The sequence below is a fragment of the Hevea brasiliensis genome, chromosome 16 (genome assembly GCF_030052815.1).
Source record: "Hevea brasiliensis isolate MT/VB/25A 57/8 chromosome 16, ASM3005281v1, whole genome shotgun sequence".
Lineage (NCBI taxonomy): Eukaryota > Viridiplantae > Streptophyta > Magnoliopsida > Malpighiales > Euphorbiaceae > Hevea > Hevea brasiliensis.
The window spans coordinates 61,624,110-61,743,609 of record NC_079508.1 but is presented as its reverse complement, the minus strand read 5'-3'; the positions used below and the strand labels follow the sequence as shown (position 1 = coordinate 61,743,609).

Below are 119,500 nucleotides of genomic sequence, written 5' to 3'. Positions count from 1 at the left end.
TTATGTACATTTCCGGTGGAATAAGAATATAATTAAGTAACCCTTTATTAATTCCAGGCTCAAGTTCAAAGGCAATGCTTGTGCATCTATTATTTAACTCTAATCCAGTAAGAGTGGAAATTAATTAGTTGCAGAAGGCACCTACTTTATTCTTCTTGTGGTGAAGGTTTGAAGCTTCAAAAGGTTTTACTGGGAACCAAACACCTAATAACTATAAGCACCTGGGGCAAATTCATATTGGGATATGCATGTTCTTTTACTAGTTTCAATGGTTCAGACATTTATTTTTAATCAATTTCCCTACTACTCCAGACGACATTTTGTTTGCTGGACCTTGCATCATTTGAGAAGATTTTATAGGAGCTTTCAATATTTTAAAAAAGATCATAATCCACAGGAAATAAAGCATATAGAAAGTATATTCGTTGGTTTTGTATTGGAGCTAATTATTGTTTATGTTGCTTCATTTATTGATCTCTCCCTTCTAACAATTTTCTTTTTATCATGTTTCTAACACTGGAAATTCAATACTATTAGTGTTTTTCAATTTATATTTTCCGAACAATAATCTCATCTTTAATTATTTAACTGTTCCATATTATCAAGTTCATTCTGTGGCTTCCTCCATTATATTATATATCTACAAAATAATTTTATATTTAAATACTTTTATAATATTAATTAACAACTAATTTTGGCAATGAATAAAATTTCCATAATCCTGATTTCATTTATAAAATTTTAGTTCCATATAATTTTATTCCAAAGTTGCAACGAAATTACAAATGGGTTGCTAATAATAAAGAACAAAAATCAATTACAAAAATCTGTTAATAATTTGTAATTTTTTTTAGTAAATTAACCTTTTTTTTTTCTAACTTCTTAATATTTATTTCTTTTATTGAATTCCTAAAATATACTTCTTAATTATAGAATCAATTGTTCATAATCTGCTGCCTCTTGAATCTTGATCCATTGTCGTTGCATGAGAGTTGCATGTCGTGTGATGGAAAACAAATTTAACGAATGGGAAAAAAATGTAAAAGAAGAGTAAATATAAAAAGTTAATTATATAATATATACATGTACAAATGAGGGGAACATGAGGATTTCCCAAAATACTTTCATTAGTTTTATCATTTATAACTATATTTTTTTATTATCTAATTAATTTTAAAATTTATATAAATTTAAAATTTTTAGTCTTATTTATATTTAAATTCTATTTAATTAAATTTTTTATAATTTAAAATATTTATTTATAATTATAAAATTAAATATTCTATATTATATATAAATATATGAAAGAAGAACATTAACTTTATCTAAATTATCCTTCATTATTTATAATATTTATAATTATATTTATAATTATTTAATTTAATTTTACAGTTATTATAAATTTAAAATTCTTAGCATACTTGTATTTAGTTTCCACTACAATTTGATAAATAAATTAATATATTTTAAATGAATAAGGCAATCACAATAAAAAATATATAATAAAAAACAATATTAATAAATCTTAATTTAAATATAGTTAAGTTAAAAATTACAATTAAAAAAAAAAAAACACAAGGCCGTGCGTGGAAACAAGAGGAAAAAAATAACTTCTATTTTAAGTTGAGAAGTAATTTAATGCCACAATAATATAATTAAACTAAAAAAAGATTTAAAAAATTTTCATGCGTGAAATAGAAGAAAAAAAAAGTCGTTTTCTTATTATAATTCTATATTAATTTATAAGTAAATTAATATATTTTAATGATATAATGCTAATCAAAATAGAATAGGAGTCCACATAATATAGGAACTTATTAAAAAAAAAAGATATTCTTGTGGCTAATGTTTGCTAAAGGTTGTTAATTGTTTAATTAAATAAGTTTAAAATTTCTAATATAACATCCTGAATTTTTAAATAATTATTTTGTATAGTCACTTGAGTATTGTTTGGTTTGGCGAGCCTAGGAGGGGTCGTATGATGTTGTTGCTATTATGGGCCTAAGGTCCTATGTGTTGCGTTTTGTTGAATTTTTATGCAGGGGGTTAGGTCTAGTTATAAGGGAAATTCTGTCGAAATTACCTTAAGATTTATTCTTACTTTTATAAATTAAATTAACTAGTTAAATCTGTCAGTTAATTGATAGAGGTCAATATATATTTATAGGTGAACGGTGCCAACCAATCTTCTTATATCTAGTTGGACTAGCTACAATTGGGTCATCCTCTCTGTGAGTAGATATTGATTTTAGTTATAATTTTAATATTATTATATTCAAAGTATGTTCATGCATCACTTATATATATATATATATATATATATATATATATATATATATATATATATATATATATATATATATATATATATATATATATATATATATGTATGTATTAAATATTATGCACCCTTTATATTGCATTTATTCTTAATGATATTGCTGTGATTGTTGTTTTATGGTGATCTGGAGTTGTGTGTGTGAGTGGGTATGTACATGGTGTGTATATGGATATGAAAAGGATGGATAGACGCAGCTGGAGTTTGACTCACTGGGACTCAATCTTTTTTATGGATAAGTCGAGGTAGGTACGGCTTTGAGTTGATCTCGTTGACTCTCGCATTTGGATATTAAGAGAAAGTTCGGCTTTGAGATCTCACTGACAGAGGTTAGAAATAAAAGAGCTGTATAAGGGATCAGCTCCCATATATGTGTGTGTGTGACAGAGGTTAGAAATAAGAGAGCTATATAAGGGATCAGCTCCCATATATATATGTGTGTGTGTGTGTGTGTTAGTATGGACGTGACACATGGGTGTGTGAGTGCTCCAGATTGCTTTTAGTGTGATTATGACTTGACCTGTTTGAATTGTGTGAAGGTGTTACATTCATTCTTAGGGATATACTAGATTTAGGTAGTTATAAAAATTAAATATAAAATCAATATTTTTCTCTATGAGTCAAACGCTCACTCATGTTCATCAATTTTTTAAGGATATAGGAGACTTTATTCTTTGTATTTAACTTGCTTCCTATCTCGCAGGTCTACTAGCTGTTATTTTTGAATTTTATATTGTTAAATTTGAATTCTAGACCTCTGCATGTGTAGAACCATTTTATTTAACTTGAGATTATAAGATTAATTATTTTAAAATTATAAACTTATTAATCCATATATGTGGAATGAGTGGATGGATGATTTTATTGGATGAGGGAGTTGGACACCCATTTGATCTTATATTGAATTGTTGATGATTGTGCAGGAGAACTAAGCTCCCCATATGTATGTATATTGTGATCACAGGTCCGGTGAGCTAAAAACTCTCCGTTGGATGGTCCAATTTATGGCCGAACTGTGTCATATTGATTTCTTGAAAATGGGATTGTATCTGGGTTTCAAAATTTGACTAATGAATAGTTAGGCTTATTACGGGTTTTGTGGGCATTATACTGACCCAAATCCTAATGCTGGTCCGACTCATAATTTGGATCATAACATCTAAATAGTTCTAGTTAATAGCAATAAGACTAATTATAGGATCTTCATGTATTTCAATCTTTAGAGATGTGTAGGTATACTGGAGTTTGGATAAGGGTGAGAAGTGGTGGGAGTTAATTTTACTTTTCTATTTTCTTTATTTAATTATATCTACAAGCTTCTTACTAAGATCACAAAATTGCATTTAATTAGGAACATATGTTAAACTGTAATCATGGAGTGGGTGTTCCCAAACTTAAGTTTGCGTTTTTTTTTTTTTTTTGTGATTTTGGTGTTCTTTACTTTTAGTACTTGATGCTTAGTAAGAGATTTTTCTTTTCTATTTATTTGACAAGCTTTCTTTACTTAAATCATTAGACATACCATTTAACATGATATAAATATAACATTCATTTAAATCATTAGATGTGGCCATTTAGCAAGGGATTGTTTAATTAAGTACCTAAGAAAATTGAATCAACAACCTCTCTTGTCAAGTAGGCATTTGCTATAATATCCAAGTAGTCATTAACTTCTATTAATTTATTTTATATAAAAAATACTTACGGTTTTGTATCTTCGCACGACCAATAGGTTATAGTTGAATTCTTAATCTTTAGTTCATTCTTCTAGATTTGATTGTTAAAGCAATCAAATTAAGGAACTTCCAAGTTCACTTGAAAAATGTTTAAATTTATTTGTTGAAGGTAATACTTACCATGATTAAGATAGAATTTGACACAACCTTTAATTTTTATATAATTAGCATGAATTTCTTATAGATGGTAAACCTTGTAACATTTTGTTTTACCAAATATTATAGAAGTCTCTATCTACCATAATTCTATCTTGATTTAATAAATAATATAATAATATAAACATATTTATAACACTTACAAAATTATTTTTATTTAATATTTATTTTTAATTGTATTTATTATTATTTAATTTAGAGTGAAAAAAATCTTAACTCTATATATATATATATATATATTCGTGTATTCATAAATTATATAAATCATATATATTATATGTGAGAAAATATTTATATATATTTAAAAAAATAAATATAATTAAACAATAAATTATTTTAAATATTATGCCTCAAAATAAATTCTATTATTTCAATTTCTGTGTTTTTTTTTTATATGGAACACACGTAATAAATAAATAAAAAATAAGGGTAAATTCATAGATCATATATATTATTAGAATCAAAGGTGATTATATTTGTATGTATTTTATAGTCTCAATATAAGATTGATGGTATCTATATGCGTATATTTTATAATTTTTTAGTTTAGAGGTATTTTTTTATATATAATATGTTAATTCTTAAGAAAATTAAAAAAAATCTCATAATATTTTAAAGTTTATAATTAATTAATATGACATTTTTTTTTAAATTACACATAAAAAAAAACTAACAAGTATAAACAACGAGCAACAATGTGCAAAGAACATTAAAAAATAATAATAATAATACCATTTAAGGTCTGGGCCAATGAAAATTGATATTAGGAGAGTAACTCATATAGATGTCATTTACCTGTTCTCACACTAAAATAAACTCCAAACCAAAATTAGAAGATAATATTTGTTAAACATTTCACCATAACGATACTCTGGCCCATTCCTAAGTTCCATATATGCATAGGGCAAAACATTTGTCTGTTTGGATTCCAAGGTTTAATGGGCTTTTTCTCTTTAATCTGAAGTTAAGTTGCCTTAATCTAATGCTGGGTTGGACCGTATTAAAGAAAAACCATTATTAGGAGAGTAAAACGAGAAGGATTTCAACGAAATGAACTGTTAATATCAACCCACAAATTTCAAACCGAAATGTAGTCATCGAAGTATCTTTAGTCATACATGGAGGAATTAAAAATCCAAATACACGGTGAAGTCAACTTCAATATGAGTTACAATAAAGCAAAATTAATCAAATTAACCTTCTTGAAACCCAATTCCAAGTTCCAATTCAATTCTTCGATTTGACTACAATGTCATAATCAAACCAAATACAACCAATAAAATTTCTTCAAAACTATACATGCATAGACTCCTAATTAAGGTGATATGGCATGTAGGTAATGGGTTGATACTTGATAGGAATGATTGCAAAGCTTTCCAACAGCAGAGGAATAAATAATAATAATAATAATAGACCAAATTAAGCATTATACAAAGATTGGAGGCAAGTGTTATACTAAGCACTCATGGAAAAAGGAAGCTTTTAGAAGTAGGATATTGAGCATTTGAATTTAAAAAATGTGTTTGTGGAGGTGTAAAGGTGTGGCTCAAGTCAATATCGAACTCCATAAAAATGTTTGCTAAAGCTTTATTTGGAGAGACAATGACCCATCGGCCAATCAATTAATTGGGGATCCTATATAATTAGATTACATTATAAATTAAGGGTGTAGTGTTGTTTCATCAAAACCACTGATCTTATGTTTGACTTGGCTTCTCCTTAAATGGTGCCATTTATCAACCTATTATGAAAGCTCTATTGACATCTTTTACTAGGACTCTCTCTCTCTCTCAATTTCATATCACATCATTCTATCTTGGTCTGCTAAGCTTTAGTTTTCCTATTAACTTTAAACTTTTTTTTTTTAAATAAACACATTACCTTTAACTTTAATTTCTGTAACTTCATTATTAAGTCAGAAATTATTTCAACTTCTAATCAGATTTTGATTGCTGAATATAGCAAGCCTAACCAGTTGGTGTTTTCAAAATTATTATTAACAGGTTATTCGGCCATAAATTTTTTTTTTTTTTTTTTCGTTTTAAATCATAATAGAGTGGAATATAATTATAATTGTTTAGAAAATGAAATATATTTTTTTTTAAAAAAAATAGATATATTTGTGGTGTTAATATTATAAGCAAAACATGATAGGATTAAGAGTCACACTCATTTAGGAAATCGAGTGACAAGTTGCATTTGGGTTGACGGGCCCTCCTCGGCAATGAATGAAAGCAACCCATTAGAAAAAGAGATGCTAAATGGATCGATTTGATCCGGATCAAATGAATCATCTAATATATATATATATATATATACTTAACACAAAATATTAGTTGATCAATGATGGCAATGAATGAATGAAGTAATTTTTACTCTAAACACATGCAATTATTGTAAAAATTGACCAAACAAATATAAATATCAACTCCCAAGAAGTGTTAATTAAGGTGATATTTATATGATGGGTGTTTAGTGCACAAAAGTAATTAACTTTTTTTATAATTAATTTTTATTAAAATTTAAACATGAGATGTTACAGTTTTAAAAATAATTTCGATATCATAGAGTTAAAGCTCAATAATTTTAAATTACACTTTTATTATATATTTATTATTATTTTATAAATTATATATTTTATTAATTTTAAATAATTAGAAAAACTTAAAAAGGTTCAAACTATGCCTAGACCAGCAAACTCACTCTATACACTTTAAATGATAAAATTTAATGTAAAGACATAAGAATTTAAAATAGGATATATTTATAAAATTAATTATAATTTATTTTTCTAATATTTAAAATTATTCTTAAAAACATCAATAGTAAAAAATCCTACTTCAATACTAAAAAAAGAATAATATAATTCCTATATTAAAAAAATAACAATTTATATTTAATTTTTGTCACTTATCAATGAAAATTATAGTAACTTTCACATAGTAAATAATATTCATTCATTGAAAAATTAAAAAAAAAAAGTAAAATAACAAAATAATGATAAATAAATAGAAAAAACTGTTAATTTGAAAGTAGAGTTTAATTATATTATTTTATTTTATTTTTTAAAAATATTATTTAGTTGACTATTTTTATTTTTAGAAAGTTAATAAGTTTTCAATTTGATCAAAATATATATATATATATATATATATATATATATATATATATAAAATTCATTTTCTCTTAATTGTAAGTCTCTGAAACAAGTTATTTATATGTTTTAGTTTGTATGTAAAAACTAAAAAGTAATTAAAAAAAAAAAATCTAATGTTTATATGATGTAGCAACACTCAACCAATAGGTCGGTCCGCCCCTCAAACTGGTGTAACTTTTGCAGGCCATGAGAATTGCCCATACACAGACTACGTTTAGATCGAAAATCAATTTTTTGGCATTTAGATTTTCAAAACATTAAAATTATTCGTCCCAGAGGCTTTCAGGAGCTCAGTGTGCCTTCAGGCTTCACGTGAATTGCTGCAGCCTCTCCATGATGATATGAGACGAAGAGTTTCTTGAAACTACACGTACGCATGGCTATCGCCTATTCTGTGCGTGTGTTTTCTTTTTTCGATTATCCCATTATTTTTTCATAAAAAAGTAATTTAAATTTTAACGATTAATTAATTATGAACCTCTTTAATTATTAACGTTGTTAATTGATGTTAAATATCAATAATTTATTATAATTATTAAATAAAAAATAAACATAAAACTAAAAACTAAATAACTAATATATTCCAAATTTTATTTTCTTCTAAGAAAAGGTCCGATTTATTTTAAAAGTTAAATAGATACATATGCTCATTCATTAAAAAATTTATATAAAAAAAAAATTCTAAGATTACATTAAGAAAAACAAGGAGAAAAAAAAAAAAAGGATAAAAAGGTCTAGAATTACACACTTGATTCACTGACTCGCTAACATTAACTCACCACCTGATTGAGTTGAATTATTATTACTAACCACCGAGTTTCCAGGCCGAGGTGGCAATAAGTGGCCTAGTATGCCACCCGAGCAACAGACACCCATTATTTTCCTCCACTCGATACCCATCACCGCCTGCAAATAGAGCCAATAACATGCTTGCTTGTTTAAAGGCGTTCGAACCCAGGTGAACTGGGTCAAACCCAGACGATTCTATCCGAGTTCGCCAATGACTCAAAGTCTCATGCCTCTCAACTCGGTCCGCCCCCTCGCAAGCCACCACGTTGCATATTTGCCTCCCCAAGTATAACTCGGACATGACCAGGTCTTGACTCGGGACAGCCAACCCAGACCCTTCTAACGAGTCAAACAAACTGGAATAATAGTGCAAAGCTTCAGTGAACCGGTCTAGAAAAACCGGGCCGTTGTGGTTGGCTTCTTGTTCAACAATGGTCACAATCTTGGGCTTCATGGCCTTGACGGAGGAAAGAACCTTATCAATCCCACCGGGTCGAGCCAGGAGGCGGTGAAGCTCGAATACGGAATTAACAGCGACTGTCTCCTCCTCCGGGGGCCGGAGGTCGAGCATTTCCGGCTGGAGATCCGCTAAACTGTTGGCTACAAAACCGCGGAATTCAAATTCGACGCCAATAGTCCCGGCTAACTGCGCTAGCTTCCAACCCACTTGCTGTAAAGTGTCCGTGTTGTTAGGCTGCGGTGGACCAATTCCGGTTAACCGAAAAGCCGGCGGCCCACCTGGGCGTAAAGCAAGCGCTTGCATGAGTGCCGGCCACTGCATCCCCTGCTTTAGACCGAAATCGATCACATGAACTCTACTTGCAGTGGCGAAAGCCTCGAGAATTGCTTGATTAGCTGTGAAATGGGCGAATTTGAGGTAGGGACAGGTCTCGTAGAAATGCATCTCTAAAGCATCAGAATACGTAGGATCGAGGCATTCTTGTGGGTAGATTTTGTAAATTCGGCGAGCTAAGGCCTCGGCAAAGTAAGTAGCCACTTTTCTCATAGCGCTAGCTTGAGACGCCGCAAGTAAGCCTATATGCTTCACAAGCGCCTCTGCGAGCTTAAGATTCTCCAGTTGAACTGCTTGTGCACAAGCCAATAGTGTGTGTACGAGACGGACTCCCGTCTCTTGCGAGTCAATTAAGACAACCGGCCGACTTGGCTCCGATAAATTGCCTGAAATCATAATTGTTGATGGCGGTGAGGAAGATGACAACGAAGAAGAAGAAGCATCAGCTAAGAGAGGCGGCGTAGAATTTGAATTGGAGGTGGTAGCATTACTGGTATCAGAACCAGGTGAGGTTTTCATTCTCTTCCTGCTATTTTCCCTTTCTGATATTGAATCCGGTTGTGGATAAGCAGCCACACCAGGTATTGCTCTAAGATCGCAATCATAATCACCACTAAAAATTTCCGATTTGTGCGATGGAGGATTAGAGAAAGTAACTGTGGAAGAACCAAGAACAGGATCGTGTTGATTTTGAAGCATACCAGAGGCGTCAAGACACATGGGTGGATTAAGCTCAGACAGCATACTCTGAACCCAACCAGAGAGATCTGAGGGATTATAATGTACAGTATCAGAACAAAGATACGAAATCCCATCTTCTTGGGCAGTACCCATTACCATCTCAAGCTGTTCAAGCTTCTGGGCAACATCTGCCATGTCCGATGACCGGACCTTGTAACCCAAAACAGCAAGCAATTCATCCATACCTCCAGGGTCTTGCTCTTCTTCCCATAATTTTCCTTTCCCCATTGACGACGAAGATTCGCCTTTATTATTACCAGATTTAGTATCATACCCAGCAATGCCACCGCCAACACCGCAACTTTCTTGGTGATCTCTTTTCATCTTTCTCCTATTCTTTCGTCGCAGAGCCCAATCACAGCAGCATGGGGCTTATTTCTTGTTTTTCTTTTTTAATAAATTAAGGGAATAATAGGATGGAGCAGCAATGGGGCGAGGTCCAATGGAGGAACAAGAGAAGAGCATAAAGATAAGGAACAAGGAAGGCCATAATAATGGTATTATTTATTTATTTATTATTACCGGCTACTTCTTATAAGACCACTTGAAGGCGATAGATGGTCAACTTTAGATCAAACACACTGTCAAAGCGAGTAAGTACACCATCTAATGAGAGAGTGCTTAGTGTTAAATTTCTCCATGTGGTGTTCTTTTATCGGAAGTGGAATACACGCCGACTCCAGTGAGAATATGGAAAAAAAAAAAACCACGCCTTTATACATTATAATGTAATATTGGGCCCAACAATTGTAAAATACAGCACTGATATCATCCTATAAAGAATAACAAACTAATATAGCAAACAACGTCTAATGCATGGTAAAATAATCATGATTATACGTTTATTTTTATTTTATTAGTTTGCTACAGCACGTAACAGGTTATCGCCGATTTACCATATAATTTCTCCAAAGACAGTGAGAAGATGATATCGAAGTGGAGAACTCAGAAGTCAACATCGGTTTTAGGGACCATCCACACCACCACCACCACCGCCACATAAATTTACGCTTAAAAGATAACGGCGTTAAAGGGGTGCTGTAGCAATCTCTCTCCTCCTTCTTATAGGCTGTAGAGGGTGTTTAGTTTATTTATGTAGTTGTAATTAATAGTTAAATATTTAAATAAATAAATTTATATATTTGATAAATTTAAAAAAATAAAATTAATAGATGATGAGTAATTGATAGAGGACTTCTTTGGTTTAACTGTTGAATACAGTTAATAATTATTAACTGATAGTTAATTTATATTAAATATTTAAGAAAATTATATTTAGCTATTATTGTTATATATGAAATGACTAATAAGAGTATATATTATATAATTTATTTTATTATTAAAATAAATATAAATTTATAAATTTATTAGATTATATTATTATTAAATTAAATATATTATATTATTTATTATATTATATTATTTATTTTATTATAGAAATAAGAAAATAATTAAATTTTTTTTAAAAAATAATTAAATAATTTTAAAAGTATAGATAAAATAATAAAGTAATTATTATCGTTGATCAAGAAAAAATTTATCATTAATTTTAAGTTTTTAGATATAAATAAATATTTTATATTTTATGTTATTAATAAAAATTATTTTAATGAAATTGAAATATGTTAATTAAAATGTTAAATTATAAATAAAAAGTATAAAAGTATTAATAATATTAATTTTTGAGTTAAATAAAAAAAATATGATCAAAATAAAAAATAAAATTAAATCAGTTATTAGCCGATAAAAAATAACTCTTAAAATAAAGCTGATATAAATTGTAACTGATGGGTATTATATCAATTACCCATCAGCTATCAGTTTTATTTTTTTAAACTTACTAAGGGGGTGTTTGGTTTACCTGTTGGGTTCAGCTGATAGCTGATAGACACCCAAATAGGTAAATTGTGGGGTTTGGCAAGCTTAAAAAATAGGTGATGGTGATAGGCAGTGATATGATACCCATCACCGATTTGTATCACTCAATTTAAAATTTGTTTCTCATCGGTGATAAATGATCTGGTTTTATTTTTTTATTTTGGCCATATTATCCTTTTTTTTAACTTGAAAATTAATATTATTAATATTTTTATTTTTTTATTTATAATTTTAATATTTTAATTAATGTATTTCAACTTTTTAAAAATATTTTTTATTAATAACATAAAATATAAAATATTTATTTATATCCAAAAACTTAAAATTAATTATAAAATTTTCTATTAACAATAATAATTATTTTATTATTTTATCTATATTTTTAAAATTATTTAATTATCTTAAAAAATAATTATTTTCTTATTTCAATAATAAAATAAATGATATAATATAAAAGATTAATAATTATATATTTATTTAAATAATATAATATATTAATTTAATAATTATATATTTAATTTAATAATAAAATAAATAATATAATGTAATAAATTTATAATTTTATATTTATTTAAATAATAAAATAAATTATATGATATATACCCTTATTAGTCATTTCACATATTAACAGCAACAGCTAAATATAATTTTACCAAACACTTAATATAAAACAACTATCATCGCCATCGCTATCACTATCACCAACAAGATGTACTATCACTAATGACTATCGATTGTATTCAACAGTTAATCCAAACAGGCCCTAAGGGGGTATTTAGTTCACCTGTTAGGTGCAGTTGATGGCTGATAGACACCCAAATAGATAAATTATAGTGCTTGGTAAGTTTACAAAAATAAAATTGATAGCTGATGGTAGCTGATATGGTACCCATCAGCTGCAGTTTGTATCAGCTATACTTTTAGAACTGTTTCTCATCAGCTGATAGCTGATAGTTGATTTGATTTTATTTTTTATTTTGACCATATTATTTTTTTTTATTTAACTCGAAAATTAATATTATTAATAATTTTATATTTTTAACATTTTAATTAACATATTTCACATTTGTTAAAATATTCTTTTATTAATAACATAAAATATAAAATATTTATTTATATCTAAAAACTAAAAATTAATTATAAATTTTTTGTCAAGACCCAACCTATGGGCTGACAGGCACTAGGACCTGGGCCAGTCTAAAGCTCTCGAGGCCCGTAGTAAGCCTAACTATTCATTAACCAAACTCTAAGGCCCATTTGGGCCCAATTTCAAGAATTCAACCGGACAGAGTCCGGCCATAAAATGGACCTTTCAACGGGGAGTTTTTGACTCATCCGACCTGTAAACACAATATATATCAAGTGGGGAGTTCAGCTCACTCTCCACATACTCATAACAACATAAAAATAAATGGGAGCTCAGCTCCCTCATCCAGTCCATCAACATGTATAAAATAATAAGTTTACAGGTCTAAAATAACAATTTATATTACAGACCCAATTCAATAAATACTTCTAACACATGCAGAAATTCTAGAAGTTTATAGAATTACACAAACATGAATAGACGACCTGCGAGGAAGAAAAGCAGGTTAACCTCAAAAATATCCTCCTGTGGCCTGGAAAAATATTGAACAGGAGTGAGCGTTCGACTCAGAGAGTAAAATATCAATTTTAACCATAATCTCTATAACTATCTAAAACTAATGCACCCTGTAGAGTGAAATGCAACAACAGCAATAATTTCACGTCATAACATCAAAAAGGTAATTTGGAGCACTCACACACCCAGTAATATCAATCATAATATATGGGAGCTGATCCCCTATACAGCTCTCTTAAATCCAACCTGTGCCAGCGAAGAACTCAGCTCGGACTTCCACTTAAAAACCAAATCGGGGTCCCAGCGAAGAACTCAAGCCGTGTCTACCCCGAAGGACCGGGTCCCAGCGAAGATCTGAAGCCGTGTCTACCTGTCCTATCCATAGTCCACACCACATCACACGCACGCAAACGCACGCACACTGCTCCAAATTACCACAATAACATCCATGGCACTTCAACAGTTATGAATGCAACATAAAACGTGCCTAGAGTTTAACTACATAGATACATACATATCAGTGATGCATGGGCATGCTTAAACATATAATAATATCGAAATTACAATTAAAATTAATATTTTACTCACAGACTTGACAGCGGTCACTGTGGCAGTTGGGCGGAGGAAGAAGGCTGTCTCGGCTCACCTGACAATTTTATTACAATCATTTAATAAATTTGACTCAATACAAACTTAAGAAAAGACCAAATATGTCCTAAGTCGTGTCGAAAATTCGGCAGAGTCTCCCCTATACCTAGGACCTACCCAACCTGCAAAAGGGCTCAAAACGCATTTCTATATTCACAATCCATATATCCACAACTCAATCATATCACACAGCCCCTCCTGGGCCCATCCAAATAGTCATCCATCACAATATGTAAAATTTCAATTTAGTCATTATAATTGACTCTTTTTGCAAAAACTACCCAAATGAACTTTAAAAATTCTAAAACTTTGCCCCGCTGTCCTTAGCAATATTACTAGGCTAATGCAAAAAGAATCATAATTTTCTGAGTTACCACGAATATTTTACAGATTTTTAATCTCATTTAAGCACTAGAAAATTACGAAAAAGTAAGGTTCGGATTTACCTATGCCGATTCTGACTTCGGGGACGAGCTCGGGACATCTGACAATGGTGGGGTAGCCAAAACCTCGATCCAATTCGGAGACTTTTCCGGTAATCGGTCTGTCTGGTCGGAAATTCACAAATCCGGACAACTGTCGAATTTTCGCAAATTGAAGATACCTACACGAAGCCCACAACACGGGGGTTAGTACATAAGTTTTACGAAATTTTCTAAGCTCATTTAATGCTCGAAAAAATACTACGAAGTTCCGTGGGACCCACCGAAAAAGGGTATCGGAAAAATTTAAAATTTATATCGCCGCGAAGCTCTCGACGAGTAGAGCGCTCTAGTATTCTCAGTTTTATCGTGGGGTTCACAGTTTACGAGAAATCTAGCCCAAAAGTCAAAATGGGCTAAAACTTCCCGAGCAAAAATTGGACAAACCGCTTGATGGATTTCGGTGTTCTTGGTGTCTAAGGAAAGCTCTCGACGAGTAGATGGATTTAGACACAAGACCCGATCCGATTGATAGCCGAATCGGCCGAATTTTGGCCGAGAAGACGAAGCGGCGCGCTTGCGCGTCGCGTCGCTTCGGGCACCTTTTTCCGGCTTTCCAGGCGGTGGCCGGCGAGGGGAGGTGGCTGGGGAGGCGCGCCGGTGGGCTGGGGTGGCAAGGGAGGCGGTAGCACGGCAAGGGGAGGAGGGAGGAGAGAGAAAACGGGAGAGAAAGAGAGGAAGGAGGAAACGCGCACGGGAGAAAATGAGAAGAAGAAGAAGGAGCCGGTCCGATTCGATCAGTCCGATCCGGTCTGGTTCGATTCGGTCGGTTCGATTCAAAATACAATATTTTGAATTTTTACTCTGCCTTGGGATCGAAAACGAGGTCCAAAAATTCCGAAAAAATTCCAGAAAACTCAGAAAAATTCATAGAGTCCAAATATATTTTTAATTTTGCCACGTGGTCTTTAATTTAATTTTTAAAAAAATCATCAAAGTTTTATATTTTCAGGAAATCAAACCCGATTTTGAAAATCCGAAAAATTTCAAATAATTTCCCTAAAATTTAAATAAAATTAAAACATCAATATTTGCTCAAAAATAATAAATTTAAAAATTAGAGGTATTATATTCTACCCCCCTTACAGAAAATTCGTCCTCGAATTTTACACAAGGCAGAATAAAGTACAGGATTACATATTGAACAGATAAGGGTACTTGCTACGCATGTCCCGTTCTGACTCCCAGGTGCACTCTTTCACTGACTGGCTCCTCCACAAAACCTTAACCATATGGATCTGTTTTGATCTTAGCTGTCTCACTTGGTAGTCCACTATGGCTACAGGTTGCTTCTCAAATGTCAATTTTTGTTTTAGCTCTATTACATCCGGCTATAGTATATGAGAAGGATCAGGAATTTATTTTATGAGCATGGAGATGTGAAACACAGGATGAACATGAGAAAGGTTGGGTGGTAGCTCCAACCGGTAGGCAACTGCTCTAACTCTATCAGTAACCTCAAAAGGTCCAATATACCGATGTGCCAACTTGCCCTTCTTTCCAAATCTCATGACTCCCTTCATCGGAGAAACCTTCAGGAATACGTAATCGCCTACTGCAAACTCCACATCCCTCTGTCTGGGGTCTGCATAACTCTTCTGCCTACTGAAGCTGTTTTCAATCGTTCCCTGATTAAAGGAACTATCTCTGAAGTGTACTGCACTAGGTCTACATCATGCACCTTCGCTTCACCCATTTCCGTCCAACACAGAGGAGACCTACACTTTCTTCCATATAGACCTACACTTTCTTCCATATAGTGCTACACTTTCTTCCATATAGTGCCTCATAGGGTGCCATCCCTATGCTGGAATGGTAACTGTTGTTGTAGGCAAACTCCACCAAAGCTAGCTGATCATCCCATTGACCTCCAAAATCCAAAACACTCATGTGAAGCATGTCTTCCAGTGTTTGGATTGTCCTTTCGGACTGTCCGTCTGTTTGAGGGTGGAAAGCAGTACTAAAGTTCAACTGTGTGCCAAGTGCCTCCTGCAACTTTCTCCAAAACTGAGAAGTGAACTGGGGCCCTCTGTCAGATATTATGGAAGCAGGAACTCCATGCAATCTGACTATTTCTCGAATGTAAAGCCGGGCATGTAACACCCTAGGCAAATCCCACATCGACAAAACACGGGAGAGATGCTGGATTCATAAGTTGACAGTTCGTAACCCCTATTGACGCGTTTTAAAACCGTGAGGGCTTTGGCGTAGAGCGGACAATATCACTAGTGGGCCAGGCCATTACATTTATGGTATCAGAGCCGCTCCGTGTGCAACCTTGAACGATGGTGGGGCAAACCTCGTGACGCCGAGTCCCATAAGAGGGTGGATTGTAACACCTAGGCAAATCCACATCGACAAAACACGGGAGAGATCTTTGGGTTTATAAATTGATGGTTTGTAACCCCTATTGACGCGTTTTAAAGCGGTGAGGGCTTGATCCAGGCGGACAATATCACTAGTGGTAGGGCCATTACATTTGTGGTATCGAGCGGCTCGCGTGCAACCTTGAGCGATGGTGGGCCAAACCTCGGCGAGGCCCGAGTCCCATAAGAGGGTGGATTGTAACACCCTAGGCAAATCCCACATCGGCAAAACACGGGAGAGATGCTGGGTTTATAAGTTGGTGGTTCGTAACCCCTATTGACGCGTTTTAAAACCGTGAGGGCTTCGGCCTAGAGCGGACAATATCACTAGTGGGTCGAGCCATTACATGGCCCATTAGTGATATTGTCCGCTCTGCCGGCCCTCGCGCTTTAAAACGCCAATAGGGTTACGATCATCAACTTATGAATCCAAAGATCTCTCCGTGTTTTGTCGATGTGATTTGCCTAGGTGTTACAATCCACCCCTATGGACTCGGCGTCTCGCTAGGTTTGCCCCACCATCGTTCAAGGTTGCACGCGGTTCGATACCATAAATGTAATGGCGACCACTAGTGATATTGTCCGCCTGAGCCGGCTCCCTCGCGGTTAAACGGCGTCAATAGGGTTACGAACCACTAACTTATAAACCCGGTGTCTCTCGTGTTTTTGCGATGAGATTTGCCTAAGTGTTACAATCCACCCCTATGGACTCGGCGCTGTCGGCGAGGTTTGGCCCACCATCGTTCAAGGTTGCACGCGGAGCCGCTCTGATACCACAAATGTAATGGCCCGGCCCACTAGTGATATTGTCCGCTCTGGGCTGAAGCCCTTACGGTTTTAAAACGCGTCAATAGGGGTTACAAACCATCAATTTATAAACTCAGCATCTCTCCCGTGTTTTGTCGATGTGGGATTTGCCTAGGGTGTTACAGGGCATACTGTGCCACAGAATATATAGTCTTCACAGGTAAGAAGTGAGCTGATTTAGTCAGGCGATCTATAATTACCTATATCAAATTATTTCCTCGCGTGGTACGAGGCAACCCAGTCACAAAATCTATAGTAATCATTTCCCACTTCCATTCTGGGATAAGGAGCTCTTGCAGCTTCCCTGACCGTCTCTGGTGTTCAAACTTCACCTTTTGACAAGTCAAGCACTTGGACACAAAGTCTGCTATGTCTCTCTTCATGCCATTTCACCAATAACTATCTTTCACATCATGGTACATCTTGGTGGAGCCTGGGTGGATATTGTACAGTGTATAGTGTACCTCTTGTATGATTTCATTTATGAGATTGTCTACATCGGGCACACATATTCTAAAACCTTGCATAAGGGCGCTATCATTGGCAAATTCAAACTCACCACCTTCATCCTGCTGTACTCTTTCTATGATTTTCATCAATTGTTGGTCTCTGTGCTGGAAAACTCTAACTCTGTCTCGCAAGTCTGGCCTCACTGAAAAATGAGCCAACAATACCCCCTCATCTGAAAGATCTAGGATTAAACCTTGATCCATCAACTCATGTACTTCCTGAATCAACGGTCTATTCTCTACTGAAATGTGCGCCAAGCTACCAGAAGATTTTCTGCTCAAAGCATCTGCTACTACATTGGCCTTCCCAGGGTGGTACTGGATGGTGCAATCATAGTCCTTTAGAAGCTCCATCCATCTCCTCTGTCTCAAGTTTAAGTCCCTCTATTGGAAGATGTACTCCAAACTCTTGTGGTCGATGTATATCTCGCACACTTCACCATATAGGTAGTGTCTCCAGATTTTTAGTAAAAAGACTACAGCCGCCATTTCCAAATCATAGGTGGGGTAGTTCTGCTCATGCCTCTTCAACTGCCTTGAAGTATAAGCCACTACTTTTCCATTCTGCATCAAAACACACCCTAAGCCAACTCTGGAGGCGTCACAGTACACGGTATATCCTTCTCCACTCATCGGTAGTGTCAACACTGGAGCGGTGGTTAGACACTCCTTAAGCTTCTGGAAACTCTCCTCACAGTCATCTTTCCAAATGAATGGAACATTCTTCCGAGTTAACTTAGTTAGGGGAGCCGCTATCCTGGAAAAATCTTGCACAAAACGCCTATAGTAGCCAGCTAGACCCAGAAAACTTCGCACCTCAGTGACTATTGTAGGCCTAAGCCAATCAGTTACAGCTTCAATTTTCTTGGAATCCTCTTGAATACCTTCACTAAAAACCACGTGTCCCAAGAATGAGATGCTTTCTAGCCAAAATTCACACTTTGAAAATTTGGCATATAGCTGGTGCTCCCTCAAGGTCTGCAACACCATTCTCAAGTGCCACACGTGTTCCTCCTCGGTCCGAGAGTATACCAAAATGTCATCTATGAATAGATGACAAAACAGTCCAAAAATGGCTTGAACACCCGGTTCATCAAGTCCATGAAGGCTGCTGGTGCATTAGTGAGTCCAAAAGACATCACCAAGAACTCATAATGACCATATCTTGTCCTGAATGCTGTTTTGGACACGTCCTCATTCCTGATTCTCATCTGATGGTAGCCTGATCGCAGGTCTATCTTGGAAAAGAATCTAGCCCCTTGGAGCTGAACAAACAGATCATCGATCCGAGGAAGTGGATACTTGTTCTTCATAGTCACTTTGTTCAGCTGTCTATAGTCAATACACAACCTCAATGACCCATCCTTCTTTCTTGCAAATAGAACAGGAGCACCCCAGGGTGAAGTGCTCGGACGTATAAAACCCTTATCCAAAAGCTCCTGTAGTTGCTTCTTTAACTCTTTCAATTCTGCTGGTGCCATCCTGTAAGGCGGCATTGATATGGGGTTCGTACCCGGCACAACATCAATGCAAAACTCTATTTCCCTTCCTGGTGGCAACCCTGGAAGCTCCTCAGGGAAGACATCAATGAATTCTCTTACAACAGGAACATTTTCCATATTGACACCTCCTACAGATATATCTCTCACCAATGCCAAATACCCTTGACATCCACGCCTCAACATTTTTCTAACACTAATTGCTGACACCAAATTATATGGAGCCACGCTCCTGTCACCATCAAAGCTAAACTCTTCCTCACCAGGTATGTGGAAATACACATTTTTATTCCTGCAGTCTAAAGTGGCATAATGAGTTGCCAACCAATCCATTCCCAAGATTACATCGAAATCCATCACTGGTAGAGAAACCAAGTCTGCTGGGAGGATCTTTCCATCCACTACCACTGGGCTACCCAAAAAAATCATTTCTACATCTATGTTGTCACTAAACGGGGTAGCTACAGACAAAGGGCATTCTAAAGTAGTAGAGTTTCTACCCAATCTCATGGCAAACACAGGGGAGACAAATGAGTGCGTAGGACTCGGATCTATTAAAGCACGAGCCTCATAGGAACAGACCAGAAGAATACCTGACACGACTGCATTGGAAGCCTGAGCATCCTAGTAGGTCAGGGTGAAAACCCGACCTTGACCCCTACCCTGAGTGGCAGAACCCTGATACTAACTTCTACCTCCTGATCTGCCTCCAAATCCACGTCCCCCTTGTCCTCGGCCCTGTTGGCCACTAAACTGACTGCCTACCATGCTGGAAGCACCAGGATACAGCTGTCGAGGAACATTTGCAACAGAACCTTGTGACCCCATCTGTGGCTCTCTGAACACGGGGCATTCCCTAGCAAAGTGACCTGGTTGGCCACACCTGAAGCATACTCCTGAACCCATCATACAATGTCCTGAATGTCCTCTTCCACACTGTGCACAAGGTGCTAAGGAAGATCCTGACCCAGACCCAGAACTGTTGTACCCCGAACTGTGACCATTGCTGGATCCGTATCTTAGTCTGAATCCTTGAGATTTGTGTCTAAAACCACTCCTCTTATTCCTACTTCTTCCTCTGTAATTAGTTTGGCCACCACTATCTGTAGTACCCATGTGGGGAACACCTGAAGAACCCTCTGCTCTATTTTTCTTTGCTCTTCCTCCGTCATCCACAGCATAGCTAATCTCAATCTGTCTGGCTCGATCAACTACCATATCAAAAGACTGATCAGACATCATGGCCAGGTTTGCATACCTCCTGTCCAGCCCCTTTAGGAATCTCTTCACCTTCATAGTTTCTGTAGCTACTGCTGTAGGGGCATACCTACTCAATTCCAGAAATTCTGTAGCATATTCATCTACAGACCTGCCATTCTGTCTTAAGGCCTCAAAGGCCCACTGCTTTTGATCTCTGAAGCTTTCTGGCACAAACCGGTTGATGAACAATTCCACAAACTGAGTCCATGACAAACCCTCCATCCGAGGTAATATGTAGTCATTCATCCATTATCTCGGCATAGGCCCCATGACATGCTGCACACACTCGATAAGTCTTCTATCAGTCAACTGCAATTTTGTTCTTGCCTGTCTGCAGGAATCAAAAAACCGATATGCATCATCTGACACATCATAAGTACCAGGCACCAACTTCTTGAAATTGATTATTTGTTTGTAAGGTTCCCCACTTGGTGCGGTAGACTGCTGCTGCTGTGGAGGGTGGACCATATACTGCGCCATCATGTCGATGGTTCTCTGTAACCCAGCTAGAGTAGCTGCCATGGGGTCCATGGGACCCTGTGCCATAAAAGACTAATTTTGAACTGGTGGCAGTTGCTCTTCTACTTGAGCAACTCTAAGCCTCTTACCCCGCCTCCTCGGGGCAGGCACCTCATCCTGTGCTGACACCTCGTCAGACACATCGGGTTCTGGTGCAGTGGCAGCTCTCCTGCTTCTACACATTTTCCTGAAATTCAGCAGCATTAGCCCACAAAATTCAAAACTGCACATTACACAACTCTATAGACTCATATTTGCACATAATATATGAAGCAAAGACTAGAAGCAAAGATGACAATGCAAGACGAATGTGGGCCCTATTTTCCGCATATGACTCCTAGTAGACTCTTCCCAACACTTTAGACAAACAATCCCTAAGAATCTGGAGCCTAAGCTCTGATACCACATTTGTCACGACCCAACCTATGGGCCGGACCGGCACTAGGACCTAGGCCAGCCTAAAGCCCTCGAGGCCCGTAGTAAGCCTAACTATTCATTAACCCAACTCTAAGGCCCATTTGGGCCCAATTTCAAGAATTTAACTGGACAGAGTCCGGCCATAAAATGGACCTTTCAACGGGGAGTTTTTGATTCACCCGACCTGTAACACAATATATAGTGGGGAGCTCAGCTCACCCTCCACATACTCATAACAACATAAAAATAAATGGGAGCTCAGCTCCCTCATCCAGTCCATCAACATGCATAAAATAATAAGTTTACAGGTCTAAAATAACAATTTATATTACAGACTCAATTCAATAAATATTTCTAACACATGCAGAAATTCTAGAAGTTTATAGAATTACACAAACATGAATAGACGACTTGCGAGGGAGAAAAGCAGATTAACCTCAAAAATATCCTCCTGTGGCCTGGAAAAATATTGAACAGGAGTGAGCGTTTGACTCAGAGAGTAAAATATCAATTTTAACCATAATCTCTATAACTATCTAAAACTAATGCACCCTGTAGAATGAAATGCAACAACAGCAATAATTTCACGTCATAACATCAAAAAGGTAATTTGGAGCACTCACACACCCAGTAATATCAATCATAATATATGGGAGCTGATCCCTATCTGACTCTCTTAAATCCAACCTGTGCCAGCGAAGAACTCAGCTCGGACTTCCACTTAATAACCAAATCGAGGTCCCAGCGAAGAACTCAAGCCGTGTCTACCCCGAAGGACCGGGTCCCGACAAAGATCTCAAGCCGTGTCTACCCGTCCTATCCATAGTCCACACCACATCACACGCACGCCAATGTACGCACACTGCTCCAAATTACCACAACAACATCCATGGCACTTCAACAGTTATGAATGCAACATAAAACGTGCCTAGAGTTTAACTACATAGATACATACATATCAGTGATGCATGGGCATGCTTAAACATATAATAATATCGAAATTACAATTAAAATTAATATTTTACTCACATACTTGACAGCGGTCACTGTGGCAGTTGGGCGGAGGAAGAAGGCTGTCTCGGCTCACCTGACAATTTTATTACAATCATTTAATAAATTTGACTCAATACAAACTTAAGAAAAGACCAAATATGTCCTAAGTCGTGTCGAAAATTCGGCAGAGTCTCCCCTATACCTAGGACCTACCCAACCTGCAAAAGGGCTCAAAACGCACTTCTATATTCACAATCCATATATCCACAACTCAATCACATCACACAGCCCCTCCTGGGCCCATCCAAACAGTCATCCATCACAATATGTAAAATTTCAATTTGGTCCTTATAATTAACTCTTTTTGCAAAAACTACCCAAATAACTTTAAAAATTCTAAAACTTTGCCCCACAGTCGTTAGCAATATTACTAGGCTAATGCAAAAAGAATCATAATTTTCTGAGCTACCACGAATATTTTACGGATTTTTAATCTCATTTAAGCACTAGAAAATTATGAAAAAGTAAGGTTCGGGTTTACCTATGCCAATTCTGACTTCAGGGACGCGCTCGGGACGTCTGACAATTGGGGTAGCAAAACCTCGATCCAATTCGGAGACTTTTTCGGTAATCGGTCTGTCTGGCCGGAAATTCACAAACCCAGACAACTGTCGAATTTCCGCAAATTGAAGATACTTACACGAAGCCCACAGCACGGGGGTTAGTACATAAGTTTTACGAAATTTTCTAAGCTCATTTAATGCTCGGAAAAACACTACGAAGTTCCGTGGGACCCACCGAAAAACGGTGTCTAAAAAATTTGAAATTTATATCGCCGCGAAGGTCTCGACGAGTAGAGCGCTCTAGTACTCTCGGTTTTCTCGTGGGTTTCACGGTTTGCGAGAAATCTAGCCCAAAAATCAAAATGGGTTAAAACTTCCCGGGCAAAAATTGGACAAACCGCTCAATGGATTTCGGTGTTCTTAGTGTCTATGGAAAGCTCTCGACGAGTAGATGGATTTAGACACAAGACCGATTGGTGGCGGATCAATCGGTTCATTTGGGAAGGCGGCGTGCTGCGCATCGCGCTCCGGCGCCTTTTCCGAGTTCCGGTAGGCGGCCCGGCGGAGGTGGTCAGAGGCGGCGGGCGTCTTGGGTGGCAGGAGGCGGCGTCGTGGCAAGGGAGGAGGGAGGAGAGAGAAAACGGGAGAGAAAGAGAGAAAGGAGGCAACGCGCGTGGGAGAAAAAGAGAAGAAGAAGAAGGAGCCGATCTGATTTGATCGGTCCGATTCGGTCTGGTTCGATTTGGCCTGTTCGATTAGGAACACAAAATTTTAAATTTTTACTCTGCCTTAGGACCGAAAACGAGGTCCAAAAATTTCGAAAAAATTACAGAAAACTCAGAAAAATTCGTAGACTCTAAATATATTTTTAGTTTTGATGCGTGGTCTTTAAATTAATTTTTAAAAAAATATCAAAGTTTTATATTTTCGGGAAATCAAACCCGATTTCGAAAATCCAAAAAATTTCAAATAATTTCCCTAAAATTTAAATAAAATTAAAACATTAATATTTTCCCAAAAATAATAAATTTAAAAATTAGGAGTGCTACATTTTTTTATCAAATAATAATAATTACTTTATTATTTTATCTATTTTAAAAATTATTTAATTATTTTTTAAAAAAATTTAATTATTTTCTTATTTCAATAATAAAATAAATAATATAATATAATTAATTAATAATTATATTTTAATAATATAATAAATGATATAATATATTAATTTGATAATTATATATTTAATTTAATAATAAAATAAATAATATAATATAATATAATAAATTTATAATTTTATATTTATTTAAATAATAAAATAAATTATACAATATATACCCTTATTGATCATTTCACATATCAACAGCAACAGCTAAATATAGTTTTACCAAACACTTAACATAAATCAACTATCATCAGCTATTAGCTATCAATTAATAGTAACAACTATCAGCTGTATTCAACAGTTAAATAAAACGGACCCTAAACACTAGGGTTCATTTATTTGGGTCTCTATCAACTGCACCCAACAGGTGAACCAAACACCCTCACAGTACCTATCAACTGCATTTTGCATCAACTTTATTTTTAGAGCTGTTTCTTATCAACTGATGACTGATTTTATTTTATTTTATTTTTTATTTTGACCATATTATCCTTTTTTATTTAATTCAAAAATTAATTTTATTAATACTTTTATCTGCTTCATTTATAATTTTAATATTATAATTAACACATTTTAACTTCATTAAAAAATTTTTTATTAACAACATAAAATATAAAATATTTATTTATATCTAAAAATTTAAAATTAATTATAAGTTTTTTTATAAATAATAATAATTATTTTATTATTTTATCTATATTTTTAATATTATTTGATTAGTTTTAAAGAATTTAATTTTTTATTTCAATAATAAAATAAATAATATAATATAATATATTAATAATTATATATTTATTTTAATAATATAATAAATAATATAATATATTAATTTTATAATTATATATTTATTTTAATAATAAAATAAATTATATAATATATATTTTTATTAATTATTTCATACATCAATAATAATAATAAAATATAATTTTATTAAATTAATTATTATTAATTATTAATAATAATTAATAATTATTAATCATATCCAATAACTAAATTAAATAACCACATAGTATGCAGCATTATTTTCTCGCCGTTTGTTTGCTGCAGACTGGCCTCCGTTAAACGGGCTGTTAAAGGGTGACGTTGCGGCATTTTTCGATTTTTTTTTTTTAATTTTTAAAATTATTGAAATTAAATAAAGAAAAGGAAAAAATATGTACCATACTGAAAGCAGGAGAAACAGCACTGACAAAGCTTCAATCTCATATTGGTCCATCACCATGTGATCCTGCCACGTTATGAAGATTCTCATCATATGGTGGTCCCCGCCACCATTTCCCATCCATCACCTTCACCTTGTAGTTTGTTATATAGTACATATTTTTTGTTTCTTATTTTATTTTTTTTAAATTTATTTACAGCTGTTTTTTTGTGATTTTAAGCAAAGCGATTAGGAAAAAGATTATTTTTTTTAATTTTAATTTTGATCATACATTTTATTTTTCAATTTTATTTTTAATAATACATCAAATTTTAATTTTAATTTTAATTTTAAAATTTTGGCTAGAAAGAGCAAAATTAAAAAAAATTTAAAAAAATTTAAAAAAATTTATTATAAAATTTAAAAAAATTCTATTATTGAATAGTTAATTTTTATTTTTATTTTTATTTTTATTTTTATTTTTAACAGTTAATTTTTGTCTCAATTATGAAATATAATTTTTTCTTTTTTTTTTTTGAGATGATCTCTCGATTAATACTAATTACTTAGTCACTTAAATAAAAATATCTTAAATCTCTAAAACAAATAATGACAAATGTCTTCAGTGATTAAATTCTATTTTTAAAAAATTCAATATAAAAGTTATAATTCTATAATTTAAATTAATATAATTTTGAAATAAAAAGCTTTTTTTTTATAAATGTATTAAAAATAATGGAGGATGCCTAAAAATTTGGGTCGGGCCAGTGCTTAAAGGTGTCGAAAGAGCCGTGGCAGCACCGCAACGCTAAAAAAGATGCCTTCTGACGATGGGTAATTGTGTACATGCATTTTTTCTCTTTTATTTATATACAATTGCTGTATTTTCGGTTTTTTATTAAAATTAATTTTTCTAAATAATCTTAAAAAAATATTGTTCTACATTATTCAATACAATCAAAATAAATAATAATATATTAAATTAAACTAGATTACATTTTTTTTTGAGAGCTTAAACTAAATCTTCTGAGATTTTTTTTTTTATAAAAGATTTATAGGGCATGCGAGTAGAAAAGAAAATCAGGTAGCCGTACTAGCTATCAATTTGCAGATTTTTTACCAGCATAGTAAACGCAACCGTTTCAGGATGCGCGTGTTACACGCTCTCTTAAAATTATAATACATACAGATACAACGATAATAAAGCTCAAGTTATTTTCATGTGTATATAAATAAACTTAAATTTTAATTATTGTTTTTATTAAAATTGAATTGAGTTTAGAATATATAATTTTATAATGTTGAATATTATTGTAATATTATTAATTATTAGTTAAATTTAAGAATTTAATAGTTATTTTTTATATTAAAAAATTAAAAAATGCAAAATACAAATGCTTTACATTCGGTTACTACAGTGTGAATATGAAAAAACCGCAACTTTCTACACTATGATGTGTATTTACAAAATGGGGCCCAAGACAGAGTGAGAAGATGAGATCAAAGTAGGGGAATTCAAATGTCTACATCGGTTTTGAGGACCATCCACACCACCACCTTCAACCCAAACTGGAACCCTCTAAGTTACTCCTAAAAGATAACGGCGTTAAAAGTGAGTTGCGACAATCTCTCTCTCTTTCTCCGTTTTGTGGACTCTCTTTGTAGTGTTATTTGCTCGCAAAGGTATAAACGAATCGAGCTAAATTTGAGTTTTAAAATGTTGAAACTTAATTCATTAAAAGCTCGAACCAAACTTAAATTGCGCTTATGTCAAAGTCGAATTAAATATTAGTAAATTTAATTTTAAAAAATTAAATTAAATTAAATTAAATTTTTATTAAATCTAATCTTACATAACTTATAAATAAGTTGACTCATTTTATAACTCAAGTAGATTTTAATATTAGGATAGTAAAATTTAAATTACATAAATGATTAACTCTTATATAAAATTTCACTTATTTTTATAAAAAATTAAATTTAAATTATAAATAGTTATAATTTATAAATATATTTTATACGTTAATTGTATCATTATTTAATATATTATTTTTAAAATATTTATAAAAAAATAATTAATTATTTTTAATGAGTTAAATATTAATAAATTTAAAATTTATTTATTTATTAAATAAGTTTATAAATAAAAATAAATTAATTGAATTAAACCAAATTTATTTATACCTCTGCGTTCGCTGGCAGTTTGTTTTGCTGCGTGGTGGTATTGGTGAAACGGGCTGTTATTCCGTTAAAGAGTGACGCTATGACAATTATCGATTTTTCAAATTTTTAAAATTATTGAAATTAAATAAAGAAAAAGAAAAAATATATACTATACTGAAAGCAGGAGAAACAGCACTGACAAGCTTCAACTCTTGTGTTGGTCCATCACCATGTGATTCTGCCACGTTATGCAGATTCTCATCATATGGTGGTCCCCGCCACCATTCCCCATCCATCGCCTTCACCTTGTAGTTTGTTATACAGTACATATTTATTTTATTTTATTTATTCATTTACAGCTGTTATTTGTATTTTTAAGCAAGCTGAGACAAAGAATAACTATCCCATTTAAATTAAATTAAATTATTAAAATTAAATTATATATTTTAAAAATTAAATTAAATTATTTTAATTTGATTTAAATCAGTGAATTTTAATTTTTAATTATTTTTTAATTTAATTTATTTTTTAAATTATTTAATTTAATTTTAATTAATTATTTAATTTAATTTAAATTAAACTCATTCAGTTTAATTTAATTTAATTAATTTTTTTTAAAATTTAAAATAATTAAAATTTTTATAATATAAATTAAATTAAATTAAATTATATTAAAAATTACATTAAATTAATAAATTAATATAATTTAATTCAATTTATTTAATTTACACCGGATAATACTCACAATTAGTGAGCGCTTAGTGCAGTCCCGAAATCCTACCTTTTCCTTGAGCCGGCCCTCTTTTATTCAGTACGCTCAATCGAATTTGGAATCTATGGGCCTTGTATAATTTATCATCGTATGGTATCCATAAAACTTATTCTATTCGGATTTATTAATATTTTTAAAATTTAAATATATTTTAAATATAATTAAAATTTATTTTTAATTATTTAAATATATTTTAAATTTAATTATTATTATTTAAAAAATAACTAAAATAATTTAATTTTATATATTTCAATTAATAATTTATATAAAAGTTATTTTTGTTAATAATTTATATTTTAAAATTTTAATAATTTCATAAAATATTTAAGTTTTATTTATTTATAATAAAATATATAAAAATTTATAAATATTACTATATAAAATATTTTTTATATTTAATTAAATATTTATATGAATAGATTCGGATAGTGAATATTCAAAATATAAAATTTAAATCTATCACAAATATTATTTCTTAATATAGAACCCATCTCAAACTCATTTTATTATGATTCAATTGAATTAGATACCTATAAAAATCTAACTCATTATTATTCCTAATTACAATACAACTCAACTCAACTAAACTTTTATCCAAAAAATTTGAGGTCGATTATTTAGATTTGCTTTTTACATTCTAAATAATTTTAGATTAAATTCTAAAAAATGTATAAATTATTCCTGATTACAATATTTAAAATTAACTAAAATGTTGATTTTTTTTTAACTTTTTTTAAAAGATGCTGAAATTGAATTTGCAACAAATAAAAAAATAATGACGAAGTTTCCTTTATAATGAAAAAAAAGTAGGCATAGGCAGGGGATTGGCATTTGCTAAAAATCAACCCTACACTACGCAAACCTCTCCTCTGGCAGGAGACACAGGGTTATCCTGTTTTGAGCATGGACCTACTATTCCAAATAGAATAATTCTCAATCAATTTCACCCATTTCTTACCTTATTAAGTAGAGCACTGTCTCATGACAACTCAGCAATTGATTTGTAATTAGTTTGGACCAACTTTTCATTCTCTGTCTGCTCCTTATAATTTTTCCTCTTTTTTCATTATAAATATTCTAATTTTATAGGGATTCATTTATAAATAGTTTTAATTTTATGTATCTAAATGCAATTTTTATAAATACTTTACTTTTCTATGATAGATATTGCATTTTCTTAAGTAAATAATGCAGTCCTGAATTATTTCTGATTATATTCTTAATGACTATTTAATGACATAATAAGCATAAATCATCTCATCAAACTCATTCAAATCAAATATAAAATGAAATTAGAAATAATTTTTCAACCTTGGAGTTGTCAAAATCATAAAAATAACCCCAGCACTTGTCCACCTCAATCCAAACCATCATCACATGGTTGTCCATTTGATCATTCACACATGCCATGTTCCTGATTATATTAATGTTCTCTCTTGTCATTTGAATCTTTTTTAACACAGACTAATTCTTCTCCCCTATAGTTCAAATACAAGTCAATACTTTTGAATTTTGATCCCTTAGCTCTAAATTGACATCTTCTCATATGGATACCCTCTTGTCCCTTTACGTTAATCCCTCAATTATTTAATAATCATCTGTATTTGACCATTTTATCATTGTGTTTTAAAAATTAAAAAATGCGAAGCTCATATCTCAAAAACTGCACGAATACAATACTTTGGACCCCTCTCGATCAATGATGGACGATCAGAAACCAACCAACCTTATCTGCCCATCCCACTACAGCCAACTACGCATCAGATGCTCGTGATGATGGACTCGTCGTTGTACCGATTTTCAGTTTTTGGGTAAAAGTGGGACCAGCCGATGGGAGGGGATTCGCCCATTTTGTTTTTGAATTGCAAGTGAAAATGCATTAAAAAGCGGAATTGGCATCTACGCTTACAGAAGACATCGAATCAACTGGCATAGCATGGTGTCAGTTGCAAGGCAAATCTTTAAAGAAATTATCTATCAGCTGCACTTAAAAAGTTAATTAAACACCATTAAGCTTTGCTATATGTAAAATTTACTTCCCCATTGATAAGAGAAAAAACAAAAATTGCAGCTTGCAGACAGTAAGGACTCTATTGTTTGAACTATTGCCTTAAATATTGCAGACAGTCAATTTGATCTCTTCCATCACAGCAAAAGCTTCTCCGCTCATGGGTATCATGTTCCATGTGAGGATTTTTATTCGGTGTTCTCAAAGCATGTGTCTTATATAATTTATGAGATAATTATAAACATGTGAATATATGATAGATATTTAGTGCACCCAAAACGTTTTATAAATTTAATTTCAAGCCTAATTGGATGAGCAACAAAGCTTTTTTTTTTTTTTTCTTTTATAATTTTGTAAGTAGTATGACCAACAAACAGTAGATAATGACTTGGAAAGCACACAATCATTTTCACTTCAACAACAACACATGGACTTGTATGCCTACTTATCACCCATCTGTCGAGCCCTTTCTTACCAATGAACATACTATTTGTAGGACCATAAGGAATAAAAGGAGGGCTAATCTTGGAGGGCACTTGCTTGCTATTTAATTTCTTCCAATTCCAAATGACCTCCACTTGCAATTCCATGTGACTTTGGCCACTTTTAATGGCTATGAAGGGTGATGCTGTAGGTCTACGGGGAAATTTACCTAATTTTTATTAAATTGTGCCCATTGAAAGGACATATCTTAACTATTGGGTCAACAAAGCTTGAGCTGCCCACCATTGTCAATGTGGGCTACCATCCTATCATGATTATTGTTTATCCTAAAACAGATTTTCAGTTTTTAATAAAAAGTTACAAAATAAAAACATAATATTACTTCAATTTTCTAATTAATTTTTAGGCTACAGTTTAACTCACATATACTTATTTCATGAAAATAAATTGCCAAGTTATAATTTTTTTGGCCAAAATATTTGCTAAAGAAATATATATTTTATTGTTCGATTCTCATATTTTTTTTAAAAAAATTATTTTATATTTCATTCGCTCACTAATAAAATATAATAATATTCTTACTTTATTAAAATAAATATATTCAGCTTATTATTTTTAGAAATTAATTTGAGTAATTTTTTAATATTTTTCTGAGGAATTAAGTTGTATTTAATAACATCACTTAATAAATTTTGTATGATATATAAATTAATTCTTAACATTATAAAAAGAATAACATCCAAGCTTGTGACATTATTCAATTGCATTTTTATATATAGAATAAATCTACTTCCAATAATGTGTGAAGATTTGCAAGGAACAGTTTATGTATGCATGCACATGGAGGTTGGTAGTGGAATACTTTGATTAAAATTAAAGTAGAATTCTACCTTGGTGAAGTGTAAACCAAATGAAGGTAGTTGGAGATTTCACAAGATATTTTGAGAATCCCACAATTTGAAATTGACCTTTTAATTTCAATTTTCAGGGTGGAGAATTATATGCATTTGAGGTAAGAGTGGAAAACAAAACAAATAGGGATGTCATGTCCATGTAGTCCAGAAGCCCATCATAAACATCCAACAAAAGATTTTCCAAATCTTTAAGTATTGTCTATTAGTTTGTGGTGCACATTGCAAAGCTTTCACATGCTTTGTTTTCTGACAGCTAAAATTTGGATAGCCCCTTTTCTTCCATGTATAACTGCTCAACTACACCTGAAGAAATCATCAAGTACTTTCCCTTCTAATTGCTTCCTCTCCAATAACATCAGCAATTGAGCTTTCCATTTTTCCTACTAAGTGGCAATTTATACTCAGTAAAAAATGTTTGCTTTTAATTTTTGAACATGTAGTGCAAGTCCAAAGTCAACTGTAGATTGATGATAGAGGAAGAAAATTTTGGTACCTAGAAACAAAGGATTAGGTATGACAATGAGGGTTTTTCCAGTAACTAGAGACCTAATTGAGACACTTCACATCAAATTATACTTGAAATTTCAAACTGATAAAAAGTGATAATGAAAGATTTGACAAATTAGTGTGCTTCCCCCACTACCATTAATCAATGAACAATGATAAAGTTGTTGGAAATTGAGATAATTGAGGATGGATGAGTTGAACCATCATCAATACTGGATATGAAAAACTACTTCTTACCTTAGCTGCCACTTCATTTTGCTTTTAGAGGAAGTCAATTGTGTGTTCTAGTCTTACCCTTTTTCCAAATGTGTATAATAATAGCAAAGACCATAAATTTCTTCCTTAAACTCAATTAATCAATGAGATTAAAATTTAATTAGTCAAATGATTAAATAAATAAATAAATAAATGAAACAAAAATACCTTTAAGTAATTTCTTTTTGTATTACTTCTAATGATGATATGCAGTTTTTTTCTTAACCTCTATATATTTAGTAACATCATAGCACAGCCTATTGGCATTTGTCTATTGCCTAATTTCAATTTTTTTTGGCTGATTTTAATTAAAAATCTTGCTCATTTATGATATTTGCCATCTTTTCAATTGGCTAGATCATTAAAAGATGTGAAAATAATAAAATGACTAACACAACAAAATAAAAATCGAGAAAGAGTGAAAGAATACTAGAAATAAGAGACAAATAAAATACAAGGAAAGATTAATATTAATCGAGTTGTGGAAATCTTGGTTGTCACACTACTACACTTTTTACTCTCATTAATATCTAAGGAAACTTTAAAGTTATTTCCATTCCACACCCACCCCACCACCCCCCCTCTCTTGTTTCTTTTTGCAAACAGGGAGTGCACTAAGGTTCATTTCATCTAAAGTAAAAAGAGCCCATGAAAATTACAAGGGCTGGAAGCTAACAGAGGCCCAGCAATGTGCAACAATTACTGAACAAGAAAACAACAGGTTCAGCTAGCCACTGATTTGGGCCATTTGTTAATGCTTCTGCCATTATGTAGATGTGTATTATTGTTATTATTATTTTCCTCGATGTTTTGAGCCTGTTTTGTGGGTTTGCTATCCATTTTGCTCAATCATATATACAAACCTATTTCTATAATGGAATCTTAAATTTTCACACCTTATTTGTTGGGTAACTTGCTAGGAATTTTAAATTTTTAGAATGTGTGAAAGTTTAATTTATTTTGTTACCATTAATTTTCTAACTCTGGAGAAGTTGATGAGCCAACTCCCTTTCCCTCCAGGAAATAACTTCCTGAGAATTCAAGAAAGTTGAAATTAGAGACTATAAAAAATTCTTTCTTTTTAACTTTACCTTTCTCTTGCTTTTCTCATTGTAATGTGTTTGGATAAAAATTAATGAGAATTGAAGAGCTATCATCTCCTTTAATAACAATCAGTCAATGGAAAAATAAAGTTATATTATTTTTTTATATGCATTCACATAAAAAAAACTATTTAAATTAAATTTAAGTATATTTTTTTGATAAAAAAAAAGCTTTATTATATTTTGCTTATCATTATATGAGTTAAATGTTTGACCAATATGAAATATGTAAATATTGAATTAAATCTTTTTAATATTATATACTTACATTTAGAGTATAAGTATGAATATTTATGTTATTTTTATTGTTAATTTCTATTAATATACTTTTACTTTATAAGAATTTAATACACTAATCAAATAAATTTAAATCATACTTAAAAAAAAATTTTTTTTTTTAAATGTACTTTCTAAGTAGTAAGACATTTTAAACAAACAAGGCCTTAATTTAATATGCATACTAAAATATTAAAATCACGATATAATTAAAAATTTTAATATAAATTATCAAATTGTAGAGTCGCAACAACTAATAAATGCAATTTCTCAAGAGTTTTGAATGAGGGAGAAAATTTTCCCATGGACACAAGAAAAAACTAATAAACACGTTGGCAGAACACAGTCAAAGAATCTCATTTCATCACTGACACTCAACTCGTAAGTCACAAAGCAAGCAAGGAACCTCTCATTAACTCAATGCCAAATTTGTCGACAGCAAGAATCCAACCGACGGCCATAGCTGCTGCTTCGGCTGCTTGTGCTTTCTCGTCCACAGTCAAGCATCACCTTGGTTGCACTCTTCGTCTTCCTCAAAACAATGTCGATTTTAGACGTCACTCAATCAGAAGAAGAAACACCTCTGTTTTTGTAATGTCTGCTGTGTCCGACCCTCTCGAAGTCTGTGTCAAAGCCTTCATTACTGTCCCCAACAAGCTTGGCGACTGTGAGAATTTCTATTTTCTTATAATTTCCTTTATTTTCCGAGCAAATGCTGATTCTTACTTTATGATTGCTTTGCAGTGTTTTTGTCAATTAGGTGATTAATCATAATTATTTCAGTTCTTCAGAATTTGGAATTGTGCTTTCTCGTCCACAGTCAAGCATCACCTTGGTTGCACTCTTCGTCTTCCTCAAAACAATGTCGATTTTAGACGTCACTCAATCAGAAGAAGAAACACCTCTGTTTTTGTAATGTCTGCTGTGTCCGACCCTCTCGAAGTCTGTGTCAAAGCCTTCATTACTGTCCCCAACAAGCTTGGCGACTGTGAGAATTTCTATTTTCTTATAATTTCCTTTATTTTCCGAGCAAATGCTGATTCTTACTTTATGATTGCTTTGCAGTGTTTTTGTCAATTAGGTGATTAATCATAATTATTTCAGTTCTTCAGAATTTGGAATTGTGCTTTCCATGTTTGAATTTAGAAGGAAAAGAGAAAGAAGTGAGCAAATGTAGTTCTAAAATGCCTTAAAATTGCTTACGAGAACAATAATATATGTGTAGACTAAGAGTATACATGCTCAGAGGAAGACATTTGGGTGCTCATATGAAGTTTTACCTCAAGTGCTTTAAAGACTCGAGTTTTATATGTCACTAATTTCCGTTTTCGAAACTAATTACTATTCAAAAGTGACATGATTATCAATGACCAAAGAGAATTTAACCCCTTGTTTGGATGATGGTTTCCCATGGTTTCATAACGTACGGTATGGTAACACTACTTGTTTGTGAAGATTGTTTAGAAAATGGTGGTTTTGAATTGTAAAGTGATTGTTCTTCAACATGATTTTATCACAGATTTTCAAGTCACGTACTTTTCAATTTTATATTTACACAAAATTTCAACTATACCTTATTCTTTTTATTTGGAAACGTTGTTTGTCTCTCATTTTCAATCTCTTCCTTGGACAAAAAATTTTCAGTCTCTCTCGTATATGCCAGTCCCTCATCTCACATCACATGTCCTCTGCAACTTTTTATATATTTTAAAACAACAATAAGAGTATTTTAGTAATCTTCATATTTATTATACCATACCATACTATTTAACCAAATAAGAAAATGTTATTAAATCATCCTATACTATACTATTTTTCCAAACATGTTAACAATAAAAACCATACAATACTATACAATATGATACTATACATTAATAAACCATACTGCAGTCAATCCAAACAGAGGGTAAGTAGAATAATTGCAGATTGTAATAGATGCATAGTTGTTGGGATGGTTACAGAATACTTTACAATCATTTTAGTGTTAAAGCCTGCAATATGGTTTGCTATTTAGTGGTGCAGTGTTAATTTCAATGACAAATATCAATTGGTATTCAAATTTCTCTTCAGGTCCGTTTTGCCAAAGAGTGTTGTTGCCCATTGAGGAAAAGCATCTCCCTTATGATATGAAGTAGGTAGATTTGGCTAACAAGCTAGAATGGTGATTGTTTTTAGCCATCTCCTCGAGTTCATTTTCCTTCCTTTATAATTGTTTCAATCTTAAGGTGATTGTATACTTGTACTTGATTACAGACCCTGGGCACAACATATATGTTCAAATCTCATGACAGTGATTAATAACAGATAGTTCTCTTCATTGGCTTAGTATTCTTTGCTCATATTACATATTTATTTTATTGTTGTACATTGTTATATTCAGGTTCTTGAAATTAAGCCCAGAAGGTAAAGTTCCAGTGATAAAGCTTGAGGATAAGTGGGTTCCAGACTCAGATGTTACCACGCAGTCACTGGAATAAAAGTTTCCATGTCCACCATTGGGAACCCCACCTGAGAGGGCTTCAGTGTATGTTATATGCTCAGTGTGATAAAACTAACGTTGGTCATAATTTCTGATCAAGCAATTGTTTTTGTATTTCCATTATTCTGAAAGTGCCTGGTAATAATTTTGTAAAGCATGATGCTGAGTTCAGAATTTATGATGCATTTGCACTTAAATCTTTTCATTTAAGACACACACCCAATCCTTTTTATTTTATTTTGGAGGTGTGGTGGAGGTTTGGGCAATGGTAGTGGAATGTCAATTGGATATCCGTCTAGTAAAATTAAACACCTCTACAGATGTTTCTAAGTTGTATAAAAGGAAATATAGAATTATCATCATGTTGACCTCTGGCCTCAGAAGTCAGATGGATAGTTTGATCAGAAATGATGTTATACTATACAGATGCAAATAGTGTTCTCCTGCCTTTGAGGTTTTTAGCAACTTTTTTATGGTCTTTGCCTATTATTTAAAAACTTAAAAGTTGCATTGGCTATTCAGTGATTAATTTGAATTTCCATAAAAAAATTGGTAACGGAAAATGCTGAAATTGCTAGTACCGTCTCTGACTATCCTCTATCTTTTGACCATCTTTTTTCCATTTAAAAGGTATGTTATTCAAGAACTAGATAGGCAATATTTAGATTTTTCTTGTTTTGTCATATCTTCATTGAGAGGTTGAAACTTAAGCTTCTATAAGTTAGCAGTTTCTGTTTCTTGCATTTCAGAGTTGTTGCTTGCTCAAATATGTAATTTCATTTCGTAGTCTATGGGAGTCTGCGGGCATAAATATGTCGCCACAAGGGGTTTTGTATTAAGTCTAAATCTTATTGCTGGATTTTTTTTTTCCAAAAAGTGTTTTTATTTTTATATTTGTGGAAACTCAATATTTTATCTATTTATTTATATTAATTAGTTAATAATAATTTAATATATTTATCTAAAAAAAAGAAAAATATTTTATTGGATGGCTTGCTTATTTATATATATATAATTTTTTAAATTAAATATATATCTGTAATCTGAATAATCCAGTTCAATAATAACTCTTATTCCATTCTATACCTAGTAAAACTCTTGAAATATATATACGCTGATCATTTCTTTCTGTTAAATTTTACTCTCAAGGCCTCTTTATCACCTCTTTTTTTTACCAAATACTCTCAACAGGTATTTTCATCATCTTTCATTAATATATATATATATAGTTTATTGTTAAAGTTATTATTATTATATTAATTTTTTTATCTTTCTTTTTCCTTAATTTATTTTTTATGTACTTCTTAAATTGACCTATTTTTACTAATTTCATTATTATTATTATTATTATTATTATTATTATTATTATTATTATTATCATCAACTTTAGATTCAAAATAAATTTTTTATATATATTTAAGGGGTCTGTCATGTTAGTTTAGTTGATCAAATTTTGCTATATTTTGGGTATGTAAAAGACTCGACTATTTAATCTGTCAGTTGAAATTATCTCTCTTTCATTAAATATAACTATTATCTTAGAGGTTTCATGTGAGTGGTAATTATAATACATAACACCATTTTAATCCCTTTAAAAACTTCTTAGCATTCAATTTATTATTAAATGAAAATTTTAAATTAATATTTTAACAATTATTTTACATATAGTTTTCTAGAGTTTTATTTTATTATTGAATTTTATTTCAATTTTGATTAGATAATTAATTTTGTCAATTATCTCTGTATTAGAGCTATTAAGATTCCGGGAACAGACATTTATGTCTTTATATTTATTGATACCTGACTATAAAATTTATCGATGTGTTACACTGAATTGATTTGATCTTATTGACTCTTCAAAATTATTGAAATAAACTGTTGGAATTGCATTATCAGTTATTATTTGCTATCTAAAATTTTTTTGTTGATTTTGATTGATTTGTACAAATTAATTTTCTATTTTGAATTGGCACCTGTGCCCAGTACTTGTATCTGTTATCTGGCCCCACCGTGTGGACTATCACGGTATTAGGTTGCATTGTTTAGTCATGCATCATTACAATTTATGGTTTGCATTAGTATCATATGCATTGATATATGTGAAGGAGGAGGAAGGTATCTAATATCTGGTAGATCGCTTATCATCTGGCCTTTGGTGATGTGGGGTATCATCACCCTGGTGTATTGTACCATAAAATTTTATTGAATAAATTTCTTTTATATATATGTTTTATGAAATTATTTTATTAATGATTTTGATAGCATGAGCATGATTTTATTGAACAGAAAATTTATTGTGAAATTAATCAAGCGTTTGCCTATTTCTATTCCGTTGTGTGCTATAATTATCATTCACTGAGCATTAGCTCAAATCACTTTTTTTATGTCTGTTATCTGTTTTAGATCAGTAGAATTCTGCAGCTGATCTAAATATTCAGTCCATTTTCTGGAGAGGGACAATCTTTGATTTGTTCTCATGGTATGCCCGAATTCATGTTTCTTCGGGTTAATAATTAGTTTTATTTATTGAACAGTTTAAGTTTTTATTTGAAATCTGTAGAGACTCCATAGTTTACTTATAGGATATTTATATTATTTATTCAGTATTTTGTTTATTCGGATTTTATCCATTTTTTGGAGTTAGTAAATGAAAACATATTTATTTAAGATACTCTGATAAGGCTTGCATGATCTAAAAATACTTAAATTATGCGCCAGTCACAACACAAAATTTTGGGTTGTGACAAATTTGGTATCAAAGCTTGATTGAGGTCTAATAAACTTACGGAGCATAGGATTCTTAATGTCTTTTCAGTTCATTGCTTTAGATATCTGCGTCCTTCGTATTTTTCACCTATCTTAATTTGGCTCACATTTTTAGATTTAATGCTTGTTTATTAAAATAAATAGGTGTCTGGGTCTATTAGACGTAAGAGGAGAACTAGGGCCAAGGGTCTTAATGGTGCAAACCTTGATCCAACAGGGGAGGTACCACCTCAAACTATTAATCAGACATATAAATAGATGCCTATGGCTAAGACTGGGGCACAACCATTCCAATTAGCTACTGTAGCTCAAGCACCTAGAGTTGATCAGGTTACTGTGGTAGATTTGGCAACAGGATTGCATGCAGTGAATCGTGTTGTTAATACTATAACTGAGTACTTTATAGCTCAACAACAACAACCATCGGTTGGCCCTATTTCAGTACTAGCTTAAGATAGGGCTCGATTTTTTGACTCCACATACTTTCTCAAGCTAAAACCAAAGGAGTTTACTGCAGAGAATGCATTAGTTGATCCCTTAGATTTTTTAGATGACATGGAGAGGTATTATGACACTATGGGTTGCAGTAGTGCTAGGATGGTGATGTTGGCAGGAAATCAACTTAACGGAGTTGCTCGTGAGTGGTATCTCTCTAAGAAGAATGGGCAACCTGAAGGTTCTATCCTCTGGCCTGAGTTTCACTCTCTCTTCTTAGAGCGATTTCTCCCTCCTAGTGTTTAAGAGGCTAAGGCTTTGGAGTTTGAAACCTTGAAGCAAGGCAACATGACAGTTACAGAGTATGAGATGAAGTTTACCAAATTATCCCACTTTGGTAAACACTTGATTGCAAATGAAGAGAAGAAGGCTCGCAGGTTTGAAAGGGGCTTACGAGATAGGCTAATTGATCGTGTAGCTCCTTTACGACTACCTAAATATGAAGAGGTGGTTAATCGGGCTAGACAGATGGAGATGTATGATGATGAACGTTGGGCTCGTGAGCAGCGCAAGCGGTTTAAGAAAGATGGTCAGGTAATCAGTTTAACAGAGGACAGAGTCATAAGGGTTCTTATCAGGGTAATAAGCAGGGTTTTCAGTCTACAGTTGACCATAGGGCACATCAATCTGGAGTTGGTCAGGGAGGTGAGCCGAGGACTCATATAGGGAATGCTCGGTATAGTTAGATTAGCACTGGGCCTTTTTCCACTCCTTGTCAGCATTGTGGTAAGCTACATAAGGGCACTTGTCATTGGTTCACTGGAGCATGCTTTGGTTGTGGACAGCTGGGACACCGTAGATAGGGTTGTCCTACTAGTGGGATAACTTAGGGTGCTGGTTAGGCAGCACATTTTACTCCCTCTCAGGTTCAGCTAGTTTCGTAGTATAGTGGTAGAGTCAGGGTTCTGGTGGTCGTGGTCAGGGTGGTAGAGGTTCTGGTGATAAAGGATCTGCTCAAACTCAAGGACAGACATCTGGTGGTAGAGGTCAAGCCAGGGTTTTTGCTTTGACTTAACAGGATGTTCAGGCATCTAATGCAGTAGTGACAGGTACACTTTTTATTTGTTCATTTGATGCTAGAGTACTATTTGATCCCGGTTCCACTCATTCCTTTGTTTCTTCATACTTTTCCATGAGATTTAGTACACCACCTACTTTGTTAGAGTATCCTTTTTCTGTATCAACATCTATGGGGAATGTAATAGATACTGATATGGTGCATAGGGGATGTATAGTTCACATTGGAGATAGGAAATTAGCTGCAGATTTTGTTTCTTTGGATATGTTTGAGTTTGATGTGATTTTAGGCATGGACTGGTTAGCCACTTATCACGTTTCATTGGATTATCATAATAAAGTTGTGTTCTTTAAAATTCCTGAGAAGCAGAATTTCAATTTTAGGGAGATCAGAGCATAGCCTCTAGTAATCTTATCTCAGCAGTGAGTGCTAGGCGATTGTTGCGAAGAGGTGTAACGGGTATTCAGCTTATGTTAGAGATGTTCAGGCAAAAAGTATAGGTTTAGAGAATGTTGCAGTGGTTAAGGAGTTCCCTGATGTGTTTTCAGAGGATTTATCAGGTTTACCCCCAGAGCGAGAGGTAGAGTTTGATATAAACATAGTTCCTGGAGCTGAGTGCATATCTATGCCACCTTATCGTATGGTACCTGCAGAACTTAAGGAGTTGAAGGAGCAGTTAGAGGACCTACTAGATAAGGGGTTTATTCGCCCTAGTGCTTCTTCATAGGGTGCTCCTGTGTTATTTGTGCGAAAGAAGGATGGGTCTTTGAAAATGAACATTGATTACAGGTAATTGAATAAGGTGACTGTGCGTAACAAGTATCCTTTTCCATGCATAGATGACCTATTTTACCAACTTCAAGGTGCAAAGTATTTTTCCAAGATTGATCTTAGATCTGAGTATCATCAATTGAGGGTCAAGAAAGAAGACATACTCAAGACTGCCTTTAGGACTAGATATGGACACTATGAATTTCTTGTAATGCCTTTTGGTCTTACCAATGCTTCAACCGCTTTTACGGATCTCATGAATAGAGTTTTCAAACATTTCTCATATCAGTTTGTTATAGTGTTCATTGATGACATTCTAGTGTACTCAAAGAGTAAGGAGGAGCATGAGCAGCATTTGAGAATTGTCCTTCAGACCTTATGAGAACACAAGCTATATGCCAAGTTCCCAAAATGTGAGTTTTAGTTAGATAGTGTGGCTTTTCTAGGCTATACAGTGTCTAAGGATGGGGTGTGTATTGATAAGAAGAAAGTTGAGATAGTGTTTCATTGGCCTAGACTAACAATTGTGTCAGAGATTCGCAATTTCTTGGGTTTAGCAGGGTATTATAGACTGTTTGTTCAAGACTTCTCTCGTATTGCAGCACCTTTAACTAAGTTGACACAGAAGAATGTGAAATTTTAGTGGTCTGAGCCTTGTAGAAAAAGTTTTCAGGAGCTTAAGACTTGTTTGACTACAGCACCAGTGTTAGCTCTTCCGTCTGGATCAGGGGGTTATGCAGTGTATTGTGATGCTTCTAGGGTTAGTTTAGGATGTGTTTTGATGCACCATGGATGGGTTATTGCATATGCTTCTCGTCAATTGAAAAGGCATGAGCAAAATTATCCAACTCATGATTTGGAAATGGCTGCAGTAATTTTTGCTTTGAAAATCTGGAGGCATTATCTGTATGGTGAGACTTGTGAAATCTTCTCTGATCACAAAAGTCTCAAATACATCTTTGACCAACGTGATCTTAATCTTAGGCAAAAGAGATGGGTAGAATTGCTGAAAGATTATGATTGCACCATAAAATATTACTCTAAAAAAGTTAATGTGGTGGCTGATGCTCTAAGCAGGAAGTCTTCTGGTAGTTTAGCCCATATATCTACCAAGCAGAGGCCTCTGATTAGTGAATTACATGAGTTACTAGATCATGGAGTAGAGTTTGAAATCGTATCTGGATCATTCTTAACACATTTTCAAGTTAGGCCTATCTTGATTAATCGAATTAAGGCTGCTCAGAAGAGGGATTCTCAATTGTGTAAGATTATAGATAATATTCATCAAGGCCAAGCTCAAGGGTTCATGTTAGATGATGATGGAGCTCTTCGTTATAGCACTGACTTTGTGTCCCCAGTATTGATGAGTTGAGAAGAGAAATCATGGAAGAGGCACAATATTCTACTTACACAGTACATCCAGGTTTAACTAAGATCTACCTTGATTTAAGGGAGCATTATTGGTGGGATGGCATGAGGAGGGATGTTGTAGACTTTATTGCTAAATGTTTGACTTGTCAACAGGTTAAGGCAGAACATCAGAGACCATCTGGGTTACTTCAGCTGTGGCCTATTCGCGAGTGGAAGTGGGAGCATATTGTCATCGACTTTATTGTGGGTTTACCTAGTACACGAGGTGGTTACAATGCAATTTGGGTGATAGTAGACAGATTGACAAAATCTACTCATTTCCTTCTTGTAAAGACTACATATGACTTTGCTAAACTTGCATAGTTGTATATAGATAAGATTGTTAGTCTTCGTGGTGTTCCAGTTTCCATTGTCTCTGATCGTGGTACTCAGTTTATTTCTCGATTTTGAAAGAAATTCCGAGAAGCTGTGGGATCATGAGTAGACTTTAGACTGCTTTTCACCCTCAGACAGATGGATAGTCAGAAAAAACCATACAAACATTGGAGGACATGCTTTATGCATGTGTTATAGATTTTGGTGGCTGTTGGGATCATCATTTGCCTTTAGTGGAGTTTGCTTATAAAAACAGTTATCAAGCAAGTATAGAGATGGCTCCATATGAGGCATTATATGGTCAAAGGTGTAGGTCACCAATTTGTTGGGATGAAGTTAGAGAAAGAAGGCTTACTAGACTAGAGTTGATACAGTTAACTTCAGAGAAGGTTCGGCTAATTCGTGATAGACTTTTGATTGCTCAAAGTCGATAGAGAAGTTATGCTGACCCTAAGCGTAAAGATGTAGAGTTTATGGTTGGTGATCATGTATTTCTGAGAGTTTCTCCTACGAAAGGAATCATGAAGTTTGAGAAGAAATGGAAGCTTAGCCCTCGTTTTGTTGGTCCATTTTAAATTTCGGAGAGAATTGGAGCAGTTGCTTACCGTTTAGCCCTTCCACCTGATTTTACATATGTACATCCAGTTTTTCATATTTCTATACTTAGGAAGTATGTACCAGATCCATCCCATGTTTTACAACCTCAGACCATACAATTTAAGAATGATATGTCATATAAGGAGCAACCAGTAAAGATTTTAGATCGATAAATTAGGAAACTTTGGTCTAAGGAAGTGGCTTTGGTCAAAGTCTTGTGGCGTAATCACTCAAGTAATGAGCCCACGTGAGAGGCAGAATCTAAAATGTGAGCCAAATATCCTCATTTATTTGATTCTTCAAATTAGAATTTTATCTGTTTAAATTCGGGAACCGAATTTTTTTTAAGGGGGGAAGTATGTAGAAACTCAATATTTTATCTATTTATTTATTTTAATTAGCTAACAATAATTTAATATATTTATCTAAAAAAAAGAAAAATATTTTATTAGATGGCCTGCTTATATATATATATATATATATATATATATATATATATATATATATATATATATATATATATATATATATTATTTTTTAAATTAAATATATATTTGTAATCTAAATAATCCAGTTCAATAATAACTCTTATCCCATTCTATACGTAATAGAACTCCTAAAATATATATGCCATGATCATCTATTTCTGATAAACTTTGCTCTTAAAACCTATTTATCACCTATTTTTCCTACCAAATACTCTTAACAGGTATTTTTATCATCTTTTATTATTGTTATATGTGTATATATATATATATATATATATATATATATATATAAATTTATGATTTATAATATGATGTGTGCAGAAAATCTATAAATTCTTACTTCTCTAGTCATCACATTGGATTCCATTATTAAGGTAAAAATTCTCTTTCTTTGTTCAATAATGGATAAATTTGATTTTATTGTCTTTCTTTGAATCGTTATAACTACTCTAAAAATTCATTTTTTTTTACTTTTATCATTGCTATTGAATTAGGTTGATCATGATTTCTGTGGGACAATAATCTTGAATTTATATATATATATATATATATTTTTTTTTTTCTGTGGGACAATAATCTTGAATTTATATATATATATATATATAGTTTATTATTAAAGTTATTATTATTATATTAATTTTTTATCTTTCTTTTTCCTTAATTTATTTTTTATATATTTCTTAAATTGACCTATTTTTACTAATTTCATTATTATTATTGTTATTATCAACTTTAAACTCAACTCAACTCAACTCAACTAAGCCTTTATCCCAAAAATTTGGGGTCGGCTATATGGATTCGCTTTTTCCACTCTGAACGATTTTGGGTTAAATCCTCAGAAATGTGTAATGCTTCTAAGTCATGCTGTACTACTCTCCTCCAAGTCAATTTAGGTCTACCCCTTTTTTTCTTTCTATTCTCTAGCCTAATGTGCTCTACTTGTCTAACTGGAGCCTCCGTATGTCTACGCTTCACATGACCAAACCACCTCAATCTCCCTTCTCTCAACTTATCTTCAATTGGCACCACTCCTACCTTTTCTCTAATACTTTCATTACGGACTTTATCTAGTCTAGTATGACCACTCATCCACCTTAACATTCTCATCTCTGCAACTCTTATCTTAGATGCATACGACTCTTTCAAAGGCCCAACACTCACTACCATATAGCATAGCCATCGTATGGTCAGACGGTAAAATTTTCCTTTTAATTTATTGGGAATCTTACGATTACATAAAACTCATGTGGCACGTCTCCACTTCAACCATCCGGCTTTAATCCTATGACTAACATCCTCCTCACATCCCCCATCTACTTGAAGGACTGAGCCTAGATATTTAAAGTGATTACTTTGGGACAGTGCCACTCCATTCAAACTAACTCCTTCCCTATCACCGCTTGGCCTTCACCGAACTTGCAATGCATGTATTCTCTTCGTTCTACTTAACTTAAAACCCTTTGACTCTAGAGTACTTCTCCAAAGTTCTAGCTTCCTATTGACTCCTTCTCGTGTCTCATCTATCAGAACAATATCATCCGCAAACATCATGCACCAAGGAATACTCTCTTGTATATGTTTCGTCAGTTCATCTAAAACTAATGTAAAAAGGTAAGGGCTTATGGCTGATCCTTGGTGTAATCCAATTGAAATCGGAAAATCTCTTGTGTCCCCTCCCACTGTGCGCACAATAGTAGTTGCTCCTTCATACATATCTTTCAATACTTGTATGTACCTAATAGATACCCTCTTTTGTTCTAACGCATTCCATAAAACCTCTCTTGGAACACTATCATAAGCCTTCTCCAAATCAATAAAAACCATGTGTAGATCTTTCTTCCCATCTCTATATTTCTCCATCAAGCTTCTAATGAGAAAGATCGCTTCCATAGTTGAATGACCAGGCATGAAACCAAATTGATTGAGAGAGATAGAAGTATCATGACGTAGTCGATACTCCACAACTCTCTCCCACAACTTCATAGTATGGCTCATGAGTTTAATTCCCCTATAGTTTGAGCAACTCTGTATGTCTCCCTTATTTTTAAAAATAGGTACTAAAATACTCTTACTCCATTCATCAGGCATTTTCTTTGAGTTTAGAATTTTATTAAATAATTTAGTTAACCATGCCACTCCCATATCTCCCAAATACTTCCACACTTCAATTGGTATTTCATCGGGTCCACAAGCTTTACCTACTTTCATTCTCTTAAGTGCTTCCTTTACTTCTAAAGATCTAATCCTTCTAGTATAATTTACATTCTTTTCTATTGTTCTATAATCTATATTCACGCTATTTCCATTTTGACTATTATTAAAGAGATCATTAAAATAATTTCTCCATCTTTCTTTAATGTCCTCATCTTTCACCAACACTTTTCCTTCTTTATCCTTAATGCACCTAACTTGATTGAGATCTTGACATTTCCTTTCTCTACTCCTTGCTAATCTATAAATATCTTTCTCCCCTTCTTTAGTTCCAAGTTTCTCATATAACTTTTCAAAGGCCTGTGCTCTTGCTTGGCTAACTGCCTTTTTTGCCTCTTTCTTTGCTATCTTGTACTGTTCATATGCCTCATTATTATCACATTTAGGTAATTTCTTATACCATTCCCTTTTTCTCTTCACTGCCTTTTGTACTTCCTCATTCCACCACCATCTCTCTTTTGAGGGTGGTCCATGTCCTTTAGACTCCCCAAGTACTTTTCTAGCTACTTCTCTAATCTTTGATGCCATCTGTATCCACATATCATTGGCCTCCATATCTAGCTTCCATACTTCAGACTCAAGAAGCTCATTTTTGAATTTCACTTGCTTTACTCCTTTGAACTCCCACCACTTTGTTCGAGCTACACTATTTCTTCTTACCTTACTTGAATTGTTCCTAAACTTGACATCCAAGACCACCAACCTATGTTGACTTGTTAAAGCCTCTCCTGGAATGACCTTGCAATCCTTGCATAGAGCTCTATTTGTCTTCCTGGTTAAGAGAAAGTCGATTTGACTTCTATGTTGCCCACTTTTGAAAGTCACTAAATGTGACTCTCTTTTTATAAAGTAGGTATTTGCTAGTATTAGGTCGTATGCCATAGCAAAATCCAGGATGCTTTTTCCCTCCTCATTTCGACTGCCAAAACCAAAACCTTCATGAACATTCTCATAACCTTGCCTATCACTTCCTACATGTCCATTCAAATCTCCACCAATGAAAACATTCTCTTCATTCGGTATGCTTTGCATTAAATCATCCATATCTTCCCAAAACCTTTGTTTACTCTCATTGTCTAGTCCTATTTGTGGGGCATAAGCACTAACTATATTTATTGTTTCTCCGTCTAGTACTAGCTTTACTAGTATAATTCTATCTCCTACTCTTTTCACACATTACTCTGCGTCTTTCAATGTTCTGTCTATTATTATACCCACTCCGTTCTTGTTTCTCTCATTTTCGGTAAACCACAGTTTGTACCATGAATTACCCACTTCCTTACTTTTCTCTCCTACCCATTTAGTCTCCTGAATGCAAGCAATATTCACCCTTCTCCTTTCCAAGGTATCCACAAGCTCCATTAATTTTCCTGTAAGTGATCCAACATTCCAAGTACCAACCCTGATCCTCCTCTTATCCTGCTCCTTCCTAATTGGTCTCCTTCTATGATATCTTCTATTATTTTCTATGTCTATCTTGTGTTCTGTTCCACTATTTGTTATATTATCTGTCCTATGGACTAACTTCTTTACCCACACCCGTCCATGATGTGGGAACCCTTGCTCACTTAACACCACACCCGGGCGCCGGCATGGCGCGTCGCTTTCGGTGAACGCCCTACACCCTTGCATATTTATCACTACACCCGGGCTCCGATGTAGCGCGTCGTTAGTAGAGGACGCCCCAACGTTTATATCATTTGAATCCATATCATAGGGTGTGATGAAAATTTTACGCTGGTTGTCACCTACCGCAACCCTCCTCCTTTATCCGGGCTTGGGACCGGCTAAGCGCAAACTACTTAGACGGAGTTTATTATTATCAACTTTAGATTCAAAATAAATTTTTTACATATATTCAATGGGTCTGTCATATTAGTTTAGTTGATCAAATTTTGCTATATTTTGAGTATGTAGGAGACTCGACTATTTAATCTGTTAGCTAAAATTGTCTCTCTTTTATTGAATATAATTATTGTTTTGGAGGTTTCAGGTGAGCGATAATTATAGTACATGGTACCATTTTAGTACCTTTAAAAATTTTTTAGCATTCAATTTGTTATTAAATGAAAAATTTAAATTAATATTTTAACAATTATTTTACATATGATATTCTAGAGTTTTATTTTATTATTGAATTTTATTTCAATTTTGATTAAATAATTAATTTTGTCAATTATCTCTGCATTAGAGCCATTAGGATTCCTGGAATAGGCTTTTAATGTTTTTATATTGATTGATATCTTACTATAAAATTTACCGATGTGTTACACTGAATTAATTTGATATTGATTTGATCTTATTGACTCTTCGAAATTATTGAAATAAACTATTGGAATTGCATTATCAGTTATTATTTGCTATCTGAAATTTTTTTGTTGATTTTGATTAATTTGTACAAATTAATTTTTTGTTTTGAATTGGTATCTATACTTAGTATCTATATCTGTTATTTGGCCCCACTGTAGAGACTATTACGGTATTAGGTTGCATTGTTGAGTCATGCATCATTGCAATTTATGGTTTGCATTAGTATCATATGCATTGATATCTGTGAAGGAGTGGTATGTAATATCTGGTAGCGCGCTTACCATCTAGCCTTTGGTAATGTGGGGTATCATCACTCTAGTGTACTGTACCATAAAATTTTATTGAATAAATTTCTTTTATATATATGTTTTATGAAATTATTTTATTAATGATTTTGATAGCATGAGCATGATTTTATTGAATAGAAAATTTATTGTGAAATTAATCAAGCGTTTGTCTGTTCCTATTAGGTTGTGTGCTATAATTATTATTTACTGAGCATTAGCTCAAACTACGTTTTCTATGTCTGTTATCTGTTTCAGATCAGTAAAATTCTGTAGTTTATCCAAATATTCAGTCCATTTTCTAGAGAGAGACAATATTTGATTTGTTCTCATGATATGCCCGAATTCATGTTTCCTCGGGCTAATAATTAGTTTAGTTTATTGAACAGTTTAAGTTTTTATTTGAAATCTGTAGAGACTCCGCAATTTACTTATTGGATATTTATGTTTTTTATTCAGTATTTTGTTTATTTGGATTTTATCCATTTTTTGGAATTAGTAAGTAACAATATATTTATTTAAGATATTCTGATAAGACTTGCATAATCTAAGAATACTTAAATTATGCGCCGGTCATGATATAAAATTTTGGGTCGTGATAGTACTAAAGTACATTAAAGAATGCATTTTGGGTAAATGAATTGATGTCTTTATTTTTGCTATTGTCCATGTAATATAGTTGTTCCAAGTTTCATTTCATGCCTCGATAATAATTTTATATCTTCATGATTTAAAGAAAAAGATAGAAGGTTATATAGTTCAGTTATATGAGTTTCTTGAATCTTGATGTAGTGGCTAAAAGATCTTCTCCACATTTATTGGTTTTCTTAACAGCAAAGATGCGAGTGATGGGATAGAACAGGCGTTGCTCAATGAGCTAAGTGCACTCAATGATCATATCAAAGAAAATGTGAGATTTCATCTCTCTCCTCATTTCAGTCATTAATTTCATCATAGTTAAATTGTAGGTTCTTGAATTTGATAATAGACATAGTTGTCGAATCGAGAATCAAAATCTTCATTTTGTGATTTGAGAATTGAATCAAATAGTTAAATTTGATAAAAAAATTTAAAATTAATTAAAAATGATTATTTTCTAAAAATAAGTGAAAAAGTATAACAAAATGGTATATTTTGATAAACATAGAATTATGTTTTAGCTAATGAGAATGATGTTTTATAATAGAACAATATATTCTTATATGTTATGTTGTTTTATGCTATAAATTATGAACTATTATTGTAGACAATAGACACTCCCATTTAAATTTGATCAATAATTAAATGATAAAAAAGGATATTACGTTAAATTAAAAATTCAAAATATATTAATATAAAATGTCATAATTTGACAACTATAATTAGAGAGGTAAATTAACATAAACAAGAAAAAAAAGAAAAAGAAAGAAGAGGGAGAGGGAAAAGAATGACTTGTGGAAGAAAAATAGCTAAGGGAGTATTTTATGTGCACTTTTTATAGTAAAAATGGAGTGAAATCTTAAATTTTGAAGCTATAGAATCTAATAATCCTCTAAAAAAAGAATCGACTGAATTGGTAAATTTATATTTATTCATCCGATTCACTATCAAATTGTAAGATTTTGGTGCATTTGAAATTCACCTTATAAATTTGAGTCGCTAGGATAGGAAATTCAATTAAATTGTAAGATTCTAGGAACAGTGGGAACTTTAATCATTCTAAAATTGCATTTGAGGCATGTATAACTAGTCTCTCTCTCTCTCTCTCTCTCTCTCTCTCTCACTCATATGAGGTGCAAATATCTTAATTATTTTTTCTTCTTTTAATTCTAAATGGAAAATTCTTATTCCTTGTTGTGTATTGAGTTATCAACAACCACAACTTGTCAATTGATAACTTAGAACACCAATTTTATAAGCTCAACCCTACACTATCCCAGGCACATGGAACTTCTTTTGTCTTGTACAAAATATAGTGTAATTCCAATGATTAGTGCCATTAATATAAGAACCTGTTGGCTTTAATTCAATATATGTATTTGTGTTGCTTGAAAAGTTCCTTTAATGCCTTGTTCAATTGTGGAATTTCATAATTTCTTGCAGAACTATATCATCATAGTTATCTCTAGTTTGTTTTTTGAAGGGCCTTTTTATCAATGGAGAAAAGGTTTCTGCATTTGATTTGTCACTTGGACCAAGGCTGTACCATCTAGAGATTGCTTTGGGGCATTATAAGAAATGGTTGGTTCGAGAGTCAGTTGGTTCGAGAGTCACTCAGTACAAGAATTATAGTTTTTAACGACCAATTATCAACGAGAGAATTAGAATTTCCTCATTAATGATATATAAATAACGACTAATAATATAATTGATCGTAATTATATAAAATTTTAACCACTGTTATAAAATACTCTAGTTAAAGAATAAAATATTGATCGTTATATCCAAAATTTTAAATGAATTTTTTTTAAGTCTTTCACGAGGACAAAAAGACCTTGTAAATGAATTAACTTCTTTTTTAGATTTTATTTTTCCCTCCAGCTGATATTATTAATTCCTATTTCTAAGAGGTTTCTAACTCCTAAAGCCCTAATGTGTTTCTAATGTAACTGCCAAATAGAAACCCTTCCTAAATGACCATCCTTCTTATTATGTTTTCTTTCCTCAACTTCCAATATAAATTTAATCAAATTGATCGGAAACACCATACCCAAGGAAAACACTCTTTTACGTTGCTGCACTACTTGCAACGATACCTACGTACTGTCACCATTGTGCTGCTTCTTGTGTCACTGAAATCCTAGGTGAGGACTCATTATTAGGTTGGTAATAAGTGTAGTTTTGTGGTTGTTGGTCATATTGCCATTGATTTTGAGGTGGGTATTACTGTTAATATGAGTAATAAGAGTGGTTATAGGATTTGTTCTTGTGTTTGATAGTAACAATATTGAATTTGGTATTATGGGTATTGTAGGGCTTGCACTTGTTCTTACAAATTTGGATTAAGGTGTTGCTATTCAAATTTTGGAAGAGAGGAAGTCCGTTGATTTTTGCAAATACCCTTTATTTATTCCTACTGATCTTGATTTGGAAGCTTACATTGCTCATAGAGTTTATTAATTTGGAATTCTCTCCTGAATCAGCAATCTTACAAGTAAGTTTTTCTTATCAATCATGTGGTGTCATTATATTTGATCAGGAGCTATTTGCCTTTAGGTCTCTATGTGTTTGATAGATTGCTAGAATGAAATTTTATGGAGGGTTAATAATATGAAAGAATAGCTAAAAGCAAATAGAGTAGAAATTTATTAAATTTTTATTTTAGAACAATATCTACTTAAATTCTGCTGCAAATCCTATACTAATTACATTGAAATTCTGGCTCAAATTTTGCTATAAATTAATATGTAATTCCTGCTCAAATTTTGCTGCAAATTCCACAGTAATTCCTGCTTAAATTCTGCTGCAGTTCTACACAAATTCTACTACTTATTTTATTGCAAAATTTGCAGCAATTCTGCAGTATTTCTTACTTATTCTGATGTAATTTCTGCTCAAATTCTACTGCAATTTCTACACTAATTTCATTACAATTCCTGCTCAAATTCTACTACAAATTAATATGTAATTCCTTCTCAAATTCTATGGCAATTTTGCACAAAATTCTGCAGCATATATTTATTGCAAAATATGTAGCAATTCTGCAGCTTTTCTTATATTTGATTGGCTATTCATATTTTGTAAGAGAGGAAGTCCATTCATTTCTACAAATACCCCTTGTTTATTCCTACTGACCTTGATTTGGAAGCCTACATTGCTCATAGGGTTGATTAATTTGGAAGTTTCTCCTAAATCAACAATCTTGCAAGTAAGCTTTTCTTTTCAATCAGGTGGTGTCATTCTATTTGATTGGGAGCTATTGGCCTTTGGTCTCTATGTGTTTGATAGATTGCTAGAATGAAATTTTATGGAGAGGTTAATAATATGAAAGAATAGCTAAAAGCAAATGGAGCAGAAATTTATTAAATTTTTATGTTAGAACAATATCTTAGATACCCATCTGTAGAATTCAACCCTCTGCTAATTGAAAAAGGCATCATAGGTACATGGTTGTGGTCTTTAACCAAAAGTAGATTTACATGTTTATTCATTTGACACGGATTAGTACTATATTACCATGTGATATTGTCTTTTTTTTTTTAACTTACATTAATTATACTAAATGTTTATTTGAATATGGAGAATCAATTATTTCCAAGATTAGAGGCACAAATTAGAGGGTGTGGAATTTAGGTGATGGATGTTTAAGAGATTAACAAGTTTGAAATTTTATACAAAAAAACAAAAAATATTGTTATAGAATTTTAGCATAAGCTGGTGCTTAGAGATGAGAGTGAAGTGCTCTGAAAGACCAAACTATCCCATGCTAAAAAGGTAGTTAACTGCAGAATTTGGTAATTAAATTCCACACCCCTAACAAATTAACATATTAACCCTTTATGACATAACTAATTAATCTTTATAGGTAAAAAGCCATAATTCTTGCTCATACTGATGCAATTTCTGCTCAAATTCTGCTGCAAATCCTGTACTAATTATATTGTAATTCTTGCTCAAATTCTGCTACAAATTAATATGTAATTCCTGCTCAAATTGTGCTATAAATTCCATAGCTATTCCTACTCAAATTCTGCTGTAGTTTTGCACAAATTCTGCTGCTTATTTTATAGCAAAATCTACAGCAATTCTACCTCATTCTAATGCAATTTCTGCTCAAATTCTGCCGCAATTCTTGCACTAATTTCATTGCAATTCCTGCAGTAATTTTGCTATAAATTAATATGTAATTCTTGCTCAAATTCTGCTACAAATTTATGCAATTCTGCTTAAGCTACCTTTCTGATTCTACACAAATTCTACTGCATATTTAATTGCAAATCTGCAGTAATTTTGCAGCCAGTCATGGAGATAGCATCCTCCCTCAGTAATCTGCATATTTAATTGCAAATCTGCACAACTGATAGTTTCACAAATGTTATTTTGCTTGGCTGGAAATAGCATCCTCCCTCAGGTTCTCTGAGATGTTTGAGTCCACTAAATCAAGTGCATTCTCTTTGCTCGTCATTTTGCTGCAAACCCAGTACACTATGTCCTTGTTCTCTCCAAATTTTGGTTCTACTGGCCTTTTTCCTGTGACCAACTCCATTAGGACTACTCCAAAACTGTACACATCACTCTTCTCATTTAGCTTGCATGTGTATGCATATTCTGTATTCCATAGTGCAGAAAACAATCAAAATATGCAGCAAGTTCCCAAAAATTATCTATAGGAAAACATGATAATTTTGATTATGTACAGTAAATTACACCAATTTGGACTACAGAATGTGACTAGCTAGGCAAGCATTACCGAACAAGCCTTTAATCATAAAATTTTCAAATATGTTTGAAAACTCAACCATATTAGAATTAATTTTAATATTATGAGATATTAAATTTAAATTTAATAAAGTTTAATGCTAATAATTTAAAATAAAAAAGGGTAATGTTAATTAACAAAAATGAAGAGAAGAAGAAATGAAAAATAGAGGATGAAGGAAAATGAAAAATTGAGGGAGATTGAGAGTACAACTGATTGATTTAGGAACAAAAAGGAGTGGCTTTTATTTTACCAAGTGTCTCCCTTTCATTGATCAATGCACAATTATTCCATAAGTCCTTCTGTATTTAGAAAATTCACTTTTATAGTTCTTTATCTTTCAAATTCCTCTATTCTGACCCTACTTTTAAATTTCCAATTCATATAATATTTTGGCACCATCCTTTTTGTGATCAATGTTATTTAATTTTTTTTTAATATTTATTTATTTAATAATGTAACCTAAATTTTAAACTAAATTTTTTTCTTGTCAAATATGTTTGCTTATTTTTATAGGTTATATTTCTAACTATCAATTTATTAGATAATGGCTCCTAGTAAACAATGGATGGATCTTGTTGGTAATCGTCTTAATGATGTATATTTACGTGGGGTTGAGGAATTTTTAGACTATGCTTTTAAGAAGACTGGGAGGCATGGGGAAATACATTATCCATATGTCAAGTGTAGTAACACGTATTCCACCACACGAGAAGTGGTAGGGACACATCTCAAGGTGTATGGAATAATATGTAATTATACATTTTGGTATCACCATGGAGAAAGGGTAGGTGAATCTGAATCTAATTTAGAAAGTGTTCAGCAAAGTGAGATGCATGACATTTTAAGGGATTTGTATCCAGAGTTTTATGGTCAAGATAAAAATGATATGGATACGGATATCTTCGCTTGTGATATTCATAAAGAGGAACCGAATGAGGAAGCGAATAAATTCTATAGGTTACTAAGAGATTTTGAGCAACCATTATACCAAGGTTCTAAGAGCTCAAAGTTATCTTGCTTAGTCAAATTGCTCCATATCAAGAGCCTTGTTCGAGGGAGTAATGAGTCATTTACTGTGTTGTTGCAATTATTGAAAGATGAATTATTACCTCAAGGATCTAATTTGCCACAATCGTATTATGATGCAAAGAAAGTAATTCAAGAACTTGGTCTCTCATACAAAAAAATTGATGCATGTGTAAATAATTGCATGTTATATTGGAAAGAGGATGAGAGGCTAGATTTTTGTAAGATTTGTGGCTATTCTAGATGGAAGACTAATAAATATAATGGGGAAGACAAGGTTAAAACCAATGGGAAGAGAATACCAAAAAAAATTCTGCGTTACTTTCCACTAAAGCCAAGACTTCAAAGATTGTTTATGTCCACAAAGACAGCGTCTTTGATGAGATGGCATAAAGATAAGAGGGTAGATGATGGAGTGATGAGACACCCTGCTAATTCAATGGCATTGATTTCCTTTGACAAACTACATCCAAATTTTGCCTCAGACTCTTGCAATGTGAGACTATACAAAAAAACTTTTTCATTTAGGTATTTCCACTATACAAAAGAAGAGAAAAACAAGAGGAACGAATAAGGGTAAAAAGATTGCAGCACTTAAGGATGGAGAGAAACTGGATGTGGTTTTTTATAATAATCGAGTTATTGGAGAAAATCATGCAGAATGGTCAAGACATTTGGGCAAAATAGTGAGTGACCCAAACATTTGTCCAATAAGAGTGCACTCATGGATGCAAATCGGAGAAGATGCAAAAGATCATATGTGGGATTCAGTCAAGGTACCTTTACTTTTAATAAAACATTGGATTAATTTAATTTGCATCTATTCATTCATTCTTTTTTTTTTGTAGGAGAAATTTAAAAATGTTGACATTGAGCTATATCGAGAAAAGACTTTAGAGCATATGAATCATTTGTGGAATAATTGGAGAGGGGATTTGAAATGCTACAATATAGAGCCTTATGGTTCTTTTCCAGAGATGTTGAAAAATGTTCCTTAAGGGATGCATCAAGAAGATTGGGAGTGGTTAGTTAAGAACCATTTTTGCACTAGAAAATTTAAGGTAGGACATTTTATTTTACTAATATTAGAAATCATGTAAATTAAATATAAGTATTTTTATCTTTAGTTTTATTATTTTTTAGAAGGGTTAACATAATGTTTTTAAATACTTTTTTTAATGTAGGAAACAAGTGTTTGAAACTCTGAACATAGGAAAAATTTAACTATGCTTCATCGTACTGGTAGCAAACCTTACAGACAAATTATTTATGATTTGGTAATGTTAGTGAAATTTTTTCATGCTTTTACATTTTAGAGATTAAATATATTATGCTACTGTGTAACAATATCGTATTTTGTAAAGGGAGGCAAGGATGGCAATCCACTAGACATTGGAACTATATTCTTTGAAACTCATAAGAAGGGTGCAAATTTGATTGATTCTAATGTTCAAGAGAAATATGTATGTTATATTACTTTTATTGCAAATCTGTTTCTTTTCATAAATTGTTATATTTGTGTTATTGATTAATCATAATTATTATAGGATCAAATATGTGATGTCATCCAATCCAACCCTTCTTTGTCTCATATGGAGGTAGTAGAACAATGTTTTGAAACACGGCATCGTGATCAAGTTATTGGTTGTAGGGGTGGAATAAAGGCAAAAGAAGTTAAGAAATCTCGTTCCAATGTTGGCCTTCAAGAGGAGAATCGATTGCTTAAGGATCGTTTGTCTGAAGTACAAACTAGGATGAAACACCTGGAGGACTTATTATTGAGCCAATACTCTAATGCTCCATCTAGAACTCCTCTATCTACAGATCAATCTACATGATTGTGATAAGGTAAATTATCTTCTTTTTCATATACTATATTCTTTATATTGTTTTTAATATAGGTCATATTTTAAGTTGTACATTTACAAATGGAAATATAATATTCACTATTATATATTTATTAAAGATAAATGTATATAATTTAATTAAAGAGCACAAAAATTGGATTGGAAGTTGATGAATATTTTTGAGTTTATGTTTTATGCAAGTTGTGAATTTGAATTATTTTTTTGAAATTTTAAAAATGTTCAAAATACAAACGGAACTTTGCTGAATTTTTTATTTTATATTTATAATTAAACTGTTTAGAAATAAAATATTAACAAATTTTAAGTTAAATATGAAACTCATTTCAAGCTATTAGTGGATTTCATAGTTGTTGCAATCTAATTATATTTTTATATTTTGATGCTTATGTGATTATGCAAATAGCGAAAGCATTGAAGTAATTTATTTGGGTGAAGGTGTTCAAAAGTAACTTAGAAGATATTGTTGAATTTTATTTCAGCCTTCACGTATTTATAGTTTTCTTATTGACATAAACAAATTAAGTGTAAACCGACATTTGAGACGGTTGTTATGACATTTTTCATATTGATATATGAATGTTATTTTACTTATGAAGCATATTATTTATTATTATTAATTGCTTATTAAATTTTTTAGTATTTTAAAAGTTAACACAATTAAATCATCATCATTAATGATGATTTTTGTATTCATATTGATTGTTAATCACCTCTTTTTGTTATTGTTAATATGTTTTCACAACTATTTTTATGATTGTTAATCATTTTTAACGACCATTTTGTATCGTTGTTATCAATTTTTAATGTTCATCCTCAATTATTTTCAACGACTACTTTTTACTATCGTTAGTAATTTTTAACGATCATCATTTGCTCTCGTTAATACTTTTTAACGAGATTTTTTTTAATTGTTAATAACCATTAACGAGCATTATTTGCTGTTGTTAATATTTTTTAACGACCAATTTTTCATTGTTAATAGTTTTTAGAGGCCGTTACATTGTAAAATAATGATCTTTTAATTTAAATTTGATGACCATTTTCTCCGTCGTTAATAACATTAACGACGGCTAAAATAGTCGTTAATACTATAATTTTAACAATTGCTTATTGTGTCCTCGTTATTAGTATCAACGACGAGTTATATAAAGTCCTCGTTAAACTTTTTAACAACGACTTAACGACCAACTTTTGTGGTTGTTAATTATTATTAGCGATCACTTTTTAACTTTTAACGGTGATTTTTTCTCTCGTTAAATATTAATTTTCTTGTAGTGACTTCGGTATGTTAAATCTTACATGAAGGTATATTCTACACGAACCAAGCTTTGATTTTGTGTTACATATATAAGCATTTGCTTTGCAGAATACAAGACCTTGATGCTTGTCTTTTCCCTTCAGTTGGCATATTGTAAATAAGCAGCCTTAATAATTGGCCAGCATGTATAGGCATTGCCCCTTCCCTCTCTCTTCCTTATGTGGGAAATACTTGTCTTGGTTGCGTTGACTTCATGATGGTCCTTTGAGCATTTTTATCTTGGGATTCCTTTCAAGATTAGTGGCCTCTGTGGCAGTGATTTTGTAGAGGTGTTGTCCTAGTCACAAGATGGTTCACTCGCTATGGAGACTGGAATGTGATTTGAGATTGAGGAATTATGTTATTTTTTTTTTTCCCTAAAGTGTGGAAGATTAGATGGAAGCTCTTTGGTGAAGGTGAATTCTGCTTACAAGGCATTCATTCATGGTAACCTTAATTGACTTGAAAAATAGAAGCATCGAAGGTAAAGCCATGTTATGGCGGACTAGCAGCTTGTTATTTGACACCCTTGATTTCCCCACACCTTTCGATTTGGGTTATTTTCAAATTCAGTCTATATAAAAGATATTCTTCTGCGGATCAAAGTTCAGTACAAATGTAAATCGCCTTGTATTTTATATGGATGTAATGATGTTTATTTCTAACAATGCTGAATTATTATTATTCAGGCAATTTTCTCATTGGATTCACTCGTTAAAACGCGTGCTTTCCCAGAGGAAGTTATTGCTGGTTGGCGTCCAAAACTCATGGGTTAAAGTTTCTCTACTGCCGTGTTACTCGGAGGAAATCTACTGTTATCTACCGTAACGGCTTTACCTTCAAAAGTAGTTCAAAGAGGCCATCTGATTTAACTTCTGCACAAGTATTCAGGCTTAAAACAAGCTGAAGCTTTCCGTTCTATGTCAGGCAGCGTTATCCATATTATGTCTATACGAAAATACTGAAAAGAAAAAGAAATTCTAGACACTTATGCATCATCACACCTCCTAGAAAGCAAATCTGCGATTACGGTACAGGTTTACTTGTGTTTTCCTAGTATTCTCTACTATGCTCAATTGCATTATTTTCATTGAACGCTCTAGTCAGCCAAAGGCACTCTCCATCTCCATATAACTACAAGGGGAAGAGAAGCCGCGGCATCTCTGGCTCAGAGGTTGTGCCATTGTATCTGACTATCTGGGATTAGAAGCCAAGCACAACGTAACCTGTCGCAGTAAAAGAAATGCTGATTGCTAAACGGCATATGATACGGTTGAGCCAATAAATATGTCACAAGACAACTAGTTCACGTAATAAATAATTGTAGTCAGTTTGAGTTTTGCTTTTTGCGTTATAATAAAAACGTGATTTTAACAAGCTTTTATTTTCCCCCTCGAAGCAAATATTATTATTTCCTTTTTTTTTAATGGAAAAATATTATTATTTTCTATCCAAAGACATTTTGGTTATTTAATATTGTATGCAAATAAATAGCAGCCAGACCAAGAAAAAATAAAAGGCTGCTGACTTGTAAAATTATCGGCAGCTGGTCGGTATCTGGTTTCAAAGTTTTTGAGAAGCAACCCATCTTCAAAGCATGTCTACAAATTTCAACTCTATTTTTGATGTGTCAACAATTTTCAAAAGGAAGAAGTGTGATAATATCCGAACCTGTATTTTTAGTATTATAAAAAATTAAATATTTAATTTTTTTTTATAGGGATTGAAAAAGTAAGGATTATTTAATTAAAAAACAAGGGTAAGGATTATTTAATTAAAAAAACAAGGGCAATTTGTATAGTGTAAGTTCCAGTAACTAGTGATTATATGCACTGACTAATGAACACGAGAAAACAGAAAGAAATTATGAATAAATAAAACAAAAAAGTCAAGGTAAAAAAAATCCAAAATAATTATTGGACCCGGCACCTGAACGACCAAACGTTGGAAATTAATAATTTTCTTCTTCTCTTTTAATTATAATTTTAAGAAAACAAATATTCTTTGGTGACTGATTTTAAAAGCTCCCCATATTTCCAATTCTTCATATGTCTTCAGTGTGCCGTTTTTGACTGCCCAGAAAGAACCAGTGCCAGTCAGACAAGGCAACGTTTTTTTTTATTATTATTATTTTGGCTAAGACGAGAGGTAAATTATAGGTATATTCCATGCACTAAAAATAATTTATCTATTACTCATAAATTATTTTTTAAATTTAAGATTATAAGACCTATTGTATATATATCCACAGGATTTAATAATTTACCTAGAAGAGAAGGCAATTTGAAAATTAGGTATTTTTTTACGCTAATGGCTGTAGCAATTTTGAATTTTTAAATTAATAATTTGATGATTGATTGAGTGAATGGATCAAATTACTTGCAATTTGTTTGATTGAATTTTCTTCATAAAATAATTAAATTTGATTTAACTTAATCAGTATTTAATATTTCTATATAATTGATGTAATAAAATATATTATATACTTTAATAAAATATATTTATCATTTTTTATATATAAATTTATAAAAATAAAATTGATGAATACATTTAAATCTTTAAACAACAGATGAAGACATTGATGGATACAAGTAAATAATTATTAATATTATATAATAATTAAACCACGAAATTAATTTTGTCGACTAGCGATGTAGTTAGCAAAATGGTATAGTGGAGCAGCCTTGGCAGCATCAAAGGAAGCAAGTTCTTGATTGGCTTGATCCACCAACTTAGCAGCAAATTTCTTAGCCTCATCAATTCCCATCAGCTTTGGATATGTTGCTTTATCGCTTATCAGATCCTTGCCAGCCGTTTTTCCCAGCTCCTCCGAAGACTTTGTCACGTCCAATATATCATCTACAACTTGGAATAACAACCCTATACACCTTGCATATTTTCTAACCCTTTCTATGTTTTCATCATCTGCTCCTCCAAGTATCGCCCCGCAAACAACTGCTGCTTCTAAAAGCTTCGAGGTCTTGTTGATGTGAATATACTCCAAGTCCTTTAAACTTACTTGTTTTCCCTCACTTTCAATGTCTACAATTTGCCCTGCCACTAGCCCTGCTGCCCCAACTGCTGAACCAAGCTCAGCAATGGCTCTAACCACTCGGTCAGGCGAAACGTTCTTGGTTGCTCTAGCTACATGCTCAAAGGAAAATGAGAGGAGAGCATCCCCGGCCAGAATGGCAGTTTCTTCGCCGAACATCTTATGGTTTGTGGGTTTGCCTCGTCGAAGATCATCGTTGTCCATACAAGGAAGATCATCATGGATTAGGGACATGGTGTGGATCATCTCCATTGCACAAGCCGCTGGCATAGCCGTTGCCTCATCTCCTCCAACCAACTCACAAGCAGCAATACACAAGACTGGACGGACACGTTTGCCGCCGGCTAGAAGAGAATATCTCATAGCGTCATGGATTTTCAAGGGATGTTGCTGAGGAATAGCCTCGTCTAGTGCCTTATTGACGTGCTTGGCTTTAGTGGCCATGTATTCCTGAAATGGGAATTCAGGAAGATGGATCTTTGGTGACATATCGTTGATGGATTCTTGAGCTTCCTCAAGTGGTTGAGCCACGGAGGAGCTTGATGCCGAAACCACCAGGGTGGCTGCTTTCGTCTTCATAAGCACAAGAAACTTGAGGTGGCTACAAGGGATAGCTTTATAGAGGTTCCTAAGGCCATTGAAGGAGGATTTCTTGAGAAGAAGTGAATTCTCGTAGGTGGGGATGGCTGCAGAGAAGGCCATATTGAGAATCGAAATGGGATTTTTGGGCTAGAAATCCTCTTCCTTTTTCTTATTCTTCTTGTTGCCGATGAAGATTGGTAAGGGCATGAGGATAAATTGCATGTATTTATATAGAGGGTACATGAGAAGAAAAAAAAATTCAAAGTTAGGGTGCTCAGACTATGCCTTCAGATTATTCCTTTTTATGGTTTTGGACTCTTGTGTGTATAACTCTTGACTTTAATTTATTAGAATAATAGTTTTGATGATAGCTCTATAGTTTTTTTTTTTTCATTAATTTTCAATGCATTAGAAAGACCGTTTGATTTTTCTTTATATTAGTTTGGAAAAAAGGAAACTTATGCTTGCCAAGAAATGAAACGTGGGCATATGTTTGTTGAATTGAATGCATTGTTGAATTTGCATGTGCAATTAGGTTCTCTGTGCTGCTTTATGTTAACCGATCGATCTCTCTGCTACAAGCAACATTAATTACTCCTAATTATCTAATTTTCTTTTGTCTTATCAATGGCCACTTCAATCTTTCTTTTTTGTCAAGTTGGATTATTAGTCCGCCGCCACAGTCTATCTGACAACTTAATTTTCACTGAGCAATTTTGACGAACATATACATATTCACTTGATAAACATATTTTTTTCTTAATGTGCAGCTTACTCAATATCTTTAAAAAAATAACAATACATTAATTATTTTAATATAAATTAATCTGAAAAAGTAATAATAAAACAGTAAATTACGATAAATTCAAAGAAAGAGCTTTGCAATAATTTTTTGTGCTGATCGAAATAACCATTATTACAGATTGATCCCAGCTTGCCAACGGTAAGAATATTCTTACCTCCATTATGGAGCTGGTAGAATAGTGCTTACTCATTGAGACTTAAGATTTTAAAAATATATTTTTTTTTTTAACTCTAATTATATTCAAGTCTTATTAGTAAAATGAATAATAAATTCAGCAACCAATTGAGCTAATTATTGAGATTAAAAATGCCCAAACCAAACACAACTCTTTCACCTTCTTCCCTTTTTATTTATTTATTTATTTTTTAAAAGCAACTTCCTAAAGTCATATATCAAATCAGAGTGTAGTAATTATAATAATTTTTTATTTAAAATTGATTTATTATAAATTTAAGACAATATATAATAGAGTGTATTCATTAAATATATAAATTTTATTATATGTGTATATCATGAATTTATAGTTAATTGAATTTAGAGAATAATTTTCTGTATTCAACGAGGGGAAGTATGGGTATGGATAAGACTAATGAGGAAAGTGATAGGAATTGGAAATTGCGATCAGATTTCAAAAGTGATTGCCGAGTGCATGGCCATGGAGTCTTAATTTCTTTCTAATAAAATAATAAAAATATATAAAAAAAAAACTGGGAAATTATCAGTCAACAATTAAGTACCCAATGCTTTGATGGGCTGGCACAAAAAGTATGTAAGTCGAAATAATTAAGTATGCTTACTTGTATAATAAAATAATTAAGCATTAGAAATTTGTTTGGAATTTTACTAATTGGACAACTTGCTTTAGGTCATAAAATTTTATTGTAGATTTTTATTTATTTAGAATATTTGTGGGTTTTTAGTCAATAATAATGTAACACCCCTATTGGTATAGCCTGGTATATTTCACTGTTCTGGTGACCGGTGTCGGTCCGGACAATTAATGGGATTAGGGCCACACTTAAGACAACTTGAGAAGCCATAAACACAAATAATTAGTAATGTTTAATTAGTTAACTATAAATAAGAAAAACAGAACATAAGAGGTTAAACGAGCAGAGAGTCACAGCGATGAGTGACCTCCTCGGGAACGACTGCGAAGTCGTTTTAAACTCAAATTTCGAACCGTAAAAAGTGACGCTGCGGTCCTTAGGACCCTTATGAACACAGTGGAAAAGAGAAAATCACGAAAAAGAACTGTTAAGTCAGTCAAATAATTAGGTCAGGGAGCCGGAAGAAATATTGGATTATTTGCAAACCGGGATGAACCGGCGAGGGGCAATTTGGTCAATTGACCCCGAGAGCTGACTCCTGACATAACTGTCAAATAAAATCGGAGAAAAGAAAATTTCGGAATCGACAATAGAATTAAAGAACTAATAGAAAAATAAATAGAAAAAAAAAAGAAAAGGAAAGAAGTTAGAAAAGTCAAAGGTGATGTCATAAAAGAATTAATAAATTGAATTAATTAATTTGGATTTAAGGGTCTTCCATAAGCAAAATAGATAAAAGAAAAGAAAAAAAAAATTTTTTGATTACTTCATTCCCGTCACTCTTTCTCCCTCATTTCTCTCATTTCCCTTTCCACCATTAACACCCATTTCAAGCTTTCAAAAGCTTGATTTTATTTTATAAACTCCCTAACTCCTTTAAGTAAGTCTTGTTCTTGGACTTTGACAAGCATCTTGACAACAAAAAGAGGAGGAAAGAAAGAAGATTTGAAAAGGGAGAAATTCAACAAAAGAGGTTAGTGGTTAGTTTTTAATATTATGTTTAAATTCATAATTAAGTAGTTGAATTACACTAGAAATTGTGGAAAAATACAATGAAATAAATTGTTGAAGGACCAAACCTAAATTTTAGTCAACTAGGGTTTGAGGATGTGTATGCATGAACTTGGTGAATTTAAAGGTGTATGTGAGCTTATTGGTGTTGAATGATTAGCATTAAAACAATTAAGTGTGATTAATTACAATAATTAGATGAATTAGGGTTTGGAGGCCTAGGGTTTGAGGCAAATTTTGGAGAAATACATAAATGGCATGTTTGACCTATTGTGAAGTGAAATAGTGGTCAATTATGACCAAATGAATTGTGTGGGAATGGTAGGAAATTAAACCAAATTCGTAGGTCAATGGTCATGCTTCTTTGGCAGCATGACCAAACCACTGAAGGACCAAAACTCAAATTTTACAAGTCCAATTGATATGCCACCAATTGGAGATGAAAATAGACATAAAAGAGCACAATTTTCATTAAGGAACCATTGCCAAAAACTGACCAAAACTTGGTGAAACAATTGACCAAAGTGAGTTGATAGCAGGCTGCCACTGCACTAAACTGACCAAATGAACAGTGTGGTCATAACTTGAGCTAGGTAGGTCAAATTGACCTGAAATTTTACCAGCAATTAGATATGATATAGACCTAAAACTTTCATGAAGAACACCAACCCAAATTATGCCATTAACTCATTCAAATCATTGAGCAAAGTTAAAATTTCTGTACTGAAATTCTGCAGATTTTTAGTTGAGCAGCAATGTTTGGATAGCTATAACTCTCTCTAGAAAACTCGGATTTAGGCGATTCTTGAACCGATGGAAACCTAAGACATAGTACAACATTTCATATGAAGAAAGTGAGACCAAATTATGAACTTAACTTGATCAAATAATTGACCAAAGTTGGACCAAAAACCTGCCAGCACCTAAATTGCAGTATGAACAGTGCACGTGAACAGTAAACTTATTTTGGCCATAACTTGAGCTACAAAACTCCGATTGAGGTGATCCAAAAATGAGAATACACTTAAGACAATAAGGAACATTTTCTATGAAGGAAGTTTTGTCAAATTCCAACAGTAGATCAACCAATGGAATAGTGCAACTTCGGAAACCAAAACCGAAAATTGGCAATTTTGCCAAAATGACCTAAGCTTTAAACAAATGACCAAAACCAACAAGTTTGGTGACCAAAATGTGGTATGTGGGTGAAGTTGGAGTTCCCATACCTATTAAGCCTTAGAAAGTCAATAATTTGACTTGAATAGTGCAGTGAATAGTAACCCGAAACACAAAATTTCGAGAACGTCGAATTTAACACGTTAGAGTTAGGTAAATGTGAAGCTAAGTTTATTTTGAATTTATTTTAAGTTCTAGTACTGAAACATTGTAAAATTGTGTGTTTCAGTTGAAAAGAATATCGGGAAGGAACCCGAGGAACCGAGTCGAGGCTAAAGGACGACTCGTTTGAGGTTTGTGCACAATATTACTATGCTTTAAAAAAATTCATTGATTAAATGAATGAAATATGCATTTTATTGTTGCTTTGAATTGTTGAAAGTATTGTGACCTTATTTATGATGTTTTGATTCAAATTGTGAAATTTATTGTGTATATTTGAAATGACAATGTTTAGCAAATTGTTAAGATAAGTTTTAAAACCACAGTATCATGACCATATGTTTGAACACCTCACTAGCACGACTAGTGGGGGTAATTAGTTTCGAATTTTGATTCCTTCTCTGGAGAAGTGTTGAGGTGTGCCAGTAGAAGAGGATGTGAATGGATATCCATATATTTGAGCTAGCTAGCCTTGTGACATGATTTCTCTTAGCCTCTGGCTATTGAGATTCTATTTGTTTCGAATGGCATGATTTAACTGTGGGTTTTATGAAATGTGTTTTGATACTTTGAAATAAACTTGGTTTACATGTAAAATCTTACAATGCATGATTGTATTTAATTTTCATGTTTAGTCAAATTTTTGAATGAATGTGCTTTAAGTTTTGCATAAAGATTATTTTAGTATATTGTGCACCACTGAGTCTTAGTACTCGTGATAGCTTTATTCTTTGTCGTAGATATAGAGATTAGAGGAGCAGCGATGAGTCTGAGGTGTGTGAAGTCATCACTTGAAGTCTTGGATATAATTTATACCCTAATCAGTAAATATTTCTTTTGATGTATATATTGCACAAAAATGTATGGACATGTACATGGGTCTTGAGCAACTTGTACAAAGTTTGTATAAAAGTTGTAATAAATTTTAGTTTGGACTTCCTGAATGTAAATTTTAGTATGATGAATATATAAATTGTTTATCTTGAATGGAATACGAATAAATGATATTGATGGACAGTATTTTGAAGAAATTATTGAACTTGTGAATTTGAGAAATTGATTGAGATTGAGTTTGAAATTGAAGTAGTGGTTGAGAAAAACTTTTAGAAGTGCTTTTTACAGGTATTCGAAGAACTGTTTTCTCAAAATACAGAGGAAACTCTGTCAAAATTTTTATAAAATTTGCGGAAAACTAAAATGGCCAAAAATATTAATTAGTTTTAATTTCAACTAAATGTTTTAAATACTTATTTGAAATGCTCACCACTTGTCAAAGATAAGAAAATTGTTTTAAAATCCCTTGTAGGGTACTTAATGAGTTATCGGTAGGTGAAGTTCGGTAGTTCATTAGGTATTCTACGGGATCATGTTATGCCTTACAGAGGGGTAAGGTGTGACATGTTTTAGTGGTATCAGAGCAAGTTTTTGAATTATGTTTTAAATTGTGAATTTGTGTTTTTCTTTGTTAAGTACAACTGCTCAATGTCCATAATTGTTACATACAGTGCATTACATCATGAATATGACCTAACGGAGGGAAATCTCCTTGTGTTATTTGTTCAGGAGATACCCTAACTTGATGAAATGGAAGAAGGATCGCTCGATTGAGCGATCTGTTGAAGCCGAGGCACAAGGAAGCCCGACTTTACCGAATGTCGATGGGTCAAGAGCACCACCTCACAAATGTCGCAAATTCTGCACATTTCGCATGTGAGATAGCGGCAATGTTTCAACAAATGGTCAGGTATGCTGCTAAAGCTCCACCCCAACCACATGGCACAACCACGCCTCGGCCAGACAGTTTGATAAATTGCTAAAGTATGGGGCTGAGAATTTAAAGTACAGTGGACCCTTTAGAGGCGAGCAATGGCTTGAAAGAATGGGCCAGTGTTTAAGAAAGCATCGCCAAGATGAGCTGAAGTTGGAATATTCTCGTCGCTCTGCAAGGGGAGTCGTCTGAGTGGTCGAAGACCATCCCCCACAGCTTGGCTGAACCACGATCTTGACACAGGATGACTTCATCGAGAGTTCGAGGCAAATACATCCCAGATGCATATGTTGATCAGAAACTGCAAGAATTTTTGAGTTTGAAACAAGGGAACCGAACTGTAGCAGAGTATGAAAGAGATTTCTCAAGGCTAAGCCACTATGCTGGAAGCTTAGTCTCCACCCCCAGAGACAGATGCAAGAGGTTTGAGTCCGGGCTAAGACAGAGTCTGAGAATGCAAGTTGTGGGTTTGGACATCAGAATTTTTACGAATTGATCTCACAAGCCTTGGAATTAGAAAGGATAGAATCGAAGGGCGGTGAGGAAGGGTTCACAAGAGAAATCGAAAAAGACAAGGGGAAAAATCAGTTGAACAGAGTTCTGGTGCTACCTCTGGAAAGAGAAAGAAGTTTAGTGGACCCAGCAGGGGTCGGGGTGGAAGATTTAGTAGAGGCAGATTTTCCGGACAGAGACCCCCTAGGTCTGGCCAGCAGTCAAGCAGGGGTTCACAGTCTGCCCGCCCCTGTGAGACTTGTGGCAAGATTCATGGGGGGGAGTGTTATTGGGCCACTGGAGCCTGTTTTAACTGTGGAGGCAAGGGTCATTTAGCAAGAGACTGTACTAATGCTCCGAGATATGGTCGGCTCCTACTACCGCGAGGATCTATTCGAGTCCTGCTCCCGCAGGTTCACGATCGGTTAGCGGAGGAAGAGGCAGAGGTAGAGGCACCGCTCAGCGATCGGGCACAGTTGGTCAATCAGCACAAGGAAGTGCTTCAACCAGAATCTACGCAATGAAACAGCGAGAAGAGGCTGAGACTTCTGATGTGGTAGCTGGTACATTCTCTATCTCTGATCAAGAAGTATTTGTATTGTTTGATCCGGGTTCAACCCATTCATATGTTAGTGCTAGCATAGTTTGTTCACTTGCTGTTCCATGTGTGCAAATGGGTTTTGAAGTGCTAGTTACTAGTCCGTTATGACAAGAGGTCCGGTCAATGAATCTATAGAGACTGTCCTTTGGTGATCCAAGGACATGTTTTCCTATCGACTTGATTGAAATGCCCTTTAGAGAGTATGATATCATCTTGGGCATGGATTGGTTAGCCGTGCATCATGCTATGATTGACGTAGGCGAAGAAGATCACTTTTGGTCTCCTTTGTATGGTGATGTGGTAATACACGGGAGAGGCATTTATCGCCATCAAACATCATTTAATTTGCACTAGCCGTAAGGATGATTAAAAAGGGTGTGAAGCATACTTGGCACATGTGATAGACACCCGGTGGGAGTCCGGCACTAAGGGACATCCCTACGGTATGTGACTTTCCGGATGTATTTCTGATGAATTGCGTGATTACCTCGAGAAGAGAGGTGCAGTTTGAAATTAATGTTATGCCTGGTGTGGACCCAATCTCCATAACGCTATATAGAATGGCACCTGCAGAATTGAAAGAGTTGAAAGTGCAATTGCAAGAGTTGCTTGACAAGGGCTTTATCCGCCCTAGTGTGTCACCTTGGGGAGCGCCAGATTGTTTGTAAAGAAGAAGGATGGCACTCTCGGTTATGCATTGATTATCGGCGATTGAATAAGGTGACAATAAAGAATAGATATCCATTACCCGCATTGATGACTTGTTTGATCGGTTGAGGGGTGCGGTATGTTCTCCAAAATTGACACGAGATCGAGTTATTATCGCCTAAAAGTACAAGAGCAAAGTATTTCTAAATCGCCTTGAGAACCCGCTATGGCCATTATGAGTTCTTGGTCATGCCATTCGGGTTAACTAATGCTCATTTGCTTTTATGGATCGATGAACACTATTTTCGCACCATACCTCGACCGGTTTGTTGTGGTATTCATAGATGATATATTGGTCTATTCGAGGAATGCGAGAAGAGCATGATAGACATCTGCAGTTATCTGCAGACTTTGAGAGAGAAAGCGACTATATGCCAAATTGTCGAAGTGTGAATTTTGGTGAAAGAAATATCTTTTTGGGGCATGTAGTATCGAAGAGGGCATTAAGGTAGATCCAAGTAAGATTAAAGTGTCCTTAATTGGAGGCCACCGAAATGTCATAGAGATTCGTAGTTTTCTGGGTTTAGCTGGATACTACCGTAGATTTGTGAAGGGATTTTCCATGTTGGCATCTCCATTGACCAAGCTGCGTAGAAAAGAAGTAAAATTTCAGAGGACGGATAAATGCCAGCAGAGTTTTTATTAATTGAAGAGATGTTTGGTCAAGCTCAGTCCTAACTTTACCTACTCGGGTAAGAGTACACGCTTATAGTGATGCTTCTCACAATGGGTTATGTTGAGTGTTGATAAAAGATAGAAATGTAATTGACTATGAATAAAGCCAGCTAAAACTGCATGAGAGGAATAATAAAACACATGATTAGTAGATTTCAGATATTGTGTTTGCTCTTAATATCTGGAGACATTATTTGTATGGGGAGAAATATTATATCTACACATATCATAAGAGTTTGAAGTATTTGGGCACCCAGAAGAGTTGAATTAGAGACAGAGGAGATGGTTAGAGTTGATAAAGACTATGATTGTCTGATAGAGTATCAGCCATGTAAAGCTTATTTTGTGGCTGTCGACTTAAGTCGTAAGAATATTGCAAATATACAAGTTACTCCTTTGTCTTTGGTACATGAGTTGAGATCATTACATGCCAGTTTAGAGATTAATGATGATGGGCAAACAGCAATTGCATGGCATGTACAACCAGTGTTGGTTGATCAGATTAGAATGGCTGTTCAGAATGATCAGAAGTATCGTGTGATGGAAGAAGTCCAGCAGGCAAGAAACCGTAATTCTCAATCGGAGATGATGGTCTCATTGCTACACAGGCGTAATGTGTGTTCCTAATGATGTTGATTTAAGTCAGATCATTTTGAAGGAATCTCATGAGTATCCTTTGCCATGCACCACAGTGGCACAAAAATGTATAGGGGCTAAAGGAGCATTCTTGGTGGATGGGTATGAAGAGAGATGTGGCGAGTTTGTGTCCAAATGCCTAACTTGTCGCAAGTAAAGCAGAGCATCAAGTACCCACTGGTTGTTACATCCACTACCGATGCAGTGGAAATGGGAGAGAATAACGATGGATTTTGTGATGAGACTTCCGAGGACACAGAAGAGTCATGATGCAGTTTGGGTCATTGTTGACAGACTGACTAAATCTGCTCATTTTCTGCCAGTTCGGATGGACTACAGTTTAGAAAGATTGGCTAGGTTGTACATTGATGAGATTGTGAGACTACATGGAGTGCCAGTATCCATCGTGTCAGACAGAGATCCTAGGTTCACTTCTAGATTCTGGGGTAGTCTTCAGAGAGCCCTAGGAACTAGATTGAACTTCAAGATCGCATTCCACCCACGCATGGATGGCCATCGAGAGGGTAATTCAGATCTTGGAGGACATGCTACGGGTTTGTGTGATTGAGTTTGAGGGTAGTTGGGATACACACTTGCCTTTGATTGAGTTTGCTTATAACAACAGCTATCAATCAAGCATTGGGATGCCTCCATATGAAGCTTTGTATGGCAGGAAATGTAGAACCCCGTTGTGTTGGGATGATGTGGGTGAAAGAAAAATGATTGGACCCGAAATTGTTCAACAGACTGAAGAGAAAATCAGGGTGATCCGAGATCGACTTAAGACTGCATCAGACCGTCAGAAGTCCTACATTGATCTGAAAAGAAGGGATATTGAGTATGCAGTGGGTGAGAAAGTTTTCCTCAAGGTTTCTCCTTGGAAGAGAATTATGAGATTCGGTAGAAAGGGGAAACTGAGTCCTCGTTTTATCGGGCCATATGAGGTTCTGGAAAGAGTGGGTCCTTTGGCATATCGGTTGGCACTACCTCCAGAGTTGGAGAAGATACATAATGTCTTCCATGTGTCTATGTTGAGGAGGTACCGATCAGACCCATCTCATGTACTACCAGTAGAAGAAATAGAAGTAAATCCAGACCTCACATATGAAGAAGAACCCATAAAGATTCTGGCTTATGAGGTGAAGCAGCTACGGAATAAGCAGATACCATTGGTAAAAGTGCTGTGGAACCATCATTCGGGCCAAGAAGCTACTTGGGAACGAGAGGAGGACATGAGGAGACAACATCCACAGCTGTTCAGAGATTGATACCAGGTAAAATTTCGAGACGAAATTTATTTAAGGGGGGGAGAATTGTAACACCCCTATTGGTATAGCCTGGTATATTTCACTGTTCCGGTGACCGGTGTCGGTCCGGACAATTAATGGGATTAGGGCCACACTTAAGACAATTTGAGAAGCCATAAACACAAATAATTAGTAATGTTTAATTAGTTAACTATAAATAAGAAAAACAGAACATAAGAGGTTAAAGCAGAGAGTCACAATGATGAGTGACCTCCTGAACGATCGAAGTCGTTTTAAACTCAAATTTCAACCGTAAAAGTGACGGTCCTTAGGACCCTTATGAACACAATGGAAAAGAGAAAATCACGAAAAGAACTGTTAAGTCGGTCAAATAATTAGGTCGTGAGCGGAAGAAATATTGGATTATTTGCAAACCGATGAAGCCGCGAGGGCAATTTGGTCAATTGACCCGAGAGTGACTCGACATAATCACAAATAAACTCGGAGAAAAGAAAATTTCGGAATCGACAATAGAATTAAAGAACTAATAGAAAAATAAATAGAAAAAAAAAAGAAAAGGAAAGAAGTTAGAAAAGTCAAAGGTGATGTCATAAAAGAATTAATAAATTGAATTAATTAATTTGGATTTAAGGGTCTTCCATAAGCAAAATAGATAAAAGAAAAGAAAAGAAAAAAAAAAAAATTTTTGATTACTTCATTCCCGTCACTCTTTCTCCCTCATTTCTCTCATTTCCCTTTCCACCATTAACACCCATTTCAAGCTTTCAAAAGCTTGATTTTATTTTATAAACTCCCTAACTCCTTTAAGTAAGTCTTGTTCTTGGACTTTGACAAGCATCTTGACAACAAAAGAGGAGGAAAGAAAGAAGATTTGAAAAGGGAGAAATTCAACAAAAGAGGTTAGTGGTTAGTTTTTAATATTATGTTTAAATTCATAATTAAGTAGTTGAATTACACTAGAAATTGTGGAAAAATACAATGAAATAAATTGTTGAAGGACCAAACCTAAATTTTAGTCAACTAGGGTTTGAGGATGTGTATGCATGAACTTGGTGAATTTAAAGGTGTATGTGAGCTTATTGGTGTTGAATGATTAGCATTAAAACAATTAAGTGTGATTAATTACAATAATTAGATGAATTAGGGTTTGGAGGCCTAGGGTTTGAGGCAAATTTTGGAGAAATACATAAATGGCATGTTTGACCTATTGTGAAGTGAAATAGTGGTCAATTATGACCAAATGAATTGTGTGGGAATGGTAGGAAATTAAACCAAATTCGTAGGTCAATGGTCATCTTCTGGCAGCATGACCAAACCCACTGAAGGACCAAAACTCAAATTTTACAAGTCCAATTGATATGCCACCAATTGGAGATGAAAATAGACATAAAAGAGCACAATTTTCATTAAGGAACCATTGCCAAAAACTGACCAAAACTTGGTGAAACAATTGACCAAAGTGAGTTGATAGCAGGCTGCCACTGCACTAAACTGACCAAATGAACAGTGTGGTCATAACTTGAGCTAGGTAGGTCAAATTGACCTGAAATTTTACCAGCAATTAGATATGATATAGACCTAAAACTTTCATGAAGAACACCAACCCAAATTATGCCATTAACTCATTCAAATCATTGAGCAAAGTTAAAATTTCTGTACTGAAATTCTGCAGATTTTTAGTTGAGCAGCAATGTTTGGATAGCTATAACTCTCTCTAGAAAACTCGGATTTAGGCGATTCTTGAACCGATGGAAACCTAAGACATAGTACAACATTTCATATGAAGAAAGTGAGACCAAATTATGAACTTAACTTGATCAAATAATAGACCAAAGTTGGACCAAAAACCTGCCAGCACCTAAATTGCGGTATGAGCGATTGCGTGAACAGTAAACTTATTTTGGCCATAACTTGAGCTACAAAACTCCGATTGAGGTGATCCAAAAATGAGAATACACTTAAGACAATAAGGAACATTTTCTATGAAGGAAGTTTTGTCAAATTCCAACAGTAAATCAACCAATGGAATAGTGCAACTTCGGAAACCAAAACCGAAAATTGGCAATTTTGCCAAAATGACCTAAGCTTTAAACAAATGACGAAAACCAACAAGTTTGGTGACCAAAATGTGGTATGTGGGTGAAGTTGGAGTTCCCATACCTATTAAGCCTTAGAAAGTCAATAATTTGACTTGAATAGTGCAGTGAATAGTAACCCGAAACACAAAATTTCGAGAACGTCGAATTTAACACGTTAGAGTTAGGTAAATGTGAAGCTAAGTTTATTTTGAATTTATTTTAAGTTCTAGTACTGAAACATTGTAAAATTGTGTGTTTCAGTTGAAAAGAATATCGGGAAGGAACCCGAGGAACCGAGTCGAGGCTAAAGGATGACTCGTTTGAGGTTTGTGCACAATATTACTATGCTTTAAAAAAAAATTCATTGATTAAATGAATGAAATATGCATATTATTGTTGCTTTGAATTGTTGAAAGTATTGTGACCTTATTTATGATGTTTTGATTCAAATTGTGAAATTTATTGTGTATATTTGAAATGACAATGTTTAGCAAATTGTTAAGATAAGTTTTAAAACCACAGTATCATGACCATATGTTTGGACACCTCACTAGCACGACTAGTGGGGGTAATTAGTTTCGAATTTTGATTCCTTCTCTGGAGAAGTGTTGAGGTGTGCCAGTAGAAGAGGATGTGAATGGATATCCATATAGTTGAGCTAGCTAGCCTTGTGACATGATTTCTCTTAGCCTCTGGCTATTGAGATTCTATTTGTTTCGAATGGCATGATTTAAGCTGGGTTTTATGAAATGTGTTTTGATACTTTGAAATAAACTTGGTTTACATGTAAAATCTTACAATGCATGATTGTATTTAATTTTCATGTTTAGTCAAATTTTTGAATGAATGTGCTTTAAGTTTTGCATAAAGATTATTTTAGTATATTGTGCACTTGAGTCTTAGTACTCGTGATAGCTTTATTGTCATGAGATATAGAGATTAGAGGAGCAAAGTGATCGAGTCACGAGGTATGTGAAGTCATCACTTGAAGTCTTGGATATAATTTATACCCTAATCTAAATATTTCTTTTGATGTATATATTGCACATAAATGTATGGACATGTACATGGGTCTTGAGCAGCTTGTACAAAGTTTGTATAAAAGTTGTAATAAATTTTAGTTTGGACTTCCTGAATGTAAATTTTAGTATGATGAATATATAAATTGTTTATCTTGAATGGAATACGAATAAATGATATTGATGGACAGTATTTTGAAGAAATTATTGAACTTGTGAATTTGAGAAATTGATTGAGATTGAGTTTGAAATTGAAGTAGTGGTTGAGAAAAACTTTTAGAAGTGCTTTTTACAGGTATTCGAAGAACTGTTTTCTCAAAATACAGAGGAAACTCTGTCAAAATTTTTATAAAATTTGCGGAAAACTAAAATGGCCAAAAATATTAATTAGTTTTAATTTCAACTAAATGTTTTAAATACTTATTTGAAATGCTCACCACTTGTCAAAGATAAGAAAATTGTTTTAAAATCCCTTGTAGGGTACTTAATGAGTTATCGGTAGGTGAAGTTCGGTAGTTCATTAGGTATTCTACGGGATCATGTTATGCCTTACAGAGGGGTAAGGTGTGACAAATAATATGCGTTGGTTGATTTCTTTAAGGTAAAATTATTATTTAGATTTAATTTATATGTATTCAAAATATAAATATATATGATTTATATATTTAATTAGTGAGTTTTATTATATGTTTTGTATTTTTAAGTCTATAATAAATTAGGTTTAAATGGAAAAAATCTTTTCTTAAAAAATATTTGATCATTTATAAATAATAATCATTAACTATTATTATTGGCGTATAAATTTACTTTTTAAATACATACTAAAATTTAAAAATAATATTATATTTTTTTGCCTTAATAAATTATAAAATTAAAACACTATATTTTAAAAAATAAAATATTGTAAAAAAATATCGGTTACTATTTCACTCTTAATTTTTTTAATATAATAATGAATCATTAATGTAAAAAAAATTACTGGTATTAAGCTTAAATATTCATAAGTTATTCTTATGACGATTAGGTCTAAATATAAATAAATTAGTATTTTATTCTTTTAAAAAAATTTATTAAGATTAATTGCTTTAAATTTTTAAAAATTTATGAATTATGCGGGAAAATCTCAAATTTGAAGTTTTAAAAATTAATTGTTACTAGAAAAATTGTTAAAGAAACTAGTATTGAACCAAATATCATAATCTTTGTCAAAATAATTGTTATATAGTTTAGAAATAAAATAAAATTTGTTTTAAAAATATTTTTTCCTCTGAAAATTTACTTTTTCATGTTTAATAGTATTATGATTTTTATCAACATACTATAAATCATTATAATTTATACTCGATGCTATTGTGAACTCTCATATCACTTTTATCAGATAACCTATGACTTGTACATAGAAAAAAAAATGAAATTAACAATCTAATAACAACTACTCCAATGCTCAACTTAGAAATGATCTAAGATCAAAGATTTCAGAGTAATGGAATGGTGATTTACTGATAGATGTAAAACATACTTTATCTAACTACCTTTGTCTCTTTATAATATTTCATTATAGCCGTTGGCATCATTTGCGGTGAATGATAATCGATTCCAAACACCATGCTCATTGAGTATATTGTTTCGTGATTTTAGCCGCAGACATCTCTTCTCATTTTAGTTATATTTGGCCAAAGCTCGAATTGTGAGTGTCGAGCTCGAGCGACAGGCTCTAATTGAGTGCTGAGGCTCGTTAAAAGCTCTCAGTTAGTCATCGAGCTTCGACGGTCTTTGATAAAATCTGGATAAGCTGTGGCTCGTTTTACCAATTTTGGGTAAAGTCACTTGTCACACCTTACCTTTCCATAAGGCGTAATATGATTTCGTAGTATACTTAATGAATTACCGAACTTCACCTACCGGTAACTCATTAAATATACTACAAGGAATTTTAAATCAATTTCCATTTCCTTTTCAAGTGGTGAATAATTTTGAATAGGTATTAAAAATCTTTAATTGAAATTTAGTCATAATTCAAAATTTTAATTAATTTAAACTCTTCGCAAATTTTTCATAAAATTCGACAGAGTGTCATCTATAGTTTGAAAACAGCTCTTTAAAAACCTGTGAAAAAAACTTTCAATATTTTATTTATCCACAACTCCAGTAATTTCAATATCCTTCCACAATTCAACACAAGTAACTCAGTGCACAATCAAACACAATTTGACTTAAATCAACACTGAAACATTTCATTTCATTTTCACCAATTCCATTATAAGGAAAATAATTTATCATTCACTAAACTTAGAAAGAATTTTAAATATTTGCATTCATCGGAGTACTAAAATTAGTATTATAAAACTTTATAAGTAAATAAAATCTCAAACTAATATTATAATAATTTGTATTTGATTACATTCAAAAATAATATTACAAAAGGGTTTATACAACTGCTCGAATGAAATTATATACATATAATTACATGATTATATCAAAATCTAATGTATAGGGATATACCTATAATACACTAAAAATTTATTTTTCATACGTTTTCAAGTCACAACCTTTAGTGATCTCACTCAGCTGCTTTATCCTTACTTTCACCTGCGACAGCATACAAAATTATCGCTAAACGGTAAACTCAATGGTGCACAACTATAATTTAAAATGTAACACAATATACATTGACAAAATTATAATAAAGAATTTGAAAATCTTTAAATTCATCATAATTCCTAATATCAAAATGAGAGCTTCCAATAATATCAATCCTTTGTTTAAATGACCTTGAACAATAATCTCAATTTATCAAATCATAATTGGACATTTAAAATAATCCCATCAATTTATGGAAATAAATAGTAAATTTCACTAAATAAGGAAGAACATAAGAAGAATAGAGATCAACTAAATTAATTAATCTCTTTTAAAACCATTATGCACAAATCTCATTTTAAAATCACCATTGCTTACTTTCCAAAAACCATTCTTAATCTCACTAACTATGCAGGACTAATCCGTAAGGGTCATCTTTAAAGTGATTCTCACTCCCTATGGTCGGGGAGATCGAATCGTGCATATTCCATTCATAACACCATAACAATTAAATTTGCGAAAGGGCCATCTCCAATTTAGATCTATCATCTGATAAGAGGAATATCTAATCATCAATGTGCACGTACCATGGTAATCAAAATAAAGCTAACACCATTGTCTCCTCAACAAATGAGGGACGGGTAATAACCATGTCGAGCATTTGAAGTGAGATATCAAAATAATATCATAAAATTCATTGCCCCTTTTTGTGAGCATAAACTCATAATACAACTCATTTTCAATGCCAATTTCAATAATCGATACTTTCCATGCCAATCACGATTCAAAGTATAATATTCTATTTCCTATGCAAATCGCATTTCAATCACAATTTTCCAAAGCCAATTTTATTCAATCCACAACAATACTCAATAATTATTGAAATCAAATCATAACTTAATAAACATAAATCACAAAGAATTAAAATCATTTAATCATTCAAAAAAAAATATAAGACATTTATAAATTAAAACTAGTTATGCACAAATCTCTTTATCTAATCTAATTTTTCCTCTTTCTTTGAGTAGCTCTTCTTCAATTGAAACACAAAATTTTAAAGTGTTTCAATACCCCTTCAATTATTTTTAGGAATTAATCCAATAATAATTTCATTTTTTCCTACTAAATTTACCTATTAGGTCTTATAAGATGAATTCTTGTATTTATGGTTATGGGGTTACTATTTATTACACTATTCAAGTCAAAATGTTGATTTTTTCATCTTTAATAGGTATATTAACCCTAATTGCACCCACATACCATATTTTGGGTGTCAAATTTGTTGGCATTGATTGCTACTCTAAATTCAAAGCTTTCTAAGAGAAATTGTAATTTTTTTAAGTTTTGGGTCACTGTTTTCTACTATTACATTGGTCTTGCTACAGTGAAAATTTGGCTAAATGTCCATCACCAAAGTTATTCCTGTTAGTAGTATATCCTAGAGCATATCATTTAATATGTATCTTGTACATGTTTTATTAATAAAATGCATTTTTACTTTTCCGTTTACATAATATATTTATGTGTAATAGAAAAGGTCCATTGATATTTTGTTAGAAATTCTATTCTTAAGTTGTTAAGAATATGAGTGACAGTATTTCTAGTACAAAGTATCATAAATTGGTTCACAATCCAGGATACTTCACAATAAAGACATGACTCATCCAGAAAGATTGTAATCATGTTTGTTCCCAAGTTATTTACATGAGATGTAAATAAGATAGAATGGTGAGTCTCATGCCATATAACAAATATGATAGGCACTTATGCATGATAAGTAGGCCGAACTAGTGACATTTATGACAAGCACATGGAGTTTACTCTTGTCAATGTATTGTCATAAATCATATCAATGCATGTAATCTTTAGACCTGAGATAGCACAGTTATCTTGTATATAGGTGATTTGAGTTTTATACTTCTTTCATACTTGTACTGTGTATGGGCATATGGGCATGTGTTGGCTCCTACTAGTTATATATGGAAGTAGGTGTTGATCAAGATATAATCTGTTACCCTAAGTAAATAAGGATAAAATGTTATGTTCATTTAATTGTTCTTGATATTTCAAGTTCTTGGCCAAGACAGATAGATTTAATCAGAAAAGAGTTTCTGATGAGAAAATCTTTTTAATCAAGAATTAAAATTAAAAGAGAACATAATATTTATAGCAAATGGAGTTTGACATAAACCATGACTCCAGCTCGAATTGGGATTTTGTAACAGAGAGATTCTAGTGCATGGTAACATATGATTATAGGTTCATTAAAGGTAAACCTTATTACTGATTGGGTGGCCATGATATGCTATGCTAGGTGTTAACCATGGTCTATGAGGTACATGAAATGATTTAGAGAAATTATTTATGGTAAGAAAAAGTTCTTATGATATGAAGAGTTGATATCATATCTCATTGCCAATTAGTGATGAGCCTAGTGAGTCACACACATACACAAGTAATCACCAAGTTAAATGTAATTTTAATTAATTAGTTAAAGAGTTTAATTGATTAATTAAATAGGTTTGGTTTGCAATTAGATTACAAAGTCCCTAGCATGGCTTGAAACCAAATCTAGGTTATTAGATGTATAGTATAAGTTAAATTTATATTTAAAGTGTTTAAATATGAATTTAATTATGAAAAATTAATTAATAGAGATTAATTAATTAATTTATATTTGATATAAATTAATTAGAAGAAAAGAAATAATTATTTTGGGTTAAGAGCTCAAAATTAAGACACATGGATATTTTGGTCATTCTACAGGGTGATGGCACCATGAGATGATGACACATGGCACTACACATAAGCTTACCATTTATCTTTTAATCATGTAAGATGATCAAAGTCAAGATTAAATCTAAGTTTGACACTTGGCACAATGTAATTGGGTCAATTAAACTAAGAGCTAATCAAAAGATGACATGTGGCAAGGGTTTTAAGTGATGACCTAGCTATATAAGGGAAAGGATGAAAGAACAAAATAACAAGCTGTTGTTCTTTCATATGTGCCACCACCCAAAGAGACCTCTTCCTCTCATCTTTTTCATCTCTCATCAATTCAAAGAGAATTGCCAACATTCTCTTGAATTAAAATTGCTAGAAATCATTTCTAGTGTCCTGTATACATGTATAACATCTCTAAAGGCAAAACCTTAATTTCTAATTGATTGGAAAGGCTTGAGAAGTTGTTAAGGGGCTGCCATTGGTGATTTTGGTATGGACAAGCTAGAGGGACAACATCTGGTGTCCTAAGTGCTTCCCAAAGGTACCAAACACAACTACAGTGCATGAAAAGGTTAGTGCACTTGTTTTTTATTTAATCTAGGGTTCTAATGAATTAATCTATTAATTCTAAAATCTTAAATGGCAAATGTAGATCCAAAAAACATATTAAAAGTATTTTAATATGCTGTTTAACATTGAAATCAAATAGATAAATAATGAATCTTGCATGATGCATGAGACTTTAAAAAAAAATTTTGAATTCAATGATCTAAACTTATGTTTTTCATGTTTCCGCTCCTTCAATTGGTATCAGAGCCACTATATTTGCCATTTAGATTATTTAATATATTATTTAATTGTGTGATTTTATTATGAGATGATTGATTCATTGCTAGTTGCAAGGAATAGGTGGCGGCATATTGATGAACACCATTGGTGCGCATGGTTTGATGCATTCAACCATGAGCATGGCTTTTGGGCTTGAATGTGGGCTTTGTTTCAAGGCCCATAATTAGGCCCATGACTGATTAAAGTGTTTAATTAGGAGTTTTAATAACACAATTAAATTTTGATTCAAATATGAATTTTTAAATTTGTTTGAATTTGATTCAAATCTGAATTTTTAAATTTGTTTGAATCATATTCAAATCTGGATTTTTAAGTTGAATATGAGATATTCAATTTAATTTAAGTATGTATGTTTTATTTAATCGTTAAATAGTGATATGCATGAAGGATGATCATGGACAATAAAAGATCAATGTGATTGGATTTATTTCTTTTATGTTTCTTTGGTTTGTAAATTAATTAATTTATTTTAATTTATTTTAGTGGCATGTATTATAAAGGTTGTAATATTTTTTTGAGTTGTAATTTCATTTATTTGGCTCTTGTAAATTCACCTTGGTATGCCAATGATTACTATGTAATTGGATTGCAAGAAGATCAAGGAGGTCAAGAGCATTGGTGGGACCAGTGGGAGGAATTCAAGATCAAGTGTTGATTATGTACTCCTTCAGCAACTCTTGTAATATGAATGAATGAAATGCACCTAGGAATGCCCTGATTCAATTCTTGGTGGCTCAGAATTGAATCCCTTAGAAAGTCCATGATCATACCATATTTATTGTTTATCCATGAATGCATGAGATGTATGGGATTGTATGCAAGTATACGATATATGCATGCTAAATGGATAATGGGCAAAGTGAGACCTTAATAGTAATTAGGACGATCACAAAATCTTCCAAATAAATGATTAAGTTGAAAATGGTATAATTAAAGTAATTATAACATGAGCCCTCCATTGAGGCAATTATTTTAAAAAATTTTAAATACTTACAAAAGATGCAATTAGTTTAAGAGATTTTCTTAAGAATAATTGTTAAGCATGAGATGTTGTAAATATGTAAATGATTTGGTGCCCAATAATGGATGTGCCTGAGGACATTAAAATTATTTGCATAATTACTGGCTCAATGGGATCAACTTAGCTAATGCAAGATAAGTCAATAATGGATGTGCCTGAGATTTTGAGCATTAGGGGCTAGGTAAAGGATTGAACCTCACATGAGATGTGATGGGCAAGGAGTTGCTCACTTATAGTTTATTGTAATTCTAATAATGGATGTGCCTAAGGATGAACAATAAGATTATAAGAATTCAATCACCCACTAGAAATCCATCCAACTAGGATTTCCGTTTTCTACTTTGGAAGTGTAGGATTTGCTAAGTTAGTGGGAGGACCAATTTGATTAAAAGACCATAATCATTTTGGTTAAATACATGATATATTTACTAATTAATCTGGTTATTTTTTGCAGTTAATTTTCTTATAATAATGAGCACACCACAACCACCACCATCCAATATCCTTGCAGGCATACTTGATCGCAATAGGTTGACAAGACCTAATTTATCTGATTGGCTAGGAAATTTAAAACTTGTCCTAAACCTTGAACATATAGGATATGTTCTAGACTCAAATGTTCATGGTCCCTTACCTCCAGAGGCCACTTAAAAGGAACATGAAACTTTGGACAAGTGGAAGGAGCATGATATGAGAGCCAAGTGTTACATGCTTGCTTCTATGAGTAATGAGTTACAGAAGCAACATGAGAACATGTAGAGTGCGAGTGAGATCCTCTTTCACCTACAAGATTTGTATGGTGAGCACAAGAAGAATGCTAGGTATGAGATATCTAGACAGCTATTCCGCACGAGGATGTCTGAGGGACAAAATGTTAGGGATCATGTCCACAAGATGATTCGGCTGATTGAGCAGCTGGAATATCTTGACTTTAATATGGATTTTCAACTGCAAACGGATTTGATCCTTCAGTCCCTTCCTGAGTCATTTGGGAATTTTCTGACAAATTTCCATATGACTAAACAGGAATGTACCTTGGCTGGTTTACTCAACATGCTGGTTATTGCCCAAAAGAATATGTCGGGCAATAAAGGAAAAGAGGTAGCTTTGATTGCATCTTTTTCTGCTAGAAATTCCAACAAGAAAAAGGGTAATAAGAAAAAGAAATCTCAAATTTCTGGTCCTTCCAAGAAAATAGCTAAACAGAAAGGGAAGACTAAAGCTGATGGAGGCAAAGGAAAGTGTTTCCACTACCAGCAGGATGGGCACTGGAAAAGGAACTGCCCAGAGTATCTTGCTTCTCTGAAGGACAAGAAGGATATACCTTCAGAAGGTATGTCCATATCTTGTTATTTAGATTCTGATGATACTCATAGTTCATCTACAGCTTGGGTTTTAAATACTGGTGCCAGTTCTCACATTTCTTATGATATGCAAGAACTAACAAACAGTAGCAGCTTGCGTTCTCGAGATGTTAGACTTCGGATTGGCGATGGCTCAACTGTTGAAGTTTTAACCATAGGATCTAAATCTTTTTATATGTCTGGACATGTTTTGTGTTTGGAAAAGATTTTTAATGTACCTTATGCTTTTACGAACATTATTTCTATATCTAGTTTGACTAGAAATGGCTATGAATTTCAGTTCATAGATGATGTTTGCAATATTTATTTTGAAAATAAATATGTTGGTTCGGATTATATGAATGATAGTCTTTATTATTTGGATAATAATGACAAACACAAATTGAATGCAAGTGATCTAAATAAATGTAATGCCATGGTGAAAATCAACTCAACTTCAAAATATATTTGGCACTTAAGATTAGGTCATGTTGCAGAAGATAGGATTGCAAAACTGGAGAAAATGGGGATTCTATCCTCATTGGGTTCTGAACCTACTCCAACTTGTGAATCCTGCTTTCAAGGCAAAATGACCAGATCACCCTGTGTTGGACAAGGGCTAAGAGCTAAAAATATTTTGGAGCTAATACATAGTGATATATATGATCCATTTAAAGAAATGGCTAGAGGCAGTTTTCATTATTTTATTACCTTTACTGGTGATAAATCAAGGTTTGGGTATTTTTATTTGATGAAATACAAACATAAATCCTTTGAAAAGTTCAAAGAATTTAAATCTAAAGTAGAAAATCAAACAAGAAAAAGTATTAAAGCTCTTCGATCAGATCGTGGAGGTGAATACTTGAGTACTGAATTTGATGAATACTTGAAAGAGCATGGCATTGTTTCCAGCTGACTCCTCCAGGAACACCACAGTTGAATGGTGTATCTGAAAGGAGAAATCGTACTCTATTGGATATGTTACGTAGTATGATGAGTTATACTGATATGCCAATCTCCTTTTGGGGATTTGCATTAGAATCAGCTTTGCATGTTCTGAATAGGATTCCATCAAAATCAGCATCTTTCACACCTTATGAGATATGGCATGGAAGAAAACTAAGTCTTAAGCATGTTAAGATTTGGGGTTATCCAGCTTATATCAAAAAGCTGAATACTGATAAATTGGAAACCAGATCAGAAAAAGGGTCGATTTGTTGGATATCCAAACGATAGTTTTGGATATTATTTTTATTTGCCTACATTATAAAATGTTGTGGTAAGTAGAGATGCCACATTTCTTGAATAACAGTTTATTCAAGAAGGAGGCAAAGGAAGGCAAATAGAGTTAGAATTGGAGAATTCTGACTAACCAACAGATCAGATGGATATAGATCCATCTAGTCAACCTACACCTATTGATGAAACATCTATAGTTGTTCCTCGTAGATCAACCAGGGTATCTCACCCGTCAATGAGATATGGTTTCCTTCAGAAAGAAGAACAAGAGTTGTCTGCTCATGAAGAAGTGGATCATGGAGATGATCCACTTACCTATGAAGAAGCTATATCAGATATAGAATCTTCAAAATGGATTGATCCTATGAAATCCGAGATTAATTCAATGTATAAGAATCAAGTTTGGGATCTTGTTGACCCACTTGAAGGTATTGTACCTATAGAGAACAAATGGGTTTTCAAGAAGAAAATTGGTTTTGATGGAAAGGTAGAGACCTATAAAGCAAGGCTAGTAGCGAAAGGGTTTCGCCAAAGGCAAGGAATCGACTATGAGCAGATTTTCTCGCCTGTTGCCATGCTTAAATCATTTAGGATTCTATTAGCAATAGCTGCATACTATGATTATGAGATTTCGTAGATGGATGTCAAAACGGCTTTTCTTAATGGATACATTGAAGAAAATATTTTCATGGAACAATCTAAGGGTTTTGAATCCCAAAATAGTTCCAAAGTGCGCAAGCTAAAGTGATCCATTTATGAGTTAAAACAAGTTTTGAGGAGTTGGAACATCCGTTTTGATGAAGCCATTAAGTCATTTGGTTTTATCAAAAATGAGAATGAGCCATGTGTATATAAAAAGGTTAGTGATAGTGCTTTCACTTTTCTTGTCTTATATATGGATGACATTTTGTTGATAGGCAATGACACAGGTATGTTGACAACTATAAATGAATGGTTATCAAATACATTCTCCATGAAAGACTTAGAGGAGGCAACCTATATTCTTGGGATTCGCATCTATAGAGATAGAGTGAAAAGAATAATTGATTTATCCCAAAGTCTATACTTGGAAAAGGTGTTAAAGAGGTTTAACATGCTTGATTCAAAGAGTGGATTATTACCAGTGAGACATGGTATCCACCTTTCTAAAGAGATGTCTCCAAAGACACCTGAAGAAAGAGATAAAATGACCAGGATTCCATATGTTTCGGCTATTGGAAGTTTGATGTATGCAATGTTGTGTACTAGGCCGGATATCGCATATGCTGTTAGTTTGACTAGCAGGTATCAATCCAATCCAGGTTTGAAATACTGGATAGCTGTCAAAAATATTCTTAAGTACTTGAGAGGAACTAAGGATTTATTCTTGATTTATGGAGGTGGTGACTTGCAATTGGATGGTTATACTGATTCTGATTTCCAATCAGATATCGATGATAGAAAATCTACCTTTGGATTTGTGTTCATTTGTAATGGAGGTGTAGTCAGTTGGAAGAGTTCCAAACAGAGTACGACTGCAGATTCCACTATCGAGGCCGAGTACATTGCTGCATTAGATGCTATAAAAGAGACTATTTGGATAGTAGAAACCCCGGTCTTACCAGAAATCCAAACACATAGAAAGGCACTACCACATTATCAGAGAGATAGTTGGGCGAGGCGAAGTAGCCATGCTGAAAATAGCATCAGCTGAAAATCCAGTTGATCCATTCACGAAGCCTATGTCACAAACTCAGTTAGACCGACATCTTGAGAAGATGGGTCTAAGGTATTGTAATGAATAGCTCTAGTGCTAGTGGGAGATTGTTTTATTAATAAAAGGAATTTTCACTTTTCTGTTTACATAATATATTTATGTGTAATAGAAAAAGTCCATTGATATTTTGTTAGAAATTCTATTCTAAAGTTGTTAAGAATATGAGTAATAATATTTCTAGTACAAAGTATCATAAATTGGTTTACAATCTAGGATACTTCACAATAAGGACATGACTTTTCCAGAAAAATTATAATCATGTTTGTTCCCAAGTTATTTACATAAGATGTAAATAAGATGGAATGGTGAGTCTCATGCCATATAACAAACATGATAGGCACTTATGCATGATAAGTAGGCTGAACCAGTGATATTTATGACAAGCACATGGAGTTTACTCTTGTAAATATATTGTCATAAATCATATCAGTGCATATAATCTTTAGACCTGAGATAGCACAGTTATCTTATATATAGGTGGTTTGAGTTTTATACTGCTTTCATACTTGTACTGTGTATGGGTATATGGGCATGTGTTGACTCCTACTAGTTATATATGGAGGTAGGTGTTGATCAAGATGGAATCTGTTATCCTAAGTAAATAGGGAAAAAATCCTATGTTCATTTAATTATTCTTGATGTTTCAAGTTCCTGGCCAGGACAAATACATTTAATCAGAAAAGAGTTTCTAATGAGAAAATCTTTTTAATCAAGAATTAAAATTAAAAGAGAACATAATATTCATAGCAAATGGAGTTTGACATAAACCATGACTCTAGCTCGAATTGAGATTTTGTAACAGAGAGATTCTAGTGTATGGTAATATATGATTATAGGTTTATTAAAGGTAAACCTTATTATTGATTGGATGGCCATGACATGCTATGCTAGGTGTTAACCATGGTCTATGAGGTGCATGAAATGATTTAGAGAAATCATTTATGGTAAGAAAAAGTTCTGATGATATCAAGAGTTGATATCATATCTCATTGCCAATTAGTGATGAGCCTAGTGAGTCACACACATACACAAGTAATCACCAAGTTAAATGTGATTTTAATTAATTAGCTAAAGAGTTTAATTGATTAATTAAATAGGTTTAGTTTGTAATTAGATTGCAAAGTCCTTAGCATGGCTTGAAACCAAATCCAAGTTATTGGATGTATAGTATAAGTTAAATTTATATTTAAAGTGTTTAAATATGAATTTAATTATGAGAAATTAATTAATAAAGATTAATTAATTTATTTATATTTGATATAAATTGATTAAAAGAAGAGAAATAACTATTTTTAGTTGAGAACTCAAAATTAAGACACAAGAGTATTTTGGTCATTCCACAGGGTGACATGTGGCACCATAAGATGGTGACACATGGCACTACACATAAGCTTTCCATTTGTCTTTTAATCATGTAAGATGATCAAAGTCAAGATTAAATCTAAGTTTGACACTTGGCACAATGTGATTGAGTCAATTAAACTAAGAGCCAATCAAAAGATAACATGTGACAAGGGTTTTAAGTGATGACCTAGCTATATAAGGGAAAGGATGAAAGAACAAAATAACAAGTTGTTGTTCCTTCATATGTGCCACCACCCAAAGAGACCTCTTCCTCTCATCTTCTTCATCTCTCATCAATTCAAAGAGAATTGCCAACATTCTCTTGAATTAAAATTGCTAGAAATCGTTTTTAGTGTCCTTATACATCTATAACATCTCTAAAGGCAAAACCTTAATTTCTAATTGATTGGAAAGGCTTGAGAAGCTATTCAAGGGGCTGTCATTGGTGATCTTAGTATGGAAAAGCTAGAGGGACAACATCTGGTGTCCTAGGTGCATCCCAAAGGTACCAAACACAACTACAGTGTATCAAAAGGTTAGTGCAATTCTTTTTTATTTAATTTAGGGTTCTAATGAATTAATCTATTAATTCTAAAATCGTAAATGGGAAATATAGATCCAAAAAACATATTAAAAGCGTTTTAATATGCTGTTTAACATTGAAATCAAATAGATAAATAATAAATCTTGCATGATGCATGAGACCCTAGAAGAAAAATTTTAAATTCAATGATCTAAACTTATGTTTTTTATACTTCCACTCCTTCAGTTCCTTATTATCTTAGCTTTAATTTTCTTTTTGAATCACTTTATTTGGAGTTTTGTAGCTCAAGTTATGCCTATTTTTCAAAGGCTAGCAGGATTGGTAACTGCCCAGAAATTCTGGGCAATTCTTGGTTCTAGCTGTTTTGGTGACCCAACTTTGGGTGGCAAATTGACTTGGTTATGGGCAGAGTTTGGATTTGTGTTCTTCATAAAAGTTGTAGTGCTATGTCATATCTTTCAAATGGTATAAAAATCAGGTTATTTGGATCTTTCTACACCAAGTTATGGCCAAATGAACAAATACTGTTTATTTGGTCATTTCTGCACAGTGACAGTGTGCTTAATCCGGGTTGGACCTAATTTTTCACTAACTTAAAGTTATTTTCAGGGCAGGGTTTTCACATGAAAATTGTGGCATTATATGTTTAATTTTATCTCCAATTAGCCTCGCACCAATTGGAGTTGCAAAATTTCAATTTTGGTCCTTTGAGTGGACCATGGTCTGGCTGTCCATAATTGGACTCTACCAACCAGCATTCTCTTTCAAAGCTAACCATTCAAACACACTCTAATTTATCCCAATTGACCATTTTAAGTCTAAATTAGGTCAATTTACTTCAATTTCAAAAACCTCCAAATTTTCCCCTAATTTGCCTAAGGTCAAGAACCCTAATTTTGCAATTTGCACAATTTATACAAACTCACTTCACTAACCATGCTCAACCTCTTAACACATCACAATTCATAATTAATTCAATTAAACTCATCAAATCCATCTCTCCCCAAAAGCTGGCCGGATTCCATTAGTCCCATAATCTATCATTTTTGTTTGATTTTACACAATTTCTAACTTAATTTAGATGCTTAAGCATGAATATAGGGAGAGAAAATGAAAATTTACTACTAACCTCTTTGGTAGAATTCTCAAGCTTCAATCTCTAATTTTCCTCTTCTTTTTCTTGCTCAAATCTCCAACTCAAGACTTAAAAAGAAGTTTTTACTAAGAAATCTAAATTTTTTTATGGTTGATTTTTGGGTTTTGAAAAGCTTAAACTAAGCTTTAATGGAGGAGTTAAGTGAGAGAAGGGAGAGAGAGAGAGGAAGGCCACGGCAATGAAGAGGAAAAAGACTCTATTTTCATTTTTTTTCCATTTATGTGTATTTATCCTTATTTTGACTTAGTCAAATAAATAATTAAATGGTAATTATTTGTGAAGTCATTTTGGCATCATCATGATGATGTCATAAGTCTTTTTAATTTAATTTTCTTTTCCTTTGTTTTTCCATAACTTCTTCAATTTAAATCTATATTTCGAAATTTTAATTTCTTACATTTTATTAGACAATTAGGCCACAAGTCACCTCTAAGGGTGAATTGACCAATTTGCCCCTCACCGGTCTAATTCGATTTACTAATAATACTGTATTTCTTCCGAAACCCTGATCTAATTATTTGACCTACTTCTCAACTCTTTTCTATGATTTTCTCATTTTCACTAGCTTCGTAATAATTCTTAGGACTGCGGTGTCATAGTGCCCCTTATGAAATTAGGGTTACAATTGGCCTCGCAGTCACTTCTCGGTACAGTCACCCATCGCTGTGACTCCCAGCTCATTTAACCTTTTATACTTTATTTTTCTTATTTGTATTTTACCTTCTGGTTATCTCTATTAATTTTTATTCAGGACTTTTCTAAGTAACTTAAATTTGGTTCTAATCCTCTTAATTATACGGACCGATATCGGTCACCGGAATAGTGAAATGCACAGGACTATGCATGCAGGGGTGTTACAATTCTCCCCTCCTAAAAAGAAATTTCATCCTCGAAATTTTGCCTACTGTCAATCCTTAAATTGTCGTACGTATTGGTTTCTCATGTTTCTCTCACATTTCCATGTAGCTTCATAGTCTGAATGATGGTCCATAGCATTTTAGCCAGTGATATTTATTTATTTCTTGACTGCTTCACCTCGTGTGTCAAGTTCCTTATGAGCTTCTTATCATAAGTTAAATTTGAATTCATTTCACTTCTAAAGATAAGCAAATCCTATAAAGTAAGAACTTAGTTTTTCTCCTTTCTACAAAATCTTATAATCTTCTTTTCTTTAAGTCTACGTAAGACTTCTAACAATCTATACAACGTTTAATTTGTTTGTATAACACTAATCTTCTCTTATTATTATTCTATTTAATATTTTGATCCATGTTTCCTTATTGAATGACCATTATAGTCATATTAGAATTACTTATCTAATCATTGGCCCTTTTCCTACAATTTTGAGTTCCATGGTTGGGCTCTTAACACTGTCCAAAGTTAACTTACTCCAAAGTTCACGCTTCTATGTCTTTATACTACAATAAATATTTTTCCTTAATATCATTCCTTTTTACCATCCTCATACTTACCTTCCTATTTATTTCTTTTTCCATTCCACAACTTAACTTTAATTATTTTACTCCTTTGTCTTACTTTCTTTCTTGACTCTACTGTCGAGTTAAAATTTAGCACCTCTTATCATCCCTAATAAATCCGTTATACTTCAATATTACTCTAATTTGATCCTCTAATCACTCTAGTCAGCACTCTCACTAATATTCATAACATTTCTTTATTACCTTTGAGCCAACTATTCAAATTTTCATTTCCACATCTCTTTTATTTATCAATATTCTATAGTTGATTTTTTTACTGGTTTATAATCAGTGTCTTCTTTTCTACTTAACTATAAACTATCCTCTAATACCTTAAGAAGGGAGTCTACAAAACTGTCCTTTTTCTCTTGTTATTCAAAAGTTCTGCACTATTATGATCTAATCCATTATAATTCGTACAATGGGGGTTGTGTTCTTCCTAAGGAATATCCGAGTTAATGATTTTCTATCACACTCCTGTTCTCATTAGAACATCATTTCTTAATCATTTTAGAAATTATAACTATCATTCATATCATCCTGTCTTCATCAGGGGAACGGAATCTTTCTTTGTGCTTTACTGTTACATTAATAAAATATTGTTTTTCACTAAACTTTAAGAAAAAGTTCCATTGCAATACCAAAATAGTTATAAACCCCATATCAGAGACTAGATGACCTCATCCTATAGGTGTTATCTTTAAATTATGACTATATTGAAATCTCAAATCTTGTAGTAATTCCTGACATATCGTAGCTCGTGTTAGATAATTGAGTCAATGACTCTAGCTATCTTATAACTATAACATTTCGATATTCTAACTTTAGAGTTTTAAATCCCTAAGTAGGATTTTCAAACTCATTTCTAATAAAAAAATTCTATCCTGGTATAACTATACCAAAACAAATGTCGTTTGCAAATATCCTTATCTTAATACACTATCGGGTAGTACGTAGCTCTATACAATAATCTCAAGTCAGTACTGTAATCTGTAGCTTACAGTACAAACATCAAGAACATTTTATAGTTACTACGACACATCCCAATAGATCAAATTTTCCTATATCTTATCCTTCTCGAATCCATTAATATCTTAAACTTATTCTGATTACAATATCCATTGACAATTACTAACAGTAATATCTTTGCCCTCATCTAGGGCAATTATATTACTGTAACTTACTTTTAGGTCCTCTTGCCTTACATTAAATAGACTCACTAATTAGCTTTATAAATTATTGTATGTTAGAAAATACTTTTCGCTGACAAACTCTTCCAAAACTAATTTCAATCACACTTAGTATCGTAGTTTTTATCCTAAAGGACTAGTCACTAATACATCAAATTTTATTCTCATGCAAGGGAATAGTAGCATAACATATATAATTCTAACACTAACATACGAATAAGTAGTGCTAAGATCAAATAATAACTAGTTGTCTCTTCCAAAAATTAAGAACTTACCATTAGCTACATCCGAAGTTTCTGCTTTTTCTCCTTGGCGCATAATAGACGCTCTGATTAGTTGTTACACTCATTTCATATAGGCATTTTAGAGTAGTTTTGCATCTATTTTGCCCTTATATTTTATATATTTTATATTTTTAGCTTTATTTTAGCTTATTTGTTAACTTTAGATACTTTATATTTGATTTTTGTAATTTTGTTGTTTTTGATAGGATTTTGTGGCAAATCAAAGATCAATGAGTGCATTAGGAAGTGATTTGAAGAAATTTGGAATTCTTTAAGCATGGAGGAAAGTTGAAGAAATCAAGCTTTGAAAGAGCAAGTTAGCCGAAATTTGCTTGAGACTTTGCTTATGATGTTGCTTAGGGTATGTCATATAAGCTTAACCTTAAGCCTGTTCAAGCTGAAAGTCAAGCACGGCTTAAATCCTACATAGAATTGCTTAAGATCCTGCTTAGGGTAAAGCGGCAGTGCTTAAGGTGCAGCGCAAGTCAAGCTGGAAATCAAGCATGAGCAGAAAAGTCCATTTTACTCCAAGTCTGCCGAGATTTGCTGAAGGTCTGCTTAACCTTAAGCAGACAATGCAACCAGAGGCTAAAATTTGCTAAGAAGTCGATTAGGTTAAGCCGCACTCCTGCGCATCGCCGTAACGTGAATAATGTCACGACTTGGATAATTTTATACCTCATTTTCTATTCACTCATTGGCTCCTATTTACTTTTAGGGCAACTTTTTGGGACCATATAAATTCATCATTTCCTAGTTTTTGCCATAAGAGGAAACGGGAGAAAACAAAAAGGAAAGAAATATAAATAGAGAGAGGAGGAGAACGCCATTTCTTCAGGAAAGGAGCTGCTGCAACCATCTTTAGGAGCTCCAGAAACCACAGTTTTGGGTTCTTCTACCTGAGTTTTTCTATTTTAGTCCTCTTATCATGTTTTTCTTTACTTTTCTATCAATCTTTCTTGTAAATACGATTATGAGTGAGTAAACTCTTTAGATTTCAGAGTTGGGAAATATGTTTTAGATTAATTTGTGGATTTGGACTGGGTATTTCCCTATTTTACATAAATACAAGTTTTGATTCCTTCCTTGTGCGCTTGATTTACTTACCTAATGTTGGTACCCATTGGGTATTGTGTTAATCTTTGATTGAAGGACCGAAAGGTAAAGTCATTGATAGATAATCAAGGATTGGAACTTAAAATCACTTAGATTTAGAAATGAACTAGGATTTTAAGAGGAATTAATGATTGGTTACAAAAGTTAATGGGTTTTAAAGTAATCAAATAACATACGAAAGTAGGTTTGGTCATTTTAGAACACACTTTGGTTTGCTTGAAAAAGATATCAAAGTAATTTAGAATCAATTTCCTTCAAACTCTATTTTTCCCTAAAAATTGGAATACTCAAGACAAATCCCAATTAATGTATGCATAAACCCCCAACTCTGGAATCACTTTTAGCATAATTAGACTTTGCTTTAAATTACCGGTTATTAATTTAGTTTAATTGCAAACTAGATTTAGAATTTATTTGCTTGCTCTTTACCTATTACAATTAGATTAATCAATTTACTTTGCTCATTTACATTTACCAATTATTCGTCAATCATTAGCCCAAATAATCGTTTCATTCATAGCTTGGTACTCAAACGGCAAATCCTCGTGGGAATGATATTTGATTCATCACTCTATTACTTGAGACAACCCGTATACTTGTGGATACGCCCATAAAGTTTTTGGCACCATTGCCAGGGATTTGATTTTTGTTTGATGTTGAACGATTATTTATTTAGTTAATTTGGGCATTTTATTTTATTTTCTTTTTACCATTTTACTTTGAGAATTTGTTTATTTTGTTTTTTAGGTACTTTATTTTATGAGAAGGACCAAAAGTGAAGAAATCAATTTATTCTTTGATCCAGAAACAGGAAAGACAGCAAGAGCTTTAAAAGCAGAATCTAAGAGGAGAAAAGCTGAATTTAAAGCTAAACAACAACAAGAAAGAGCACAAGAGCAAGAACAATTACAAGAAGAAATGGCCAACAACAATAACAACCGCTCTATGAAGGATCATGCCTATCCTAACATTGGGGATTTCATGCCAAGTATCACAAGACCAAGAGTAAAAGATAATAATTTTGAATTGAAGCCTGCACTGTGTCAGATGGTACAACAATCACAATTTGGGGGAAGTCCAAGTGAAAGTCCACATGTGCATCTAGCACGCTTTCTTGAGATCAGTGATATGTTGAAGATAAATGGAGTTTCTGATGATGCAATTCGACTCAGATCTTTTTCTTTTTCTTTGAAGGACTGAGCTAGAAAGTGGTTACATTCCTTGCCATCGGGTTCTATCACAACATGGGATGAACTTTCTCAAGCATTTTTAGCTCAATATTTTCCACCATGCAAGACAGCTAAGCTAAGAAATGAGCTGACTTCTTTTAAACCTAGAGATGATGAGAGCTTGTATGAAGCATGGGAGAGATAGAAGGATTTGCAAAGGAGATTGCCACATCATGGGATTCCTAAGTGGATGCTTGTTCAACACTTTTACAATGGAGTTTCACCAGCTATTAGAAGTACAATTGATGCATCTTCTAGAGCTGATCTTATGGAGAAATCTGAAGATGAAGCTTTTTCTGCTCTAGATAAAATTGCTTATAACAACTACCAATGGAGTTGTGAGAGGAATGAGATCAAGAAACCAGCTGGTATGTTCGAGCTTGATGCCATGAATATGATTAATGCTAAGTTTGATGCTTTGACAAGGAAAATGGACTAGCTAAGCATGAAAGTAGATTCTTCAGCTAGAGGTTCTAATAATTCAGTAGAAGTTAGAGCTGCAAATGTCAATTGTACAGCTGATTTTTCTGCACTTAGTCAAGATTTTTCAAGTGAGCAAGTAGATTATGTGGGGAACTACAATCAAAGACCAATTGGTAACCCATTTTCTGCAACTTATGATCCAGCATGGAGAAACCACCCCAGTTTTTCTTGGGGAGGTAGACAAGGACAACACCAAAATTTTTAGCAACCTTCTGGGTATCAACAATATCAGAATTTTCAGCAGAATAGAGGTCCTCCTCCTAGGATTCCTAAACCTCATAATGCACCTGCTCCACCTCTACCATAACAAGCATAACCAGACAAGACAGCTAGATTAGAAGCTATGATTGAGACTCTACTTGTGAGCCATCAAAGTCAACAAGATATGATTTCTCAATTAGCATCTAAAGTAGATCAAATGGCAACACACGACAAGATGTTAGAAAATCAAATAGCTCAACAAGCTAGCTCTTCAAATAATAAAGCATTTAGGAAGCTCCCTAGCCAACTAGAAAATTCAAGGGAGCATTGCAAGGCTATTACATTAAGAAGTGGAAAAATATTGGAGAGTGGAGATAAAAAGATTGAAGAGAAAATTGAAGAAGAGAAAAACAGAGAAGGAGATGAACAAACTGAAGTTGAAGTTAGAATTGAAGCTGAAAAAGAGAGTTTAGTGGAAGAAAAAGAAAGTAAGGAGAGAGAGAGCAAGGAGGAAGAACCTAAATATGTAGCACCTAAAGCCTACACGCCACCTTTACCATTCTCACAAAGGTTCCAGAAAGTGAAGTTGGATAAACAATTTGGGAAGTTTTTGGAGGTATTGATGTCTTTGCATGTGACTATTCCTTTCACTGATGCTTTAGCACAAACGCCTTCATATGCTAAATTTTTGAAGGAGATTTTGTCTAACAAGAAGAAATTGGAGGAATTTCAGAATGTAGCTCTCACAGAAGAAAGCAGTGCTATTTTGCAAAATAAACTTCCACCCAAACTAAAAGATCCTGGTAGTTTTTCCATACCATGTCACATTGGGGATATCAGTATAGATAAGGCTTTATGTGATCTTGGAGCCAGTGTTAGTCTAATGCCATTGTCTATCTATGAGAAAATGAAGATTGGAGAAATGAAGCCTACCACCATTTCACTATAGTTAGCAGATAGGTCTATTAAATTTCCAATTGGGGTGATTGAGAACGTTCCTCTGAAAGTTGGAAAATTTTTTATACCAGTAGATTTTGTAGTATTGGAGATGGAGGAGGATGTATACATTCCTATTATTCTTGGTAGACCTTTCCTTGCTACTGCTGGAGTTGTGATTGATGTAAAAAATGGAAGGCTTACATTAGAAGTTGGGGAAGAAAAAGTTGAATTTAATTTGTTTCAAGCAATGAAAAAGAAAAATGATTCAAATTCATGCTTGAGAATTACTGTGATAGATGAAGTGGTCAGAGAAGTGCTCAAAAAGCAACATCCTGAAGATCCCTTAGAAGTTTGTTTGGTTTATAACATCAAAAAGGGGGATGAGATTGAAGAAGCTGCAGAATATGCTACAATCTTGGAAGGAAATCCACCTTTGCCTATGGCTAGTACTGAGAAGATTGGGGATTTGAAGCAAGATACAACTTCATCATCAATGCTTGAAAAAAGTGAAGCACTGAAGGTAGAGTTGAAACCTCTTTCAACAAACCTCAGGTATGCTTTTCTTGGTCAAAATTCTACATATCCTGTGATTGTTAGTGCTAAACTGAATGATTGTGAAGTTAAAAAATTACTAAGAATTCTTAGAAAGCATAGAAGGATAATTGGTTATACCATTGATGATATTAAAGGAATACATCCTTCTGTGTGCATGCATAGAATTTTGTTAGAAAATAATCAAAAAGCCTCTAGAGAGTCATGGAAGAGATTGAATCCAAATATGAAAGAAGTTGTGAAAAAGGAAATCTTGAAATTGCTTGATGCAGGTATCATTTACCCTATTTCTGATAGCAATTGGGTAAGTCCAGTTCATGTTGTACCCAAAAAGGGGAGCATCACAGTAGTGAAAAATGAAAATGATGAACTAATACCTACAAGGACCGTAACTGGATGGAGAATATGTATAGACTATAAGAAGCTGAATAATGCAACTAGAAAGGACCATTTTCCATTACCATTTATAGATCAGATGCTTGAGAGATTAGCTCATCATTCTTATTTCTGCTATTTGGATGGCTATTCAGGGTTCTTTCAGATCCCTATTCACCCTGATGATCAGGATAAAACCACCTTCACATGTCCCTATGGTACCTTTGCATATCGAAGGATGCCATTTGGACTATGTAATGCCCCAGCTACATTTCAAAGATGTATGATGTCCATATTTTCTAACATGATTGAGGATATTATGGAAGTGTTCATGGATGATTTTTCTGTGTATGGTAAATCTTTCGATGAATGCTTATCTAACTTGTTTAAAGTTTTGCAGAGATGTGAAGAGTTTAATTTAGTTTTGAATTGGGAAAAGTGTCATTTTATGGTACAAGAAGGAATTGTTTTGGGATATCTTGTGTCAAACAGGGGTATTGAGGTGGATAAAACAAAGGTAGAAATTATTGAGAAAATGCCACCCCTGACATCTGTGAAGGGAGTGAGGAGTTTCCTGGGGTATGCTGGATTTTACAGGAGATTCATCAAGGATTTCTCTAAGATTTCTAAACCTCTTACCAATTTATTGAGTAAAGATGTGGAATTTCATTTTGATACTGATTGTATGAATGCTTTTTGCAGGATAAAGGAGGCTTTGATATCTGCTCTTATTATACAGCCACCCAATTGGTCATTACCTTTTGAGTTGATGTGCAATGCTAGCGATTATGCCATTGGGGCTGTTTTGGGACAAAGGAGAGAAAAGAAGGTGTATGCAATATATTATGCAAGTAGGACCTTAGATGATACTCAAATAAATTACTCTACTACAGAGAAAGAGTTTTTAGTAGTGATATTCGCAGTAGATAAATTCAGGTCCTATCTTGTGGGGTCTAAGGTAATAGTGTACTTAGATCATACAGCTATCAAGTATCTCCTTCAGAAAAAAGAGGCCAAACCTAGGTTGATAAGGTGGGTAATACTCCTTCAAGAGTTTGACTTGGAAATTAAGGACAAGAAAGGAGTAGAAAATGTAGCAGCAGATCATTTATCTAGATTGAGGCAAGAACAAGGAGATAATTTGGGGAAAGAGCTTCCAATAGATTATTATTTTCCTGATGAGCAGCTATTGGTAATCATGAGTGCAAAAATCCTTTGGAATGTAGATTTCATGAACTATTTGGTGTGTGGAATCCTTCCACCTGATCTAACATGGCAGCAAAAGAAGAAATTTCTTTTTGATGTGAAGGATTACGATTGGGAAGAGCCATTTTTGTTTAAGAGATATGAAGATGGGTTGATTAGAAGATGTTTAGCTGATGAGGAGATAGGGAATGTTATCAAAGATTGTCATTCTTCACTTTATGGGGGTCCTATGAGTGTAACAAAGACTGTAGAAAAAGTTCTTCAAGCAGGGTTTTTTTGGCCACGTATGTTTAGAGATGTGAGAAAGTTTGTAAATACATGTGATAGGTGTCAAAGGATGGGTAATATCTCAAAAAGAGATGAAATGCCCTCCAAAACATATTGAAAGTGGAACTATTTGATGTGTGGGGCATTGATTTAATAGGACCCTTTCCATCATCCTTTGGACACAAGTACATTTTAGTTTTTATGTGAGCAAATGGGTTGAAGCTATGCCATCTCCAACTAATGATGTTAGAGTTGTGATCAAATTCCTTAAGAAGTTCTTTTTTACAAGATTTGGAACTCCACGTGCCATTATAAGTAATGGAGGTTCTCATTTTTGCAACCATCAATTTGAGAGATTATTACAAAAATATGGAGTAAATCACAAGGTTGTAACACCTTACCATCCACGAACTAGTGGTCAAGTGGAGATCTCAAATAGAGAGTTGAAAATAATTCTTGAGAAAATAGTGAATAGTTCAAGGAAAGATTGATCACTAAAGTTAGATGATGCTCTTTGGGCCTATAGAATAGCTTTTAAAACTCCCATTGGCACCACCCCATTTAGATTGATTTATGGGAAAGCTTGTCATTTACCTTTGGAGTTGGAGCATAGAGCATATTGGGCCATAAGGACACTAAATTTAGACTTAAAAACTGCAGGAGAAAAAAGAATGTTGTAATTAAATGAACTTGAGGAACTTAGATTGGATGCTTATGAAAATGCCAAGCTTTACAAGGAAAGAACTAAGAGATGGCATGATAAGCATATTAGGAGGAAAGAATTTTAGGAAGGGGATGTTGTTCTCTTATATAATTCTAGGTTAAGGTTATTTCCCAGAAAATTAAAGTCAATATGGTCAGGGCCTTACACTGCTATAAAGGTATATCCCTATGGAGCTGTTGAGATAGGGAATGAAACCTCAGGTACTTTCAAAGTTAATGGGCAGAGATTAAAGCATTATATTGTTGGAGAACTCACACAAAAGTTTGTAGAGGTTTCATGGCTTAGTTCTCCAACTGGGGATATTTAGGTGATTTGGAGTGGAAGGTCAAGCTTAAGACCTTAAACAAGCGCTTCTTGGGAGGCAACCCAAGCGTATCCTTTTATAGTTTATTAATTTTTTATTTCATTTCATTTTCAGTTTTTACCCTCATTAAATTCAAAAGTAACATTTGTTTATCTTTTGAAGGTCATTCATGAAGATTAGGCAAATTGACACTTGTAGCAAAAAAGAAAGAATTGAAAGAGAGCAAGTATAAAGTAAAATTCTGCACTTTATCCAGTACATGTGAACAGTAACACTTTTAAACTCGTGCTAAATTGCTGATATTGCAATCTACTTGATAGCACATGTTTGATTTTGTGTCTTATGTAAATTCTGTGAAATGCAACTTAAATGAGGATTAATTTTGATATTTAGGACTGATGTGAGCTTTATTAAAGTTCAAAAATAGTGTTTGTTAAGTTTTACCTTTTAGTGTATATATAATTTTTATAGTCTGTTAGAATTTGCATGTTTTTGATTGAGTTACTGCTAGTTTTTATAGTTTGTTAGTTTTGTTACTGTTCACGTTACTATTCATGCTGCTTAAGAAGTCAATTTCTATGTCTTTTCTGCAATTTTTGAATGCCTGTAACTTGTCTCAAATGCTACTGAAAATGTGCTTTGGGTATAAGCTTAGGAATAAGACCATTTCGTTGGATTTGCAGAAAGGTAATCACAATCCATGCTTAATTTGAGCTATTTGCCTTTCAATTCCTTCATGGTTGTATTATGTTTGATAAGTTTATGAGAGATGATGAGCTAAAATTCTTTAATTTTATGGTGTTTATGTGTATTTGAGATTTGCTGAGGGTCATGATAGCATTCCATAGCATTTGGACTGTTTTTGATAAGTAAAATCACAATTTTTTCCAAAACCTGCCAAAACTTGCTGATGATGTTGCTTACCTTAAGTTGTACCCTAAGCAAATTCTGCTTAACCCTAAGTAAATTTCTGCTTAACCCTAAGCAACACCAGAATCCTTTGTTCAACAAATGATGATGTTGCTTACCTTAAGGTGTACCCTTTGCAAAATATGCTAAACCCTAAGCATAATCCCAAGTTACCAATTGTCTGCCCTACATTTTAAAAGCCCTAAATTTCTGCCACTTTTTTTCCACCCTCACCCCTAAACTCACTCCCGATAAACCAAAGCGCTGTTCCACTCCCTCCACCATTTTTTCCGGCCATTCTTGGGAAGTTAAAGAGATTATTTCTCTTTATCAAATGGTGAGAACCAAGATGTGGTCTACTCACAAACCCAGAAAATTCAAACACTCTGCTAAACCGAAAATGGCTACTCCATCTTCACCTTCTGCTAACCCTAACCCTACCCCACCACCGCCGCCATCCCAGTCACCACCACAAACACCACCACTACCTCAATCGCCTCCACCATCTTCACCACCACTACCCCAAAACCAAACACCGATCCTCATCCCGCCGACTGCCCTCGCACCACAAAATGAAGCCCAAAATGAAACACCCATTTTTGAAACCTAGATTCAAGAATCGATGTCTGAACCCGCGCCAACTCAAGCCAAATCTAAAGCTAAAACCAAAATGGCTGCAGGTAGACCCAAGAAAGCTCCTGTTGGAAAAAGAAAAGGGAACCCCTTCTGTTTCTTTGGACTTTAACTCTTCACCTAAGGGTTCCTCCGAACTACCAAGAAAAGAACTATGTCATCATCATCAATTTCATCACCAAGAGCTCCAATCCTCAGATCTCACCACCCTTAGCCTCTCCCAACCTCGCCAGGCTCCAAGAAGACTGCGACATCTGCCGATGACATAGAGGAGGTACTTTCTCCATTACCTTGGGCTTTTAAAGACATAAATATGAAAAATGCTTATGAGAGTTTAGCTTCTAAGCCCATTTCGGCAAACAAATATATGGATGAGCAGATTTTAAAAGAGTTAGGAATTTACGACTCTGTATTTGCTTATTTAGATGCTGTCAACTGGACTAAGTTTGCTAAGATTAGGGAACCAGTGTACAGAGATTTGACCTTGGAGTTTTTGAGTTCCTTAAGGTTAAATTTCAAACCTACTGTCCCTGGGCATAAAGATGTGATCTATTTTAGATCTGCTGGCATTGATAGGGAGTTAGACATGGGTTCTGTGAGTGAAATTTTTGGTTTTCAGGATTTTGGCTATAAGAGCATTGAGTGGCAACAAACCATCTATGATCTTGTTAAGTTCTAGAAAGAAATTGCACCTTATGGGTGTAACACCCTAGGCAAATCCCACATTGACAAAACAAGGGAGAGATGCTGGGTTTATAAGTTGGTGGTTTGTAACTCCTAGTGACGTGTTTTAAAACCGTGAGGGCTTCGGCCCAAAGTGGACAATATCACTAGTGGGCCGAGTCATTACATTTGTGGTATCAGAGCCGCTTCACGTGCAACCTTGAACGATGGTGGGGCAAACCTCAGCGACGACGGTGAGTCCCATAAGGGGGGTGGATTGTAACATCCTAGGCAAATCCCACATCGACAAAACACGGGAGAGATGCTGGGTTTATAAGTTGGTGGTTTGTAACTCCTAGTGACGTGTTTTAAAACCGTGAGGGCTTCGGTCCAGAGCGGACAATATCACTAGTGGGCCGGGCCATTAGAATGGGGGTTATTATAGGCAGAGGACAGCAAAGGCCACTAGGATAGTGGATCCTATGTTAAAATACCTCCATAGATTTATCTCTTACACTGTTTTAGGCAGGGGACACAGTAATAGCATTGTGGGTGCTGGAGATTTATTTTTCTTGTGGTGCATCAAGGAGAGAAAATCAGTTAGCACAGCCCATTTCCTAGCTACTCATTGGCACCAGACTGTTACAAGGCATACCACAGGTAGCATAGTTTTTGGAGGCTATATAACTGCCATAGCCATCATTTGGCTTTGATGCTAGTTTACATAAGTCACGCCGTTGTCCGTGAGTCCTTTATAGACAGCACAATGTTGCTCCACATGGATCTTTGTGAGAAGGTAGGACATACATATGTCTTGTTACAGCAGCATGCTGATGTTAGTGGGTTTGTAGAACTAAGTGCTTTTGCACCAGCATAACCTCAAGCAGCCACTACCCAGCAGTTTTCAGTAGATATTTTATCCCTCCTAAGATCCTTGGAATCTAAAGTAGCCAGCTTCACTGCCCAACCATCTGCTTCCTCACCTGACACCACAAATATCCTTGCAACCTTAAAGTGCTTAGAAGTTAAAATTGATACCATGGGTCAGCAGCAGGTCAACCAGAAGAAGAAGCTAGAAAAGAAACTTAAAAAGAGATTTTCATCTCTTAAAAAGAAGCAGCAGCAGCAGCAATTTCAAATGTTGGAGCTCTACAGCAAATTGGCCCAATCTTATAACAATTTATATCATTGGGGCCAAGACATGCTCCAGCAAATGAAAGAACTCACGTAAAACTTGGAGACTACTCAAGCTTCAAATCACAATGAAACTACCGCAGAACTCAAGGCACTCGATGCGCAACAAAGCCTCGACAAGAATAGCATCAGTTTATTTAGTTTAACAAGTTTCTATTTCTGTATTTGTTCCTGTGTTTGTTCCAGTCTTTGGTTTCATTTTATCTTTTGTTTGTTAAACTTTAAACTTTGATAACAGTTGTGATTTATCTTATTTTATGGTTGTGCTCATTCTTACACATTTTCTTTAGCTTATTCTCTCCTGTTTTATTATTCTATATGTTTTTGCAGTAGTGAATCTAGTTCATTTCTGAATACTCCTATTTTCCACCTTAGTATACATTATCTTTGCATTTTCTCCTTTATTCAGTTCTAATTTTGTGGATATTAATGAGTGGCATAGTTTACCTTCAGCCAAATCTATTTAATTTCATCATGAGGTACTGAATCACTTGCAGTTCTTTTTATTTTTTTTTAACATGTTCCCAGTGCTTAAGATCTCGCCTAACCTTATGCAGATCTCGCTTAACCTTAAGCAACATCTTACTCAACTTTTTAAGCATTGTAAATTTATACATTTGGGATACTTTTTCACATTTTTCTCTCTAAAGCTTCATTGTTAATATCATTTTGAGCTAATTTTGAAATTCTTGAGCTTATATTGATTTAATCCCCAATTGTATATATTTCATTAATTAATTAGTTCACATAATTTTGCCCATCTTTGTATTCATTTTAGACATTAAGGACAATGTTTCATTTGAGTTTGGGGGTGAGAGCAAAATTTTTACAAAATTTTTAAAATTTTCTTTAAAATTTTCATTCATTCATTTATTGCATTTCATTCATTCATATATAGATAATCCATACACTTATACATATACTACACACATGTCTATACTCATACACATACATTTGCATATAGTTTTCATATAGATTACACTTAGTTTTAATTTGATTTATGCATTCATTTTAGGATCATGCATATCATAAAAATAATTTTTTTACCTTATCCTTAGAGGATTGAGAATTACTTTGAAGAGCAATTAAGCTTACTTTTAGAAGGGTTTGATGGATTGAAAATTCTAGATAGGTGCAAAGTTCTTAGATTCTTGCTTTAGTTTATATTTTCTTAGCCAAGGGCCACCCAATCAATTGCGTTGACTTTGAGTGCCTAGAGAAAACTCTAGGGTAAGAAGTAGCTAACTGATGTCTCACAAATCCTAAAATAATATTTCTAAACCTTTCAAGGCGAAATTATAACATGCACTTGAAAAAGAAATTATCTAGGCATTCTTTGAATTTTAAACCCATATTTTAGCCTTAGCTAACCTCACTTCAAAATTTCCCTTTGGAACCAATTTGAGCCTATATTTATCCCTCTTATTTTTTTGGAACCCACATTAATGCCTAGCCATAAACCCTAACACTTACCCACCTTCCATGAGAATAATTCTTTCAGTGATAGATACACTTAAAAAAAAATAATATTAATAATTAGTTAGGAGAAGTGACTAAAAAAGGCTAGCAAATTCAATTATGGTATGTAAAGTAATTCACCACCCAAGTACACAAAGAAATGAGTTTGGGGGTGAATTGAAAGGGACAATTATAATTTAAAGTCAATGTTTTTATGTAGTCCCTCTAAAAGCTTCAAAATTATATGCTAGCATTGGTGAATGGTTGTAAAGTTCCTTCTCCTTTTGATTCCTTCAAAAAAAAAAAAAATTTGTGTGTCTTGATCTTTTAATAATTTGATTATTCTCATATTTTGTTACCTTTACCCCTTCCTTGTTAGCCATATTATCACCCCCTTAGCCTCATTACAACCCTTGAAAGTCCTTTTGATCTTTTGATGGTGTTTTGCTACATTAGTGGAGATTGGAATAGAAGAATTGCCTATGGGATTGGGATATCATTAATCCATTCATTTACTTCCATCATTATTTGAGACACTTTAATTTATGGATTACCTTATAGTCTATTTAGGCATGATTATTCTTTGTGATTGATTGGTTTGGGCTTGATGATATGGATAATTGACCCAAGGCTAAGCGGTGATAACTTTGGTAAGGATTGAATTCTTTGTACCTTGAAAGTGGGTATATGGTTTGTTGGTGGCTAAAAGCAAGCTTGAGAGTTTGGATAAGTAATTTTCATAAATTTAAGGTAAAGTACCCCAAATTGCAATAATTGTTTTTAATTTGCTTGAGGACAAGCAAAGGTTTGAGTTTGGAGGAATTTGTTACACTCATTTCATATAGGCATTTTAGGGTAGTTTTGCATCTATTTTGCCCTTATATTTTAGTATATTTTATATTTTAGCTTTATTTTAGCTTATTTGTTAATTTTAGATACTTTATATTTGATTTTTATAATTTTGTTGTTTTTGATAGGATTTTGTGGCAAATCGAAGATCAATGAGTGCATTAGGAAGTGATTTGAAGAAATTTGAAATTCTTTAAGCATGGAGGAAAGTTGAAGAAATCAAGCTTTGAAAGAGCAAGTTAGCCGAAATTTGCTTGAGACTTTGCTTATGATGTTGCTTAGGGTATGTCATATAAGCTTAACCTTAAGCCTGTTCAAGCTGAAAGTCAAGCACGGCTTAAATCCTACATATTCAAACTTTTACTCTACAATCTGCCGAGAATTGCTTAAGATCCCGCTTAGGTAAAGCTACAGTTGTTTAAGGTGCAAAGACAAGTCAAGCTAGAAATCAAGCATGAGCAGAAAAGTCCATTTTACTCCAAGTCCGCCGAGATTTGTCAAGGTCCGCTTAACCTTAAATGCATAAAGGCAACCAGAGGTCAAATTTGCTAAGAAGTTGCTTAGGTTGCCGCACCTGCTGCATCGCGTAACGTGAATAATGTCAGACTTGGATAATTTTATACCTCATTTCCTATCCACTCCTTGGCTCCTATTTACTTTTAGGGCAACTTTTTGGGATCATATAAATTCATTATTTCCTAGTTTTTGCCATAAGAGGAAACGGGAGAAAACAAAAAGGAAAGAAATATAAATAAAGAGAGGAGGAGAACGCCATTTCTTCAGGAGAGGAGCTGCTGTAACAATCTTTTGGAGCTCCAGAAACCAGAGTTTTGGGTTCTTCTACCTGAATTTTTCTATTTTAGTTCTCTTATCATGTTTTTCTTTACTTTTCTATCAATCTTTCTTGTAAATACCATTATGAGTGAGTAAACTCTTTAGATTTCAGAGTTGGGAAATATGTTTTAGATTAATTTGTGGATTTGGACTGGGTATTTTCTTATTTTACATAAATAAGAGTTTTGATTCCTTCCTTTTGCGCTTGATTTACTTACCTAATGTTGGTACCCATTGGGTATTGTGTTAATCTTTGATTGAAGGACCGAAAGGTAAAGTCATTGATAGATAATCAAGGATTGGAACTTAAAATCATCTAGATTTAGAAATGAACTAGGATTTTAAGAGGAATTAATGATTGGTTACAAAACTTAATGGGTTTTAAAGTAATCAAATAACATACGAAAGTAGGTTTGGTTATTTTAGAACACACTTTGGTTTGCTTGAAAAAGATATCAAAGGAATTTAGAATCAATTTCCTTCAAACTCTATTTTTCCCTAAAAATTGGAATACCCAAGACAAATCCCAATTAATTTACGCATAAACCCCCAACTCTGGAATCACTTTTAGCATAACTAGACTTTGATTTAAATTACCGGTTATTAATTTAGTTTAATTGCAAACTAGATTTAGAATTTATTTGCTTGCTCTTTACCTATTCCAATTAGATTAATCAATTTACTTTGCTCATTTACATTTACCAATTATTCGTCAATCATTAGCCCAAATAATCGTTTCATTCATAGTTTGGTACTCAAACGGCAAATCCTCGTGGGAACGATACTTGATTCATCACTCTATTACTTGAGACGACTCGTATACTTGCGGATATGCCCATCATTGGTGCGCTACTATGTTTGGTTTGATTCACTATGCTATGATTGCTAAGAGTACTGACTCTATTTCTATCTTAGCCCTTACTGACTGTCTGTGAACTTCAGAGAGCAGATCGATATGCTCTAGTACAATCTCTAGCGAAATGTCCACATTCACCACAATTATAGCGGGCTCTAGTGGTTTTATAACAAATGCCCCCATGCAGTTTGCCACAAGAGTTGTAGATACGAGTAGGATAGGAACTTCTGGTTGTTCGACAACTGGTTCTCGATTGTTTCTCGCTCAAGATCCGTCACATACTTAGGAGCTCTGGTCCTCACAATCTTTTCTCTTCCCTCAATTATTACTCGAACTCTAACCCATAGATTTCTCACTTTTCTCTTTTTCGTGTTGCCTTTGTGGGGGTTGGGTTTGCACTTGGGCTTGGGCCGACAGATTATCAGCCATTTGCTGAAAGAACGTAGCCAATTGCTGAGCCATTTGTGTAGTAATCTGCATAGGTGGAACTGGCACAGTTAGATCTCTGACATTTTGGGCAGTTGGGGTCTCCTCTTGTGCCTCAACTGTAACTGATTTTTCCACCATTTTATCTCCCTCTTCAAATTCTTTTTGTAGGATTTTCTATTTCCTATACAACCAATACAAGGAAATTTCTCCCCATTAGTTCATATTTATGATGTAAATATACTATATGTATCAAACATTCGAGCAATTATACTTATCAAAAAATATTTCAAATTCACAGTTCAAAATTTACTTTAAAAACTAGCTCTGATACCACTTAAATATGTCACCTTATCCCTATATAAGGCATAACATGATCCCGTAGTATACTTAATTAATTACCGAACTTCGCCTACCCGTAACTCATTAAATATACTACAAGAGATTTTAAACAAATTTCCATTTCTTTTTCAAGTGGTGGGTAATTTTGAACATGCATTAAAAAACCTTTAATTGAAATTTAGTCATAATTCAAAATTTTAATTAATTTAAACTCTTCACAAATTTTTTAGAAAATTTGGCAGAGTGTTGTCTGTAGTTTGGAAACAGCTCTTTAAAAACCTGTGAAAAACACTTCCAATATTTTATTTATCCACAACTCCAGTAATTTCAATATCATCCCACAATTCAACACAAATAACTCAGTACACAATCAAACGCAATTTAACTTAAATCCACACTGAAACATTTCATTTCATTCTCACCAATTCCATTATAAGGAAAATAATTTATCATTCACTAAACTTAGAAAGAACTTTAAATATTTGCATTCATCGGAGTACTAAAATTAGTATTACAAAACTTTATAGTTAAATAAAATCTCAAACTAATATCACAATAATTTATATTTGATTACATTCCAAAATAATATTACAAAAGGGTTTATATAATCGCATTTAATGAAATTATATACATATAATTACATGATTATATCAAAATCTAATGCATAGGGATATACCTATAATGCATTGAAAATTTATTTTTCATATGTCTTCAAGTCACAACCTTTAGTGATCTTACTCAGCTGCTTTATTCTTACTTTCATCTGCGAAGAGATACAAAGCTATCATCGAGCAATGAACTCAAGGTGCACAACTATAATTTAAAATATAATACAATATACATTAACAAAATTATAACAAAGAATTTGGAAATTTTTAAATTCATCTTAATTCCTAATATCAAAATGAGAGCTTCTAATAATATCAATCCTTTGTTTAAATGACCTTGAACAATAATCTCAATTTTTCAAATCATAATTTAAAATAATCTCATCAATTTATGGAAAATAAATAGTAAATTTCACTAAATAAGGAAGAACATAAGAAGAATAGAGATCAACTAAATTAATTAATCTCTTTTAAAACCATTATGCACAAATCTCATTTTAAAATCATCATTGCTTACTTTCCAAAAATCATTCTTAATCTCATTAACTATGCAGGACTAATCTGTAAGGGTCATCTTCAAAGTGATTCTCACTCTCTATGGTCGGGGAGATCGAGTTGTGCATATTCCATCTATAACACCATAACAATTAAATTTCCGAAAGGGCCATTTCCAATTTAGATCTATTCTTTGATAAGAGGAAGATCTAATCATCAATGTGCACGTACCATGGTAATCAAAACAAAGCTAACACCATTGTTTCCTCAACAAATGAGGGACGGGTAATAACCATGTCAAGCATTTATAGTGAGATATCAGAATAACATCATAAAATTTATTGCCCCTTTTTGTGAGCATAAACTCATAATACAACTCATTTTCAATGCCAATTTCAATAATCGATACTTTCCATGCCAATCACGATTCAAAGTATAGTTTTCTATTTCCTATGCAAATCGCATTTCAATCACAATTTTTCAAAGCCAATTTTATTCAATCCACAATAATACTTAATAATTATTGAAATCAACTCATAACTTAATAAACATAAATCACAAAGAATTAAAATCATTTAATCATTAAAATATATATATAAGACATTTATAAATTAAAATTAGTTGTGCACAAACCTCTTTGGTTGTCTTGATATAATCTAATTGTTCCTCTTTCCTTGAGTAGCTCCTCTCCAACTGAAACACAAAATTTTAAAGTGTTTCAATACCCCTTCAATTATTTCTAGGAATTAATCCAATAATAATTTCATTTTTGTCTACTAAATATATCTATTAGGTCTCATAAGATGAATTATTGTATTTATGGTTATGGGGTTACTATTTATTATACTATTCAAGTCAAAATGTTGACTTTTTCATCTTTAATAGGTATATTAATCCTAATTGTACTTACATACCACATTTTGGGTGTCAAATTTGTTGGCATTATTGCCATTCTAAACTCAAAGTTTCCTAGGAGAAATTATAATTTTTTTTAGTTTTGGGTCACTGTATTCTACAGTTTCATTGGTCTTGCTACAGTGATCATTTGGCTAAATATTCTTCATCAAAGTTGTTCCTTATTGTCTTAGCTTTAATTCCATTTTTGAATCACTCCATTTGGAGTTTTGTAGCTCTAGTTATGCCTATTTTTCTAAGGCTGGACGGATTGGTAACAACCCATAAATTCTAGGTAATTATGGGTTCTGGCAGTTTTGATGACCTAATTTTGGGTGGTAAATTGACTTGGTTATGGGCAGAATTTGGGTTTGTGTTCTTCATAAAAATTGTAGTACTATGTCATATCTTTCCAATAGTATAAAAATCAAGTTATTTGGACATTTCTAAACCAAGTTATGGCATTGTTCATTTGGTCATTTCTGTACAGTGGCAATGTGCCTAATCTGGGTTTGACCTAATTTTCACTAACTTAAAGTCATTTTCAGGGCAGGCTTTCTACATAAAAATTGTGACATTATGTGTCTAATTTCATCTCCAATTAGCCTCACACCAATTGGAGTAGCAGAATTTCAATTTTGATCCTTTAAGTGGACTATGGTCTGGTTGTCCAGTATTAGACTCTACCAAACAGCATTCTCTTTCAAAGCTAACCATTCAAACACACTCTAATTTATCCCAATTGACCATTTTAAGTCTAAATTAGGTCAATTTGCTTCAATTTTAAAACCCCCCAAATTTTCCCCCAATTTGCCTAAGGTCAAGAACCCTAATTTTGCAATTTGCACAATTTATACAAACTCACTTCATTAACCATGCTCAACCTCTTAACACATCACAATTCATAATTAATTCAATTAAACTCATCAAATCCATCTCTCCCCAAAAGCTGGCCGGATTCCATTAGTCCCATAATCTATCATTTTTGTTTGATTTTACATAATTTCTAACTTAATTTAGATGCTTAAGCATGAATATAAGGAGAGAAAATGAAAATTTACTACTAACCTTTTTGGTAGAATTCTCAAGCTTCAATATCTACTTTTCTCTTCTTTTTCTTGCTCAAATCTCCAACTCAAGACTCAAAAAGAAGTTTTTACTAAGAAAATCTAAATTTTTTTATGGCTGATTTTTGGGTTTTGAAAAGTTTAAACTAAGCTTTAATGGAGGAGTTAAGTGAGAGAAGGGAGAGAGAGAGGAAGGCCACGGCAATGAAGAGGAAGAAGACTTTATTTTCATTTTTTTTTATTTATGTGTATTTATCCTTATTTTGACTTAGTCAAATGAATAATTAAATAGTAATTATTTATGAAGTCATTTTGGCATCATCATGATGATGTCATAAGGTTTTTTAATTTAATTTTCTTTTTCTTTATTTTTTCATAACTTCTTTAATTTAAATATATATTTTGAAATTTTAATTTTTTACATTTTATTGGACAATTAGGCCATGAGTCACCTCTAAGGGTGAATTGACCAATTTGCTCATTGCCGGTCTAATCCGGTTTACCAATAATACTGTATTTCTTTCGGAACCCTTATCTAATTATTTAACCTACTTCTTAACTCTTTTATATGATTTTTTCATTTCCACTAGATTCGCAATAATTCTTAGGACTGTGGTGTCACAAATGTCATTTACGAAATTAGGGTTATAATTGACCTCGCAATCATTTCTCGTTACGATCACCCATCGTTGTGACTCCCGACTCATTTAAATTTTTATACTTTATTTTTTTTATTTGTATTTTACCTTCTGGTAATCACTATTAATTTTTATTTAGGACTTTTCTAAGTGACTTAAATGTGGTTATAATCCTCTTAATTATCCGGACCGACACCGGTCACTGAAATAGTGAAATGCACATGACTATACATATAGGGGTGTTACATCACTATCGTAATCGACCCGATCTGTGCTTAAGATTTTGGAGTGAGCTGTACAAGGAATATTTTTTATTAGGGTGTATTTATAAATAGCTTGAATTTATATGAGAATGAACTTGTCGATTAATTTTTGTATTTAGATTTGTGAATTCTCTATATATACTTTAATTAGTTCTTATTGATACTTAGAGTCCCACATCGATTAGGAGTTGAGAGGTTAGATCACTTATAAGCATTAATCTCCTCTTTCTCTCTCTTCTAAAACTGCCTTTTTAGGATAAAACCTTTTTGGATCGCTGCTAGCACCAGTCATGAAGACAATACCTCTAAAGTGGAGCCTAACTCATGGGGTGGATATGGCACATCAATAGTTGTTATCAATTTAATAAAGACTTATAAGAGGGCGTGACATTTGTGGAGTTTTTTTTTTCATTTTTTTTTAAATTTGAATATTTTAAATAGATTATAAATTATTAAGATTTGAATATACAACCCCTACATTATAAAGTAACATTTACAATAAACTAAGTTAAAAAAAGAGAAAAACTAGCAATATCTTTATGCAATTTTTAAAAATATTTTCTTTATTATTAATTTAAAGTTTTATTCTATGTAAATTGAAATCTATCTTCTAAATTGATTAATTACAGTGCTATTTTTTTTTTCTGATTCTAACTTTATTTGTTATATTGATTTAAAATTTACAATAAATTAATAAAATTTTTATGTTGAATTATTTGTATTTTATTAATTCTCATATAATATAACTTAAAAAGTAAAATTAAATAAATTTTAGTAGTGAACTTTGTTTCATTTGTAAAATAAATATTAAATTGCACAAAATAATTTAATAATAAAAATATCAAAATGAAGTGTTCACAAAATATAAACTATAATTTTAGTTTTTATTATTTTTGTAATATACCAAAATAAATTCCTAATTACCGCATTAAAAAAATCCATTTCATCACCATGTTCTGCCACTAAAACCCCATCATCATGAATCCATCATGTTCATCATCATAGTCCCTGGTCTGGTTCCGCTCTTTCTCTGCCACTAAGACCCCATTTCATCCCCTGCCTCGGTGCTAGGGTTTATCTAAATTCAAGATTATCTGCTTTACATTACGTTTCTATAGACGTTAGCAATCACAGCACCTTAAGTTATGGCACTTCAAGTGGCTCTCTCCGGCCCTTTTCTTCTTTCTTCTTGTTCTGCTCATAGGCTCAATCCTCTTCTCTTCTCCCAACGGCGTCGTTGCATTCCTTTCTCCCACTGGCGTTTCACTCGTATCAAATCCCGATGTTTCGCTGGTAAGTTTCATGACTCCGTTTCCTAGAAAAGAAATGCCGTTTATTTGGCGTGCTACGTTATCTAGTATCTAAAACGTAAAATTCTCAGCAACCAAACAGTGACTTAAACTCAACGCGAATTTTCTGTTTGTCTAGTTTCTTTTACGTTGTTTGATTAATGATTGTTAAGGAAACAGAGAGGGAATTTGAGACAAGCAGAATCTTTTTTCGTTTTCTCTAAATTGTTTTATGTTTATACTGCAAAAATGTAAGAAGCCCAGCATTTATATGAGTTCATTTGATGAGGTACCAATTTTAATTTCCTTGATTTTGTTAGTCTTTTGTTTATTTATTTTGTGAATTAAGCAGCTAACCTGTTTACTTTTTAGAGTGAACTGGATTCGTTGGAGCTATAATTTGGTTCTATGATTTAAGATTGTGTATGGTAGCATTTTTAGCGTTTCCTTTTGCAATTCCAGTTGCTGCATCAGAGAATGGTGTATTTACATCTCCAGAGGTTGCAAAGTCGTTCGATTTTTCTTCAGAGGAACGGATATACAATTGGTACTCTGTTTTATGATCATACCAGTTCAATAATTTTTCCTGTCCCCCTATTTTTATATTTGTTGTGCAACTTTTGTTCTTACATTATCTTGAAGTTGTCTGTAAAATAAAGAACAATAAGAATGAAGAGAAAAGATGCTGTGAAATTGGGTGTGTGTTAAGAATAATGAATTGATAGAACTAATGAATATAGTAGATATCTAGTAGTCTTTTTATCCATCAGTCTGCAGGAATGCATTATGATTAAGCAATATGTTCAACAAAAAGTTTGTGTGCCATGCATATATTCATTTGGATCTCTTTATGGCCCCAAAGATAATGCATTTCTAAATGTTGAATATCAAATTGCTCCATTCATGTTTTCTCTAAGTATGTATTTGTTTCTGTTAAGTATGTATTTGTTTCTGTTTCCATATCTAATGGCATGCTTTCTGGTTCTGGTGTTGCTTCTTAATCTATGTTCTATAATATGATATTTTCATGTGATTTGTGGATGTTAGGTGGGAGTCCCAAGGGTATTTTAAGCCAAATTTTGAGCGGGGAAGTGATCCTTTTGTGATATCCATGCCACCTCCTAATGTTACTGGTTCACTGCATATGGGGCATGCCATGTTTGTAACTCTTGAGGTTGTGGAAATGAATTTAAGACACTAGATTCATTACTTGATTTTCATTTTATTTTTCCTGTGCATTCTCTCTAGGCCACGTTTGTTAATGGTATACACATTGTACTGCACTAGATGTGTCATGATCACACCCTTGCCGGCACATCTTCTGTTGATTTATTAATCAAAGGTTAAGTGAGTCTGGTACTGCTATTTGCTCTTAGCACTTGTTCTCATTTTTGCCAACTTCTATTACTCCAAATAAAATATGAATGATCCTTCTTATTCTTGTTTAATTTTAATTATCTCTTCCTTCTACTTCATTTCCTTCTTTTCAGAAGAGATTTGAGCATGCAATGATACATCATCACAAAGGTTTTAGTAAATTCTTATAATGAATATGGAAGTTTTTGATTAATATGTTAAATTACTTTTAGTCCTTGTGTTCCACCATTTATTAACACTTTCGTCCCTCTGTTTTAGAAAAATACATTAAAAAATACCTGAAGTTGCTGTTTTCAATGAGGGTATTTTGGTCTTTTCTTGAAGCATTACGGCTAAATGAACTAAAAATATATATAATGGCTAAAGTTTTTTTTTTTTTTATGGAACTGAACCTTAGTTTTAATCTAGGTTCTTTGCATGTCAATTTAGCGAACTATTTTGGATGATTGTTAGATTATATTGATGGTTATATATCATGAATGCTTTATAATTTTATTGGCACTTAGCATTGCAGTTTTCTGTTTCATGTTTTAAAGTTGTTGATTTATCTTCCTTCTAATTCCATGATCTTTTTTGTAGGATATCATGGTAAGATACAATCGAATGAAGGGAAGGCCAACACTGTGGCTTCCTGGGACTGACCATGCTGGTATTGCAACGCAGGTTTGCCTGCAGACTGAGAGGCTATATATTTGATGTTGTTTATTGTTCAATGTGCCTTTTGGTCTAACATCGTTGCAAAATATCCATTTTTCACTGTGTGTCATCTTATTAATTTTCATTGACATCTCATAATATTATATATATTTAAAATTATTATTTAATTATTTCAGTTTTTTGCATTGTCTTTCTTGTAATAGACGATGTCAGACATTAGTGTATGATGAGCATTACATTTTTATTTTTTCATGCTTTTAAATCTTTATTGAATACAAGTTTCATCTGAAAAAATGCAAATAATTTCCTCATGCCTTTCTTTTCCCAGTTAGTTGTAGAAAAAATGCTTGCATCTGAAGGGATAAAAAGGACTGAACTGGGCAGAGAAGAGTTCATAAAACGAGTTTGGGAGTGGAAAGAGAAGTATGTATCCAACATTACTCACATAATTTCCTTTATGTAATCTTTTTCCCCACCTGAATGTGCATCACATTGCATTCTGCTCTTAATAATATCTGTGTTTGTGTAGGTTTGCTTCTTCTTCTTCTTCTTCTTCTTCTTCTTCTTTTAACGCTTATGTTGTTTTTGTCTGTTGGCAATTAGGTGTTTATATTTTGTTTTTATTAAATTTGTATACCTGTCCATTTTGTCTATATGGTAGTTATGCTGTTAAGAATTAAAGAAACAAAACCTAGAGTTGATGATATTTAACTGATGAGCAGGACGTAGATAATCATATTTGCTTTATCATTTAATTACAGGGAAGACAGATCATTAAAATAAACTTAATTGGATAATGATGCATTCAGTATTAGGCTGTCAGTTTACTAATATTCAAAGCTAAAATGTAGATGTTATTCCTAACAAACAAACAAATGAAGAATCTTGAAAGTTAACTTGCATCATGCTTTTTGGAAATCAAGATGCATTAAGACATGTAAACAGGTAAAAGATTTGAAAATGTCTTTATATGTCATTTGCTGAAGTCATGGTTGATCTCTTCTTATCATTTTTATTAGTTTTCTTTATTTCTTTCCCTCTCTGATGCAGCGAATGCCAAAAACATAGTGAACCTTAACTTCATTATCTTTGTAGAGAGAGTTTTGATAGTACAGAGTTGCAGTAAATGCTCCAAAACATGATTTCTTATAGTTGGGACTAGTATGTTGTTACTTATTTACTTCACCATTGCCTAGCTTAGTTTATTCTTGCTTCTTTATGTATTTTTTCCCATCCTTTGCTTGTTTATTTTTACTTTACTGAATATCTCCCCTTCTCTCTCCCCATTCTTAGGGTTATCTTATATAATAATGTTGATTCAATGTAAGTATGAGCTTCCATAATCAGAAAACCTCGTTTGTCAACCTGGTATTGTATTGGTCAATGTTCATTCCACTTCCCATATTTCTTGGTTTTTAGATCTTTTGTTATACATGTTTATTTGACCTTTTATTTCTTCAATTTGTCTTTTTTCTTTTTTTTTTCTTTCCTTTCTTTATTTCCTTTGGGAAGAAAAGGTAGAATTATAGAACTTTGAGTTGGAAGATTGTATAATTGCTCTTGCTTATGACTGATCTACTTTTGTTAGCATGTCCCATCACTACTTTTTATCCTTTTATGGTGTGTCTATGGATCTCTTACTTGGTTTGTCATTTCTTCAGATATGGTGGAACGATTACAAATCAGATTAAGAGACTTGGTGCTTCCTGTGATTGGACAAGAGAGCACTTTACCCTTGATGAGCAGCTAAGTCGTAAGACAGTTTTCTAACTAGTAGAAATACAAGATTGACCAGTCTAGAAACTGTCTGTGACTGGGAGTCTTTATGATTCAAGCATTGAAATGCTTAGGGTGTTATCATTTTTTTTTTCTTTCTCCCTCTCCCTCACTATCTCTCTAACTTTTCCTTGTACTTGTGGCAGAAGGTCTTATATTAATCTTCATTGTCTTCCAAAATCATCTTATGAATTTGCCATTTATGTGATGTATTCTGAGACCATACCTTCAACCTTTTTCAGGAGCGGTAATTGAGGCCTTTATCAGGCTTCATGAGAAAGGTTTAATCTATCAAGGTACTGGTCTAAGTTACATTTGAACTTTTATGTAATTAGCTTATAAGGAACATTGTCCATAGCTTCAACCATTATTATTTATAAATACAATTATTCCAATCATCTAGTCTTAAAACTGTCATGACATATTTGCCTCTCTCTCTTTCTCACGTTTCTTCTTTATTACCTTTAGGTTCGGTAGGGATGTTGGTTTCATTGTTAATGCTAAGCAGTTGCATTCCTTTTCTTGTCTTCTGTTTCTAGGTTTTCCTGTCATTTTGTTTGATGATGCCATATGTATATTACTATGTAGGGCATTAAGAAGTTATTTTGTGATGATTAATGTTTTAGTAAATTATACTTTCTTTCAGGGTCTTACTTGGTTAATTGGTCCCCTAATCTGCAGACTGCAGTTTCAGACTTGGTATGCTATTTTTGGATTCATGAAGCTAGCAAGTGAATCTATTTTTATTACAAATAATGGAAATTAACATAAATATCCTTCATTATTTCTGCATAGGAAGTAGAATATTCTGAAGAACCCGGCACTCTATATTATATCAAGTACCGTGTAGCTGGAGGTTCAAGGTACTCATAGCAAAGTGACATGCCTTTTTTTTTTTTTAATTTTCTAATATGTAATGTTTTCTTTAACATTAAGATGGTATTCTGTGGGCGGTGGCTTATACTTAACAGGAAATTGTTAATTAAGTTTTTCAATTGGTGGCCATAGTTACTAATTATTTAAAACGATTTTTTTTTTGCCTTCTTGCTTTTTGTTGCATAATTCTTTTTATTCTTTGCAGAACGTAATTATTGGCATACAATTCTAACTCTGAAGTCTTAACACTTAATCAGAATACTCAAAAGGGTGTTACAAATGTCAGCATCTCTAAAAGGAAATAGAAGTAGCAGACATAAATATTCTGAGCTTTTTTCTTAGATAGCTGAGGGCTTGTTTGTGCCAATCAAAAAGGTGATCATAGAATGGAGATGGATGAATCATTGAGGAACCAATGATATGCTGAGTAAAGACCAAAAGAAGTTTTTTTAATGTCTAATTTTTGAATTCTTCAATTTTCTACCTGGGATGTGTTTTTATCTTGGCTCTAGCAAAAATGCTTTGATTTTTGTTTTCTAGTTATTCAAATAAAGGATAGATTTATATCCATCCGTAGAATTATGTCCACCCTCTCTAGGATTTATGAATTTCACATAATATTAGAGTAAATGATGTGTAAGGTTATTACTAATTGAAAATAAAATAAAATAACGAGGAGAAAGAAAGATACAGTAAATTATAACCTTTTGCACCATATCATGCTAAAATTGTGCAAGTAAAGAAGGAAGATGAGAGTGTTTACCTTAAGAGTACTGGCCCATTTTAAGAATGTTGAATGTATCTTCTCAGGTAGTGCATGATGCATAATAAATCAATTTGATTGTACTCAACTCAAGCAATGTTTAATTTCAA

At 33.1% G+C, this 119,500-nt stretch overlaps 3 protein-coding genes, 1 long non-coding RNA gene, 1 other non-coding gene and 1 pseudogene across 5 annotated transcripts; 3 read left to right on the top strand and 3 right to left on the bottom strand.

The window, feature by feature from the left end:
* Positions 1-8,037: 8,037 nt before the first annotated feature.
* On the bottom strand, positions 8,038-10,227 carry LOC110654269 (DELLA protein GAI). Its single transcript, XM_021810192.2, has one exon. It carries the CDS (start codon positions 10,032-10,034, stop codon positions 8,193-8,195), a length of 1,842 nt encoding a protein of 613 aa, XP_021665884.2. The 5' UTR covers positions 10,035-10,227; the 3' UTR covers positions 8,038-8,192.
* A 24,088-nt stretch (positions 10,228-34,315) lies between these two features.
* On the top strand, positions 34,316-59,529 carry LOC110637220 (glutathione S-transferase DHAR3, chloroplastic-like; annotated as a pseudogene).
* Positions 59,530-61,275: 1,746 nt separating this feature from the next.
* LOC110635586 (geranylgeranyl pyrophosphate synthase 7, chloroplastic) lies at positions 61,276-62,601 on the bottom strand. Its single transcript, XM_021784979.2, has one exon. It carries the CDS (start codon positions 62,505-62,507, stop codon positions 61,386-61,388), a length of 1,122 nt encoding a protein of 373 aa, XP_021640671.2. The 5' UTR covers positions 62,508-62,601; the 3' UTR covers positions 61,276-61,385.
* Positions 62,602-64,809: 2,208 nt separating this feature from the next.
* Positions 64,810-67,133, top strand: LOC131174730 (uncharacterized). The gene is made up of 3 exons (XR_009144964.1): positions 64,810-64,995; positions 66,439-66,502; positions 67,112-67,133. It is a non-coding gene; the product is annotated as an uncharacterized LOC131174730 (long non-coding RNA).
* Positions 67,134-95,545: 28,412 nt separating this feature from the next.
* LOC131175064 (small nucleolar RNA R71) lies at positions 95,546-95,652 on the bottom strand. The gene has a single exon (XR_009145224.1). It is a non-coding gene; the product is annotated as a small nucleolar RNA R71 (small nucleolar RNA).
* A 17,946-nt stretch (positions 95,653-113,598) lies between these two features.
* LOC131174729 (valine--tRNA ligase, chloroplastic/mitochondrial 2-like) lies at positions 113,599-119,428 on the top strand. The gene is made up of 9 exons (XM_058138576.1): positions 113,599-113,945; positions 114,404-114,488; positions 114,989-115,115; positions 115,898-115,981; positions 116,304-116,398; positions 117,637-117,728; positions 117,994-118,047; positions 118,398-118,450; positions 118,547-119,428. Exons 1-9 carry the CDS (start codon positions 113,798-113,800, stop codon positions 118,622-118,624), a joined length of 816 nt encoding a protein of 271 aa, XP_057994559.1. The 5' UTR covers positions 113,599-113,797; the 3' UTR covers positions 118,625-119,428.
* Positions 119,429-119,500: the final 72 nt, after the last annotated feature.

Bases quoted from the DNA above. Each gene is read 5' to 3' on its own strand.
- LOC110654269 (XM_021810192.2), bottom strand. From the start codon at position 10,034: ATGAAAAGAGATCACCAAGAAAGTTGCGGTGTTGGCGGTGGCATTGCT.
- LOC110635586 (XM_021784979.2), bottom strand. From the start codon at position 62,507: ATGGCCTTCTCTGCAGCCATCCCCACCTACGAGAATTCACTTCTTCTC.
- LOC131174729 (XM_058138576.1), top strand. From the start codon at position 113,798: ATGGCACTTCAAGTGGCTCTCTCCGGCCCTTTTCTTCTTTCTTCTTGT. The intron at 113,946-114,403 runs GTAAGTTTCATG...TTGCAATTCCAG, and splicing joins CAAATCCCGATGTTTCGCTG to TTGCTGCATCAGAGAATGGT. The intron at 118,048-118,397 runs GTACTGGTCTAA...ACTTTCTTTCAG, and splicing joins GAAAGGTTTAATCTATCAAG to GGTCTTACTTGGTTAATTGG.